Source organism: Gavia stellata, chromosome 17, assembly GCF_030936135.1.
Source record: "Gavia stellata isolate bGavSte3 chromosome 17, bGavSte3.hap2, whole genome shotgun sequence".
Taxonomy (NCBI): Eukaryota; Metazoa; Chordata; class Aves; order Gaviiformes; family Gaviidae; genus Gavia; species Gavia stellata.
Genome location: NC_082610.1, coordinates 9,622,448 through 9,756,255, shown reverse-complemented (window position 1 = coordinate 9,756,255; position 133,808 = coordinate 9,622,448). Strand labels below are relative to the sequence as shown.

General features: G+C 38.8%; 4 protein-coding genes across 4 annotated transcripts in view; 1 reads left to right on the top strand and 3 right to left on the bottom strand.

The window, feature by feature from the left end:
- Positions 1-35,470: 35,470 nt before the first annotated feature.
- CSTF3 (cleavage stimulation factor subunit 3) lies at positions 35,471-87,847 on the top strand. Its single transcript, XM_059826010.1, has 21 exons — positions 35,471-35,613; positions 45,270-45,371; positions 45,501-45,596; positions 70,882-70,914; positions 71,301-71,398; positions 72,837-72,903; positions 72,999-73,033; positions 73,140-73,266; positions 75,890-75,967; positions 76,170-76,332; positions 76,854-76,963; positions 77,365-77,481; positions 78,643-78,717; positions 80,042-80,185; positions 80,276-80,378; positions 82,244-82,313; positions 83,627-83,822; positions 85,354-85,507; positions 85,910-86,004; positions 86,132-86,192; positions 87,183-87,847. Exons 1-21 carry the CDS (start codon positions 35,584-35,586, stop codon positions 87,383-87,385), a joined length of 2,157 nt encoding a protein of 718 aa, XP_059681993.1. The 5' UTR covers positions 35,471-35,583; the 3' UTR covers positions 87,386-87,847.
- A 42-nt stretch (positions 87,848-87,889) lies between these two features.
- TCP11L1 (t-complex 11 like 1) lies at positions 87,890-106,124 on the bottom strand. The gene is made up of 10 exons (XM_059826011.1): positions 106,093-106,124; positions 102,233-102,398; positions 99,338-99,470; positions 95,700-95,820; positions 94,931-95,151; positions 93,712-93,848; positions 93,063-93,259; positions 92,534-92,715; positions 91,720-91,892; positions 87,890-91,509 (listed from the first exon to the last, which is right to left on the bottom strand). Exons 2-10 carry the CDS (start codon positions 102,384-102,386, stop codon positions 91,274-91,276), a joined length of 1,554 nt encoding a protein of 517 aa, XP_059681994.1. The 5' UTR covers positions 102,387-102,398; positions 106,093-106,124; the 3' UTR covers positions 87,890-91,273.
- Positions 106,125-108,611: 2,487 nt separating this feature from the next.
- DEPDC7 (DEP domain containing 7) lies at positions 108,612-118,022 on the bottom strand. Its single transcript, XM_059826007.1, has 9 exons — positions 117,950-118,022; positions 115,168-115,555; positions 113,044-113,174; positions 111,956-112,145; positions 110,949-111,163; positions 109,543-109,685; positions 109,216-109,341; positions 109,014-109,092; positions 108,612-108,826 (listed from the first exon to the last, which is right to left on the bottom strand). The coding sequence occupies exons 1-9, from the start codon at positions 118,020-118,022 to the stop codon at positions 108,612-108,614; spliced, it is 1,560 nt and encodes a 519-aa protein (XP_059681990.1).
- A 12,648-nt stretch (positions 118,023-130,670) lies between these two features.
- QSER1 (glutamine and serine rich 1) overlaps positions 130,671-133,808 on the bottom strand; it is a 45,411-nt gene continuing 42,273 nt past the window's right edge. Inside the window, exons 12-13 of the mRNA XM_059825730.1 lie at positions 132,487-132,582; positions 130,671-131,885 (exon numbers count right to left, since the gene is read on the bottom strand). Of these exons, the coding sequence (XP_059681713.1) occupies positions 131,745-131,885; positions 132,487-132,582 (237 nt within the window). The 3' untranslated portion in view covers positions 130,671-131,744. The remainder of the gene's footprint in view (positions 131,886-132,486; positions 132,583-133,808) is intronic.

The window sequence follows — 133,808 nt, the reverse complement described above, 5'->3', positions numbered from 1 at the left end:
AACAGCATTCTTGACCCTAAATAGTATTCAGCTGATGTGGGGCGAAAAAGGAATTACTGTTTGCCTATAAAGTAGTTAGTCCCAGGATAAATCTTTGGCTACAGCTACAACTGGACATCACATGGTTCTCCACCTCTTGCCAAAAATAACCGACAATTTCTTTATTTACTTGCACAGCTACACGTACTCTCCTATTTTTCTCTCACTACTTGTTCCAGTATTTTCAACGCATCTGCTTGATTTTAACCTTTATTTAGGTCCAATTCTTGTGATAAAGATTGTTAGGATGCTAAGTCAGAATTTGAATTAATTAATTGGAGAAGACAGAGTTATTGTATGGAAGTACTAAAACCTAACATTGGAGTTACTATTGTAACACCACCAATACTCAGTCTTGTAAGTAATGAGACATAATTTAGGGGTGGGGAAAAATTGTAGTAAATTATAGCTCTCAAGAGCCACTCATCACATCTTTTGCTTACTAATTTTATAAATATTAATCAAGCTTCTCTTCACACATCTCCTGAAAAATAATGTCCTACAGAATTATTCAGATACACATTTTATTAACATATAATCTATTTTAAAAGACTTTAATGTTGATAGCATTCTTGTTGATTACTTAACCATACAAGCTCTAAAGTGACTTAACAAAATGAAGCATTAAGTATACGCTGATTTAATCAGTAAGTGTATTTCATCCGCAAACATAAATTGGCATATGTGTCACCCCAAATTAAACACTCGTGATCTACTGAAAGAAACAAAGTCCTCCTTCTCAGCTACTAAGTAGTCTCGACATATTTTTTTACAGCTGTTTTTTAGGAACTATTTCTAGCAATTTTCTTAATTTTTGCCATGCAACTTCTTACAGTTTGATAACCAAAACAATCCAAATATGGTTGTAAACTTGAACAAGACTGATCCTCTAAAAATAGACAAAATTACAAATCCAATGCTCCACTGACACATTTGCACAATTTTCATCAACTTTCAGAAACAGATTTTAATTTAGCTTTAGAAAAGAAGGGGATGATTTTGGGGTGATTAACCTCTCCCGTTATACTGGTCTCTCTCTGGAGTTTTGAGGTGGTCACGTTTGGTAAATAACAGAGCCTCCCAAAACATCTCACCACTCAACCATCAGTTTTGTCCTCATGTTCCAGTTTTTGTTAATTAGGTCAAGCTAGACTTCCACTCAGCCTGCAACAGGAGTATCATCAGCATGTAATCAAACTCTCAAATCTCTTTGAAACTCCTTCAGGTGCTTTTGTGGAGCATAGCACCTCTCTGAAGATCCATTATTTGTCCTTACTTGGGAGCTGATGCAGCTAAAGGCTTCCTTGTCCTCAGTGCAAATTTCATCATACTTAGGACTAAAGGGCCCAAATGAGATGAAAGGTCTGGCTAGCGCCATTGCAAGCTGGAGCGCTGAATCTCCTCCTTCAGTCAACTACTTGTAAGGCTTACTTTGGCCACAGAAGATTTTTTAACATGCGGTAAGTCTACATAAGATGTATCAGCAGGTTTTAAACACTCTGATGAAGATTCCTATCAGGTGTTAAATACAATTGTGTCTGAGAAGCCCTTGCATGATTTTTTTGTCATCTGAACGTTTCCTTGTCCTAATTTTCTCTTGGTAGGTACATTTGTGCTGGTAAGCAACTGAGGGGTTAATACGGAAACTCCTGTTACACCTGTAAGTACTGTGGACTGCTGATAGCATTTGGAGGGGAGTGTTTTGTTTCAAAGTACTTAAGTGGAAGGAGGCCCAGGTCATTTAGATTCATTTATAAACTTCAGCATTGAAACACACACCTCCATAGGCTCTTTGTCCTTCCTTAATACCTATACCTTTGCAGAGGATAAGCAGTAGTTAGGTGAGTGCTCAGAGTGGAAAGAAGAAACAGAAGTTATAAAGAAGATATTTCCAATAGATGTAATCTATTATGCAGCAAAAAGAGATGATCTGAGGACAAACGCAGGCTAGAAGCTTTTGGCAGCACACCTACCAATAACATTTTGTGCTATTTTTGTTACCAAAATCTCAAGCGTAGCCACAGACAGAAAATGCTTTGGCTAGAACAATTTGGTTTACTCATCATACTGCTATAACCTATATCATCAAAACACTTTTTATGGCCAGTATGAGTTGTTTATATCAGCTTGTAAGTTGTTTATACCAGCTGGACTCTTAATTCTTGAATGAACTTGAGTCCTGAACAAGGCAGTGCTATCAGAGCTGCCCAGAGGAGCAAAACCACAAAGATAAGGATGGGAGAAGGCAAGACCATAGGGCTGTAATTCCATCCACCAGGCCTTTCTCTTGGTCGCTAATAACATAGGGTGCAATTGCATGAAACAGCAAGCCACACTCAAAGTTCATCGCTGTGAAGAGGGAGAGAACTGGTCCCTTACAATTTTCTTGACCTGCTCTCCACACATCCAGTTATAATCTCCCAGTGATAATGCTCCATTGCTGGCGTTGAACCTCCCATTTAGCGGATTCAACTCACCCAGCAAAAAAGGGGTTTTCTTGGGTGAGTTGCATCAGCTCAGGAAAACACTCAATGAATGTCAGAGGTAACACAAAGAGGAAGGCAGAGTTTTTCCTTGTCAGCTAGCAAGTAGACCTGCACAGACTTCAGTTTAGTTTTCTGGGTAGAAATTATGAAATCCAAACAACCCAGAAGCGTGCTGGTGGGCAATGTGTCGTTGTGACCACTGAAGGCATCCGGGCTGTACTCACCTAACCTGAAGAGTACGAGCAGCAAGTACAGATCAACACAAGGAGGGTGGAACAAGGGAAGGTTCCACTTCAATTTTTCTTTTTTTTTTTTTTAATTTTCAGGCCATAGTCTTTAGTCTTTCCCACAGTATTTAGCAATATCTGTTAAGCTGGGAATTCATTCATGGTAGGATTTGAAATTATAGTATCACTTTACTGTGTTTCACACTGGCTGAAGTATTTTATGTTTACAATATTTATCCTGCCAAAAGAGAGATAAGACTGAACAAAGTTAACTACTTTTTTAACTTAGTAATTCCTTATCAAAAGTATTTTTTTTAACTGATGTAACTGTCACCGAAGTATGACTTGTATTATGAGAAACAAACATACAATGTGATGCATTTGGATTAAAACTTTTCAAAATCCAAATTCCTGCTGAAATCTGTAAAGGGATCAGAGTTAAACTGATAAAAAGCACTTTTTTAAATCATAAAAATTTAAATTTACACTTTCCACTGATTACCATCATTTTCAGATAAACGTATTTCAAAGTTCCCCAGATCCCCTCTCCATAGATTTGTTTGCTGGACATATCCAAAATCCAACCTTCTGTTGCTGGGTGTAAATGGAAAATTACTTTGAAATTTAAAGCAAACATACACTTTGCCCTTTTTGCAACAACTGGAAGGTCAGTTGAGAAGCACTGTATTTCCTCAGTTAAAAAAAAACTTATACAGGTTTCTCTATGCAGTTCACATTATTTGAGTCATTTGCAAAAATAAGCACGGATATTCAAACACAAATTTCAGCTTTTATGTCCACTTCATTTTTTTGCATCAAAATACTACTTTCTTTACTAAAACAGCTTTCATACAGGACAAAAAAAAAAAAAGGCAGGGAAGGCATTTTGTTTATTGCTTGCTGTTTAACTTGCAAGTTAAACAGCCTGGCTCCTCCATAAAATTTAAAAGCTGCAAAGGACAGAAGCCACCTTCCATGTGCTAGTGGTGGTTTCTGGGGCTTTGTGCAAGGGGCATGCTCGCACTGATGCTCATTTCATGAAGACATCACCGTTCCTTGTGGATCTCCTGAGGTATGCGTGAGGAGCGATCCACTTCTGTGCCTCTTCCAAAGAAGAAAACCAGTCTGAAAACATTATTTTGCTTGCCTGTCTTTCTGCTTGTTTCTTCCTCAGCCCTTAAAGCCCAATTCTAAGGAACCTCACACACCATCCTGACACTGCTATTTCAAATTCTACCAAGTCTTAATGGTAACTCATAGGAAATTAACTTCCCTTGCGTACAAATATGACAGGGTGACTAAAATGCTAAGTCTTAGGAAATGTAGAAGGCATCTTAAAAATCTTTTTTGGTTATCCTGTAGATAAAAGCTGGCTGACTTGAGATGAACTGCCTCTCCTCGCTTTGTAATGAATGCTTTCTTTAAGAAAAATAATGAACAGCCAATTTTGTGCAAGGACTTACAGCTTTCCAAAAAAATTGTAAGTGGTCACCAAAGAAAAAAAAAACAGCCTTGAAGAATTGTTAGGTTATGTTTCTTCACTGCAAAATTAAAGCTGCAGGAAACCTCTGATGTTTCCTCCGATGCAACCCAATAGAAGCAGATTTGAAGAGCTGGTGCTGAGGACCCGCTATCCATACTGAATGAATACTAACATCCACTGATGGTTGGACCACATCATCTGGTTTAGTTTTACCCAAAAAGAATAAAGTTTGCTCATTCCAAGGTTGCTCTGCAATGCAACCAAAGCATGGTAAATTAGGATTCACAAGAGGATCTCTTCAGCAATGCATGCCTCATCCAAACTAAAACACTAATCCCCTTATTTTTCACATCACAGAACAGCAACATCACAGAACAGACTACACTATGGAAGAGTGACATTTATGTAGCAAGCAGCAGAAAAAACACAGAAATGGAAAAATATCAAGGGTTTATCTTGAAATTACATAAATAATTACTACTTCAATTTAGGATTTGCAGAACTTTTTTTTTTTAATAATTGTTTGTTTTCAACCTTATTGTTCTTTTAAGTGCCACAGTTGTTGAAACAACCAACTGGGACAACTATATTTCAACAAATGGCACCCTGCCAATTGTCACTGATGATTTTGTTCAGGGATACTGTGAAATGCTTATTTCTCTGCTTGTGCTCATATTACACCAATAGGCGTAGATTTGACAGATGCTTCATCACTGTGTCTTAAACTATGCTAAGTTCTTGTTGATATTTACAGAGGACCATAAAGCGTTAGAGTAATGTAATATTCTACAGGGTAGTTTAAGCATCTTTACGGGATCGTGTAAATGATAATGTATCATGGTATTGTATTTTTCAGTCTATATTTTCATTTTCAGTCTGTTTTTCCTCTTTGTAAGAGCCACAGAAGTAGATCATTCCTCATGCATACACCTTAAGAGATCCACAAGGAATGGGTATTTCTTCATTAAATGTATCATGATGATGTAAATTTGTAGTTTGACACTGTAAATTTTCTTGCAAGAGTCTTTCTAACTAACTATTTTCATGTAGCTATTAGCCTTTGTGGTGTCTGAGTGTCTTTCACATAAGTATATTTAATATTCACATTTTTCTTCTCGCTCTCCAGCAGAAAAATAATTTCAAGTGATTGTTAGGATCAACAAATGTTGAATGTGTACAGAAATCCAGTATGTTTCTATTTTTGAGGTACTTGGCAAGGACAAAGATAATATTTTGGAATATCAGAATACTACACAACAAAACTGTGAGAATCTGATATAGAAAGACAACATCCAAGGCAATCAATGAAAAATAACAATTAACACAGAATCACACTGACAGATTAAAAAAAAAAAAAAGAAAATGCAGCTTTAAAATTGCTGGCATTAAAAGCTACACTTAATTTCAGAGCCAAGTAGTGAAAATAATCCATTACCACATTAATTATATCAAAACATTGGAAAAACGTATTTTTACTTCACATAAAAAGTTAAAAACACATTGAAATACTTTTTCCATGGAGGACAAAAATGACTTTTTAAAATAGAAAACTTATTTCAAACTAAAATTCCAATGATATAGTGCTAATTTGTAAAATTTTAATAGAAAATATTGTACTTTTTACTGTTGTTTTGAAATGAGCATCATTTCTGCAGCCTACAATTGAGAATATTTATAGGGTGCCATCCACTAATATTACCAACCATTTCATTTTTACAGTTGAGTAATCATTTCTTATTTTAGTGACTGATACATTGCAAGATCAAGGGTTGCAGACAGATGAAAATCACAAATGTTCCAGCTGACCTCACTTTCCAAAATGCATCATTCCTACAAATAAACGTCATTAAACATAAGCGGGCAGTTAAATTAGAGAATTAAAACATAATCCTGCGTTACTCAAGTGCGTAGTTGCTTATTAGCAGGTCTGCTGACTCCAGGAAAACTATTTACTTGGATAAAGTCTTCTGGGGTTGTGCTTTTGGGACATATTCCAAAGCCTTTTAAATAGTCTGATTAACTAACTCCTGGTTTAGGCTGATGTTTTATCGTGGCAAAGAGAAGAAGTTTTATCTTAATGGAGAATATATCACTCTCCCCCACAAACCACAGCAGACAGGAGCGAAGCCTAGTTTACCTCTGTCAGGCACTGCATCACATCCAAGCCTATTTTAGAATTAAATGGAAGATGACCTCGTTACCTAGGTCCCTCCAACTTCACTGTGAAAGCACTTGAGGACTGAGCCAGGGCTTTGCTATCAGCAGCTAGAGTCCAACCACATCAAAAAACAAAAAGCAAACCAAACAAAAAAACCCTTTGGTTGCGCTGGTGTAAGGTCCCGTTACTAATCTGTCTGTGGCACAAATCCTTCCTGAGAAGCAGTTTTACCCAAGTCAATTTGCACGTGGCTTGCAAATGTTCACCTACACCCTCCCCTAATAGTTCAATACATCAGGAACTCATCCATATGTTTTCCTACTTTTTAAAAGTAGATATCTTAAAGTCATCCTTATTTTCTCCCCATGAGACATCATTAATGAAATACCAGTTAAAAATACCTTCTAAAGATTTAAATTACGGCATTAGAGACTCTCCTCCTAGAATGAACAACCAAAAAGGCACGTTTTAATTACATGAGTTATGAAACCAGATCAAACCATTGTAAGGAAAAACCCATTTCCTCCTTTAGCAAAGAACTATTCCTATAGATGTGTTTATTCTGAGATACAAATATTCTAATGAAATTTTTCCAAATGTTAAAAAACTAACTTGTGCTTATTTTTTCTTATTTTTCTGTTCCAGACCAGTAACAGTCCAAATCTCTTCCAAAGGAAAACTTGATGTTCAGCAGTAGTTTAAAGAATTGTTTTGACTGAGTGAAATACACCACGTCCACTCCTAGTAATGAGACACTTGGCAGAAAGTATCACATCACAAGAACAATAGCAGCAGACCAGCATTATGGTCCACAAAATGCTCTAACCTCTGAGCAATCTCTTGTCAAACAATAGAGGGGAAGATAAGGTAACATTTCTACTTAGCTAACTGCATGTGCAGTTGGTGGTGGCAGTGCATTAGCCTGGAATGTTTTAAGTTTATAAGCTTTGTAATCATAGGAAAAGGTTTATAAATATTTTCATTTGCTTTTTTTTTTTTTTTAACATCTGTTGTTAGCAAGACTTAAAGCTCATGTTGTTTTCTGACTTAGATTACAGAGACTTTTGATTAAACAACAAATGTTTTAGTGTAAAATATCATCACAGCACCAGTTTTTGAAGACGACATGTCTACCCATGTAACATTTTAATTAGATTTGGGGTGAAGGCAGACAGGAAATCGTTTTGTTTTTCTGGCTTTATTATCTTTTGATATAATTACCATTCTCTGTTACTGGAAGAGAGAGTACAACCCTACACATATATGATTTGGTGTTTAAAAGACGGCGACAGAGCAGAAGTGGAGAGGAAAATGGCAAAACTGTATCTATAAATAAGAACATGGTCATAGACATCATGTCATGCTCAACACTAAAACGAACGGCAATGAGATACAACAGGCGAGAAAATGAAGGGACAGACTGCAAAGCATCAAACATTATTGCTATACCAGGAAGACTGAGCTTTGCTAGATCATGATGAGATTTTACTGAACGCGTACATGCAAAAGTTTTAATGTTATCTTCAGAATTTTGCAACAATTAAATGACCTAGCTGTAGCTTCTCTTGGAGGGGATCACAAGTAATTGAAGAAGAGCCATCAGGACACAGAGGCACCAGAAAAGGCCCACAGCATCAGTCTCAGATGCTATTTAAAAGATACTGAAGGTCTCAAGAAAACAGACATTTGGAGATCCTTCTACAAGTATGTTATTTTGTCAACACTGTACTTGTAACTTAGAAAACACAATTTCTACAGTTCTAATATGTGCACTGAACCTCAAGACCATTTTCAGAGGCATCTCTCAGAATAAGATAATGAACTGGCATGTGTTATATAAATAGTACATCTGCCAGGGATTAAAGTACTTCAATTCATTCATCTTGTGCCATATTTTAAAAAGGAAAAGGTGTACAGCTATTCTAGACAAATACAATTTATTAAGTGTAAATTAATTTATCCTTTTCCTACTTCAGTGACAAAAAGGCACCTTTGCAGACTTATTTTTCTATATGCATTTTATAAAAAAAATTAAAAATAAAAAATACAAATCTGAGAGTAGCCAGAGTTTTAATTAAAAATATGCTTTGTTACTCAATTGAATTTATTATTCAATTTCATAAATGTTAAATACTGTAAACTATAGTTCTCATTCTGGATAATACCTCAAAACATGTTAAAAGTGCATCCTGTGAGGAAATCACCTATCACTCACGTTTCATAAAAATACCTAAAAGCAGCTCAAGGCCATAGCTAAAGGGGCAAGTGTTAGGGAACAGACTGAAACACCCCAAAATTAAGGCATGAAAAAGAGCAGAAAAAAGCACTGTTTAACCAACAGGTATGGACTTTTCAACCAACCTGTCTGTAGAGTAAAAGCAACACCGTTTGATTCATTGAATGTGTTTTAAGGTATTTATTTTTGAGCCATAAGTACTTAGTGTACACGCGTATAGGCAGTTTTAGATCTGGTTTTATTCACTTGTTTATCATTCGTACTGAAGCAAAGGTTACAAAACAGAGAAAGGACATGCACAGGTCTTGCGAAGCGGCGTCCCAGACCGTGGAAGCGGTGTCATTACTTGGAGAGAAATCCTGCGGGTTTCCCCACAGGACAGAGGTCCCAGGCAGACGGAAGGTCTGTGCTCAGCACAGTCTCCATGGCAACAGCAGTGGGCATCGCACACGGGTACCACATCCTACACTACAGTCAACATGCAAAAAGCAGTCCTGTTACTAGTTTTGCTCTCCTCCCTACACCTCGTAGAGTTTCCTTTTATATCTAGTTTTCCTCTTTGTAGTTGTTAATCGCACAATATGATTATCATCACCTCCAGCACTATTAGCCATTAATCATAACATATTCAGGAATGGGCCGGAGGGATCAGCAGCATCAGGGCTGGGCATAAACTTTCTAACATCTGACTGTAGAAAGGAAGCTAATGGACAGTTATGCACAACACAAGCAACTCTGGTTAAATGAATTCCTGCTGCAAATCCATTGTGGTCAGTAAAATTATTTCTAGAATGAATATGGCTCCAGATGCTTATTGACTACTGAAGAAAATTTGCACACTGAATATTTTATTTATCAAGTTTCTTACGTATACAGCTACTAAGATCAATGCTGGAATAATAGTGAAAGTTCCATTTTCATTCAAATATCTCCTGGTGCTTTGTGTGTTATAACTACTACATAAAACTCAATAAAAAAAATCACATAATGCTTAAATTACTAATTAACAGCAGTTAGTGGAAATACACTGAATATTAGTATTAATTTTAATAGACAGAGACAGTAATATTAGCAGAATAGCCCAAATTATGGACCAGAATTTCATGGTCAGGAGTCACCTAAAATATAAAACAAAACGATGGCTTCTGAATTAAATCTTACAGAGCTTGCTATCTAAGTATCAGACAAGAGAAAACAGATGGATTCAGATAGAAAAAGGAGGTATATAAGTAAAAAGGAGACAATGTTGGCCAGCACTATAGGCAGTTGCATATCAGCACACCAGCTGCCCACCTGCCTCAGCAGTCCTTATTTCCTGAAGGAAGAAAGTTTGCCAGTGCCAGTGTTATTCATTATTGTACGGCTGCCAGTATTTTCCCTCTCCTGAAAGACAAAAATGTGTATACCATGTAAAGCCCAAGAAATATAATACCAGTCTCACTGAAATCTTCAAAAAGTATATCACTGACATGGGTGGGATCAAGATTTTACTCAGATACTTTCCTATTTCTTCAAGCGCTAATTACACATGTATCAACACACGCTCAAAAGCCAGTACTTGGAGATCAAAATTTACTGAGAAAAGTATTAAAAAAAACCCCAAAATCAAAAACCCAAAAACTGTATTGTCAGTGCAGTTTCATTCATCATTGCATGCCATAAAGACATGGAAATAAGCTTTTTATAGCCTGGCATGATGACAGCTATTTACTTGTGAATTTAAAAGCAGAATAAATATTTTTGTTTTAACATGAAATGTTAACTATCAGTTGTTTACCATTTAAATGCATTTCTTTAGCAGATGCAAATTATGTATTATACTAGAAACTAGTAACTATTTCACAGCAGGATATGAGTAGCTCTTCATTCATTTTTTATTAAATAGTTGTATCTATTACATGTGTGAAAGATTGCTTTAGCTGCTTATATGAGGCTTTTAAGCCAGAATAGCATTCCACTCAGCAGATGATACTGAAAAGCACTAGTTTAATTCAATAAGTACTTCTCTAACTTTCTTATTTCAATTACAAGCTCAAAATATTAACTTTAATTACAAATACAATAGGAAATTGCCTAGTTATCTAGTTCTTTAACAGTCTACTTCTTCGTATAAGGCACTTAAAACTAATTTAATCACTGTCTGTAGCCTTCGCACTAAGTGGTGTTTAAAAATGAGCTGGTTAACTCACATCCCTTAACTGATTTGCTTTATTTACCTAACAAAAAAAAAAAAAAAAAAATCAGCCCCTAGCTGTATTTCTGATCAGAGATGGAGTATCTTGATTGCAGCAACTGGTCATTTATCCTTTTCCCCTTTCATTTCAGTAAGCATATCTTTCAACAGTAGCCTCAGAAATGCCTTCTGGTCTAGCAGACTCAATTCTGTCATTTCTAGCATCATTTGCCTTTACATTATTTACAATGATTTTACATTGCCTTTTGTACCTTATTACCCTCACTAAGTGACTGTGGAATCAAACTTACTCATTAAAACATCTTTGGCGAAGCTTTCTGAATAATACTTTTCATTTAGTTTCTTTTCAGAATATAATTTTTAAAGCTTGATGTTTATTAGACAAACAATAACAAAAGTTGTGAGGCTTCCAAAGTGATTTATTTTTGAGACCTCTTTCTAACCTTTTAATTTAAATCTTAATTTGGAATTAGTTTAACAAGTGAAATCTTTTTTTCACTTTAATCCTAAATCAATCTTAGCTCGGACAATTATTTTATCTGAGCTAGAGAGCATATCTTTTACCATTAAAAGTAATCTGTGGCAGGGAATATATCTAATGCTGCTTAATAATAATTAATTTCAGTCCACAGAAAACTCACAACTTCCTATTTCCACAAATCACAATGAGAAGTCCACTTTTTTTTTTCCTCAGACACCTTAAAATAATTTTGTCTCTCTGTAGTCGTTCTCTGTACACTGGTCTTGCTTAGTTGATGCTAACAGGTACCTAGAAATAAGGTAGCTAACACATCCCCTAAAACATTTGCTTTGACATCTGTAGAAAGATTCTTCTACCTAAGACACATCAAGACAGCCCTCAGAAGGAATTGAGCTGATGTATATTGGAAGAAAAACATGATTTAAATGCAACAGTTTGATTACATTGCAATATGTTACCATTATTTATTACAAATATCTACAAAAATCACTACACTTTCATGAATCCTTCCAATTTAGTTCAATCGGTCTTTCTTAGTAGAAAACCAGGTTTAATCAGTATTTCCCAGAAAGAATGGTAAATATTGCAAAACCTGCTGAACCTAATCTAGGTGCTAATCAAAATAAAAATTCTGCAAATAGTTTATTCTGTAAGAGAACCTTACAAAAGTAATCCCACCCCTGGCATTGGGAGTGTGCAAGTATTGCAAATTGTGTGGTTTGATTTATGGTTTTGTTTTAAAAAAATAAAAATAATTTAAAAAAAAAAGGCTGTTTCCTCTTCCATTGATAGTCACTCCCCTATTATTAAAGCTCTTGAAATTAGTTTGTCTCACGAGGCCAACTGGTACATCCCATCCCACAGCAGGGAGTGCTGACTGACAATGCCTCAATACCAGTTTCTGACCAAGCAGTGGCTCGGGAAAACCGTGGTTGCTTCCGATCATGTATTCATCACATTGCTCAATTATCTGAAATGCTTTTAGTAGGCTGAGAATGACACCCATCAATGACAGCAGATGTGGGGAGCTGCACCCCACCACCATCTAGAAGACAGACAGAAAGGGAAGATACTCATGCCCCAGAGCTTAAGCTCATCTTTCTCTTCCTAACAGCAAGCTGGTGGGTAGTAATTGTACCATTTTGCCAAAGACTTTTCAGTGTTTTTCAAACTGTCCCCTTTAGTCATGGAATGAGAAGCATATGGTGACAGATTTTGCAGTCACCTGCCAAATTTCCTCTCCCTGATGCCATTTCAATGCAGAGCTAAACCACCCATGGATGTGTCCACAGAAGCTGTGGTGTTGCTTTAAATCCCTGATGGTCCAGCAACACAGCAGGACTGAAAACCAGCCAAGGAAGTAAAGAGAAACAATGGAAAAATCATGCGATTTTTTCCCCATCAGAAAGCTTTATAGTAAATTCACTTTCCAGTTAAGGGAAATCGTAGTGCTCTGTAGTGGTCTGTCAGGAAGTACAAAATCAGCTGTACTATCAGCAAAGTTTTGATTTCCTTTGAATGAGATGATATTAAAATTTACAGTTAGCTCAGCCAACACTGTAGAAATTTAATGTTGTTAAATTTAATCACATTTAACCATTTTTTATCCTATATTAAGAACACACTTCTCCTGGCCTGCATGATTATTTTTCCATTTCCAGAGCTCTCCCTCCCGCACACTCAAACGTTAAGACCTTCCCTTTCTCCTCAGGGGCCATAATGCTGATCGACTCTGGGAACTGAGGTTTCTACAGTGCAGTTTTGTGCCACTGCCATCACAGCCTCCAGCACAGAGGTGTGCCAGGGCACGTGCTGTACTCCAAGCCCACGTAGCTGCTGGAATGGTCCCCGAGGGGGTTGTCAGACAGCGGCAAACTGGAATAGTTCTCATCTTTCACGGACACCAACCCGGCTCCTGCTTTAGCTTTAGGAATGGGAAGGCTGTAAAGGTACCATTTAATCATCTGCATTCCCCACTTTTCTCTTTCAACTAGCATTCTGGTTTGTCTTTTCCTGCAGGTTTTAGAAACAACTATGATATTAAATTGATTTTCTATTGAAGTGCATTATATTCTCAGAGTTAAATTTGTATTATAATTAAGTTTTATTTTGGTTTGGTCTGGGGACATGACAGTGGCTAACCCAATTCGCTTCTATAGATCATATTAGATGAATCATAGATGAAGATGATAAGTTTCCCAGGTCATTCAAAGTGAAATAGAATTTCAGACATAATACCTTCTTACAGAAGAAACAATACTTAGATGACTATTGAACAAGTATTTGCAATAAATTCTAACTAACAAATTGCACTGTAGAATGCATAGTGAAAACAGAGACACTGTTCTTCCAGATTTTGAGCTACATGTATCATATCAAATAGGAAGCCTTGCCCTGACATGCACAAAGGATTGTATAACAGCATGAAATCCCAGCGCTGATGAAACTCTGATCACCACCCACTGAAATGCCCAATTCCTCCCATGTCTTTTTGCATATTTTTCCCCCCTAGTTGGCTGAGCCATCTAGCTATAGCCCTGAAGAATCTGTTAGTTTCTGCATCTCTTGGGGGGGGGGGGGGGGGGGTGGGGTGTAAGAATTTTTACTTCTAGTAAGAATTTTTATTTCTCCTCTGTTTTTTTCTTTCTTATGCCTGACGAATGTCACATTCTCTAGTTAAAAAAAAAGTTTGAGATAGAGTGTGGGGTAAGGAACACTAATCAGTGAAATGCCTTCAACATATGTACTTTAAATTTTTCAAGTTTACACTGTACATTATAAAAAAAAAAATCTAGATTAGATCAACCAGCTAAGTTGTTTTATACTGATGGTACTACAAAAACTCATTTTACAGAAATGAAATCACAGTTTCACAATGTAATGAAAAAGAAGAAAAAAAGTTGGCCAGAAATATCTACAACATATGCTTTTTATGAAGAGCATACTGCAGGAACCATCTCAACGCCATGAATAAGCATTTACTCATCCTTGTTAGTAGATATATATGCCTACTTGTCCTGTAACTTAACATTGAAGGCCAAATTAAAAAGATGTAATACAGAATTTGCTGAACAAAACAGAAATTATCCATACAAAAAGTTTATTATTAAAAAGACTCTTAAGAGAATGCCAACATTGACTTGAATAGACTCCAGGTGTTACTCTGCTTATTATTTGGAAGGTTGTAAGTTAATTAATTCAGTGGCACTTCACTTTGACGCAAAACTGAAACCAGAGTAATAAACTTTGATGGAAAGAAGACATTAATAGGAACAACCAATGACAAAATAAACTGTAGATCTAAGCAATGGCTAATCAAGCCTAAGAGGATTTACCTAATTAATCCTCTGTTGCACAGCTATCCAGATTGCTTTTCTGTCCAATCCATACTGTAACTACTCATTACTTACTCTTAGCTTTCTAGAAACAAGTGACATATCACATAACAAGCTAAACAGTATTACCTATTTTTGAACTGGTTTACTGTACTACTGTGTAAGCAGTTGGCTAATGCACTGCAAAAATAGTTCCAGAGCTCCAAACTGTTTGGAATTAGTTTCTTTTTTAAATCACAAACCAAATGGTAACAGTAAACATTAATTATTTGGAGAGCAGCATTTGCCTTTAGAAGGGAACCTCTTCTTTTAAAAGAAATCGTGGAAAAAGAACTTTATGTCTGCATACTTCACGTTGGTTTTGAATTCATCAAAGAAAACATACAGGCTAACAAGAAGTGTATTATCAAAGAAACTCAAATGGTTACAGTTTAAAGGCTGCTCTAATTGATAAATTTAAAATATCTGACAAAGAAGCTTCAGAATGTGGCAGGTGTGTGTCATGTATAGTTTTACTGTCTAAGTAAAGCAAACATATGAAGAGATTAAAAAAATAGATTAAGTGTTTTATAAGCTACTGCTAGCCTACACTAGCCAGCTGAAGGCTTTAAATAATTTAATCCCTTCAGCAACTGCCAGTCCCAACTGCAATACTGAAACAAGGTCTGAATTCAGTTTGAAACCCAACAGGTGCAGTCTAATACTGCTTCCTTAATTCAGCTACTGATCTATGTTTATGCTTGTAGAGGACAGCATATTCTTAAATTCACCATGGCATTAATTAAATTAGTCTAAGTGCCTCTTGTTTTATCCCATCTTCTACTATCAAATTTACCTCAGACAGTACTCTGTTTCTTTCCCCTCCCCTCTAGAAATGCTCTTTGTGCCAGATGGAAAACAAAGAGTTCTCAAAAAGCTTTTAAAATAGATTTTTCTTTATATATAACTTAAATAAAAATACAAAATAAACCAGGGAAACTGAACAATATAAAACATTTAACACTGATTTTATTAGATTGAATTTTAATTCTTGGAAGTGGAAGCAGGTATATAAAGTTATCGGCAAGCCAAGTCTCTAATGGCATATCACCACTTGTACTCGGTCTTTTCCTTGGATTATCCAGGCAATTTAAGTTGCACCTGATACAAATAAGCTATTTCTCATGTTTATATGCTAATTATTTTACCAACATCTGCTAGTAGCACAAACTAATGCATATTGCCAAAAGTAGTAATTCACCAGAAAAAAAGTCAAAGTAAAAAAGCAGCACTACTACGAAACTTCTACCAACACTAACAGGGATGGGGTTTTCTCCCCCTTCTCTTTCAAGTCAGGGACAGTTTAACAAAGCACAGGGAAATGCTGCTTAGTACCCTACTTCCCACAGAAGTTTTAAGGCTAACCTATATTTTCTCCAATTACAGGAGAAGAGAAGAGGAAACTTCCCACCACCTTACTTTCACTCTGCCAACAGAGCTGGAAGATGAGACAATTCAAGGCACGACTTCCTTTCCCTTTCTTGCAGCCTGGGGTGTACTCATACTTGGGATGCACACAGAGAGTTTTCTCTCTCAAGGAATTAAGGATCATATTTGGCATATGCAAATGAGAGGACAGCATTACCTTTTAAGGCAACCTTAATTCAAATTTTTTGTGTGCTAAAGTAGTAAGGCATTGGAATAATGATGCCAGCTCAGATAGCAGACCATAATTCAATGTCATTTGATAATCAGTCCCATAATATGCCCTGCAAGAGACATGCAGGCTTATGAAAATGAAAACAGATTAAATGTACACTAAAACAAAACATTTTCTTAAATCCCAAGCTGCTCAAGATATTGATACCTAGTTAAAAAATGCAAAGAATGTCATCTATAAAAAAACGTCTTGTGACTACAACAAAAAGTGAACTCTGGTGTACCAGCATAGATTTGAATTTCCAATAATTCTATCAGCACATAGACAAACAATGCTTTTAAGTACATTAAAAGTATCTTTGAAATCAGATAGAACACAATTATTTCCACAGTTTTGTATATATGGAATGCAACTTTTAATTATTAACCAACAGCTATTCTTTTGATTATGTGAAGTAATACAGGCACCATCCATTCTCTATTTTAAAACTGAATGTATTGAATTGTACATTTTTCTTTCATAATTCATCTGATGTAATACAGTTTCATTAACAATTACAATATGTTCTCTGATCACACTTCTTCTTCAAAGCACTAAATTAATGAATTTTTGGAGCACACAGCAACCCAAAGTGAATTCAGAACTAGTGATATGGCTCTACCACTTAGTTTATACAAATGTGAAATTTAAAATTCAGGTTCAAAACCATCTATTCCAGGATTATGACTTTTGAAAGAAGAAGTAGTCAGCAGGGGAGAAAAATTACAAAAGACAGATTGTAGGAAGGTTCCGTCAGTGATAATACCTGTATTCTATTAATAAAGCCTAGCTTTAATTCAGAAATCCCTATATATCAAATAACTTACAATATTTAGGGTATATCATTTTATTCCTTAAAAATGTGTTTACATGAATAATTTTAAGTCACATGAATAATCACCGCCTAAGAATTCCCAGTGTAATCTTCTGGGATTGAGTTTGAAGAATCAGACCTTTGTTAAGTATTTAATAAACATGATGCTAATTGATGCTAAAAGAAAAACAAACAACAAACCAACCCAAAAAGCCATGGCATTGCAGTGGTAAAATACTATACTACTCCATGGAGTTTTGGGGAAAAAGTAGTGTTTTTATGAAGATACTCACTCCCAGAGATAGCTGGTATGAGAAGCTTGTGAAAGCTACCATGATACAGAGCTAGAAACTAAAGCAGTTAGCCAGACACCCAAAAGATCTCAAAATAATGATAAATAGTGGGTTAGTTTAAATCCCAGTCTTTGTTTTTAAAGTTCACTTATTTGCTCTTTTCTAAAACAGTTGCTCAAAAAAACCAATTAAACTAAACTTATAATGTATTTTTCAAGAACAGCAAAATTTAGGAAAAAAAAAGCTCTTGTGAAACTTAGAAGAGACTCCTAAGACTTGCCACTTTTGATCAGAAGGCATTGCAGCCTTTCCCTTCTATGTCTTGTAGATATTTAAATGGGGGATAGAGTCATCTTGGTCCTCTTGCCCATCCTCTTTCTGGCAACATTTGCCCCCAGGTGTACACACATAGCAGGAGAAACTAATACACTTTTTCTTGCTTACTTATTGTGTGAAGGGTACATGATGCTCCTGGTAGCTCTTATACCATCTGATGCATAAAAGCCAGGCAGAGTCTCACCCCTCATTGAAAGCAGTGTTCCAAATCCATTTTTCTTTCTGTTAAGCTACTTCAGCTTTATTTTGTTGTTGATTTGTCTGCAGAAGAGTACCGATACAAGACAGAAAACAATACTACGTGCTAGAGGCAAGCACAATCCTGAAAGACACAGCCTAACTTTTCCTTGAAGTTCTGCCAATGTACAGTATTACTGACTTGCAATGTTTCTGCTATTCAGGTCCTGGGAAAACTCACGGAGAGGCTGCCAAGCTATCACGTGGACATATGTCCAAAACGGCTCCCATGCATGCTGCTTTGCTATATTGCATAATAACGTAAGTATCCTTTTATTGTATCAGGATTATTTCATAAAAGCCATTGTCTTATCTAATCTGGAATTGTTTAGTATCAGTAAGATACTTTGGCCTTCATCATTCCTTGGATGAGCAACAATTGGTCTATGTTCAGTCTTTACTTGGAAGGCATCACAGCCTGAGAAAAGTCAGAGCAATTTCAGGTTATGCTGGTGGCAACGCCCTGCCCACTGTTGTACTGTATCTCTCTTGGACCCATTTGTCAGTATTTTGGACTGTAAAAATTTCTCTGGGAGCAGACAAGACTTCTCTAGAGATTCCCGATTTCATGACACATTTTTGCCACAAACCAAAGGGCGACTCCAAATTGGCAAATAATATTTGCCTCTGTACGGCATCTTTTTTTCAAAGTCTTCAAATAATGTTTCAAACACACACTCATCTATTTTAGTAGACAGAATTTGGCAGAGAAACACAGTGTAGAGAAATCCATCCCTGCCCTGCTTGCGCCAGCATGAACTTGATCACTAGTTCTTTGAAGTGAATAGTCAAGTCTCAAGTGTCCACTATACCTCTGTAAAAGAGTACTTACTGTACCGGTTAATTAATAGCCTTGTTTTATGGACACTGGAAATAAGATTAGTAATTCACTTCCTATTCTGTTTGGGTTCCACCCTATGCCCAGTCACCTCAGCATGACTGTCTTCATCTAGTCAGGTAAATGATAGGGCTAACATTTGTCACCTGCAGTTTCTTTTTCCACCCCCTCCAGAGGGGGAAAAGTTAATGTTAAAAGAATACCTCTTGCACTTGGGAGAGAAAGTGGTTAGCTTTGTGTTAGTTCTTCAGTACCGTCAGAATTAATTCCAATGGCAAGCAGCAGCCCCCCTGTTGTCAAGTGAGTGTAAGTGATACGTAGGAAGTGATACACAGAATGTAAGCAGTGGTCTACATCCAGAACTGCATTACTGCAATGAAAGGTATTACACCAAAGATTAACCTAAACTGGGCAACTTTGCATGTTAGTGTGGCTCTGAAGCCTGCAACTCCTCATCACCATCAATAGATATATGATGCAGTACACCCAGAATGTGTATTTGCTCATTAGACTTTCTTTAGGAATGAAGTATCGATTATATGAGCTAACCCTCCCCACAAAAACCCTTGCAATTTCCTCTCACCATGACACAGCTCACCAGACAGTTACTACATACATAATTTCAGCAACTGATTAGTATAGCACCCACTCTGTATGAACACGTGTGACCACTCTGAATCTCTCCTGAGACCCATCATATAGTGGCCACATGGCTTTTGTGAGTGCTCCGCTCTCAGTCCAGCCAAGCCCACCTACCATGCAGCAAAGCCCTGCTAAGAAACTAGCACAGACAGAGGATTTTTCTGAAAGAAGTCTTAGTCACTTGGAAAGTGTGGCAGAGTAAGGAAGACTTCAAATACTTAAAATGTAATTTCGTAAGTATCCTTACTATTATTAAGTACTTAGGACTATTATTTTCCTCCCCCGCCCCCCCTCCATTTTTCCCTCAAGCTCATTTTCTAGTTTTTTCTCTTCAGCATTCGTACTCAATTCTATTTCAAGTTGTATGTGTAGGGGTTTAATTATCTTCTATTTTGGGGCATTAAAAGATTCTGAATCATCCCACCTTCTGGGAGATTAGTAAATCCAGTGATTACCAACAAAAACGCCACTGAATGCCTATTATCCATGTTAATTATTCAATTAAAAAATATGCTGGAGCTGTCAGCAGGACACTTCCATTTCATGGTTGAATAGAAGAAAAAAAAAATCTTTCAAAATTGCTCTAAAGCAATTATTTTAAAACTTGTTCTTCAGAGCTAATCTTTCTGCTGTACCTATGTGCTGGTACAATAAAACCTGTGCATGGAGGTCAATGGATGTAGCAGCCCATGCAGAAATCATTCACTAAATATGGAGGCGTGTCTTGGACACCCCACTAAGATGAAGACCTCATTTGTACCCTTTTTTTTTTTTCCTTTCTGCATTTTGTTTCTGCCTAACCTTTTTAGACACAAGGAAGCTGCCACATGTGTTAGTATCCCGACAATCTTCCGGTTTCAGTATTTTGAACATACATTTATGATCATGAACAGAATTTTTAGCCTAATCAAGCTTAGGACCATCAGTAATTCAGAGTCTTTAAAGTGTCTTCTCCTCTTTCTAGCACTTCTGTGCTTCAACCTTTATTTTTCTTCCATTTTTTAATCTTGATTTTGCATTCAGAGTGCCTCTATGCCATCTTATCATCTGGCTGCAGTCTGAAATGAGTTGACTGATTACGCTGGTGAGGAAACCCAGCAGCAGGTGGAAGAGTAGCCTGGGATGGAGCCCTTTCCTAACAGGTATTTACACCACAGCCAAAGCACTCAATGAAATATGCTTCCTCCCAGGTCTTTCAAGCTGGTCTTAAATTGATATATGCCCTCGTACTTCAACACCACGGCAAATTAAGACACTCCAAAACTCCTCCAAATCCTACTAACAAAAACCTGGGTGCATTTCAAAGGAACCTTTCATTTCTGGGATCCGTTTGTGGCACCTGTGGAACAAGTGTTAGGCAACATACAGTAGCTTGCCAAAACAAGTAACTTTGAAATTAGCTAAACCAACAAGCACCACTACATGAAGAGCTCACATTACCTGTCTGAGGTTGCCATTATCAGAACATTTAGCCACTATAAATAAAGACACTCTAGAACACAGGATTTGAGCAGGAAATACACCTGGAATTATATCTGTATTAGGCAACAACTTGCAAGGCTTGCCTGCCTTTTATACTTTCAGAAGGATTTTCAAGAGGACTTTCAAACGGAAGCCACCATAGAACAGTATCTACACATACCCTGCTTCAAGGAAGGACAAGAGCAAATATTTTTTTTCGAAGAGATGGCATATGCAGGAAGCCTGTCAGTGCCTTGTAATTCCAGTTACAGTCTCTGCCTATCCTACCAGCAAGAGCAACATGGATGTTAACATACAAAATGGGCTCTGGGGAACAGAGCAGATAAATGCTAGTCAGCTGTGCATGATGCAAATTAATGGGTCAGGGCTTACTGTTAAAGGGGCCTGTCATACATATTTGTACACATTTTTTTATACATACATATATAAATATACACACATGCTTTAAAATATGAAACAAGGATGAATACATAAGCTTTAGACTTTCTATTTTCAGGTGCATTAACATCTGCTGTACAGACACAAAGAGCCAAAAAGGTTAGACAAACAACTATATGCAACTTATGACTTAATATGAGACAACTGTATCTGCTGACTGTCTCTAAGGACTGTTCTTTCATTTGAGGCTAACTGAAAAGGTTTCTGCTTCCTATCTATTTCTAGCCAAATGTAAAAGCTGTGACTTCAGCAGACCACTGCAACTATCGAAACCACGCTTGCTTAGAACAACATAGTCATATCCTTCACTGGGTCGCTGTGCACCTCCGTGCCGCTAACACAGACAAAACACTAGTTCTCCATATAAAATAAAGAAAATACTCTTCCCAGTCCAACCTGGGAATGATTCTGCTCAACCTTCAGTATCACACTCGACAGGTGAGAAGACTGCCATTTAGTAAACCCACCCACCCACCCACCAGCTTCATGCAGACTCAGGTCAGCTGATGAGCAGCATTTCTACTCTCTCCTACCCAAAGCAGAGCACAGAGAAGTAACATAAAATCCAAATACTTAAAAAACCTTTAAGCATTCTTTTTACATTACTATTTTCATCCCCATTTGCTTTTCTCAGTTGCTTAACTTAAAGAGGCAATTTTCAATCCAGAGCCACTGTGTATGTAGATGCCCGACACACCCCAGTGACTTGTTTTTATGGGAGTTGCACAGTAGTCCTTGTGTTGCCTCGGTAACAACTCCTACACTAGGATACTTGAGGAAACCAGGGCACAATTTAATGAGTACTATGGCATGTACTCTGTAGTCCTAAAGCTACTTCAGTAGTGTCTGGGAGGAGGCTGTTTACTTCTTACCTTGATATTTACAAAGAGAATATGAAGTAGACTCTGTCACCCATGACACACGTGCAAATCCCAGTGCTGTGCAGAGCAATGTGACACAGTTACTGTCACAAACTATACCAGAGAAATAAGCAGAGTACATGTATTGGGTTTGGAGGGTGTTTTTTCCTAAATATCTTCTACTTTTTTTTTTTTTACCCTGTCTGAATGCAATTGATTAAATCAAATGTTCTGTAAGGAAGAAAAGACAGGGAAAAAATGAAATAAGGGGGAAAAAGAAAAGAAAAAAAAAGGAAAAGAAAGTCTTATGAGCCTTTAGAGAGAATAGGGAAGATCCCACAAAGAAAATATCCCAGCTCAGTATCCACTAGCCTAGTGAAGTTTTACAGTTCCCAAACCACATTCTGGGTTTCATATGCTGACTTGCTAACAGAGCTGGCCTATAATAAAGAAGAACTGGTGAGCTGCAAGCATACCACTGGTAGCAAGAACAGCAATAAAAAAAAGCAGGACAGATACTTTATGAATAGCAGAGATGGATGCGACAGGATTCTCAAAAGCTGGTGGGGAAAGCTTAAGAACTAAGCAAGTAAACAAGCTAAGATGTCTTCTGCTGGTTTTACCTTTTTGCTCTTTGTAACTGGAACCTTATTTATAAGAGCTGTTTACTTCTCCCCCTACTCAAACAGCCTAGAGGTGCCATACCAGTCTGTACTGAATGCCTCCCCCACACACCTTTTTGCTTTACTGGTCATGAAACAGGCATGGTCATGAAACAGGCAGAGGATGCAGGCCAGAGAGCCAATTCAGTAATGATTTTGTGATTTTTTTCAAAGATAGCCAGTTCCTAAAAGTATTTGAAAGGTCAATAGGTGTCAAAAATACAATTTGCTCTGGAATAACTACAGCACCTCTTCACATTTTTTTAGTAATTCTTAGGGACCACAAGGCATTATTCTTGCAATTAGGAAACAAATGCAACAGTCTACAGGATCTGACAGATCTGATGTGCAGAAAACAGCATTGCACTCAGAACAAGATGGTTACCTCAAATATACTATAACCCCACTTTGCAGCCAAAGCTCTGCAAATTACAACAAGTGATTCTTTAAAGTAGTCCACTAGTAAGATCTTTGTGAGCTTTGCAATTAACTTCTCTAGGATCAGAATTTAATCCAAAGACAAGGAGAATCTAAGGAGAAGAAATAAGGATCCAACAGTCAATGTGAAATGATAGCCTTGTGGAAAGCACAAACTCTGCAGATGTCGTGTTTGGACTTTTTCTTCCTTTAGTAATGGTGACCCCAGGTCTGGCTGTTGTTTATTTTTATATTATTTTTCAAATTATACTCCAATTTTAAGCATTCATTACTCTAAAGAGATGGCTTTGACTGTAAATTTCAGCGCTGGTTCAAGAGTGCCTACGGTTTGAAGGAGGGAATCCCTTCCTTACAGAGACAGGCTTTGACACATTGAAGATTTTCGCTTCGTATCTTATATTTTCTTACTTACAAAATTCAATAAAGATAAAGCAAAAAAGGGCTCTTTCCTTACTCTATCCTCCCTCAAGCTCTTGGTATCTGCTTTAGCCTATGGCAGGTTTAATTCTTACACTTTTTGACACTGTATTCTAAACATTATTTCAGACTATTTTTTCAGTATGTGCCCTTTTTTAATAGAAAAAAACTGCATTAGTTCCTAAAAAGAACTACTCAGAAGGCCAACTAATGAGATCTCCTCTTTACCCTCAGTAAAAAGTCTGGACGACTCCTCTAAAGGATATTCTATAGTTATTCATAAGTACTGATCACAGAAAAGTAACACAAACCTTTCTCTGAATTTTATCATTTTACAAGTGCCTAAAGTATTCCCTTACCTTTTCATTCTCAGAATACAATGGGAAAATGTATTGACTCAAAACTTTTCTAAAATACAAAAGAAATTACTTTAATTGAATCCTATATATTCAGATAATAATTAGGAATAATATTTTTTCTTAATTCACAAAAATTAAAGGTAAAATAGTTTCTCTCAAAATAGTTGCTTGTGTTTCATTCCTCTTTCTCACATTATTGGAATTTCTCAGTCATTTGTTGTTCACTGTCACTCAGATGTTTTACTGAAATAGATGGCAATGCTACCAGAAAGTTCTATCAGATGGCTCTGAGACAACATGTTATATCACCTTAGATGTATCTAACTTATGTCCCACATTTGGTAACAGTTCAGTTTGTTTTCTAGAACCCTATGTCAAGTAACCAAAATACGAGAAAAATGTATAGGCAATGCCCTGAGTATACAGAAACAACAGCATCAACACAAATAGCTCCTAAGGCCTGTCTGAACTAAAATATATTTTAACATCATGAAATATTTTAAACACAATTAGAAAAAGAAAAAAAATAAAATCTGTATTTCCAGATCCAGGACTGAAATTGCCTTTTCTCCCAGACACCTTATATCTGGGTTTTATAAATGCCTTTGCTTATGTTGTTACCGTCATGTGCTATATGTCCTCTTTTTTAATACAAGTTAAATACGAAAATCAGAACGGATGAAATACAGCTGGAAAAGAGAAACTGCAGTTGTTTCCTCAGTTTTATATATGCATGTAGATATAAGCATTTTAAAAAGCTGTACAGACATTTAAAATGTATTTAACCTAACTAGTTAGTTCTCTCTGATAGCAGTCCTTCTGTTAAAGTATTAATGACAGATGCTTTCTTAAGTACCAAGGAGAAGGATAAAACAAGCCTCAACAGTTTTTAATCCATAGTATTCTTCTGAGGGCTTTGAAAAGGTGAGTAAATATGGTTTCAAAATTTATCATGATTGTACGGGTCATTTACCACTATATGTAAAACAGTGGCACTTTTCTTCATTACCTCTTGGGATTAACTTACATTTCTCACAGCATTTTCATTTTTCTGGTGCATACAGCAGTGTTTTCCTCTACAGACTTGAACATGTTCAGAAAATAAAAGATATGTAATGATTTGGTAAATAGCTTAGGCATGGTTCTTTAACACTAGTAACTAGTACAGAGAGATAGTTTCTGTGAGAAAAATGCAAAAAAGATGATGAATTTATAAACATATGAATTCTCAAAGCAAATCTGAAAAGGACAGTAGCAAAAGGAAGAAATAGGATTCATTATGAAAACCAGCAGATAATCATAACAAAAACATATAATAAAAATGAGTCTTAGAGCAAAGGAAGAAAGAAAAAGCAAAGTGGCAAGACAAAGATACCGCTGAAAAAAAGCATATTGAGCTAGATAACATAAACAATGCATTAAGACTTTTAAGTACTCTAATGCAACCAGCCAAACCTGCTGTCTTTCAGCTTTTCTAAACACAATTACACCACTTGATGAGCAAATAACTTATGAAACACTACTATGTGCCATCCTTCAGTCTATCACATAGGTACACTGTCATCAGTTAGCTTATTGTACTCCCTAAACATTTGTCTTCAGTATGTGAACCAAGAAGTAAGTTATCACATGCTTTTCTACAAGACTTGTATATCCCTCCATAATACCATGCCATTGTTGACAGTTTCCATGCTGCTGCCATGCCCTTGATCTCACCAGCACGTAGACAAATCGAGCTGCCTGGCTCTGTATTCTGAGACATACGGGACCACAGTATACTACATTATTTCTTGCTTGCACCCAAAAGAAATTAAGGGATAACTCCTCTGTTCATCTTGGGGATCATGGGATAAAGGAGGCCCCTGAAATTAATTTCTTAGTAGTAACGAAGTTAATGTAGGGGTAGTCTGTTACACGACAGAGAAATGGATTCTGTTCTCCCTACCTACTAGGATAGAGACCTGTTGCTCTTTAGGCATGCAACATTTCTGCAAGGAGATAGCAATGGGAGTTTCAGAAGCTGTTTTAGAGCTGAAGTCCACAAAAGCATTAGCAGCAACTTTGCCAGACTGCATTGACACAGATCCATGGACTGAACTGGTTCTGTTCTGACAGACCAGTGATTCTTACATAGGCTGTATTTCGCTCAGGAACACGAGCACATACTGCAGAAAGCACATTTTGATGTTTAACCCACAGTAGGTCCAGAGCTTTTTATATGCATACAGTCTTATGAGAAAGTCCCCTGGCACTTTTAGCATCCAAACAATAGCCCCAAAGACATGATTCTACCATTCTGTGAAAAAAAAAATATTGCTACATTGTTTCAGATCTGCCGGCAGTATGTTTGTAACTGGTAGAGCTACAATTGTTGCAAAGGGTGCTTGGATTTACAAAGTAATTCGCGTTGACAATATTCTGAAACCTGTCATGTCTGAGTGGATGGCATTCCCAAACTGTGCTGGGATACATACATCCTTCTGTGTTCATAATTTCTAACGAATTACAGAAATTAAAAAAAAAATTGTAGGATTCATTCGTTTTCAATCAAATTTGCATTGAAATTCTGGTTTTCATATAGTGGAATGGATGCATACTTCCGATACACAGCAACTCTTGTTCTGTTGCTTCAAGGAACAAAACCAGGACAAACTACTGCAAGAAGAGTGGCAACAGAGAGACTGAATGATGAGAAATAAAGGCAGATCATTTCTGGTCAAGGAGCAACCAAATATAATAAAAATCTATGGCACACTCATTTTTGTGCTAAATCATTGCAGCATGATTACGTCTTGGGTAATGTTACATATATGTACGCACATATGCAACTAAAATTATAGTAATATATGGTAAGAACTGCTTCATGGCCTGTCTTGTAGTTCACCATTGAGGGTTTTAACTGCTTCACTGTATAGCAATAGCAACTCACAAACAGTATGTGATAATGTGTACCATAATCGGGGAGGAATTTTCCCCAGGAATTGTCCTCAGACAGTCTTTGGAAAGTTACTACCTGGAACAAGAGCTCGGAACAAGAAGCATGACATTCCCTTTTCTGCCTCATTGCCCTCCATGTGCTAATAAAATGAAATGACTGTTCCTGAGTAAACACTTGTCCATGTATTATTATTTTAAAACTGTCAAAATAACACAAGGAAAAAAATAACAAATGCATGAGTGTAACATGAAATGAACTGTAATTTAACATTTAAGTACAATCAATATGTAATTAGAGCTGCCTAGAAGAGGCAATACTTTTCACGCTGTTGACCTAAAGGATTTTTTTTCTTATATTTAGGCTGAGACATTTCATTTAACTGAGATTTCAAAGTGCAGTGTTATGCTATTTCAGAAATACAAAAACAAAGCAAATTCTACTATAGCATGTGGTGGTTGAGCTGAGGTATCATGACTGAGGTTCAAATGCAGTAACTTCACTGCTAACTACAAGCTTAGCTGATAAAGAGAATGTAAAAGCACCTCCTTAGCTTTGTGTCCCTATTAATTTACCAGAAAGTAGCACACACTAACACTTGGAATCACTATTATTACTAGAGAACACAGCTCTGTTAACATGAAGCCCCACTTCTTATGGAAAAGGACCCTGGCATTGTCAGTTAGCATTAAACACAAATTTAACTGTCTGCTTGTCTGATCTGATCACCATGGCACCCAGATGCTTTATAGATAAATATGACAACATAATCCTTAATTCAAAGAGCATGCAATCTGCCAAGGTAAATTTACACAGGGATAAACTCAAAGGGAGCTGTTATTTCAACTGCAGCGTGCAGGTCTAAGTCTGGACTAGGTAACATCACCAGTATAGGAGATTTCCACAGAGGTCAGAAACGTTAGTTATTTCTTCAAAATAAACTTTGATAACCATAAACTCTGACAATAGCTGCATTAGAGACAGAAGTGTAGCTTAATGTGGGATACACAGGACAGTCACAATAGGTTTTGAAGGTGAACAGGCAAGGAATATTTTGTGGATTAAGCTGTACACCATGAAGGTAGAAGGAAAGGGGGTGATTGCTCTTCCAGCACCAGGAGAGAACTGGCATTTCCAAGATTTGTAAGTCAAGCTTGCCCAAAATAAGGAGATTAAAACAACCTTAAACTTTTATTTCTTTCACATTGCTTCTAGGTTTCTGAGAGTTTGCGATATACTTGGATCACACAAAGAAGCTTTGTTTCGCAATAGAAGGAAACTAACTTAGAAGAAAGAAAGATTGATTCTTATGTAAACCCTTGTTTCCTGGAGCTGAGCTTTCAAGTAAAACATCAAATAATATAGTTGCATAGCAACCTCCCCACCCCCATTACAGGTGGACTGGGTGGCCAGTTCCACCTTTCCTGTTTCTCTAGGCTGCACAAACACAGCGCTTGAATAGGTAGGATTTATGTCAGCAGGGTGAACTTCCTAGTTTGTGGACAACTTCTATTTAAGAAAACAAGAGTTCTACCCAAAACAGCCTGAGGTGGAAATCTGTGATGTTCTGTGTTTATGTATTTCAATATATTATGAAAATGAATAGCATCATCTAATGTCTTACAAACTTACTTTTACATCCTCATCTTATGATGATTGGATTATTCAGCTAAGTAGAAGGCATTTGAGTGCAAGCAACACTATGCTTAGACAGTCAATTTTTATTTACTGTTAATCACTAACATTTTTGGAAGCACTCCAGTATTGTATCAGATAATCACAATAACACTAAATTTTGTATCACTGATCCTAAGTGAGAAATAACTGCAATCAACACTATGTTTTTAAAAGGCTTTGTCTATGTATTTACAACCAGAGTAAACATACACTAGAAAACAACTGAGGCTGAACACTGGTATGCAAAAGTGTGCAACACCAATTACAAGTAAGTATGTTCTGCCCTACCTCACTTTGTTCTTTTTATTTGTTGGATGATGACTGCTATGCTAAATACTGGCAAGTTCCCTCTTTGATTTCCAGCCATCCTTTGATGCCTCTGTTTTCCTTCCATATGCTTCTACTTTCTGCCCTTATTATTACCTTTGAGTATTAATACTATTAAAACCAGAATGTGCATGACTTTTTCCTAGAATAAAGTTAAAAATACTTTTAAAATTATTCACCATTGCAAGCTGTGACTCATAGCACGGATGCATAGAAAGCCACTTCTGATGTCAAAGAGTAATATGGCAGGAAAAAGTCCTGTAATCTAGACATAAAGAGACCCGAAGTTACTGCCATGCCATCTTCTCTGTTGGGTGGCTGCCAGGTACGGGCTGCTTGTCCCCTCGCTCTGGTTCCAGCCGAGCCAGAGTGGTGTTTGTCTGCCACCTCCCGGGTGAGTCACACTGCTGGGGACACGGATGGTCACAAGCCAACAGGGGCAAGCCGCAAGAAGAGATCTAGCCATAGTAGTGGTCAATAAACACGTTTTAACTACTTCAAAAATACTTAGGTTACAAAGTCAAACACTCAAAAATTTGAGAACACTGCAATTAGCGAACTGTGCTGCTGTGTTTGTACACATTACTTCATCTTTATCCCTCTGGCTGCAAGGCTTGTTTTGGACGCCACTTTAATCCAGTACACAGACAAATTGCATTATTCAGTTGGGGGTTTTTTAGTTGGTTTGGTTTTTCATTTGTTTGTGTGTGGGTTTTTACTTGGTTTTGGGGTTTTTTTTAAACTTTGTTCTGCAATTTGAGTTCTTCTAGATTTCTTCTATTTTTCTGCCTGGAAATTTTGTCCAGGCAGAACTGGAGGATGTTAGTCTCGCTCTGATTTTCAGACACTTGGACACTGTTGCAGCCTGGCGGTAGGCATGCAGGAATGCCATAGAAATGTCTGCTGGACGTGCGAGACTGTGCACATACTGGAGAACTGATCTGCACAAATACTACATACCCAAAGCATTTGGGACATGTTGGACTCACTGTACGTAGACTATAAATGGTACATCCATAAATATCTGTCCACAAATCTTAAGAAAAAAACAATGTAACCCTGCCTCTGAGGCTATCCAGCTGTTGGCTTAAACAACTTTCAGCACTATTTTCACTCCTTAATGTTTCATCATTAAAATACAGTTTTAAACAGAGACAGAGATGCAGCTTCAGATTTCATTTCATTATGGTAAATTTTCCAAAGAATCCACAAGGTAATATAAATAAATGTTGATGAATACTAATACTGATCCACAACTGCAAGTAGCGTTACAGGAAGAGAACAACTACTTATACTGGGAAAGAATGCTGGAGTAAAAACAGTACAAGATTCAGAAAAAGCTTGTTTGGTCTACATGTGGATTATTTATACTTTTCTTGGAAAGCTGAAAAGCTGCTTACAAAAAAATAGACGAGGCAATACTGTGTTAAATAGCATTAAACAATAGCCAATTTAAGCAAATTAATTGATGTTGAGGAGGCTAGAATTCAATCCATAATTTTAACGTCTTATTACACTATTAAAATACATTACTGCAACTATGCAGTCCACTACAATTGTTTTCTACTATTCACCCTAGTTATTCACTAATCCATTCACCTTTGTTCTCTGCTTATATACTAAATTTCTAAATTAGTTTAACTCCTTAAATAAACTAATTTTAAAACCTGCCAATTTTTGTTGTCCAAAAACAAAACTTCCTTTCACTGCATTACACCCACATCATTTACCACTGCATGTCACTGATTCCCTTCTTTTTAATTTCATAACAGACTGTGATCATGAAGCCCGATTCACTGGGTAACAGGAGACACAGAATTTCATCCTTTGGTATTGCTGTCATAATTTATGTTTCTGTTCCTGTAATATACATACCTTTCATGACACATGACCCTCTCTGCACTTCCCATATTGTAAACTTCTGCTGGGATGATAATCACCAGCACCTCAGACACTGGTAGCTGGAATAACGCATACACAGTGTATGCCTCCCATGCCTTTCTTGCGCAGATTGCCTACAGCAGTCAAATGGGAAAGATGACAACAGAAGGCATGAATTGGAAACAAGGCAGAACTAGAACGAAATAAGACATCTCCTCCCCAACTACGGATGATAAACGAGACCACTACTGAATCCAGCAACATAGAAGCGGCAACAGATCCAATACCCAGGCTGCATAATTTCGACATATTTAAGTCTTCCGTATTCCAAACCCCACAGTGCATGCATCAGTCTGAGTCTCACATAATGAGCAAGAGGCTCACTGCTCCAATCTCCTACTTCAGCACCTGCAAATATACATGTATTTAGAGCAAAGAAAGGCTCTCTGTAGCACTTGTGCTACATGTGACACAGTGATCAGAGTGAGAAAATGCCCAGAAAGAAACCTATTTCAGAGAATATTACTCAGGCAACAGATCTGATGCCACAGCTATCAGTCACATACCCATGCAAATAGTTTCACACACTGACATTCCTGACAGCTGAAAAGTCTTTATAGTATACCATTTTCATCTGAGCACTATTGCCTTCTCCTCCTCACCACCCAAATCCTCCCAGCTGCTTCCTTCACTCTTCACTACAAATGCCAGCAGTACCAGTGCACAGCCCAAAAAAACAAACACAGCAAACCTTGTTAGCTTGGGTTTTGCTTCCTTCCTCATCTTTGCCACTGATGCAAACAATTAGTGAGACACACCTCACTCTAAACCACTGGATGTTAAATGGAGAGCCTAACCAGTTTGGTAGAAAGATTAATTTCATTCTTAATTATGGCCTATGGGAATATAAATTTAGACTACCTTCTTTTTTTAGTTCACAAAATTCTCATGGTGTTGTCAATTTAGAAATATAAAAGAACAGATTATGAGGTCTGTGGGGTACTCAAGTACTGCAGAACTCTCAGCTCAGGAAAAAACAGTGGCCACTATCAGCCTGGCCAATAGCGAGACAGGGTCTCTCAGTTTTCAGGTCAACGTGTCTTCACCCCACCTATGCTGAAATCCATCTTAGAGGAAGGGTGACACAGCCCACAGCCTCCAATAATATTATGACAGAGTGGGGAGGGCAATTCCCGGCATCCTCTGCATTCAGGTAGCTTGAGATTCAGCATTTACACATAGAAATTAACAGGGCAGTTCAATCTAAGAGCCGTAAACATTCTCTCCAGCATTGAGCAGACATAATTATATCTGTGAGTGAACCCCTTTGAAAAAAAAGTTTCTGAACAATGTTGTTAGTGGTTATAGAGTTGCACTACAAGGGTTGCACAAAACCTGTGATTTCATAACTAGTATTAAAATACAATCTGCTGTGGCAGCTAAAATCACTTGGAAGACAGGTATGTCAGCTCTAGTTGATAACTGCCCCAACTCTGTGAAAACAGTTTTCTTTCAAGTTTGTGCCACTTTATGGTTTGCCAAGATCTTGGCCTGGCAGCCTTTAAGGTTCAACATCTATTTGCTTTAAGATATCATTTTCTTCCAGTGACACATTTTTGTCTATTTTTTCCAAGCAGAAATATTTAAGTACTACTGAACTGTAGGTATAGTAGCCTTCAATTCATGTTCAGTTTCAGATTTGTTTTCAATTTCTGCAACACTCACAGAGCAGTATAATCCACAATAGTTTACTTGTTAACTCATAGCTTGCCATTAAGTTTCATGTCAATTACTGAACTAAGCATGAATCACTACAGCATAGCACATATTAGCAATGTCCTGTTGCTTTGATATCACAAACCGTCTGAAAATTAAAGTGCAGCCTTCCCAAGCAGACAGGCCTGTAATCATGTCTTCACTGCTCCGGTTACCTCAGACTAGAAGCCTTGAGCTACTCCACTCAAGATGATGCAGCTTCAGAAGGAAGGGAAGGAACAGCCACACTCTAAAACAACATTTGAGCTACGCAAAATGAATTAGCAATTAAGTAGTTGTTGTAAGCTCAGCTGCTGCATCCCCATTATTTGCTCCCATACCATCAACAAGAAAGCTCCAAATCAGCCTGACAAATGGGTCAAGTAACATAGACTTACAACACTACTGAACTCAAGCCAGTAGACTTTTGCACAAGGCCCAAATTTAAGTTACAGCAAGGCAAAACTTAAGTTAAGCTAACACTGTTATATCTAAATTCTAAATTTAAGACAAGGAAACATTTTCAAAGTTACTTTGAAACATAACCTATAACTTACACACAGGTTTTGTAAGTAATACTGCCCCTTGTGAGATTCATACCAAAACATTAACATGTTCGTTATCACACAGCTGTGAAAGTTCACATTTAACTGCAAAACAAGGCAAGCTATTAGGGCTGAAGTGGTAAGGAACAACGCATCGATAAGAATTTAAAATTTGATTTTCTTTCTGTACATCAGTGCTCCTTTTACTTTTCTCCAACTAACACATTAGATTTAAGAGCATGTATTAGAGCTGCAGTTCATTCAAGCTGCATTCACAGCAACACTTGATAGAAAAGGAATAGGCACTAGTTGTATTTACAGCAGCTAGGGTTTTGCCCAAGGTCTGTTCTATGCATGGAATTACAGAAATGAAGAACAACGACAGTTTAAGAGATAGCACATTATTTTATTATGTGGGGTGAGGGGCTATAGGAGGTAAGGGGCAAAAGTCTTAATGACATTAGGCATCACTTATTTTGCTCTTTACTAACTCATACCATTAGACAAGCAAGATGTCATTGGTGCTATCATCATTCAACATCACCTTTATCATGTTATGAAACTCAAGAAGGCAATCCAAAAACCATAAGCAGCTAAAGTTAGAATAGAAATATATTTGAACAAAAAACCAAAGAACTAGAAAAATATTTCAACCAGGCCACTAAGACAGCTGACACTCTGTAGACCTAGAATAACATAAGTATTATCTAATTAGAAGTTTCACTAGCAATGCTTTAAGTGATTACTCACAAGGAATTGGTTCCTAGATGGGAAATGGAAACATATTACACTAATGAATTAGAAATGCAGGTTTTTGGAAAGAAATTGTATTTATGTATCAACTATTTTCAAAACGGACTCTGTTGCGACATGGAAGAAATGTCCCGTAAGAAACCACAAATTAGGCTTGTAGCACAGAATCACTATTTTCTAAGAAATTGGAGAACAGGACAGCTTACCTATCAAGACAGATTGATAGACATATTTGTATTTAACTTCTGAAGAATAACAGAATCAAAATTCTTCAGTACTGAGAAGAAAAACATTACTCCACAGATTGGTCAAGAAAGTGTTTACTATCTGCTCCCCCTTTTTTTTTTTTTGGGGGGGGTGTGAAGCTTCAAAAGAAAAGGCTATATATTATGTTTTTCTTATGTCCTCTTTCCACATATTACTGTGGTTTAAGAAGGTGACTTTTGGAAGATGAAGCAGAAAGGAACCCAAAGAGTGCTAGTATCAAGTTACTTCAAGTATTTCTGCATAAATATGACTGTATTGTACAATTTTAAGAACACTTACACTGCTGTTGTGAAGGCAGCTAAGTCAGCTTTCACCTTGGTATCTGCCAAGCCTCCTTTAAGGAATTTGTTTCATATAGCAGAGCTTCTCTGCAGTGGCTGATTCAAAGCCCTTCTCTCATGAGCAGACTGGTGATTACTTTGCGAATAAAGTAGCTTTAGGGGGAGCTGCCTCCCGAGTCCTTGAGGTGATTTGAGACAATGCCCTCTTAGCCTGTCTTTTGCACTTGCCTCCTTGATTAAGAAGAGCTCTTGTGAGGTGGAACGGACGGGTCTACTTCTAGCCAACATTGCTGACGTTACTTCACCAAGGGCAGACTGCCGGCCTGCTGCAAAGAAGCAACCGTTCAAGAGGCAGCGCTTCGTTAACAGAATAGCCCACAGAGTCAGGGCCAGAGGTCACCAAAACCTCTTAGTTTCTGCCCACTGCCCTTCAGCGTTTCAACAATAAGCGGTCGGCCAGGAAATGGGGACCGAGCGATGGGAGAAAACGCCCACATTACGACCCTTACGAGCACCATGAATACGACTACCGTGGCCCTACTTGGCCACCCTTCAGGGAGCGCCCCGCTCACGGCGCTGGGGCGGGCCCCAGTGCTTCACCCTGCCCCTACGCGGCGGGAGGCAGGCCTGCCACCCACAGCACCGGGGAGGAAGGCCAGCGCACCCCCCTCACCATCACAGCCTCCCTCCGGCACCTCCCGCAACGACGCACTCACTGACCACTTCCGCCCCACAGCCGCGCGCTGGCGTGACGCACTTCCTCCCGCCTGCCGCTTTCCCCCCCCCCGCCCCTAGCTTTTCCCAGCGACTCCCGCGCGGCGCGGCGCGGCTCCTCCTCCCGCCCCCGCTGAAAGCCGGACCGGAGGCGCTGTGCCGCCATTTTGTTGCTAGCGCTGCTGGAACTCCGGGCCGCAGCGGTTGGCACGACCGGGGGAGCTGCCCGCGGCGGCGGCAGCAGTGCCGGGCGCTTTTTAAAGAGGTTTTTAATCTGTTTGGGGCCTCTGTGCCCTGGCCCTGTTTTAACACGCCATGTCCGGAGAGGGAGCTGCCGGCGACCAGGTGAGCAGGAAGAGGGTGAGGTCGTAGGACGCTCCCGGGGGGGAATAGTGGGGGCTAGGGCCGCCGTGGCGGTGGGACGGCCCGGCCTGGGGCCGCCCGGTGGTGGCCGCGCTGTGCAGGCCTCGGCGGGGCTGAGCGTGTGGCGCAGCGCGTGGGGCCGGCCGCCGCCCGCAGCTGCCGGTTGCGTTCGCGGCCGCGCCGCGGGCCGCCCGCGCGCCTGAGGGGAGCAACGATCGGGGCGCGTGAGCGTGGCTGTTGCCTCGTCCCTGCGCCCGTAAGCCCTGCCGGTCTGCTCCGCGGCGCGGCTGGCGAAGGGCTCCCCTCCCCCGCCGCACACACCCATTTTGAGGAACTCGAGTTTATGCCGTCAGCGAAGCGTTGCGCTTGGGGACGGGGACGCGGACGCGAGGAGCCGCTCCCAGCGTCCGCCCTCGGTACAACCGGTAATGCCTCGAGAAATATGTCTCGCTCACCCTTCGCGTTTCTGGTAAGCAAACTTCAATTCAGGTCGAGGTGGACAATAGACACTAGTGAGCTTCGCTTTCCCATTTATTCGTGGTCATTGAGTACACGCACTCCGGAAGAACATTGGAACCTGGATAAGCTGTTTACGCTGATAGATTTGCGATGTTTTGTAAAGTGAGCGTTTGCTGAACATACGCGTTTAACATACAAGGCTGTGTCCCTCTTTAACTATTCCTTTTTCCTTCAGAATAAGGCATTATTAAAACACTTTTAAATTAGAAACAATCAAAATACGCTTATTTAATAAAGAATCTTCTTTGTGGTACAGCATTCTTGCTCCTGGGGGAGAATAACTACTGTTTCTGTTGGTTTTCCTTGTTTTTTTTTAATATACTAAAATATGTATTTACTATAATTTCTTATTTTCTAGGCAGGTGCAATCAGAGTGTTGTATGTCATCTTTTAAAATCTGGTATTACCATGAACTACCTCCTATTTACTGCCAGTATTTCTCTAAACAGGTCCTTCTACTAGTTAGGGCTATGTTTAAAATCACTATTAATTGGAGGGGTGGGGATGAAAGTTCCTGACTGAGGGAAGACTGATTGATAACCCTGTGATATGCCTTACTGGCCGATGTAGCCTACAAAAATACTTAAAATTAAGCTGATGACTCAGTGCTCCTTTAAGAAGCTGTTTTTTGTAGAATGTCAGTCTCTCTACAAAACAGGTTATGTTTCTGTGTGTCTGGGCCTGTACTCTGAAAGGGTGGCATTAAACTCTTTGTAAGATCACTGGTTCGGGGGGGAGGGTAGGAAAGACAAGTGCTCAGAATGTAAAATACCCAGTTTCTGTCTTATTAGGAAAATATCCTATGAATTACCAGCCTGTATGCTCAAAGCTGGTCAGTTCAATAAGTATACTTGTATGTTTAAGCAAGAGATTCTTCGGAATGGTTTACTTCATCACCAGGTTGATAGCTACAAAGAAGTAAGAATATGCTACAATAAAATTTTGATAATCCTGATGTGTAATATGTTTCACATTAAAGCTTACCCACTCCAATATATTTTTTAAAAAAATACATTGATGTTTAATTGCATAATTAAACTGCTGGTTAAAGTAGTGTGTTTCTGTAGCTTGTAATATGTTACTATTTAACTTAAAGAAAAACAATGCTGACTTAAGGTTTTATTTTCTTTTGCAAGGGACAATCTAATATGCAAAAAGTTGAATTATTGTCTGCATACTGAAGTAAAAGCTATTCAGGAAAATACGTGATGCCATATCACAGAGGGGTTTAGCATTCAGAAAATTACAAATCATTATTTGCAGTCTACATAAAGCATGTAGTTTAACATATGGCTTGGATTTTGTTTTTTTGATCCATATTAAGGTTCATCCTTTTTACCCATTGTGATTACTGTTTTCACATTGGGTGCACTTTAAAAAAAAAAAAATTATAAAATCCTAACTCTGTTATAGGTTGGATTAAATTTTTTTTTTCCTACTCCATCCTCTTTATGAAGGCCTCTGGATTCTGGTTTCCTAGAAATCTCTAATTTTGTAATGGTCAGTTACTTCCCTTCCATCAATTTTCTTCAGTTTCATTAAGTTGTCCTCTACTTTTTTTTTCTTATCTGGGCAGACTTCTGTTGCTTACTCCTAATGTTGAGATAGGGTGTAATTTGATACCGGTATCTTTAGCAATACTACCATGAAGTTTTCAGCACCCTAGGCTACCACTCATCCAGGTGTGTAGTGAAGCAGGTGTACCTTAAGTAAGCATTGATGCCAGTCTAACTGGTCTTACAGACCATGATAAGACTTAAATTCACTGTGTCTCTGTGGAAGGAGGAAGGACAAAGCATTGTGATTGGGGCAGTTGTGCCTTACTCCCTTCCCCACATCGCAGCTGCTGTATGTTGTAACCTAGTGCTCTCTGAAGGGCTCTCTGACTTTACATGCACGATATTCTTAGGGTTTTAAATGTTTCTTTCTGTAGGAAGCTGAAGCTAGGCAGAGGTTGGATTGTGTCTGGCCTTCCTGTTTCAGGTTTCATCTACTGCTTCCACAACCAGCTTCTGAGGTTTTGGGTGCCATTCTCATTGACAGTCACATAGTTAGATCAGTATAAGTGGGTAACTGTACAGTTAGTTTGCATCTGTGTTGTGCATAAGATGTAAACATGATAGTGTACAATGCAGATGTTAAAGATCTTTGACAAATCAGAATTGTTAGCTCTGACTCACTGACACACAGAGCTGTCTGCATCTTGCTTCCCAGATCTTAGGGTTTGGAGGGGACTTCCAAAAGCAGCCAGATGGATAACAAATTGCCATGCTGTCTCCAGCAAGTACGAAGTTGTGGTAGTATGGGAGGGAAGAACAGAGAGTGGAATGTTAGATGTAGGGAGGGTGGGAGAATAAAGGTATTGTAAGGTTAAAGACCCAGCTGGGGTTTAGGAGACTTTATCCTACCAGGTGCAGTGCAATTGAAGTGTGGCTTTACTGCCTTTAGGCTGAGCTTAACTTCAGGCCTTGTTAGGCTGCTTTACTGTCTAGATCAGGAGCCTAAGCTATGTTACGTAGGTTGTCTCCTTGCATCATTATTGTAGAACAGACTGGGGCAGGTGGGCAAAGAAATGTGATGTAGCCACCACTATTGCAGTATATTTTAAATTCTTGCACTGTGTTAACTATATTAGACCCAAATCAATTTCTGCAGAACCAGCTGAATGATGTCAGGTCTTAAAATCTGTTAGGTCGCTGTCAGATTCCTGGCAAGGTCTACATGATGTTTAACAAACCAGAATTTCTAAGGTTGGTTTTTAGAATACCAAACACATAGCACGGTCTATATCATAGAAATCCACATTTGGAGACTAAAAGGCTGCATCTGCCACTGTTTGCCAGAAGATTCCTGGGCAAGCTCTTCCCAATCTCTTCATGTGTTGACGTTACAAAGAGTGCACGCTTGCACCCGTGTATGTCTTTACATTTTTTCTGGACCTTAATGTACACATCTAGTTTCATTTTAATTGTGTGGTGGTCGTTTCATGTACTCTCTAACAAGACCTAAATTCGTTGTGCTCTCTGCCTCTTTCTACCAAGGCAGAAACACTATTCTTATCCACTTAATAAATATATACTTGCCAGGCATCAATTTTATCTGAAGACTTGATGCAATATTTGCTTTACCCCTGCATTAGTTGCCTTTTAATCTTTTAAGGCTAGAACATGCATTTCACACTTCCTGTAACTCTTTCTAAGATACGTACCCCAGTCTGTGATGCGTGTTACTTTACATGAATATGAATCTGGTCCAAGACTGAACTGTGGAAAAAAGATGTTTGTATTGTCTCTGTGACTATAGAAAAGACCTCTAAAGCAGTCTAATCCGGTTTCTTACTAGTACTTCTGTCCCTTCCTACTCCTTCTCGTTCATGCCTTGTGTGTGTGTTTGATATAGTATGTCATGTAAGTTTCTGAGTACTAAATGCAATAGTAAATGTTATTGTAGTTAACTTTAGCTTAATATTTTAAAAATAGATGTCATTAAGCACAATACTGAAAGCAGGAGTTTATTCTTGCAGGATTGTGTGGGTTTAACATTTCAGGAGGAGCCATTGGAAAGAACCTTCTCTAAGAGCATGTTGTTTTATATGAGTAGGAATGGGTTTTAAACAGAATGAACACAAGGATTGGTGGAGGAAGACTTGTGAGTTGGTAATGCGGTGGGTAAACTATCTCCGTATTTTAACTGCATTTCCGGGATCAGTAAGTTCCAGCTATACCAAGAAGAAGTTAAAGTGGAAAATGTCTGTCTAAATGGTAATGTTTGGGAAATAGTCTCATGAGGAAAGAATGGTACTCCTTACTAATCTAAAACTCTTGATTTGTTCAAAGATGTAAACCAGCCCAGATTGGGGGGCGGGGGGAGCAGGATTTACAAAAGTGTCCTTTTTAAATTACTTAACATGAATATGCTGGGTTATGTCTGTTAATAGTGATCCAGTCTTAAAAGGACAAAAAATTCTTCCAAGATTATGCTCACAGTTGAATTGACTTGGTGGTGGAATAGAAGGCAAGGCATTACAAACAGGTTTAAGAAAGTGCAAGGATTGATAAGGTGTAACTATAGTGTATTGGAGGGATGTGTTACTGAAGAAAGGATTTTAAAACTTGTTCTGTGCATGTACAGCTCTAACTAAACTTTAAGAAAAAACACTTAGGCTAGACAAACCTGTAAATTAACCTAACTGGCAACTAAGAATGCTTGTTAAGTTGCATGTTAATATATTTGAAATTATATTTATTGGGTCTGCTGTAGTCCAGGCTATGCTAAATTGTGCAACAGACAGCCAAAAACTCCAAACAGTAGCTTCTATCTTAATGGACATAGAACTCCTTTTGGATGTTAAACCAATTGACTGAACTAGGCATTAAAATTCCTGCCTTTTTGTGTATAATGGCCTATAAGTCTTGTTTGTAGAAGTTCTCATTTCGTAGTTAGTGGTAGTTTTTCAAACATCGTAAACTTCGCCACTTCACAGGTGGAACAGCTGTTTAAATACATACCCTTTTCACTGCAGAAGATCCTTTTGTGGAAACAGGAGGATGCTTTAAGCATTTGGATGCATTAGATGGTGCAAATAGTTGAAAGAGCTGTTTGGATAGGTATTTTATATCCCACTTTGGAGTAATGAGGGTTCATTCTCAGAGGGCTGGGGAAACTTAACTGTTGCTTTTAGCAGTAAGGTGTAAACCACAAATTTTTCTTTGAAGGTGGTTGAAAACTAACTTCTAGTAAATACTAAGAGTCAACTTTGTTTCTTCTGTTCTTGTTCCCTCAGACATCCTTTATGAATCCAAATTTGGATTTTGTGCAGTTGATGTATTTTGCAGGAAGGAGCTCCTAGATTTCCTGTTGGATAATTTGGCTTTAGGTCTTTTCAGATTTTTGAAACCGTGATCATAAAGATCATATTACACTCTTAGTATCTGTGAAACTAAAAATCCATTGCTATTTATGTATAAATAATAACAGAGAAGCTGCGAATCAGACTAGATGGTAATAATGCAGATACTTGTGGACATGGAACCTTAAGTGCTAAAATAATTCCTTGACATTCAGAGGGTTGTTTGTGGGATAGGAGCCCATTTATGTGGGAGGTGTACTGAACACAGTTACCAAAAGCAGAGGAAAAAAGTATTTTTCCAGTCTGTATGCAAAAATTCTTTGCAGCATTTTCTTTTTCAGGCAGTAAAGAAAAGTTAAAAGCCAGTATCTATCTGTTTAGGTGCAGTTTTATGGTAGTTTAAGGGGATATACATTGGGACTGCTAAAGTCCTGTATAGTTTTGCATCCTTTATTCTGCATCACATCTGATCCTGAAATCAAGGGGATGAACCATTAGAAAGTTAATCACTTTTCTAATAGGATTATTTTTCTGCTGATTTAACTCCCTGAACTGGCTTGTTACAGGATGAGATTAACTCAAATACCTCTGTTAACCAGAGGGAGGGACTGAAAATGCGTATCTAGGGGCAGGATCATGGCAGTGAATAAACACTCTAGAATTAAGTATTCACAGTGTTGGATATTGGGTGTTATGCAAGCAGTACATTTAAAAATACATAATCAAAAGCCGCATACCCTTGAACTGTGGTAACAGCAGATCTAAGCACAGAGTGCAGTTAAAGTGCAGTTTTCAAAACTGAGATCAAATGTCTTTCTGGCTAGGTTAAAAGTCAAGCTCTTTGTTCTCTTTCACTGCATGCTTGCAGTAGATGTCTTCACAGGTTTGATGTGTAACTGAGTGCATCTTTGCTCACATTCCTAGTTCTGGCAAAACAGTCCAGACCGGAAATCCTAAGTGTTGATTTCTCCGATATATTAGGAGTGATTATTTGTGAAGGTGCCAAGGTAATGAGGCCTTGTTTTGGCTCAGATATAACCAGGACTCTGATTTCCCTGCAGTGCAGTTTGCCTGTCTGAAATGTGGATGGCTTTTATCCATCCTGGAGTTGAATAGGGACAGGAGGAGGACTGCTCACTTGCCTTAAGAAGTTGGGTGTTTTCTTATGTATCACATTAAGATACAAGCAATTCCAAGCAGTGCAGTTAAAAATCCTGATCATATCGTTATTTTCAGTTCTGTAGAGCACCTATAATTTTTGTCTTATATAACTGCATGGAGAACTTTTATCTGCTGCTGCTAAGCGGATATTTGCTAATGTATGAAATTTCTTTTATTTTTTCCAATAAAAGAATGAACATTTTACTACGCTTCTTACACAGATTAGGAGTCCTGTATCAAACATAAAAAAATAATGTAGGATTGCTATGATTATGCATCTTATCAGCATTTATTTTTTCACCAGCTTAACTTATTTCAGCCTTTGAGTTTATTGCCCTATGTCGGCATAGATGAAATCAAATTCCTGGAGGCCTTAACTGTTTCGCTGCAGTGTCAGCTGAGTTTTGTGTGTCACGTGGAAAGGTTGAAGATAATACAACTGAACTACTACTAAAATAGTTGAGGTGTGCTTCAGTGGCCCATTCTACTTTTCCTGTTTGGAAGTCATTACTTACAGTGCAGGACCCTGTGCTTCCACAAATGCTTCAGTTGTTTTTGTAGGGTGGGTTTTTTATTGCAGCTGACATTAATAGTACTCCTGATAGGCATTTCTATCTAATTGAATGCAGAATAATACATGCTTGATTGAATATTTGAGATAAGTAGATTTCACTGAGATGGAATATAATGAGAAGCAATGCTTATCACTGATGTGGGTGAATTTGAATTAGTGCTTTATTGAATAAACAACATTGCAACTTTGGGTCATCTGTAGAAATAGCTTACATAAATAGTCTTTAAACTTTGGAAATTTCAGCTTCAGTGCTGTCTTCTATAAGCTGAAATATGTTTATTCATGTCATTTTGGAAGAAATAAAACCACTAGTTGATTTCATACTGTGTTTTGCATCTTAAGCCTGTATCAGTTGAACTATAACATGTAGAGTCAAAATTTTGAAGTACTTAGGGATGTAAAAATATTAATATGGAAATTTATAAATTTACTACTTTTGAGCTGACAACTTAGAGCTACTAATTTTTTCATTTGATTTTGTTAGTCAAATTAACTTTATAATTTAGTTTGATATGGGACTTGATGCTTGCCTTCCAAGCCACACTGCTTTACACTGAGCAATTAATGTTAAGAATGACTCGAAAACGGAATCAGAAAGAGTAATGGTCTTTCAACTCCTGTAAAGCCCCTCCTACTGATTTTTTTTCCTTTTCCCTTTCGTGCATGGCTGCTGTTACATGTCATTTTAACAGTTCTGCAACACTTTTGATCATTTGTCCATTTTATGAGTAAATTTAATTTAAAATCTTTTAAGGGCTATGCCTTGAATTATATCCTGCTAGTAGGACTGACACAAAAACTGGTAGTGCTGAAAAATATTAAAATACGGTAGCATTTTTAAATTATCAAGTTGAAGTGCAATGTATAACATAAGCAACTGTTGTATAGTAGTGCATTTGCAGAGGTTGACAAAAGCAAAGGGGCAGGGCAGTCCTGAAAATAAAGTTCGTGTTCCTAAGTAACTCAGGCTTACTGCATTTGCTAGCCCCAACTTTTTCTTTTAAGTCAGTGTTTTGTACAGTACTTCACTGACAGCTTATCTTCATATAATGCCACTGTAAATGGTCTTCCAGTAAAATCCATTAATAATGCCTTGGATCTGTATTCTTGGAAGATCTGCTTTCCTTCAGGAGTGATGCGCAATAGTGATGCACAATAGTGATGCTTGTTATTTTTACTAGAAGTCATACCTCTGCAGTGTCTAATTACCTTCTTCCCCTTTAAGTGTGTGATGGCACCTTTGGCAGGAGTATCAGTTCTCTCTGACCTGTTTACTGTCTTTTTCATCTTCAGAGCTATGTATTGACCTAGATCCAATACTAAGAATTAAAATTAATTTCTTGAAATAATATTTTAGCAATTGACAAGTTTTTTTTAGAATTTTCTGTACAGTAAATCAGTTGCACTGCGCTATACAATAGAGAATCATATATTCTAACAGTAATTATGTAGCTGACTTGTAAAATTTCACAAGAAAGGTTTTGTAGTAATAATTTACAGGTTATTACCATTATATCTCACGAAGGCAAGAATTTACTTGATCGTGTGATTTGGGACTGCTAACATCTGCCTGAAAAGGAGTCAAGTTTGGAAAGTTAGTAAATAAGCTGTTTGGAGTACAGGTCAGAACAATATTTCATGCTTAATAAAAAACTTCATATCATTCAGGGTTGTAACAAGCATGTATTTTAAGGCTTGTCTGTATGTGATCATCAGATTGTAACTTTTTTCATCTACTTTGTGCTAACAGTGTTCAATCTAGAAAAAAATTCTGGAGATCATTAAGATATTTCCACAAGTCTTTAAAAGAACACTTAAACCTATGCTATAATAGTAACTATGTCAACAGGTTAGCGTTCAATTTGGTAAAGCTTTTAGTATCAAAAACTTTTAAACTCCAATATGAATGTCTTGAGTGTAAAAAAAAAAAAAAAAAAGGCTGTTTAAGGCAGTTAGTGCCAAAGCTATGGGAAGGCAACTGTAAGAATACACTGACTGACAGATCAGAAAGTTAACAGATTGTGCTTGGATAACATGTATATGTTGCTGCCAAAACTGTCATCTCCTAATTTTCTTGTAAAATCTTGTGATATGAAATACTTACTATCCTGCATATACAGAATGACTCATGCAGTAACCTGGGTTTGTTTGGCTGAGGTCTGTAATAGAAATATCAGTCTGAATTTATTTTTTGCATCTTAAGAGTTTCAAGTCAGTAAAACTGTTTAAAATTCATAATGCAGTAAATCTTCTGGTAAACTCAAATTTGTTGTAGTGTTTTAGAAACATTTAGTCAGTTCAGTCTAGCTTTTCGCTGGATCATTAAATATGTAGAACTTCTTGTGGTAACGGTGCATTATCTTACTGGGACAACTTGTTTTCCAGATAAAATTGCAATTTAGTAAAGCCAGCATAAAAACTGAGATCTGGAATGTTACAATGTCAGAATGTTGTCGTTAGCTTGACTTTGTAGCTGGGACAGAACTTTTCAAACTCTACTTGTGATCTCTTATGTCTTCTTTTTAACTTTTCTAGGCTGCTGAATATGTCCCAGAAAAAGTGAAGAAAGCTGAAAAGAAACTAGAAGAAAATCCATATGACCTTGACGCTTGGAGCATTCTCATTCGAGAGGCACAGGTTTAGTGACATAGGATTACATTTCCTTATCTATGGTCCACTCACACTATTTGGTTCTGGAGTAAAATCAGCATATTCATTTACATAAATCATAATATTGTAAATGCTGTTTTGATTTTCAATTTTTAGAATCAACCTATAGACAAAGCACGGAAGACCTATGAACGCCTTGTTGCCCAGTTCCCCAGTTCTGGCAGATTCTGGAAACTGTACATTGAAGCAGAGGTTAATATTTTTACATTTTTTTCTTATATAACATTTAATAGGAGTTTAAGTTTATACTTAAGCTTAAGTTTATACTTATAAGCATAAATAAGATAGGCACATAATATCTAGGGAGAAGGGAATTTTAAATATGCCTTGCCTTTATTTTGTAAAACAGGTATGAAGGAGTGATTAAAATGAATTCTAAAGTATTGGGTCTTTTATGAGTTGATGATTGTTGCATTATGGAATTGCAACAACATTAAAACCGTTTCAATGGTATTGGAGTGCTTTAGCCTTTTATTTACTTGTCGTGTCAATTTATTGCCTCCCGTGTCATTTATTTAGAGGACTTTTTTTATTTATACAAACTTATTTGAATGACTTTCTGTGAATGTTTGGATATTTTAATTTTTTTGCTTTCTTAGGGAATTGAATGTTTCTGTGAACAGTGTTTTCAGGGAGGGTGTGGGATGGAAGCTGATTTCTGGAATGAAAATGCTAGGAAAATGCATTAGCACAACTCATTAGCTTCTGAAAAGCCCAACAAAATTGGGATTGATTACATAACTATATAAAACTTCCCACTAAGTGCATCGATCATTTAAACAGTCTTTAATGACATGCCATGAAATGCACTGTATCATCAGATTTTTTTAATTTTCTGTAGCTGAGATTTAATACTAATACACGTGATTTTTGTGGGCATCTTCTAGCTGCATATTTTTAAGAGACAGATCTTCTACATGCTAAACTACAGGGGTAGGGACCTGTGGTCTGTAGATGAGAAATAAGATAGCTCAATTTTTTTTATTTTATGTGAAAATAGCTAAGCAGCAATCTGAGTGCCAAAACTGCATTGTATAGTTATATCATCTTTTACATTAAATTATGTATCCAAATGTGTTAAGATTATTAAATAAAATTGGGGTCATAGGAATCTAACAGAAATTTTTATATTGCAGTTTATAGTAAGATGTTATAGTGCAAAATAGTGCAACCTAAATTTGATATTACCTAATTAAATATCATAGAATTTTCACTATTTTGTTTCTAGTAGTTTGTAGTAGTAGTTGGAATATCACTGATTGGACATATTTGGGAGATTGTGAATGCACTAACATGTACAGATGTATGTTTCTCCTTTTGGGACCCTGCAGCCAAATCCATTAGCCTCTTGTACCCTGAAATGTTTGCTACAGGATCTAGTCTTTAGAATCTAATCTAGTTTGATTATGTTAAGTTATCTGATTTCTGTGCTTATTTAAAACCTTTCGTTCCCATGCCTCAAATTTAAAGTTGAGTAAGACCACTTCAGAAAGCTACATTGTAGATTGATACCTTTTAACTAATTTATGGTCTAGTAGTATTTAGAAACATTAACAGTGGCAAAGCTTAAAATAGTCTAGGGTATAATTTTTTACGTGCTTCTTCAAGGAAGGAAGATCAGCTTCTCCCCAGCAGGTATGGTAACCAGGTAACACAAGGTAAATTTGAGAAGGAAAGAATTGGCATAAAGATCCACTAGCTCACGCGTGTGTGTGTGTGTGTCTGCCTATAACTACACTTCAAGTATAAAAGAAACAGAATATATGATTCTGTTATTCAAAACAACGGAAAAACATGAAGTGTCGAGTTCTGCTAGAGGTTACACTTGAAAAGGATTATATTTGAGAGAAATATAAAAGGTTACCTTTTAGAAGTTTATCTTTCATCTTAACAGGCAAATTTTTAAAATCCCAGTTATGACTTAAATTTTCAACTTTTCTTTCCTGGTTCCAGTAACTTCTCTCAAAACTCACATAGTGACCGATTTAACTAAAAAGCAACATTAGTATATATAACCATTTATTGCTATAAGCTGAAATATATTTTTTTAGAGAGGAATCTGGAAATAAAAAGTTACATTCATACAGTTGGGCACTGTTGTCAGTGTTGTTTTAAGTTGCATATCATATGTACAGTCCCATCTGAGAGTAAATTCAAAATGCAGTGTTTTCTCAAATGTTCTTTTAACAGCATGGTTAAATATAAATTAAGACTTCAATTAATTTTTGGAGGCTACCTGACATAGAAGAATTGTTTTGAGGCTGCTTTTATTGCAGCCTTAAGATGTGCAAGGAATATAGGGATGGTATTTTCCAAAAGCTTTTTTCTTGGAAATCTCAGTAGTCATCTTGTGCTAGAAAGTTTCTCTTGGATAGTTCAGAAGTACACATCTTTCCATCCTTGAGTTGGGAAAGTAAACCTTTGGTAAATATTTGTTTAGCGTTGTTTTTGATTCACTTTCACTGCCTCAGTATTTAAATCTGAAAATTGCTAAATCGTCAGTCATCTGTAAGCTGTGTTTTTCCTGATGTCAAAACAAGCATATCACTTTCCTCTTTAACATGATAACGTTTCCTCTTTGCATCACAGAAAGACAAAAAGGGAGAGGAAACTGGGGGTTGTTTTCTGGCAGGTTGTCTTTCACTAGAGAATTTTGTCCTCTGAACAACATAAATCTGAGCTGAATATCATTACATAGTGGTGATCTGTTACTGGAATATGAGCTAGGGTGAGGGTTATGATTACGGCCTTACAAAAAAGGAATTAGCCCTTTAACAGCTGTATTCTTTATGAAATTGTTAGAAAGCTTTAAATTTCCCTTTGCCTAACTTGAGGAATGTGTTCTTTAGTCACTTCCAATCTTCAAGTAGAAATCATTATTTATAATCTACATGAAGAAAACCTGTTTCCTTGCATATGCCAGTTCATTTTGTAATGTGAAACTTCTAAGTGCAGACCTTACTGCTGTGATTACCTCTTGTTTTTATGACCGTGTTTGCTCAGCTCGCTGACTCTGTTTTCCTTTTTGTGTATGACTGTTCCCTGGTGGAATATAGTGTAAAGCAGTGCTCAGCACTTAGTGTATAATCTAACTTACTGCTATTGATACGCAGACTGTGCTGGAGTAACTGAATACTTCATGTTTCCATTTTATGTGCCAGGCATCGATTTATATGCTCTGGTATCTATTATGACTGGTTTGGTAGTCAGTAGAACATGGAGATTAACTGGGAAGAGCGTGCTTTGACAGTTTGTTAATGGGAACTGTACTATTAAAGTTTGAATTGGTCAAAAAATTTTGATTTTCACACTGGTTCTTATTTCTTCTGACATTCAAAGAAGCAGTTGCAGGACATAGAAATGATAGAATTGGATGAAACAACTTCGAGCTCACAATGTTTTTGGGTCATAGCATTTGAATGCTTAAGGCTTGTGAGAATAGAGTTCCGTTCAGTGAATTTGACAGACACTGTAGTCTATTTTGGTACGTATTTTAGCAAGTAAAATAGTTAACTTGCTATTCTGCATCTACTAAAATTTAGGAAGTGGTACAGTAATGCCACTCTTCTTACTCAGACTCTTGTTTTCTCTGATTGCTTAAGGCACATTTTTCTCTTGATACCTTTCCCATAAAGATCTACTTCCAGAAAACTTGAATCAATTCACATGTCAGTGCCTCTTTCACAGTTTTTAAAAAGGAGCATGTAAGTCTCAGTCCCACATGTGCCATAATGTTAAACTCATAGATCACATGGTCTGGATTTTAGCCTGCTCTGCTGATTTGCTGTGTCTTCTTGGGTAAGTTGTTTAACCTGTTTTACCATTATTAAAACAGATACCTACCTACCTCACAGGGTTGTTGTGAGGCTCACTTTAGTGATTAAAGTGCTTTTGGCATCTGCCTAAAAGGTGCTACAGAAATGTAAAAATAAATTCTGATGTAATATACCCTATGATCGCATAGGCCCATCTGTCTATTACTATTTCCTTTGTCTCTTTGACTGTTTGAACCATCTTTTAGATACAGAAAGACTTGATAATGCTTTTCATGCACTTGAAAGAACGTTTACTTTACTAGTGTTGTAAATATTTCAGTAGTTCTGAAGCAAGCATTTGAAGTTGTCACCTTTTTCTCTGCTAGTTTCCTTTGAGAAATCACCAGGTTGAAAATCCTCTTAAGCATATTTATTAAACTATGTTCATGTATTCGCAACATTTTTTTAATGATCTACAGAATTTTTAGTTCCAGTTGCTCTAAATGGAAACTTCAATTTGTAATTCTCCTGAATGTTTCAGGCCAGTTCACACCACACCTTTTTACCTTTTTTGTTGTTGAGTATATTGCATTATATCCTGGTCACTTTGCACTGTTGTTAGTAGGTGTTGAAAGGTTGCCATAATTAAAGGTTTTAAAATCATAAGCACAAGACAGTTGTGACAAACACCCCAAGTCTAGAAACAATAAATACAAGGCTAGTAACATGCGTGTAAAGTGTTTGGCTGTTAATATGTATTTTTTGTCTTGCGAATTTTGCAAGTAAGACTCCTGTGTTACTGCTTGTTCTAAAGAAATGAAACTAGATATATTTGTTCAGATAACTTTTATTTGATATGAACACATTTTAGATGTCTCAGTAACAAACTAGATGCTGTATGAGGATTCAGAGGGTGGGACCAAAGCTTAGGGTTGACTGTTTTGCATTTCATCATATGCAATACATCAGTATCTTTAATTCATGTAATTCACACTGGTGTGGATACTAGTCAGAATGTATCATTTAACGTACTTGTATATGAAAAATGTAAATAAAACCATTTAGAAAAATGATTGTTTTTGTTTAAAATGTTTGTGTTTCTTCAAAGCATTTTCTTCCCCTGTTTTACTTTAATCTGGTTCTGAGTTCAGAAAAAAATTGTTATACATACCACCAAAATTCTTCTGCTTGGGGAAAATGGGAACTGACTTCTGTCAGGATGAAGTTGGAATGATCAGAAGTCAAAGTAGAATAGACTTCTTGGCTGAGATTCTGTTTAGTGGTACTTCCACCTGAAAATACTGTATATATCACTAGCTGATCTTTGTTAATTTCTTAATGGAAGACATACCCATTATAATCCATGCCCACCCTGCTAGTCTACCACATTTCTCATATAAACTTCTGCTTTTGAGAAACCGCTGTACAGGTGCTCTGTACAAACATCCATATTGCACATTCTTGACTACCTCAGTCTGAGATTTTTAATCTTTTTTACAACTGTATTATTTATAATCTTTTCTTACTCATGTGTGGACTTGTTCCATTCCTGTTAATAAATGTTGTTCTGTCTGTGTGATTATTGTAGACTTGCACTAGAAAGTGAATGCAACTTCTTTCCTGTCTTTTCTACTCAACATGTAAATACAGGCATGTACATCTTGCGTAGTTGCCATGGTCCTACAAGTTGTATAATATCAGAAAGTTATCCACGTAATTGACATTTGTAGTTTCAGAAGATGCATGGTACACCACTAGTGGGTTTCTTTATGATTCTGTTTTCTGTATTTGAGCATAAAAAATATAATGGGAATATGTTAGGAATTTTAATTTTTTGAAGTGGAAGTGATGCCTAATGAAGAGATTACTATGAACCCTCTTCTATAGTGTGTTGCTGTTTTCACATAAATAAACATGAACTACTTCCTGTTCTGTTGTATTCTTTCCGTGTGGGGTGACAGAAGCATCCCTATTAGAAGTGTTAGTTATATAAAACTCTTGTTCACAACACTTTTGAAGTCTCACTTTCAAATGTAAAGAGGACAGTGAAAACTTTTCTCATTGTGTGCTTTCTTTTGTTGAAGCCATTTGCTGATCCTTCTATTGGATGTTTTGAGGGGGAAATATGTGTGTTAGGTCAGACACAAACTTGAGCTTCTTCCTCATGTCTGAACCTGAAAGAACCAGAAATAAAAATACTGAGCTTTCTTGTGTACCCTGTATTAGCTACAGATCGGTTATCTTCATCTGCATGAGAGAGGGAACTATGATCATAATTTCGCATTCATTTCTACATCTCTTCCAGCTTCCAATTGTCAGCTGGTTGAGTTACCTGATACTCTTTATTCAGATTTTGAGAAGCCTTATGGTTGAGAGAACACTTTCTGTTAAACCTTCTCTGTTAGTGCTACTACATAAAATAATGCTTGATTTTTATTTGCTGCAGTCTCTTTGCAGACTATGAAAAGGCTTAGAGTCACTGCTGTGGTGAAATACAGTGGCTTCTTTTAGCTGGAAACTTCTGTGAAGGCAAGCCATTCATTCTGGCACTCCTGTGTCCTGTTAGTGCAAATGTTCTTTGTTTAAGAGTGTGCATTGTTTTTTCCCCTCATTAGGGTGTGCTTTTTCTCACTGATGGCTTCAATGTGACAGGTGTTCTACATCCAATAACAATTTTGGACTTCTGCAGTGAATTGTTGTATACCTAATACCGTAAGCTTTGACATTTTTCCCTTCTTGCATAAAACAATTCAAAAGTATGAAGAAATTATATGCATTGGTGCATAACCGTACCATTGCACAGATGGCATTCACTTTTTTTGTGGCACATTGTATACATGCAGTTAACTACATGTGAGAAGATCTTAACGGTGATTGGAATCTGATCCATATTGGGATTTAACTAGTTTGGTAGTGACAAATGTTCATAGCATAGAAGCATGGGAGCATTTCCAGAGTTCGTTGGAACTGTGGTATCAGAAATGTTTCCGTTTAAGGATAGGCATTATAAGTAGGAAGACATTCTTTTTAAATTTAGTTTGTGGGTGGTTTTCAGTAATACTGTTACAGAGCGGAGTCCTATTGCGTCTTGAGACAAGACTGTTTAATAGAACTCACTTCTAATCTGAAATGTAAACATTTCATCTGGTTCTGGGTCTATTCCCTTAGCAGCAGATTGTACATGTGACAGGGTCCATGTACTAATCGTAGTTTTCACAGGTTCCAGTGAGCACACATTGCTGATCTGTTAGTAGATCCTGTCACCAAAGGTCTTGTAGCCTGACTGCTGCACTAAAGGCTTTCAGAGTGTTAACATCTTTGGCTTTCTTCAAAAGGAGGAGAGCTAGAATTGTTGGTATGCTGAGGAAGCTTGGTGATTTTACTCATATTTTCATGCTCGCTCTGTGTTTCAGCAAAACAGTAATGGAGCTTATTGTGTATGTCTAAATTGTATAGACTTTATTAATTCAAACTGTTGCTCTGAATCAACTGATTTGAAAAGTTCAACAATGTGATGGAGTGTCAACTGTCTTACCTCATTTGATTCCTGTCACGTGACTATATAAGACTTAGGCTTTCTAATGAGGATAGCTTACTCTTTCCAGTTCCCTGTGGTTTGCATTAGTGTATGAAACAGAGGCTAAGAAATAACCAGAAACTGGAAAGACTGTACACCCGTTGAAGTGTTAACCCATGACCATAGCAGAACAAATTCTTACTATAAACAGGCTGAGATTTCCATATTGGTTTATGTGAAAATGAATATCAAATACATTTTAAAAAATACTTTGCAAGTCATGCATTTAGACTAGAAAGATAACTTGCAAAATGATGCCTAGTTGTTTGATATAGTATTTTTGATGTCCAAACTGCAGCAAAGCCATCAACTTCCTTCAGGTATCATCTCTCCTGGAAGTATAGATTTTCAAACACTGTTCTTACTGTTTAAACAAGATAAAAATAAACTCTCTACTCAGATTAAAATGGGTTAGATTTACAAAAATGAGGCAGCGGGTACGTAGTTATGTATGTGCTGTACTGTAGATAAAACAGACATGGTGAAGTTAGCATGTGAGCTAACTTCGTTGTGCTCAGTGGGCCTACATTTATGTGTGAAACTAAGTATGTTTGAAATGTTCATAGTGTGACCAGTTAGGAAAAAAGGCAACTCAGTTGCAGCTGGGTCTTTGTTTTGTTTTCCTTAGGAAAGGGGAAGATACCTTGTGAAAGAACAAAAAGTTACCCCCTGCCTCCTACATCTTCTGTTTATTTCTTCTGCTTGGAGAAATAAAATGTATAACACTGTGGGCTATTCTATAGTGTATGTATGGGTGCTGGTACAACTTCCAGTTAAGTTCTCCCTTAATTTAGGAGCTGGTTGAGCATATTCTCAAAATAGTTTCAAATTGGAATTTGAACTACAAAGTGACTTGTCCTATTTTAATACTGATACCATTCATCTCAAATCTGCTTTCAGGCTGTATGAAGGGAAGGAGATGAATGTTGTATTTGACTTCTGTCAAATTCCGCATCCCTGCAGCTTCTGTTAAGGGCTTGTTCCCCAATATGTACACACATGTATGTATTACTTAAGCAAGTGATGGATCAAAAGTAAAAAAAAAAATTGTACTTAGTATTTCCACAGTTAGACAGTAAGATAAAGCAACAATCAAATGCACTATTTAGAATTCACTGACAAAATTTTGATTATTGTAGTTTTTATGGTTAAATGAAAACATGCTGTAGGTTCCATGCCTGTGGATTCCTCAGGAATCTCTCAAATTATGTATATGTATACATGGTCATTGATGTTTATATACATGTTTATGTAATAAGGTCACACAGCATAATTAATGTTCTTTCAAAATCATACTAAGTAGAAGTCTGAGTGTATGAGCATATCAGTGCAAATTGTCTCAGGTAACTTAGATTACTTAAAAGTTTATAGGTAGTCAAAAAAATAACTTGTGCGTAATCTTGAAGTGGAATATATTTAGAATAACAACGAATGGAATTTTTTTATATTATATACAGCTTCAGTCTGAGTGCAAAAACATGACTTGATGCAGTGTCTAAATGATGAGAAAAACAGAGCAAGATTTCCTGCTTTCCTTTCGTTGTCTTGAACCCCGTATTGGCCTGCCTTCTTGCTGTTCCTCCCTATTCATCAAAAGATTATTTTTGTGTGTTTTCATGGGTGGAATTAGAAGTGTATTTGCTGTAAGAATTGTGGACTCTTATCAGGTATTCCTGTGGGCCATATCTTTCAATGTGCCCTTGCAATTCATCTCTCAGATGACAAAGAGGTCCCAGGAGTCCTTATCAAGAAGCTGTCTTTGGATGGTTCAGACATGTTCTTTGAATTTAAGAAACATGATTCTACTTATAATTTTTGATGGCGCAGAAGGGGGGGGCAGATTCCCTAGTAATTAAATAATATTTGTACCTTTTTTCCGCCTTTCTGTAACTTTCCCGATTTTGTTTTTACAAAAAAAAATCCAAAACTAATCCCATGACAAACCTTTTTACATCCTAATTATTGCAGAAGAAATCTGGTGCTCTTAATATCTCTTTATTATGCTTATGCAACTGCATGGCTGCTGGTGAGATTGTAATGTTACTGCATTTGTAAAGCACATAAACTCATTTAGCAGCCTATGATATGCAGTATGTTGTAGGAACAGATCTGAATTGAATTTCGTTTAAACTTTTCCTGAAATTTGGTTTAGTTAATCTCTACAGCTTACTCTTTTGTACTGTATCGCATATACTTGAGTTTGAGGTGTAAGAAGCCCATTCATTGATGTTACTATTGTGGAGAATAGAATGATGGTAATTTAATACATGTAGGCTTTTGTCTATTTGAAGGTGTTACGCACTTTTACTAACATGCAATTAATATAAGTTGAAGATAAGTGACAGTGAATAAAGTTTACAGAAAATTGCTTTTGTAACACATCTTGCTGGTGGAAGTTTAGCTTGCAGCTTTCCTTCCCTTGGCTATGTCAATTGGCCCCTCTCCCCAGATTTTCCGTAGACCTTGCAGTAATAGTTTTAGTACAAACAGTATGTTTTGAAAGTCTACCTGCATAACCTGGTAGTGCTGACAAGTTCATATGGGAGGAAGCATTTCCTTCATACTAAATTAGAATGGTAAACCTTACACCAAGAGCCTTAGTCTAGTGGTTTTAATTTCACTAGGGGAATTTCATCATTCTAGTACTGACTGACTGTGGCTTTGGGAATTGTAAATTCTGTCTCCTGTAAAATTGTGCTAGAAATGTTTACTCCGTGGTGATGATGACTGATCATTATATAAAAAGTAACTGAAAGAAAGCACAGTTCATTTGTAATGAAGAATGTAAAGTTTCAAATGGACTGGTCTTAAATATACTGGGATGAATCTTAAGGACAAATAGGTGCTCTTAACACCCCTACTAGCTACTTAAGGTTTTATTTATAAAAATGCACTCTAAAATAGTCACCAACACATGACTTCTTGATTGCAAGTCACCTGGAAAAAATGCTGTGGATGCAAGCTAAAATGTTTAATATAGAGCAGTGTCCCCAGCCCTACCTCACCCCCTAAAAAAAGGAATTGCTGCCCTGGTAAGTATATGTTACTTGCCAATTATTGTTGCCTGCTAGCTAGCATTCCTCAGGGAAATGTTACCAATATATTTGTTAACTGAAATTCTGCACAGTAGTACTTGAGCAGGATGGGCAGTAGAAGTAGGTGTTTAAAACCTCAGAATATTCCGCAGTATTTGCCCTTGATAAAAATCTCAGTGCTGGTAAGGCTGAGCAGGAAACTGTACAATTTACTGTTAAAGGATAAAACGTTAAGTTTTCCACATAAGATGTGACTAAACATAATTCACACCTTTTTTTGTAAATTCAATTTAAGGTTGATATTTAAAAATTATATCCCATATGCTTTTGTGTGTGTGTGTGTTAAAGATGAGTATTAAAAGGGAAGTACTATGGAATTTTAAAATTAGCTGACAGACTAATTCAGTAGGCATATTTTTCTGGCACTAAGCAGATGGAGGTAAGTTTCTCTTTTCATAATGCCACAAAGTTTCTATTGTTACTGCTACTAGTCTTAGCTGTTAAAAAAACCCTATTGTATAAGAAATCTCACTTATTTACAAAAAAACCCCACAAAGTTAGATGTTATGTGTTTATTTGTCGTTCTACTGGTGTTCCCCAGAAAAGTTTTGTGATTTTTTTTTTTTTCCCATTTGCAGAAATTCTAAAAGTAAGGTTAATCTGTGGGGTTTTTAGTTTACTAATGAGAAAAATGCAGGTGTTTCTAATTAATTAAGTTTGATAATTCTTCTTGATCTTTGGTCTGAATCAAATGAAGACACTGCACTGATGAGGTGTTATCGTTAGCCTGCATGGCAGACTTACAGCAGTCTGTCATTTCTGCAAAAGCTTCATAGTCAAACATTTTTTGTTGCTCTTAAAGTGTACTTCTGTGCCTCCAACACATAAAAATCTTGACCAACTGTTAAGTTGCACTAACTACTTCAACTCAGTAGTGTTATCTGTGTTTTGCCTTTCTCCCAGGCTGGCACTGTTGCTAAAAGCTGTCTAGGCTATGATCCTTTTCACCTGCGTGAACAGAGTTTTCTGCTATTGTCTATATTCAGGGTTAGTTGTTTGCTCAAGTGCTGGCTGATTCAGTAAATCACAGAGGTTTTGTAGTGATGCTTCACCATGTTGCTAAATCTTCAGACTGGACTTCTAAGTACACTGCGTCACCATGATGACGTACACCAAAAATGAGTCAAGCACCATCGTCTTCCAACACTAGGCTAAGGTTTGAATGTGGGGGGATTCACGCCTTTTCTTGAGAACCTTGCTGTGAGCTGCATCTTCTCAATTTAGGTAGTTTATGTTATGTTACCATAGCAGTTCTCTGTTTTATACTTAACCAAATATTTTCTGCCAGTGATAGAGATTATCAGTAAAGCTATTGTGTTAGTTACATGTTGCTTTTACAGATGGTGGTTTAGTAGTATTGTGTGCTTGGTGTTTTTACATCAGACCAAGTACTGCTCTTGGCATCCTAGCATAAAGCAGCCAAATACAACAAACGAGAACTATCTTAGTATTTCCAAGATCCCTTGTGTGCTTCTGTGCAAATTAGATGCAAGAAATCAGCTGAGAGCCTACATACTATATTTTTTTAATGCAGTGCTTGAAGCTGGCAGGCATTTTGCAACATTCTTTAATGCAAATGCTATCTGAAAGTATTTTGTATTTTTCTGCCCAGTCTTTGTCTACATAACAATGCTTCTATTCTAGCAGTTGAAGTCCTCACAGTCCGAATCAAATAATTACCTGCTGTCCATCTACTGAAGAGGCTCTTTTTTACAGAAAGTTTTAGAACACTCCTCAGGCTTTCTGAATCATCAGTTATAGCAGAAAAGCCACAAAATGCTCAGTTTGAGGGGTAGGGAGAAGTATCAAACTGACTGGATCTCTGCTGTCTCAAACAGCAGTTTCCTAGAATATGTCTATATTCTACCATTTGTTGGTGTCAGGGTGTAGAAGCAAACTCATTTTTCACTGTGAAAAGCAACAAAGAAATGAGATGATTAGTATCAAACAGTGCTTTACTGAAAAGAAACTAATTATTCAGAGTGCCCTCTAGCAAGGGGGGCAGAACTACCAGCTGTATTTATTTATTCTGTACAGGTGTACATAAAAGTAGCAATTCTATTTCTGGTTAGTAAGGGTTTTCTTTCTAGCTTATGGGTCAGGGCTAACCTTTCTTTGGCAAGTCTAGAGGTTTCCCTGTGCCAGTGTCCTTTCATTACTCCAAAAACAGAGTCTTTAGCTTAAGTACTTGACTGTAACTTCTGGTATTCTTTATATACTGAGGTGGGAGGAAACTGGGATGTCAGTTGTATTCCATCTCTCTCTCTTGCTAGGCTTCATGGTCTATGAGTTTCTGTACGGCTTTTATGAGGGGCTTTTGCATTTCATCTTATAAGACGTAAAATAAACTGTAAATGCACCTACCTAGATGCATGTGGAATGAATGTTAGCACATGATGGTTTTTTGTATTGAAATCTGAAGTCGGAGCAGCTGTTCTCCCTGCTAATCCGACACTGATGAATTTCAGATAGGAACAACATAATGAACTTGTAAAGACAATTATCTTTACGAGTCTTTTGTCTTAGAAAAGTACAGCTGACTTAAATAGGTTTTTAATCTTACAATTCTAATCGCAAGGAGTGTTAAAAAAAACCCACAAACCAACTTCACATAAGGTGTAAGTTACTTTGAATTGACTTGTAAAATTAAAGACAGTGTAGAGCTAGCCCTCTTCCCCTTTCAGTAGAAATGTCACCTATGTAGCTTTAATTTCTAAAGCATGGGAATGTGTAATCTGTATTTTTATTTTCCAACTTCAGTGCATCTCTATGTAGCCAATTATTCAAGTGTAAGGTAGCTTAGTAAGTTATCTAAGCACTAATATCAACTCATATAGATTTAAAAGTAGCTGTACGTATATTTTTGTCTTTATTGTGTTTTATGAATAGTGGGACTATTCCCATAGACGAAGCCCAGCAGGCTTTAACCTTTGAAGGCACCAAGCTGAAGTTTCAAAGGGAGGGAGAAGAGGAAGCCACTTGAAAACTGTACTTGTGCAGTGTTTAAGTGGGAAAAGCAGTATAGCATTTAAAAATTCTAGAAACCTGTTTTGTAATGTACTAAGCAATCTGATTATCTGGGATTGTAATTACACTCAAATTCAAGTATTCTGAGGTCCCAGAACAGTTGTGCAGAGTCTATCCACTTAAATGTTTTTGGATCAAGTCTTTGACCGAAAAGATTTGCATTGTTCCTGTGGTTTTGGATGAGGCTGTTTGTGATCAGTCCAGACTTGGTAACTAGATATTGAGAAGACCCTGCACTAAAACTCCTATGTTGAAGGAAGCTACTAATTCTTACCACTGAATGCTACTTTTATAGTGAATTTTGTTTTCATTGACAAAAGACAGAAATCTGGATGTTTAATTCTGTAATCGAATTTTAAAATACAGTCTTTCCTTTTTTATCATTATAGATGAGACTTTTCAGCAACTACGATTAAGAATATGCATTCTCAGAAAGGAAGCAGTAGAGAATTTCCTTGATTTCTGACAGACATATGAAGGATTTTTCGTTAGGGCAGCTGCCTGTATTAGAAAAACACGCTAATTCCTTCAACTTCACTTGAAATATCTCATTTCTGTAGAACAAAAACAGCTCAGTCATTACGTTAATCTTACATTTCTGAGATAGGTTATTTTCCCGGTTTAGTAAGTGACTGACATAATGTTTCATCATGATTTCATAGGAAATCCATGGCAAAGCCAGGACCCATATCCCTTCCTTATAATATTAGTTTTGTAGCATTGCAGTTCAAGTGCACTTGGTTTGGGTTTAGTAAGGTTTATTTTGTAATGCAGTATACATCCTGTCAACTGCAAGTTGATGCTGTGACACAGTTGCAGAGAATTACTTGTGCCTGAGCATTATTCTCCACTATTAACTTTTAGATTTCTAATTCTTGTTTTCCTGTGATGAAACAACTGTCTTCTGTGGTCAAACACTAGAGCACCTAGGCACCTTTGGAGACTTAGGACCAGTCTAATGGTTTTGAGACCCATTCTTTGAGCCATTTTTGCAACAAATTCTTGGAAAATTGCTCTTTACATTCAAGCTGTGGAGATGAAACATTAAGAACAATTTGTCCTCTGCTGACAGGTCAAGCTAGTCTTATACTAATATTGTAACAGTAAGAAGATTATGCTGTATGATACAAATTACATCTTCTAGTACCGTTTTTTTCTCTTTGAGCAACTTGTGTTTGTTTTTCTCAGGATAATTGCTTGTTTGGCTGTCTTTTATTTTGGAGAGAGCCTTTATTAGACCAGGTCCGCTCTAAAAAATGGAAGGAATTAATGCATGGTCTCTGAATTTGACCACTCAAAAGGATAGAAGTTCTTCTTGGTCCTAAGATTTCTTCATTTGGACTATTAGCCCTTTCTGCTAAGTCAGTGTGGAGACTGTTTAAGGGACCTTTGCTGCTTTCTAGATGTGTTGCTGCTTTTTTTAAATAGCTATTCATGGATCCCTTTAAAAAGTAAGATCTCCCTGAAATTCTAGCTAGTTCAGGTGTATTATTAACATATAATCTTGGTGAATGAATGGAGAATTCTTTAAACCCTCCATACAAAAATTATTTGATAACTTTATTCTACAAAATATTTTTTCTGAAATACAATTTACAGTGTGAAACAATTATGGTTATCAAACTTATCTTTTTCTGCACTTTTATGCAAGCATATGTGAAAAGAATCTATCAAAACTGTAGGCACACAATGAGTGTAGTGAGAAGTCATCAAACTATAAACCTAATGGGGAACTTAATGCCCGCTAAAATGTCCCATTTTCCCCAGCTATATCATCAAATTACACAGAAAATCATCACTTTCTTACAAATTTTGCTTTCTTATTTTCTCTGAGATATTTTGAGGATACTAAAATAAAAGGAGGAATGATTTTTTTAATGAGCTGTATGTTACTGTAATGAACACTGATTTCTGATAAAAGTCAAAACAACTACACAATTTTAAATTAAGGGTCTTAAGTTAGATTTTAGAGCATTTTAAGGTGTGAGATCTGCATAATGAAACAATTGGCTTTTGTTTTTTCTAGGTAGTGATACCTCACGTACCCCTTATGATACGCAGTCTGTTGCAGCGGTCTGATCCCTGCCTTGTTTTTAAGGTCTTCGTATTGCAAGGAGTTTTTAGCTTGGGTTATGGGGTTAGTGCCTTGCTCTAGTGGTGATGGCAGACTGCAATGTATCTATGCTCCTTAGTTTGGCAACCTTGTGTAAGATACTGGTGCCTATTATTTTACTAAATCAGCTGAAAATAGCAGTAGAGGAGCGCATATGTCCAATTCCATTGCCCCTCCTGTTTTCTTGTGATATGCGGTTGAGGTAAATAACTGGTGCAATTTATCTGAGTTTACAAATTGGAGATCTCTAGCCCAGGGAGATGGGCCAAATACCTTGCTTTTATGCTTCCCTCTTAATTTTACTTTTTAACTTCGATGATGTGGCCCATAAATAAGACAGCAAGTCTTTAATTTATCTCATTGCATTTTGTCATGTTAACAGATTATCTTGCAGTCCATGGGTGCTATATCTGCTTTTGAGTCTTATAAATTTGTTCCTCTGAGAGTTAAACCAATATAAGATTAATTCTAGGTGAAAAAGCACTGCTTCTTTGTGAAATGGCATACTTCCTAATAACTGCAAAGGATATAAGTAGATCTGGTAATGTTAGCCATCTGAAACACTTTTTAAAATTTCCCACTGCTTCTGTAAAATACACAAGACATTGAGAAACAGGAATGAGAAGCAGAAGTGAACTGAAGTACATAGGAAGAGCTAAAATGCGTAAGTCGGGAAGGAAGCAAGGTAGTTTGCAGGGGTGTGAATGTGGGGTGATGTTTTCTGCAGTGGCTTAAAGTGAGTGTGAGATTGAAGAGGAAATTACAAGCCACAAGGCATGCTGAAAATTGACTTTTTATTAAAATGAGATTTGCAGACAAATTGAGATTCTAGGTATGAATTGAATCTGGCTAGAAAGGAGTGGAAAATAGAAGGATGCTTAGCATTTGTAAGTTACTGCATACAATTAATACTACATTAAATTTGGTAATGGGCAAATTGCCTTAATCAAAAAGGTAATGATTTTCCTGATTTGGAGAAGATACTAAAGAATGGGTACCACAGATAAAGATGTGTCATGCAATAAATACCAAAGGAGCAAAGAACACTGGATTGTTGCCCGTTATTTGGAAAAAAGATTGGAGTAGGTAGCTCGTACTTCCCAATTCTAAGCATAAAGCTAGACACTGCTACAAAAAATATGCTTGTCCGTGGCAAGACCTAAACACCTAAGACAAGTTCTCATTTTCTTGAATAGTGCTGAGCAAGGAGTATGAAAAACATCTTGCTGATGTTAGGTAGGAGGTTTTGGTGCTTGTAGTTGTATGTGCATGTCGGGAGGCTGCTGGAGTTTTACAGGCGCATTTTAGAACGTGGAGTGTGAAGTTGGATGGTGCTGTTCAGGTGAAATCAGTGGGTAAGGACTGGTATCTCAGAATGACTGTGCGAAGCTGTTAGATGCAAAAAGTGAGCAGAAGATAATATGGGAGCAAAATCGACTAAACAGGAAGGAATGGATCAAAATTTCTATAAAAAAAAAATTTAAAAGTAACTAGTGATAATGAGTCCTGTCTTTCTCTAACCAGGATATACTTGTTGCCATCTACTAAACATGGCATGACCACAAACAGAAGGTGCTTATTAAAGAGGTCTTAAGATCTATTGTTTTTAAATTGGCATGTAAGAACCGCTTATGTTTAAGTAAAGAGCAGATATATGAGAAGTGGTTTGTGGGGGAAAGCATAACTATTGATGATGTACCTAATATCAAGTGCTGTTGGGGACAGGTGTCATAAAACATTTGTAGAGGAAACTTAATCTTTTTGCACAGAGAGTGAGGAAATAGAACAAGCAAGAAAAGCTAGCAGTACATATATATATGAACTACATACATGTGAGCTTTACCAAATACAGCAAAGAACAGTCAGTTCAGTAGACTGGGGCGGTACTCGCAGGTAAACAAAACTTAGAGATGCAGCAACTCTCTACTTTACCCCCAATTTCTAGGCAATTTTTAAATGTCAGATCCATAGGGCGGTGAAGTAACAGATAACTGATGATGTCTTTTTTCTTGAACAGCACGGAGTGTGCTTGAAAAGCACTGTTTCCGCAGCTTTACTTGAATTATACTAATCCACAAGAGGTATTTGCAATAATGGGACTCAGTTTGTCAGGAAGGAAAACAGCAGTGCAAGTAATAACATGAGGTGGGTTTGGTGTCTAAACATAACTGCAAATCTGAGTTTATTTTTTAAAGTATGTTCTGGAAAGGAAAAGTAATGTAAAGGAAAGTAAAATGCCCAAACAAGCAAAATGAGAGGCGATAGCAGCAGAATGAAATAGATGGGAAGAAAGAGGAAATAACTTTGAGAAATTGCTGCTTCTTTTTTATAATCCAGATTGAAAACAAAGAAGGAAAAAGGAGAAGTATATGTGATGTCAGAAATAAATGAGATAGTGAGTGAATCAGTGATTGCAATTCAGTACCATTCTCCAACTAGAAAAATCATTTAACAGTTTTGTCATCACAAAACTTTTTTTTAAGGCTTCCTATAAAGAAATATTTCTCCGTACAGTCTCTGGCTAATGTCTTGATAGTGGTGCCTGAAATTTATGCTTGCTTTTCAAAGTATTAACATGAATAAAGTACCTCACTGCAGGACCAAGAGGCCAACATTTTCTGTAGGGAAGTAGAGGCAGATGCTAGTCTTAAAGGTTTGTCTGGATGTGGAAATTAATTCAAATTTCACTAAGGTGTAAATTAATGCACAGCAGCTATTTTTCAGTAACTCCATCTCTGATCTCTTATTTCTTAATGAAGTCCTTGTTCTTCTTTACACTGGAGTAGATATTTAGGAATTAAGTGGGCTAGATAATTCTTTAATATTCTGAACTATATTAGTAGCAAAGTTAAGTTTCTTTACTGCGATGCTTTAATCTTTATTCACTCCTAGATCAATCCGTTTACTCTAAGTTTGTTCAGCAAGGTTGTCCAGATTCTCAGTCCGTGTATTACTGCACTTCTAGAATGCAGACAGTTTGCTGATACCTAAGGATATTATATTCATGTATTCTTCTGGATTAAGTTCTTTCCTGATGCATCTGAAAATTAAAGGTATTGGGTTTTTTAGTCTAACAGATTAAACAAAAAGGCATCTTCCACTTGCAGATTTTTTTTAATTGTTTAGGTAGGTTTTTTTAATTAAGAATGATTTAACTTCATTCAAGCTGGGCGTATCTGTCTTCAGAGTAGCATTTCACAGTTTCTTCATTTGCACTCTTTTCTGAAAAGACTTCTGCTCTGAGCTGCTCCCTCACCACCCCTGGGCAGGCACAGCTGGCTTCCTCCCTTTCCCAAACTAGATTTGTCCCAGATAAATCTAGGTTTATGCTCACAGTTTTGGAAATAGTCTTTTCAAATCTTCTTTTTTTTTACAGTTAGTCAGATGGTGGAGATGTTCATGTAGAGATCCCTCTAGGCTGCTGCCTCTGAGAGGAGAAAGGTTGGTAGGGTGTGTTAACCTAATGTGCTTTGGTTAGTTGTTCCTGAAGGCTATTAAAGGCTTGGGGTCATGAGGCTGTAATGACAATTTTGAAGAAATAAGAGAGTGAGGAGCAACCTTGCATCTTACTGGCTATTCATGCAGCAGCTCTCTCTAGCTCTGCCACTGTCCTGTCCCAATCTCCCACTGCAGCTTGGCTCCTTATGAAAAATGCTGCCCTTCATTTACTAATGGTCAGTTTTCCTGTAGACAGAACTGCCTTTTGCTGGTTTTTTTGTCTTCACCAGAAAATGGTGACATGACTGAGAATTTTGCAATAGAAAGTTAACATTTTTCACTAGCTGCCCAGTAAGTGCCTGTTGTCATATTTATATGTGTAGGATATTAACTGGTAATTGGGTTTGCGGAATTACAGGTCCTGTTCATTAGCATAAACAATAGTCTTAGTTACTGAAAAGTTGCTTTATTCTTAAATACTGTGAGCAAATTCAAAGTATATCTAAATATAAATACAAATACATGATAGTCTACATGATTGGCCACTATTCCGTTAATCAGGAAACAACTGTCAAACCTAAAAGATGGTTGTGATCAGGAAGCAGACTGCAAAATGGTGCGCTTTTTTGGCTCTACGTTGTAGCCATCTATATGGCAGTTGTGACAGCATCCTGTGAGGAGACTGTTTTTCAAGTGATGATATATCTAGTGGAAACAACATAATTTTTAATTTTGTATGTAATGCCATAGTTGTGGAAGCTTTGGAAATAATACATGTAATAGTAATTGGAGGCATTTCATTTAGAATAATTTTAAGGAACTTTTCAAATCCCATTGTATGGCAGACTTCGAAATTGAGACACATAACCATGTGAATGTGAAAAATTACACCATACTGGATGAAAATACTTAGAATGTCATCTTACTACATTTTGAGAAAATGAGTTTTCCCGTACTTGGTGTACTGTATCTCTTCGTTGCAGTCTTTACTAATAGCAAGATAAAAGCTGTATTTTCACAAGGAATATTAAAACTCCAAATGAAGACTGCAGAAATACCAAATCATTCAATCCTTATCTGGTACAAATTGTAGTAAAAATATATATTACAGGAATTACATCTGCAATTATATGCTAATGTTTTTAAATAAAGGATTTCATTGGTTAAGCCTTGGAAAATCTTGCACAAATGAAATATGTGCTTTGTTCAGCATACATAAGACAAGTTTTACATCCATTTGTCTAGGCAGTTATAATCCAGCCTCCTTGGGTTAATGACCACATGCGAGTGCAATGTTAGTCCTGCATTTCACCTGCATTTCATGTACTTGAGCAGAGCGTGGTTTGCTGTTTGCAAAGGTAATTGCTGTTATTTGACCTGTAGGAAAATGAGTTTGTCATGTTAAGTGCTCATGCAATTAGTCACTGACTGAAAGCCTTAGCAAATAGCAAAAGGCTGAATGTGCTAAAGATACAAGAATGAATTAGCATGTTGTGCTTTCTTCATCCTCTCAAAGATTATGCTTCTTTGAGGCGGTCTGAGAAGTTTGAACTGCTGTGGTCCAAGCAGTATTTATTCTGCAAATTAGTGTGAACATCTCTCCAGCCAGCCCTAATTTATCTTTTGGAAACAGGCAGAGAAATGTGAATGTGTTTATTACACCTACAGCTCTGTATTAGTAGAGACCCAAATTACATCCCACTGGACTTGACAGTGGGTAGTTGATTATTTCACCCTAACAATCAAGATGTAAAAAAAAAAAAAGGGGGGGGGGGCAAATGGTCAACATAAATGGATTCAGTGATGATAAATTTTATGTAGTCTTATTTTCTTTTTAAAATGCTAACTTTTTAATTACCTAATACCTAGTCATCTAACTGTGTGAATGAATATAGGTCTTTAACAGTGAGCTCCCTTCAGTTAATAAACAAAAGCAATACTTCCAAATACATACACGTATGCTCTGGTTGTAATTTTGTACTGTGAAACATATGTTGTGTACGTTTTTTTAAAAAAACATGAAAAATGTTGGTAGTGTTTATAATGAAACCAGATTTTAGGAAACAGTAGTTCTAAAAATAGCAGTCCCTATGAACTAAATCCTCGGAAAGGTAACGCCGGTGCTGCTGTGGTGTTTTCTCCTCTCCCAGCCTGTCCCTCATCAGCTGGTGCAGTCTGCCAGTGGCATGTGGTGTTTCTCTCCAGGTCCCTCTTCCAAAAAAAGTTCCAAAAAAATGTTGGAGAGCAGTGCAGGGGCGGTGGGGAGGGGAAAGGGCAAGAGGATCTACCTTACCAAGTGGAGAGCTGGAGGCAGAGGATAAGGAAACATTAGATTGAGAGAATTTTTTTTTTTTCTTTGGAAGATAACCATTGAAAAAGGAGAGGGAATTGGGAATATAGAAATAGATGAGGCCCAGAAGAAGGAAATGAGACTCGTGGCAGAAAGTCATGCAGATCCTTAAGTACCATGTGCTGACCTTCCTTTCTTAGGAGCTTGGTCAAAACCAAGAAACACTGAAAAGGTTAAAATAAAACAAGGAAATTTTTTAGGTTTGTGTTCTGTGTTTCCAGACAACTACAAGTAGTCTTAAGTCTCTAGATGAATAAAATCACTTGCTTTGCATAATCTTAAATGATACATATGTGTTTTAATAAGTCTCTTAAGAAGGGTGGACTGCGATGTAATTTACGGATTAAATTTTTGTTCTTGAATGTTTGTGAAGCTCGTTATTGGGAAGCATGTTGTGTATTCTGGGAAGAAATTTCACCCTGTTATTAAAAATCCATCTTTTGTACAAAACTTACACAGTAGTGACTTAAATTTCCTATTGGAGCATCAAATTTGAAGTTACTCTTTCCATAAAACAGGTGGAATTTCTCATTGTCACAGGCAGAGGGAGGCGAGGTCAGATGTGTTTTACCACAGGAGTGTCCATGTATAACTGATCAGACTAGGAGGTCTTTGTGTAGTCTTCAAGGATGGAGGGGAGATATTCATATATACCACTTTTACCTTAGAACAACAATACGCCTAAGCTCATTCTGTAGGTGGTGGATTCATGGTGGATACACTCCTATATGTTAGCCTCCATGAGGGTAATGCCTGCCTCTTGAATTAAAGCAATTGCAATAGGAATACAGGCAGCATTAGAAATTGGATAATCTATTGTAAAGATACATAGTTAACTTTGTTACGTTTGTCTTTAAGGACAAAAATACAGTATTAATGTCAATCCTTTAATGCTTGTCCATGTCTCATCACTGCCTGTTCCTGTGTCTGTAGTAGGAAAAACAAGAAATGTGACAGAAATGTGTGACAGTGAGTCCTGGAGGCAGCGTGTGCTCTCTCTGATGATGGGCTTCCCCCATCCCTGGGGTGTCCCTGTGCCAGGGTGTTTGCTTGGGAGTGTGAACCAAGAAATAGAAACAAATTCCTGCAGGAGAAACAGCTGCTCTTCCCTCTGGCTCTGGGGGCTTGGTAAAAACTGTCCAGTGAGAGAGACCCAGTAAGCATTGGCCAGTATTGCTTTTTCTTTTCCTTTATTTTTAACAAATCCTGCCAATCTTCAACCTCCTAACTTCAGCGGTACCAAGATTTCTGAGTTTTCAGATATCAGTGTCAAACTGCTTGTGTGGATTTAACAAATGCATAACACTGTCTCAAAGTCCAGATGTGAACAGCAGCTTTTCATGTATCTGATAATTCCTGTAGAAAATATTTTGTTCTTTGAGTCATAACATGTGCAAATAAAGAATATAACTTTTTTTCTTAGCAAAATATTTTACTTTTCAAGGTCTCTGGTTATTGGAAGTGCATGTAGTCTAATTGATAAGTACTCCTTATGCTCCCTCTTTTTGATGTTGCTTGGTGACAGTGGTGTGGTCTAATAAAACTGCGCTAGTAAACAATTAAGTGCGATTACTGTGCATTTACTTGATGCCGTATATAATTACTGAGGTCAGTCTGGGTCACTTATGCTGAGTAATAGTTGTCATTGGGCTTTTGAGTGACAAGGGGCAGGGAGGTGTGCTAAGCAGGCAGGCAGCATTCACAGCCCTGTCAGCTATGGCTGGGAATTGTCTTTGGCATAGTAACTCGAGGCAGATGTGCAAAACATTTTTTACGTGGCTAAGCCTGGAAGGCACACTCATTTTTGTCCTGCCTGCTTACAGCTTTTCATTCTGAGCTTTTAAAAATTATTTTTGGTCTTGTTCTTGAATAACTACAAGGTGATGCCTTTTGTCAGTGGCAAAGCCATGGATTAATTTTATTTAATTTTCACAAAAAAAGGATTTATACTACCCCCTGGGGATTCACTCTTTTTTTAAAAAAAGAAAAGTTTCTGCTCATCTTATTGAAGATTTAACTTGAGTAAGTGCAAGGGAAGAAAAGTGCAGGCAGCTGTGCTTTGTACTAGACATACAAACCAAGATTCATTTGTTCTTTTCCACTCAGTGACCAAGCATAAAAGGAGTTTGGAGGGGGTGGGAGGCATAGACCGAGCGCTCTTGCTGAATCCTCTTCTTCATATTCTAAGAGGTGTTGAGAAACCTGAGAAGTTACTCTTACTGTCAAAGGATAACGTCAAAATGGGAGATGTCTTTTTTGGACTTTACCGTGGAGGAGAAATTTAAAATATAAGAAGTTATTTTCCTTCAACTAGAAGTAGGGCAGGATCAGGCTCCTTAATTTGTGTCCACAGAAGACTTCTGTCTGAACAACCCTGCAATTATTGTAAGTGCTTTTTAAAGGTTGAAAGATTGTGCTCCTCTCACAAAAAGCTGTGAGAAAGTGGCAGTAGGATACGTACCCGTTCCTGAGGGTATATAGGGTCTCCATTTCTTACGGCAGAGGTTAGAGGTGTTCTCCATAGCACGGACAAGCCGCCTCCTGATTTGTTCTAGTTAAGCGTTATTTCAGAGCAATGTTATTTCTGTAATCAGTCATTTCTCTGGTCAGCTATTTTTTAACTGAAGAGTTTGCAGAAAGACTTTGTAAAAATCATGTGTGCAAGACGTAATTAGGCTTAACTTTCTGCAAACCTGGATTTTTTTAAATCATTTCGACCAGGGCAGGATATTGCTCCAGTTTGAAAGCAGTACAGACACAAGGGTCCAGTCTGCTATGTGTGCCATTAAAGTTTTTCTGCAAAATTTGTTTGAATTCTCTCATTTTTAATTGAGCTCGTTTAGGAGTGAGAGAAATTGGGATACTCTGTGAGACCCGTATGTTTAGGGGTCTTGGAGGCTGGGGTGTTGCAGGAGTATAGAAACTCAGGAAACGGCAGACAGGAAAGGCAGTTCACAGAGCTGTACAGGACATGTTATTTATTTTAGGCCTCCTGCAGATGAGTCGGTGTTTCCTAATGCTTCCATTAAAAATTCTCTCATGCTTTAGAACGAGAATGATATAAAACTGATATAATTAATACCCGGTGCGAAATGGTGCTGTTTACTGCCTACTGCCATGCTCTTCGGGGAAAATGAAAGGCTTTCAGAGCTGCTCCTGTGGCTCTCATGTTTCACACCAAGAAGAAAAGCTGTGAATTCCCTAAAGAAACGAAGAGCAATGAGATTTAAAAGGGAGTTTTGATGCTTTAAAAAGATGCAATACAGTATAACAAATCCTTACTTCGTTAAAGGCTCTTTATTTCAACAAAGATAAGCATCTTCTAGAGGCATTATAGATTTTCCTTGTTTTTTCAGGGTCTGTCTCTACAGATTGCCTACTACCTTAACGTAACTGGAGCTAATAAATACATGAAGCGTGCCAGTCTGTCCTCTATGTCTGTCTTGTGCTTTTCTGTGTCCTATCTGAAAGACAGCCTGTTTCTTCAAGACAAGGTCTCACCCTCTACCCTTGCAGTGTGCGTAGTGTCTGAATGAAACAAGTGCCGAGATGTGAGTGTGGCTTGGTCCCTCCTGGAAGGGAGCACCAGGGCTGGGGGCACCTGTCGAAAAACAGATTCTCCGTCGTTTATTATTCCCTTATTCAGCATCAGCATATTATAGCAAAATGTACTTTGAGAAATTAATATTCAAATATAATACATTTATTAGCCTATTAGTTTTGTAAATATGGTATTTTACCATTCATTTACTAAATCCTGATCTAGACGCTTTGGTCAATATATGCACTTAAGGCAACAGAGTACCTTAAAATAAGAGGCTAAGTCTGGGTGTCCAAACCAGAATACAGGAAAGCATCTTTACCTACTGGTACCTAAATTTTGGCCCTAGTGGAAGTGAAATAAAAAAATAAATAAAACCAACACTAATTTGAAAAAGCTAGGCAAAGTACATGATTTTTTTAATGTTTAATTTTATCTTTGCAACATTATGTGGTGTTACAATGTAATTGGCTAAGGCAGCCAAAGTACAAACTGGAATGCTATAGTACTGTATGAAGAATATATTCCTACTATTCTAAAATAGTTTCTTAAGTGATTTGTTTTTTTCTGCTTCCCTATAGATTAAAGCAAAAAATTATGACAAAGTGGAAAAGGTGAGTCCTATCAATATATGTAATATATCTCTATAACAAGGACAAGTATCTTGTGATTGGGCTAAAGCAGATTGAAAAGAACTATAGCTGTCATTGAATGCACTACTCAAAAACACAGATAAAGCATCACTAAAGTTGATTTGCTGTTGCTACCGAGCTGTAATCAGCAAAGTGCGCAGAGAAATTTCTCTGCTTAATTCTTTCCAGTTCCCTTGCAGAGCACGGAGATGCTTTAGTCAAAAGAAGGAGTAGTTTAACTTATTCTTTCTTACAAATCTCAATCATAATTACAAAGACTATTTTAATTCATACTGTATAGCTTTAAAAGTAGAAACCTGATTTCTGTATCTGGAATCCTGATCACGTCTTCTTGATGTATTAAACAGTTATTTCAGCGATGCCTTATGAAGGTTTTACACATTGATTTATGGAAATGTTACCTTTCCTATGTACGAGAAACCAAGGGGAAGCTACCTAGTTACAAGTAAGTTAACAGAGTTGCTCTGAATTATTCTAGTTTTACGGTGAATCTCTTTTAGATTTTTGACTAGGGGGTGGGGAGGAACCTGGGTGGCAAACCTGCCTGGGGATCTTCCGGCAGAGTGGATAATACATAATCTGCATTTAGAAAACATTTCCTTTTAAAGTTTCTTTAATTGAGCTTGCTGAGTAAAATTCCTTCCTTAGTCTGGATCCGTATAACAAGGTGGGACAAGAGCAGGGGAGTAGCTGGTGTATCCATGCTGGTTCCCTGCAGATGAGATTGGTGCTTGAGCCAGTCTGAAACACACTTCTGCCTCAGTCGGGACCTTTTGCTGTCCTCCCCTTAGTGCCCTGGTTAGAGTCTTCACAAAATTCAGCATTGATGCCAGCTGAGGTACTATATTTGACTAGCAATAGTAAATAGTTCAATAATTAGAGAAAGTTTCGGAAGGCATAAAAAAGCATAAAAGTCAGGGTATCATAATTTTGGGATGCATTCATCTTCATCCCTTTTCATTTACTACATTTTGCTTCTTTATAATCCTGCAGACTGAGTTTAATGTTTTTTCTTCCTGATTAAGATTTCAAAAAATACCAGTACCTTTCAGCATCTATAAACTGTTTCTTCCCCAGCCCACCGTAATTTCTTTGTATTATAACTGGCAAGATAACTAATGCATTGACAGAAAAAAAGCAGATTTTTTTTTTTCTTTTTATAAGAGTGTTTTGGTTAAAAAAGTACCAGCACCCCCTCTATATTTTTAGCTAATTTAACTTTCCTCTATTTTTCCTGCTAATACGGTCAAGGAGGTAGTAAGGTACTAGAAGGTGTTTGAGTAAAGGAAACTGGGAGAAAAGTGGGAGAGAGAAAAAGCTGTTTTAATTGAAGCTTGACCAAGGAAATATTCTGTGAACATTTTAAATTTGGGGAAAAATACTTTGAATTTGGGGGGATAAGAAATCATGTGAATGATTTTTGCCAGTTTCCACCCAGGGGAGCTACTCCTAATTGCCCCAGCCTTTTGGTGTTCCTGGAGAATTACAACAAGGTTTGGGAAATTCTGGGGGGAAAAAGAAACTGCGGGTACATCTGTCAGCTAAGAAGATGTAGAGAGTAGTTGTTTTCTATCTTCCTAATTTCCAGTGCACATAGTACATGTAAATTTCCACTTACTTAAGGAGGGGGGATCTCAGGAACTGTTCAAGTGCTAGATTGCCACCAATAGATTTAAATAATTTTCTTAAAAAATAAAACCAAACCCTAAATGCAGAAGTTAAAGCTATCTGAATGCCAATTTTTACTCTCAGCTGTTGAATGATACTTTTCATACCTCAATGTTTGTTTAGAATTTGCTGCACAAAAGAATACTTTTAAATAAAGAATTTTTAAAATACTAAAGACTTGCCCTATGGTCTTTGTGGTTTGTTTTTTTCCTCAGAGAAAAAATGGCTCAGGCATATGATTTTGCTCTGGATAAGATTGGCATGGAAATCATGTCATACCAGGTATGTTTTTTTATCAAAAACCATTTTATTTCTTACTTTATAAGAAGTACAGCTAAACATTGGTTTCATTATATGTAATATTTTTTCTCACATAGATCTGGGTGGATTACATCAATTTTTTGAAAGGCGTGTAAGTACCTTAAAAGAATTTTTTTAAGCTCAGTTAATGTAATGTTGATGTTCATACCAGTTACGATCTGTAATAGCTGACATTAATCTCTCTCCCCGCTATTTAGAGAAGCAGTAGGATCTTATGCAGAAAACCAGAGGATAACAGCTGTCCGTAGGGTTTACCAGCGTGGTTGCGTGAATCCAATGATAAACATAGAACAGCTCTGGAGAGATTATAACAAATACGAAGAGGTAATCAAGAACATGAAATTTGTTTGTGACATTGAAAAAAAAAAAAATCTTATAATTAAGTTTGGGGCCCAAACTGTATCCACTAAATAATTATGTGTAAAAGAGATGACCGGCAGTATAAACACGTTTTGCATGTGCAGTATGTGCCAGGACCTGTGGCAAAACTGTACAGGTACCTGAGTGATAATTATTTTTTATTTTAAAGACTTTCTATTTAACTGTCCCATTTCCCAGTTGGCCCAACAGAATTGCTGGTGAATTAGAAATCACTGGTATCAATGGGGAATGTATTTAATGGAAGCCAGAGCAGATCAGCTGGCAATGAGGGCTTGCTTCCCCAAGGAGGCACTCCCCTCCTTTCAGTTATAATTGAACAGGGTAAAATGGCATTCAGCTATGATGGTTTGGGCTTCCTTCACGGTATTAAGTTATATGGTCTCGAGTACATATAAAATGTTCCTCACCGTCCTTCACCTAAAGCCATTATAGCATCAATTCAGGTGAGTCTGCTACCACGCTGTCTTCAGCACGTAACCTCAGCTCATTGACCTTGCACGCTAATTTGTAGCTGCACCTGTAAACACATTTGGTAATGGCTTGTTAACCTATCCCCATTGGCAGAGGGGGGAATCCAGAACTGAGGGCAGATGTCCTCGTGCTCAGCACTGTCCCTTGTCCTGCACATTGCGCCCGGGGTTGCAGATGCTGGCATGCTGCAGGTCAGCTGTGCACTGAGCAGTAAAGAAGGGAAAATTTCTCTTGTTGCTAATTATGCAAGTTGTAGGATTGGTGACCTGACGCTAATAGGGCCACTGAGCTTAGCCGGTGGGAGTACCTCCTGGCATCCGCAGCCATGAGCATATACTATAACAGCCCATCACCCCTGTCAGGGATACCACAGACCACCAGGGAAGACCCCCAGCGACATGCCTTCTCCTGCGTAGGAAAATCCCCCATACAACTTCCCTGTAAACCTCCTCTTTCCCTCCCACATAGCAAATGAAGGCTGTCACTGCTGGTTCCTACTGCTTTCATTAATACGTAGGGAGGCTGTCAAAACAATAGCTGAAACCTGTCCTACATTCATTCTGTACCTCCTTCTGGTTGAGGCAGCTCTGGCTGACACCTGTAACACAAACCAGTACCTCGGGCTGTTCAGAGTTGCTGGAAGCTGAGGGCCAGTGCTCTGCTCGGACGTGGGTTTCTGTACGTCCTCTTCTGGCAAGGTTGGCCTCGAGGGAAAGGGCTGCTGCGTGCAGGTGTCCTGGCACAGGGAAGGAAATGTTCCTCACCAGAAGGGCTCTTTGAGGGGGAAGTGGTTCCCTACATCAGTAGCCCAACAACACAGAGATCATGTGCAGGTCTCGGTACGAAAGGTTACTGGCTATTTGCTGCAATTAAAATACTCTCAAGCTTCCCTTTAGCCCAGTTGTTAGCCACCAGGTAGCAATATCAGTCTGTCAGTCACCAGTATCTTTAATTAAACAAATGCTCAAAAGTGGTAACACCCCTAGTGAGACAGAGAAGTGACAATCTTTGGCTCACAAAGCCACACGGCTGCACCTCATGAGGCTGGGAGTGCATCCTGGGAGAATATTGCTGCATCTTCAGCCCAGTCCCGCATTAAATGGGGCATTGCTGGTTTTGCATGCTAACTGGCCCAGATACCTATCCCAGACAGCACTCTGCAAGAGTCCAGATGGTACCTTGCTTCTGTAATGAGTCAGTACCCAGCTCAGGTGCTTGTTTGGAATAGGACTGAAAGCTGTGCTCACCGTCCTCAAAGTCCTGGCAAGCCACACCAGCAAAATCCACCCTGACACAGGCATGAACAAAAGGGCGGTTGCTTATCCTGCCGTAAGAGTGGTTCTTCGAGATTTTGTTCATGCCTGGGCCCCCGTGACCAGGTCTGTGTGGCCGATGTTGAGATGTGGGTTTGTGCCTGGGGGCCCGGCTGCCCCCAGTCCCCTGCTGCTCTTGGCCAGCAGCGCGGCAGGGCCCTCTGCGTGCGCCTGCGGTCCTGGAGGGGTGTCACTTTCTGCAGTGACAGGTCTCAAGTCTCTCTCAGCTGACAAAGGTACCTGTGTGTTGAATATAACCTCTTTTAAAAGCTGTCAGTTACTTCAGGAACCGAGGAGAAGGCGAAGCTTTGAGGTCAATCTCTGTTATTACTTTTCCAAGAAAACTGAATTGCTTATATGCTGTCTCAGTCTTCACCTGGGGAACAACAGGCAGCAGCAAGACAGGGGGCTGTGACTCTGACTAGGCACTGACCAGGATTTAAAAGGAAAATGTAAATCAGAAACACATTCTTTCCACTTCCTCCCCCAGCAGGTTTATGTAAAGTTAATTGTATTTTTGAAAGCTGTAAGTGATTAAAACTATACTGAGGTGCTTCAGGTTAGTTGATTTTTAGTAGTGAGTTTATTGTCTGATAAACAAGTTCTTGCCCATATGTTTATTAGGAGAACTGCAGTACCTTTTGAGATCAGTATTTTAAAACAGCTTTGTCCTTCTTGCTCACTTTTGCATCCCCATTCAAGCTCTTTTCTGTGTGAAATGAGATTCAGTATTTCAGAAGTGAAATTGCACATTCCCAAAACCTTTTTTCACCATTCTCCAGGGCATCAATATTCACTTAGCTAAGAAGATGATTGAAGACAGGAGTAGAGATTATATGAATGCACGACGTGTAGCAAAGGTACAACCTTCTGTTGACTTTTCTTTGTTCTATTTAATTCTACAACCTAGCATTAAATTTGGTTCTTATTTTCAAATAAAAGTGTGTCTTAGACTAATAAGGTTGGTATGCTAAAATATTTGTATCAGTTTTATAAAGCGTAACCTAAAATAAGTGTTTAATGTGTTTAAATCTACCGTGCAAAACATTGCTTCTGTTTCAGGAATATGAGACAGTGATGAAAGGTCTGGACCGCAATGCTCCCTCTGTCCCCCCCCAAAATACCCCACAAGAGGCTCAGCAGGTAGACATGTGGAAGAAATACATCCAGTGGGAAAAGAGCAATCCTCTGCGTACAGAAGATCAAACTCTCATAACAAAAAGAGGTAATTGGATATTGTGCTAGGACATGTAGACTTGTATTTCTTAGCTCCATTAATGACCTCCAGCGTAAGCAATGATGTGATTTAGTGTTCAGGGGTCATGCTGGAGCAGAAGTTGATCAAGTTTCTTGAATTGTATGGATGTTTTTTTTACTCTTCAGTTTCTGCTCAAGCCAAGCTGAAAGTAATACATGGATTTTGGGGGACAGTGCAATAGTCGTGTGCCACTGAACTTTCATTGGAGGTCAGGAAGTGGTGGATCGCAGCCTGATTTTATGGCTGATGTTCTTGAATGAGTTCTGCTTCTTCCCTGTGGAGGAGGCAGGTTTTAGCTGCTGGTTATGATTCGTAAAGTTCCTGGCAACATAAAAGAACTGCAGTTGTGATCATTGTATTGAGAGCCAATTTGTGTTAATATTGTCTGATTTCTTCACTGGGTTTTGTATTTCATACTTCCATTGTGCACGACGGTACCATTTCCGTGATAATATACAAGGTACATTTCTTACATTTTGTCTCCCCAGTTATGTTTGCCTATGAGCAATGCCTTTTGGTTCTGGGACATCACCCAGATATCTGGTATGAAGCTGCACAGTACCTTGAGCAATCTAGTAAACTGCTAGCTGAAAAAGGGGTAAGCAGATTGCCATTGGTTTTCTTTCTTATTTTATTGCTTTGACATGGTGTACTGTTAATTTTTCCTCAAATACTTAAGAACCAAGGAGGGCTGTGAAAAATATTTAGCACCATAAATTGTGTCATGTTCAGAGTTTGAAAATTGGGGCTATTTTAACAAAGAAAAATATTTGCATTTGAGATAAGAATTATGAAAATCTATTTCAGTGTTGGCCAGTTTTATGTTGGGGCCGGGGGTGGGGGGGGGAGTTGGCCTGATTCTGTGCTTCCTTAAGTACTGGGGAGATGATTATCTCTTTATTGTCACTGGGGCTTTTCACACACAGAAGATATTCCATAGATTGGCCTTCATTTTCAGAGATGCTGAACAATTACATTATCATACTTATTTTATAACAGGACATGAACAATGCTAAACTTTTCAGTGATGAGGCTGCTAATATTTATGAAAGAGCGATCAGCACTTTATTAAAGAAGAATATGCTTCTTTATTTTGCATATGCAGATTATGAAGAGGTAAGCAAAATAGTGACGTACTGACATCAAAACCCAAAGACATCTCTCATCAGTAATGTCATTTATTTGAAACATACTGAATACACAGAATTCTATAGAATTAATTTACTGATTCTTCTAGCCTTAACCTCATTCAGTGTTTCTGAGACTGAGCTGACAAAATGGAGAAGAAAAGCCCATAGTATGAGTTACAAAATTTTTGAAAATCTACTGTCTTTCCACTTAAATATTGACTATATTTTTCAAATGTCTATGAGGTTGAAAGGCTGGTAGGTTTACATTTACCGGAGCATCAGCCTCTTCACTTTTAAAATGGGGATAAAGAACACCTTTCCTATCTAATTCTTGGGGATTTAATGTTTGTGTTTGCATGGCTCTGAGGGAAGATGGGAGGCACCCTATACTGCAGCTTTCTTGTGAAATCTCTTCACCCAGGCTACCACCATATTGCACAGCCTCTGTAGTGAGTAATGCCCCAACAATGGTTGGTTTTGCAAATGAACCATCAGGAATAAAGGCTGTTTCCCACTGATCCCATGAGGACTATGGAATCCTCTGCAGGATATATTTTGCCCGCTTAGCATAACATGGGAGAATCTTTGCAGGAAGATCCTGAGGACAACAGCAAAAAAACCCCTTTGCCCTTAAAAGAAAAAGCCTTCCTTGGCTTTCGGTGCAGCCTCTTGTATCCTAAGCGTATTAGTGATTTAAATTTTTTAAGGTTGCACAATACGACTTGTAGAGCTGCAGCTGGCAGGGAGCAGAATGGATTATTTGAAATGCGTAGGTTGGAGAGTGAAGAAGGTGGTTTTCCTAGCTGTCTGCACGTTACTTTTAGACGGAGGTAAAGGAAACAGTCATCTTATCCCAAACACCTACAATGGCAGTTCTGCTGCAGTATTACTAAGTTAGAAAAAGACTTCAGAGATTTTTGAAAAGCACGTGTGTAAGCACTAGTGAGAAATTAATGTGGGAAGTAAAGAAATGACTGCACAAGATGAAAAATGCATCTGAGTAAAGGGACTGACATACTTAGTGGTCAATTGGGGCAAAAAGGAAACAGAAAAATTTTAGTTTTTTCTTCAGACTGATTTTTGCATTCTCACAGGTGATTTGTAATAGTATTACTAAGCAGTCTGTACTTCCTTTTTATTTACTTAGAGTCGAATGAAGTATGAGAAAGTACACAGCATATATAACCGACTCCTGGCTATTGAAGACATTGATCCCACACTGGTAAGATGATACTTAGTATTGAGTTTTTCCACACTTGCGTGGATAGTCACCTGAGTACGCTCAAAAGAATGGGGAAGTACTTACAGGAGTTCACTGGGTCACAAGGATGATTGAGCAGATGGAGTACTGAAATGACAGAATTAGATTAAAATTTCAGCGAGGTTGATAATTATAGCCTTTAATCCACTCAGATACACTGTCATGTGCACTTTTCTCCTCTGTCTCTTTTGGAGAATCTCTTAAAACAAGCAATGAAGATATAAGATATTAAAGATTTCATGACACAGGTCATAAGAATTGGTGTATGTTTTGTTGGCTCAACTAAAATTTCACTTTGCCTCCCATTAACTGATTGAAAGCATGTTGCCTTTGCCCATTGTTCTCCCTAGACAGAAATACACCGTACTGTGTCCATGGAGTTTGCAAATAAATTTGTAATGCATCATATAAGTATCAAAGAGTATTGCTGTATATCTGCTTGTTATATAGTAAACAACATTGTAGTGCCAGCTGTGCTAGTACTGAACAAATGGTGTGAGAAAGTAACCTGCCCTCAAAAAGTTATATAGTTTATAGATAGACACAACAAAGCATGAGAAGGAAGAAGAAGGTCTGAGGTCTAAAATTAAAAAACAGGTCAGGATCAGAGGAAAGGTATCCATTTACTGACTTGTTCTATTCATTAAACACAGATCATAATGCTTTCCATATACACATTTTCTGAGAAACCACATACCAGTTCCTCCTATTTGAGGAATGACGTTACTTGTGATCTAATTCAGAGTGGAGGAAAGTTAAATCCCAAAGAAATGCAAATCACAAATTGGCCACTGAATTAAATAGCACATTCATTATTTCCTTGATCGGGTATAAATATTTGCAGACAGTATGATTTGTGTCTTGGATTGTATAAAGTACATCAAAATGCTTCATCAGGCCTTTTGACTGTTCTTTAGCCTTATGAATGTCTTTATTGGAAAGTTACCTTTCTAACAGTAAGCCTCTAGTTCTCTGAAGGCACCAGCTTATGTAAATTACATTCATCTACTTACCTCCCCTTCCTTGAAAAATCTGTGTATTAACTATTGTCATTTCAGGGGATCAGTCTTAGGTATATTCCATTTTTTTAAAAAAAGTATATAAAAAGCTTTGCCTCAGTATTTATAGCAAAACAACATAGAGGCACAACACAATCTTTTTTCTATTATGACTTATTAGCTGTATTTTGTGAGTAAAGATTATTTCAGATATAGTCAAAAACTTTGTTATATCCTAGTATTCTTCGTTAGCACTGATACTATATAAATATTAATATGCACCTTAGGTTTATATCCAATATATGAAATTTGCAAGGCGAGCAGAAGGCATAAAATCTGGAAGAATGATATTTAAGAAAGCAAGAGAGGATACCCGGACCCGCCATCATGTCTATGTTACAGCAGCTTTAATGGAGTATTATTGTAGTAAGGTAATCATATATGCTTAGTCTGATATTAAAGAAGTATCAGGAGGGTGCATAGCTCACTGAAGCTAATTTTTGTTTTTTTAACGTTTGCAGGATAAGTCTGTGGCCTTTAAGATTTTTGAGCTAGGGCTGAAAAAATACGGGGACATTCCAGAATATGTACTGGCATATATCGACTACCTTTCTCACCTTAATGGTAAGCTTTAAGCTTTGAGAGGGCTAATGAAGCATTAAAGTGCCTTCTCTGTGAGTTTTGGTTCAGGCCAAGTTCTTTGCATTTTAGTTTTAATTCTTGAAAAGCAATGAAACCTGTTTGTAAAACTCAGCGATTAATTTGGAAAAAAACCCTGCTGTTTTGTCCTTACTGAAGTTCCAGAAGTGCATTGACATTACATTTTGATTCTACTGAATAGAGCAGAGTGAACTTTCCAAATTGCAACTCACCTGCATTGCAGCAATTTTACAGCATCTGCTATGAACAGGAGGGAGTACACTGAGAAATCTAAATCCCAAGGAAGAAGATCTATAGGAGGTTGAAATCAGCACGAGAGGAGTGATGGGTTAGTTGGTCCCTACTAGAATTAATTTAAACTCACTCTCCCCAAACAGATGAGATGAGCAAGCAATATGGTGAATATCGGTCCTGCTTGGAAGTTGCCGGGGAGCTGGTTTGCAGTGCAAAGAGCAGGGCACGCAGCTCCCTGCCTGTGCCAGCACAGGGGCACAGTGGGCTGGGGAGCCCTGGGCAGGAGGTGGTGGCGGTGGCGAAAGGTCTCTATGTGGGATTCCCTGATGCAGGAGTTAATAGTGATGTTGCAAGAAACCCGAGCTGCTGTGGGGAGTAGGGGCTGACAGAGACCTCTGTGTGGAACTGTCCCGGTCCATGTTTCACGGGGAAACAGAAAAAAGGGAGAAGAGCGGCTCATCCCAGGCTCTTCTTCTGCCCAGTCCTGTCTGCCAGATACCCATTAGATTTTCAGATTTCTTCAGGTATTTCTTCAAGTAGTCAATACTCTAGCTCAGTATTTGTAGCATAACAACCCAGAAGTGTAACACAATGTGGGGTTTATTACAAATTGCTAGCTCAATTTTGTGAGCCAGCCTCCATGCCACTGGTGTGAGCGGTGGCTGCAAGTTGCTGCGCTGCTGGATCTTCTCAACATCCCAGTGCATTCCATAGGCACCAGGCGCATGACTCTCGCCTGTCAGACTACAGTGCCTTTTTTTTTTTTTCCCAGGCTCTGAAATTCTGAACAGATTTAGAGCTTTTTTTTTTTCTCTCCTGTGAGCTGTAGACAGAGATTTTTTCCAAGTCAAAGTGTATTTAATTTTGCAAGGAATTTCTTTAGGTCTACATGAATATTTGCAATGCCTTTCCATAGGTTGACATGAGAAAAAATTATCTTAAAACTTGCCAGTGTATTGCTCTGTCTTAGCAACCCAGCAGACTTTACTGAAAAACAGTAGATGACTGAACTCCTGTAAACATAAGATATGGTGAAATATACAGTGAGAGAGACAGGGCAGAAGCTAGCAGTTTTAAGAACAAAACCACCAACCACTCCATTCCCCCAGCTGGCAACATAAAAAGGCTGACTGCTTATTGGCAACCAAGTCTAATAATTTTGGGAGGACTTCTGAGGAACACACAAGTATATTAATATTGCCCTAATATAAAAGGGAAGTAATTAATTGAAAGGCCAAATTTAAAATTACCGAGATAGGCCATTGTGATAATTAAAGAAAATGGAAAAAACAGAGATCCTGAAAAGATGCCAAGCAATAGCTGTGTTGTTACAAAAGAACCTGTATCAGGATCAGTTTGTTGCCATCAACAAAACTAGACTTTCAAATAAAAAATTCACAGTAGAATTTAACGTTGGTAAAGTTTATGTAGGCATTCGGATTTTTTTTCTACTTACTGAAACTCAAATCCAGGTATCAGAATGTCAGCCTTATATTTAATTCAATGTACACATTTCTTTGAATGGACGTGATTTTAAATTGTCTTTAATATATTTTACTCAGTGTGATTTTTCTTTTTTCTTTCTATTTTTAAAGAGGACAATAATACAAGAGTTTTGTTTGAACGTGTTTTAACTTCAGGGAGCCTTCCACCTGAGAAATCTGGGTACGTCTGCAAAAGCAGTTTCACTACACTAAAAAAGATACATAACCCCTTTCAACTACAAACATGCCAAAGAAATTAGAAAAATGAACAGTAGGACAAAACTAGGTACAGATGTTCCTTCCCCTCTTCATGCTGTCTAAAATAGCAACAACTCTGACAGATTTGTGAAAGTCCCTATCCCACTTGCAGTGAAATTCATTAATCTATTGACTTTAAAACCTCATTGACACAGGATTGTTGAGGATAGAGTGCAAAATTATCCTGCGCAGTAAGGATTCAATGGTTTGAGCAGGTGGTGTGGCTAATGACATGTATCGCTCACCAGAGCGATGCTTTAGGTAGATGGGGGAAGGAGTTGAGAACATCTTGCAGGAGCATTATGTTAGAGAAGTTGAGTCAGGAATTTGTTGAGGAGAATGCTGAACAACTCCCAGCCAACTGAAAATAAAACAGGGGAAGAACCAAAAAGACTTGGATTTACCACTCACCGCCACATTTTCATTACTACTTTTTTAATTTATTTCTCTAAAAAATTGATTATCAAACCCTTTGCAGTTGAAGTGTTCACCATTATTATTCTGGTAGACATAGGCATCAAAACTAAGAAATCAAACATCGCACTGCTATGCACATTCATTCTGCACTTTAATTCTGATCTTTCATGAGAAATTTTTTATGTCCATTTTAAAAGTGAGAAAACCCAAGAATTTAAAAGCTGTATCTTCTTCAAAGGTGAACTCCAAAACTAAAATGAAAGTTGAATCAAGTCCAGAAATATGGTGAGATGTTGCTTAGTTAGGTATGAGATTTCCAACAGAGAAATAAGCAGTAACTATAAATATTTTGGGCTATGTAAAATTCTGAAGTGTTGCCTATTGTGTTATAGGGTATTGCTCTTGCCTGCTAGAATATGCTAGTCTATGCCAATGAACTAAATCATAATCTATGTTGAAAAGTCCCTCACATATCAGGATCACAGTGAAATTCTGTGTCGCAGAATGAGTAAGGTCTATTTGTGCGTCTTACATTGATGATAAAAGCTTACCTCAAGTGCTGAAGTCATTTACACCAGTAATCCTTTCCTTTCCATAACAAAGTCCTTTACGATCCACTAGATCAAAAGCTTTTACAGACATATAAAAGGCACTGGGAAGGTAATGCATGTTATAGATGCATTGAAAGTAAATAACAGAAATGGTCATGTGTTGCCAGATTATCTCCTTTGACTCTCTCCTCTCGTGTTTTTTTTAATTGGGTCGTAATCAGTAATTCTTTCTCCTTCAGCAACTGTCTATTTATCTGTTCTTTTATAGGGAAATCTGGGCTCGGTTTTTAGCTTTTGAAAGTAACATTGGTGATCTAGCTAGTATACTGAAAGTTGAAAAGCGGAGGTTTACAGCATTCAAGGAGGAATATGAGGGTAAAGAAACAGCTCTGCTGGTAGACAGGTATAAGTTCATGGATTTGTACCCTTGCTCTGCTAGCGAACTGAAGGCCCTTGGTTATAAGGTAAGTGGATAAGAACACTTAATTTTACTGTTACTCTTTTCCGTCCTAGCAAACTTAAGCAATTCCTTGCTTAGGACTTGCCTTAGACTTTTTTCCCTTGATAGAAAAGCAGGTAAAACAGGCCTGGTATGCCTCCTCGTAGTTGTCTTGTTGGGCAGCAAAGTGCCGGGCACTGTGGGCCAAGGGCAAGAAAGGAGCAAGGAACATGACTAACAGATGCAACTTCATGTACTCATATTTACTTCTCATCTTCCCATGGAAAGGTCGATGTGTTAGTGCCATCACCACTCAGCTACAGGCCTCCACTTCAGACTTAAACCTGAGCTCCTTCAAAAACCAAAATTCTTTTGCAAGTTTGTAGAATCAGGTCATCTGTGTGAAACATTGCTGGCTGCCTTCCACTCCAGTTGGCAAAACTCCGCTCACTTCATTGAGAACCATATCAAAACAAACATACTGCAGTCCCAGTGATTGCCGCAAACGGCTGAGGAAAGTTATCTGTGGAGATCAGTGACTGCCTGCTTTTTTTCAGGCGTTTATTATGGCTGAAGTGCTTTGGTGCTGCTATTTGGAATTTAAAGTCTAGGCCAGACACCTGTATCTGGTGGTCTCCCATCTCGTTTCTGACCACATGTATTTTAGCTACTGTTTTAGTCATGTGGAAGGCCATAACACTTTGGAAAATGACTAGAACAGAATAAAATGTTGATTTTATTTTTTTTAAGCATGATGTAAAATAGGCTGCCAGAGAAGCAGAAACAGCTCTGTTGGAGGTACTGCTGTTTCCCATTTGCATGAACAGGAAGAGAGCCTTCAATTCATGTCTGAAAAATAACTGCCTCAGCTTCCATTTATTTCTTAGACAGGAAAGTAATTTTTGAAAAATACAGAAGTTATCAAAGTTAGCAAAGCAGCTGAATTGTTGGCCTTCACACAGTTGTAAAATAACCTGATAGGTGGAGATAATAGTCACCGAATACTTTTCTTTTAACGCCACCAGGACAAAGTTATTTTGAAGTTACAGGTGTACTTACAAGAGAGTATGTCTTGATAAGTGTATGCGAGGCGGTGTGTGCATAATCTGATTCAGCCCTTGTAACATGCCAAAATATAATCCTATTTGAACTGGTGCTTTGCATGCCTGCTGACTGCCTTATGTTTTAGTTCTTTTCCAGCTAAAGCAATCTAGGGAATGAAATGAGGGAGAAATGATAGTTGTGAAGGCCTAGTGGTCTGCACCTGTTCACCTAAATCTTTTTAACCTAAAAAAAAGGAGCCACTCAAAAATGACAAATACGGTCCCATTTGGTAACAAAAACAAGTGTTTCCACTCCCAGCTGGGACACTGTAGGACTAAAATGTTTGATGAAAACATGCAAGTTTTGCCCAGATGGTCTTCTAAGAGGACATCTGAAGTTATAATGGCGACAAAGTGAGAATAAGCGACTGGTCTAGAGAGATGTTTTGTACTGTAATTTAAACAAGCAATGTGATTCTGCCAAGTTCAGTGCTCTCTTATTGGCTTTCGCAGGATGTCTCCCGTGCCAAGCTGGCAGCTATAATTCCAGACCCTGTGGTTGCACCTTCCATTGTGCCTGTTCTCAAAGATGAAGTAGACAGAAAACCTGAATATCCAAAACCGGACACTCAACAAATGATTCCATTTCAGCCAAGACACTTAGCACGTAAGTCAGAAGTGGATCAGTCGGAAGTGGTTGTATTTCACCTAGTGGCAAGTTATTAACCTGTGTGTTTAGCAAACCTAATCACAGAGACTTTCCTAGTCTTCAGTCATCTAAACACGTACTTAAATTTTAGGCTGTTATTTAATTGGATTGCTAAAGGCATATATATTTTACTTAATACTAAGGTCACATGGAAATAAGTACAAGTAGTTTGGGGTCTGGTAAATGGTAATAAGCTGTTATACACACTGCTTATAGACTTCAGATCACTGACTAAACAATATGTAATTAGTAGAGGCAAAAGTGACAGGGTAGTAATTATTTGTATCAAATAATAACGCTGGAAAAGCAATTCAAGTCTAGGTGTCTTGCACTGGTTTCACACAGTTTTTCTTCCCACAGCTCCAGGTTTACATCCCGTCCCAGGTGGGGTATTTCCTGTTCCACCAGCAGCCGTAGTGCTCATGAAGCTCCTGCCACCTCCTGTTTGTTTTCAGGTTTGTTTTAATGAATTCTGAAAACTTCAAGAAGTTGTAGAAGAGATTACATTTTGACAGAACCACAGTATGTCTCACTCTATTGAAAATCATCTTCTAAACTCTTTTTTTTTTTATAACAAATCAGGGTCCCTTTGTTCAAGTGGATGAGCTCATGGAGATATTTAGAAGATGCAAACTGCCAGACAGTAAGTTATTTGTTCACTCTGGAGTCTGTGATAGTGCTGCCTATGACTTTGTTTTACATATGGATATTGCTGCCTAAAATCCAGACCTCATTTACAGAGTATCCTGTTGAATTGGGTACGTTTGTAGGTTGGAATCTACATAGAGATGTTTGTACATTTAATTGTGGGGAGATGAACAAAAAGTCAAAGAGCTGAAAATCACCAGCTGCTACTTTAATAACATTTTGATGGTAACTGTTAGAAGAAAGAAATTAAGATTTTGAGAATATCCTTTAAAAGAAGCAAGGCATTATTTCTAGCAGCATTGTAACTGTAACATTAAATTACAAATTTGCAGTATGGTAAGTTCATTGGTAGGCATAAGCCTGAATGCACTTTGTTGTGGTGCCTGAGAACCATTTAAGAGCAGTGTTTTCTAAGCTCCTACAAAGAAGGTAGAGTTCTGAAATACAAAAACAGGACAGATCCCTACTCCAGGCTTTGTGTACACTATGGCAGATGATAATGCCATTTCACCCCCTCTGTTAGTTTCAGGAGCAAATTATCAGAGAAAGCAAGCTAGGATTTAATTTCTTTTAGAGTGAAGATAAAACATCTATTCAAAACTACCATGTATAATTTGAAGCTTTCTCTGTTGATAAGCAGAAACTGACCTGCTATGCATACTTTCTGATGAATCATGAACTAGCTATACTGTTTCCCCAGTAGGCTTTCCTGTTTTATTAAGCTTGCAAATGACCTCAGTAATTGTGTAAAGGGAGCTCTCAAGCTGAAGCAGCAGCATTTACTTTATAATTAGTGTTTGCCATAGCTTGGAGTTTTAGACGGTAGAGACTTAATTCTTAACATTTGCAGGAGAATAGAGTAGGAAAATGTCTCATGTTCCAGAATCTCCACAATGTTATCTATCTTGGTGTGCCTGTTTGCGTGCTTATTTCTGATCAGGGAATTTAGTTTCACAAATTAATTAATCATTTTCTCTGTCTAAAGCTGTTGATGAAGCTGTACGAATAATTACCGGAGGCCTACCTGAAATAGCTGTGGAAGGCAATGGACCTGTGGAAAATAACGCTATGCTCAATAAGGCTGTTAAGAGACCACATGAAGATTCTGATGACGATGAGGAGAAAGGATCTGTAGTTCCCCCTGTACACGACATTTACAGAGCACGACAGCAAAAGAGAATCCGGTGAAACAAGTTTGGAGTGAGTTCTACTGTGATAGACATAGAAAGACTTGCATTGAGTCCATCAGTCTCTTAAAAGTCAAGCATTTAAAAGGGACAGCTGCAAACAAAAAAATCTTGAAAATGGTTTTGTTACTGTGGTGCCTCTTCTCCCATATGGTTCTTGATCTGAAAACAGCCAGAACAACCTTAGAATGTTCTCTGAACAAAACTAGGTTTTCAAAACCAAAAGTGCAAAATGTCAAAACTGCATTTTGTTCTTCAAGGATGTTCACATTTACCACTTGAAATCTTGTGGGTTTTCAACAGTTTTATTTTAAAAAACTGGATGGCTTATACTTGTGAAGCATTTTTAATTCACATTTTCTGGAAAACAGTTGTTCTCAGTTTGTTCATGTAGTGTCCTGCCTTATTGTTCGTTTTTATTTATGGCAGAATGTATGGAATCTGTTTTGTAGTTGAAAATGGAAAAAAAAAAACATTCCTTTAAAATAAAAGGATATCCATAACATCATGCCTCATTCTGGTTTTATTCAAACACAACAAGTTACTTCTTAAATATTACTCAGCCACTTCAAAAGCGATGTTAATAAGACCATCACAGGAAATTGATCAGAGCATACATATTAAAATTAGTTTTTTCCATTTTTCTAGAGGATACAGTATACTTTTGCTTTTAATTCCATGACTGTTTAAAGAAGACAGCATTGTAAGACAAACTCGGTACGTATTTCTAATGTGGATTGTCCAGGAGTTCTAGTATCACAATCTGTTCCTGGATAACTGCATTGGTCTTCCACTTAATGTACAAAGCTAAATGTTAATATATTAGCTACATAGTTTAACCTGGTATTTTCAAGCAAGCTAAGAAAAACACTATATGAACTTTCGAAGCAGTTTCTATGCGTACTTTAGATTTTAACTTGTAATTGACTATTCAGAATTGCACTCTGATAAGACCGTAAGAACCCCCCAGACTACAGGAAATTCAGATACTCTGACAAGTTGAAAAACATTCCCACCACCAGCAGTATAGATGTCTGTAGGTCAGTGCTCCTGTCGACCAGACTGAAAGGTGAAACACTGTATTTATAACTGCAAACGTTCACATGGAGGTATGGTCTGGCCTTATCAACCTAGAATTTCTTTTTTGCTTTGTCACTTAATCGTTTCTCCCTATTTCTTTTAAAGAGGATGTAGAGAAACTATTTGTCAACCACTATCATTAAAATAACAACCTGGGAAGATCACTAACATGATTTGTACTTGTGGGGATTTGTTACAGTCTCTTTAGATCTTTACTGCTGAAAGGCCTACAACGCCCACCCACGGAGGCGCTCCTTCCCCCTGTGTGGACCCCCAAAGGTGAGATTGAGCCAGAGGTGGGTACTGCACTCTTTTTCTACATGACGCCTTGGGATGAAACCCCTGCTGCAAGGAGAGATGGGACTTACTGTTATCGACCCTGCGAGCAATACGCATGCACTAGTGGCAGCACAATCCATGCTTCGATGTCAGAGCAAGCAGGAGTTAGCCGTCACGGACATCTGGACCCTGAATTCCAGAACCGGGAGTAGCCATCTCCTAGATTAAGCAAGTACAATTTTATCTATTGATAATGCAGTCCCATTCGTGCTGGCATCAGTCACGTACTTTTCAGAGCCTTTTCTAAGTAAGTGTGTTGTTTCACCATGATATTGTTCCTCCCCCCATCCCTGAGATCATCCCCTAGAGCATCTAAATTTTTGTAGTATGCATAATTCACAGGGGCCTTTAAAGGCAGCTTCTAGACAATACTAAAATATAAAACAACAGCAGCAATTTATAACTTCTGCAACTCTCATTTAACAAAAATGAAACCAGCTTTGTCTCAGTTATTTTTTTTGTATCTCTAGCAATAATGCTTCTGGTAGCTCTTTTGGTTTGTTACACAGACTACTGAATTAATCTTTTGGAGCTGCAGAGCTCTAGGCTGTATTTTGAGGTGAATCCTGCACTAATAACAAAGTACAGTAAGCAGATGCAGCAATCTTGAAGACCTCTGTAGTATCCTCTACTGATTCAAACAATGAAATAGACCACACCAAAAACCTACTCAGAACTTTTTTTCTGGCTAACCAACCTATTCATTTTTAAGTTATCAAAGAAAGATTCAAAGACAGACATCCATTTTACTATCCGAGTACATTTAGCCAAGAGAAAAGTCACTTGTCTGAGCTGGTGATCTCTTACAGGGTTTTGGTGTTTTTTTTTCCTTGGGGAAGGGGGTTTGTAATGAATGAGAAAAGATTCATTTTATAGTTGCATAGGCTAATACAGAATAAAAGGTCTTACTTATCCCACCTTCCTCCAAACTCAAAGTTAGTGCAGCTGTATCTGCGCTGACATTTAAAGGAAAACTGGAAAGGGAAGCATCAACACTGATAGATAATCAAGTGCTTCCTTCTGGAAGTTCTATTATTTAGGTCGACTGGTTGATTGATTAATAAAATGAACCTGGATGTTAGCAATAAAAGGGCCCGTTTATTTATTTTACATAACTTGTTGGGTTTTTTTGAAAGAAGACAATACCTTCTATTTTGGATAGTCTAGTACTTGGGACACTTACTGTTTATGAACTTTGCTTTCATAAAATCATCAAATTTTGATTACTGTAATACAGCGTTGTGCTCAACTAGCGGAAAATTTCACATGTACTTACCTCCTAGCTGAGTTTGAAACTGCAATAAGGCTGTAAGATCATTGCGCTCTTCTGTGAACACTCATCTATACAACACGAGCTAATTAAATTCAAGACCTACAAATATTTTAAGTTTCAAGAACACCTCTACAAAGTGAAAAAATTCTTTTACTGAAAATATTCCCTGTATATTCAAACTAACATTAAATTACTTACTTCTCTCAGTACATTAAAATCACTTATACGTCCGACAGTGCTCTGCACTTCCTGGTTATTTTTGAAGACGTGATTGAATATGCAACCATCTCCAGTTGTAGTTTTAAAAAACAAATAAAACTTTTAGGCTAAAGTTTCACACACTTTAAATCCACCTTCTGAAAATGACAAAGATTTACTTTAAAATTAGTATTTCACATAAAAAGGAGTAAACTACTAGCAAAAAAAAAGGTAAGAAATGCCACTTTTATCAAAACATTTTAGCTCTGCCCTTCTGAAGTCTTTACAAGAGATAAATACAGCTGCAATCTATAAGATTGCCACCTTTGCAAGTACTGTACATAGCAGAGGACAGTTACCCAATAACCAGAAAATTTGCTACAAAAATATATTATGTGTTTTGTAACATCTTCAGGTAAACAGCAAAAAAATGCTATTAAAAATGCAGTAAAATGCAGAAAAAACTAGTAGCCTACCACACTAACCATAATGTTACAATAAAGTGCTGTTTGGCTTTGTTTTTTGCCTGTTAAAAGTTTCTCTTACCTAGAATTTTGGCTTTCTTCTTAAGTCTTTAATAAGATTACTATTTTTTTTAAGCCAAATCACCCCTTCTGGGAAGGACCATTGCTAATCTGCTCTGGATTAATTAAACTAAATTCACGGTAAATTAAGAGTAAAACGCCCTAAAATGAGCCACTTAAATACAAAATTTGGTTCTTAAAACTTGGCCTACCTAGCATCAGCTCAAACATCTAAAAATTGCAGCCAGAAAACTACCAAGACATCCCCCCTCCGGTTGCATACTTACATTAAAAATGCATCTCTTTCATTATTTACTTCAGAACCCTTTTTGCATCTCATGTATTTTCCTCATCAGTCATCACTAGTGAATTAAAAGGAACCAGTATTTACATGAAAAGCTGTTTTTCTAGACAAATATTGGTGCAATTTTTTAAAATAACTGACAATACCGTATTGGTAGCATACAAACTGGTCTTACAATTCTTCTGGCTTCCCTACAAGTTGGGATTCTTCCTTAGCCAGTATTTTGCTAAGGACTGCATCATAGTAAGGGCTGAAGACCATTTTGTTGTAGTTGACAAGACGAACATACTTGACAGCAATCTCTTCCAGCTCTCTTTGAATAGGGCCTAATCCTCCAGGAATAGCAGGTAATGATTTCTGGTGACTAGATGCAAGATAATTCTCCAGAAACTTTTCAATTCGACAATCTGGAAAAATTGGACCAAGGGGTTTGGTTTGTTTTCAAAAGAGACAGTCAATTAGAAATAGTGTAATCCCATGTAAAATACAGAAAGCCTGAACATAGTAAACAAGTGGTTGAAACATTAAATGAGAAGCCATGCATGACATGCCACCAACAGTTTTACTAAGACAGACGGGTTGTCACTTGAGAACAGAGCATTTTTGTCAAAGCATACCTATCAGCTTGCATATGGTGTTATCCGGATTGGCCACTGCTTGGATTTGTCCTTTAAGTCCAGTCTCTCTCTCAGCTGAAAATGGTGTAAACCCGTGCTGGGAAAGGCAGCTGTTAACTTCAGCACACACCTTTTCACCAATGGTAGCCAAAGATTCCTGCAGGTTAAAGGAGCTAGAGAATGTGGAGTAGAACATTACTTAGCTATGTTAGCTATTCACCTTTTCCCCCACCTTTTAAAAACAAACTATCCAATTATAGTTGCCTTATTTATCAAATGCAATGGAAGAAGTGTAATCCAGATAAAGCCAGAACTATGAAGAATAACACATTTTATACATATGAAAAATAAAGTTGAGATATACAAGAAGGAGGTAGGATAGCATTAAAGATTTCCAGCCTGAACAATCCACACAAGAGCTGACTTTCTGCCTACACAGACAGCTCTGACTAATTCAAAAAACAGTTATCAACCCGAAATGTGCACAGCAATCATTCTAAATCTGCAAGCAACTTACTGTACCACACTCAAATTCTCGAGGGAGCCTGGCCCAAACTGTGAGCATGGTTAGCTGCTTGCACTCTCATGTGCCAACCATCATGAAAAGCATACTCTGAAAAAAGGAGCATGTACAGAGCAAGAAAATACAGTTGTGTCCAAGTAAAAACTGTCAGCCTGGGCTCATAAAAAGCCCTCAGCACTTACTCCACATATTCTGCAGTCCACAGCAAGAGAGAGGCTTAAACTAACTATTTACTAGGGTGAAAACAGAACTACACCTGCCTCTGTGTGACTAGGGTTATTTAATACTCACGGAAGATGCATTCCTGTCAGCAGCACCTTGACAATGGTTTTGATTTTCTCAGCAAATCCAGGCATATCAATGAGTGCCGAGCCTGCTGCACTGAACGTGACCAGAAGGACAGTCCCAGTCAAGAGGAGCTGCTCCAGCTCCAGCTGTATTTCCTGAAAGCGGGTCTGGTCCATTAGCACTGTCTGCAAAGAATGAGGAAGCCAGCACAGAATAAAGTCAGAATGCTGGGCTGCCAAGTGACATTCTGATGCCTACCTATTCACAGCAGTGAAGACAAGGCAGAGACACAGAAAAGAGCAACACAGGCTCAGCAGGTAACAGGAACAAAATGGAAAGCATTAACTCCTCTTTTCCAACTAAGTAAGTTTCCACACTGAAAAAGAAGTACCTATCAGAAGAGCTCTCCATCAAGAGAAATGTTTTAGTATTGTACTTGTTGCAAGGTTACAAATCCACACAGCTTCTGTTATAGCCCAGAAATAGAAAAGTAAAACAAGCACAGAAATCGATTTTTCTGTTAAATACCTACTTCTGGAAAAGGCCTGTTTACATGATCCCACTTTAGGAGCTTCAGATAGGCCTGATTTTGTACAGCAGTGGAGCATAAGGCGGAAGCTCCACCAGTGGCACCATCACCACTACAGTGGGGAGGCAACATGTTACATTTCAGCTTTGCAAGATCATCTGCTGCTTCTTGCAACCACCTTGTGACAAGGTCTAAAGAATCTGGAAAAGCAGGGGGGGGAAAAAAAAAAAAAACTTCTTAAGAAAATTCCTTTTCAAAGTTAGGTTTCTCCACCAATAATTTCCAAATAATCCCATTAGTTACTATTACTGATACCCATGATATCAGTTGTCGACATGCATTTCATTTATGGCATTAAGCAGAACATCTAAAACAAAATTAAAATGACACAGCTACAGGAAATTGGAGGTGAGATGATGCTAGCTAATTATGCCCTACACTGTATTGAAATGAAACTAAACTCCAACGTACTAAGTGCAGAACTGTTGTTTTGGCAGATTTTTTCAAACCACAGTTTTGGGGCACAAGCTGTCATTTACCATATGAATTCTAGAACTTACAAAAAAATCTGATTTCTTTTCATGATCTACAAGCAAAGACACGCAGTTTACTGGGAGGTCAGAGGGGAAGAAAGAAAGGAACAAAGTCATACTTGGCTGTTTCTCAAGAAACTCCTGAAACTTCTTTCTTTCATATTCAGCAGACTGCTGCATTAATTTTGGCCTAATACTACTGACAGCGAAGTTTGCCATATCCATTTTCATTAGGTCTAATACAGAGAAAATTGCTCTAAACAAACAAACAGAAAAAGTTATTCAAGGCTGCAGATGTTTATGAGGTACTATTTACAAGATTTATTACAGATTGTCTAAGGAAAGAGCAAAAACATGCATGGGAAACATTAACAGGGTGCTTAACAATTTAAGAGCACAAGACAGAGAGAAAGCTTGAGCAAGCATGTACACGCATGCATGTGCCTCTTCCAAGTAGGAACTAAAACTTGCTCTCCTGCAAAAAAGCCTCCATGGAATTAACTTTATTAGGTCCATAGATTGTATTTCCCAGGATGTGCAATATCGTATGTTGAATACATAAAAGATATCTGGATTTCCAAGCTTGCATACTATCTCTGTTGGCAGCCTATAAAGCCCATCTCAGTGGGAAGTGAATAATCAGCCCCAAGGGGGAAAAAAGGGAGGGGGAAACACACCACCTTCATTTCAAAGCAACCTAATTCCTGCTGGCAATATTTCTGCCAAGTCAATCCTGAACTCTTGGAAGCTTATCAAATTAGAAAACAGCAAGGTTAATGAAATTTCTTCTAACTATTGAGACCTTGAGCTGTTCAACTGAGAATATGGTGACAAAGCAGAAGCCTCTGTGCTCCCAGGTGTGGTATGTACATATCCTTTAGAACTGAAAGGGTATTATACAGGGAGTGAGGTGGGGGGGTAAAGAGAGCTGAATTGGAGGGGAAAGGAAGAACTGTTTGGAGAACAACAGTATCTTTGTTCCTATGCTCCTGCTTGCTTTTTGCCCCCTTCTGCTGTCAATATTATTTCTAGAATTTATTCTGATACAAACTGACCATTCACCTGCTATCTTAAGGCTTATATGCATTTGGCATTTAAGAAAATGTCCTTCAGTGACATGCAGGAGCCAGACAAATACTCCAATTTACCAGAACAAAGAGGGTCCTTGTTAAAGACTTCTGGAGCACCTCTCCCCTTCACACCCACAACTGTATCCCTCTCCCTCTTTTTCTACAAAGATTTGCAGGTTGCGCTGCTGGAAACCACCACCCCCCCCCCCCCCCCCCCCCAAATTATTTAAGGGACTCTGAACATGACTAATAAATACCATTTCAGTACCTGAACAGAGGAACTATTTCATTAATATCTTTCAGTTTCTTAATTTCTTCATCTCGAGCTGGGGCACAGAGAGACCCCATCATCCCAATAACAAATTCGACCAACTTAGAAATATCAAGGGCCCCATTCTCTGCCTCCTGTTTTATCAAATCTAGATCAAGAACTTCTGTAATCTGGCTTCTCAGTCTAGTATGACCAGGCAACAAGAAAGACAGAAGATTCTGAAATAGAAAGTTTTTAACAGTGCATTAGTTCTACATATCAAAGACTACAAGGATCAAAACAGTTATGAAGCTACTTTTTATTTGAAATAATAAACCCACTTTTTATTTGAACTGATTTTTTTTAATCAACTATTCACCAGCTCCAAGTGTTTCACCTCATTTTGTATGATACTGAGGTTACTAAGTGGTAAATACTCTGTAGTACAGATTGTACTTAAGACTATTGCACATGGTTTTGTCAGCCCAGTGTTGGGGCATCTAATTGATTCCGTAACTAATACCACTGTCATAACATGAAGGAAGCTTGAAATTATGAAAATGGTATTACTTAACTTTTATTCATCTTACATAGTTTTGCATGTGTCTTTACATTCAAATTTCTCCCCTGGGGTTATACAACTTATGTATGTTCACAGACAATGATACAGCAATGAAGACGATCAAGAGAGTCCTTTACGAAAAGCCAAACTTCAACCACTTTCGTCCATTCATATCAACGCAGCTACACAAATTCAGTAAGTTACCTTGATATGACATCATCTTACCTCTTTAATTTCTCCCAATAGTTTAATTGCATGGTCATATGTCGGTGGATCTTCCTTTAGCTGAGCTTCCAGACAATCCCAGAAAGCTTTATGCACAATATCTCTTACTTTTTTTTCTAAGCTGTGGGTAAATATGACCAGTTAAAAGAACAATACTTGTCTCTGCATCACCTTACACAGATAACCTGCAGCTCCTGAGGAACAGCATGTAATAATATGAATATAATGTAATAATGAATATATGACGATTAACAGAGAAGAGATCTGTCATTTTAAGTTACTCAGAAGAGCAAGAAAAACTGGACACAGGATTTGGAACAGCTTATATCCTAATAAAGGGTTACACACAGGCAAAGGCAGCTACAAATTAAAATCCTTGAAAGTATCTATCATATGCTACCTCTAAAGAAAACAACTGGGAGGAAAAAAAAAGAAATCACAAAAATTACAGCTTGTCTTCAAAAGACCAGTATTCATGTCCCTTTCGAAAGCCTCACTTAGGAAATGCAATGCTACTAAGTAAAATTCATGAAGTAAACCTAATAGAAATGAAGTAACTTCCCTGACACAAAAGCTTCTGCATTTCAACGCATAAATATTGCAACTACTCTGAGATAAGGGCCCAGTTCAGTTTGTGTAAAAAAAATAAATTAATTCCACTGCTTCAGTACCAATTCCTAATTCAAAATACTGAACGTTACTCCTCTTCAGCAGGCAGGCTCCTGTTCACACCAGGTTTAACTTCAGCACTGAAGTAAAATGCTCTCACGTACACGCACGCACACAGAGAATGCCCGCAACAAACACCAGATTCCCAAGACTCTGACTTCATGTGCAGCTGAGGTTCAGGCAGCGCCCAGGGGCACTTACGCCCTGTGGCTCTCTAAAACTAGCCAATGCGTGCTCTACCGACAGTGCACACAACTGCAAGTACAGTCACAACTGCTCTCTCCTCCAACCACTTGTCTGCACAAACATGCAAGCTGCTGGGGATTCTAAGCTAGACACGCACACACAAAACGTTCAATCGAAGCATGATTCCAGAGTCCCTCTTCAAGCAAAACCTGAAGGACCGCTCTTTCTTTTCTAGGTGGTAAATAGCTGTACCCAAAACCCCCACAAAAGCCAAATACCGGGATCCGGTACTAAAGCAGGCCTGGCCCATCACAAAGCCCAGGCACTCCTGAGCAAGGTGACCTCTGCGGTACATCTGTGCCTGTGATCAGGTGAAGAGAAGCACATCGGCCACTCTGGGGAACAACTACAGCCACAGCTCTCAGCATCAGTGAGCAAACGCATCCAAGTTTCCAAAGCACAGCATAGGTCCCCAGCTCCTTCCCGCCTTTTTTTTTTTTTCTTTTAAAGGGGGTGGGGAAAGAAGAAAGGATGGAAAAAAGAAAACATGCTAAAATCCTTCTTCCCTGAAAAATGCTGAGATCAATTTTATGGCACTGAGGCACACCAGAAAAGTTATGCATTATCACAGGACATTTTCATGTGAGAAGTCCATGTGAAGGAACACAGAGCAGAAGCAGGCACCGAATAGAACAGCACCCTCTTAACTGAGGGACTTTAGATGAAGCATTTATTCTCAGCCATCAACTGCTGAGCAGAAAACACCTGACGGAAGTTCCCCCAAAAGATGCTGGGACAGAGAAGATAATGTAGAAGGAGGAGAAAGAGCTTTGCATGTCTCAGGTGTACTTCCCAAATGCTTGCTTCAGAGGCAGCATTTGTGCAGGCTAGAGACGGGTCCCAGTTCATGGGACGACACGTGAAGTGCAGGTGACCTGCAAGTAAGGTGACAAAGGAAGACTGGACCCACTGCCTGGGTCTGTCTAACAGACAAAGCAGACACTGAAAGACAGTACTGAGAAGGCAGATCAAATCACTACTTGAGCTCTAAAGTATGTGAGTCTTGATGGACAACAGAGATGTCTATTGTCATGTGCTAGCTCAGTTAAACGTTGTTTGTCCTCAGCATTTAAGGGGGCCACGATTCCATTTCCTACCAACTCAGAGGCTGAGACAAGTGAACAAAGTATAGCAAAGACCCTCATCCGCTCCATTCAACCCTTACTCAAAGGCAATTCCTGCTGGGACCAGGAGGTTCAGTGTATTTAATGGCATGAGTGTATTTTCTTTCATTACTATTGTTTAGCAGTCCACAGCCATTAATAAAACACCACTGGTATAATACGCTGGCGTCAGAGCTGGAAAGACAGGAATAGTCCAGGTGAGAAGGGAAGATGAGACTGTTCCCATTACTCCCTTTTCAGTCAGGGACCATTCTAGTTCCAAACAACATCCTCTCACTACTAATACTAACAAGAACCACCATCACTTTGTTTCAGTGGAGATGGGCATCAGACCTTTTGTCTCAGAACGACCACTTCCTATAGAGGACAACCAATGCCAGTCTTCTAAGAGCCATCCATAGCATATCCTCCTGCAGCACCCATGAAGGTAATGTGCTCTGGGGTCTCTCTCTCAAACGTAGACACCTACAGACAACACTGGTTCCAATGTGGACCAAGCTTCTTCCATTAAACATGCACTCAACTTTCACAAATTAGCCAGGAAACACATTGTCAGTCACATCTCTGTGTGTGAAAGAAAAAGGAACAGCAGGTGAAGCATCTGTCGATAGGACTCGGTCAGCTACGCGGGCCAATACGCAACCAGACATCAGAACTGGGTCAGCTACTCGGGCCAATATGCGACCAGACGTCAAGGCCTCTTCTGTTCTCCCTCTCCCCCTCCCCTCTCAGCAGGGGATAGAATTACTGTAGGTCAGAAAGAGAGGGAAAGACTTCAAACTTAAAAGGAGAAAGGACTAACCTAATAAAACATAGGAATCTCTTCTCAAAAAAATCTCTGGAAAACAGACATTAGGCTCAGAAAAAGCTAAAATGATCAGTTTCATCTTACTACCACAGGCAGTGAAAGTTTAAAAGATGCTAAGAGCACTACCTGCATCTGCAGCTAGACTTGGGTATTCTGAAGACTGCAGTCTCAGGCTCCTGGGACAAGGGGACACCGGCTGGAACCACACCACTGGGATTTGCACCACACATGCCCAAACAATTACTCCAAGAGGTTCAACTTTCACACACACATTTCTGAGGAAGCAGAACTGCATGCTGACATTCTTCTGAGTGACAGGACAAGAGGAAATGGCCTCAAGTTGCGCCAGGGGAGATACAGACTGGATATTAGGAAAAATTTCTTTACTGAGAGAGTGGTAACACAATGGAATAGACTGCCCAGGGAGGTGGTGGAATCACCCTCCCTGGAGCTATTCAAGGAGCGTGTGGACGTGACATTGTGGGACATGGCTTGATGGGCATGGTGCTGTGTGGTGTGGGTGGTTTTTTGTGTGGTGGTTTTTGTGTGGGTTTTTTTTTTGTTTTTTTTTGTTTGGTTTTTTTTTTTTTTTGTAATGGTTGGACTTGATGATCTTTCAGGTCTTTTCCAACCTTAGTGATTCTGTGTGATTCTTCTTATGCTCTTTCCTATCTCGTGTCAGGCACTGTCAGACAGGATACTAGCCAGAGCCTTCACCTGATCCATTAGAGCTGTTCTGAAGTTCTACAAATGCAAATTTAATTTATGTATCTGTCTGGTAACAATCTTACCTGTGTTCTGGTAATTCAGCTGGTTTTATCTGGAAGTCTCCATTAACAACAATTTCGTGTGCTAATGCCATATTGGTTACTCCCTTAGCTGTTTCCATGAGCTCTTCTATTGACACAGGCCGAGGAGGACTAGCTGCAACATAAATTAAATTGTCAGACAATTACCTATAAAAGTCTGTGGAAAAAAGTCTGCTAATACTTTTGGACCCTTTCCACCTTCTTGACAGTACAAAGGGCCAAAAGACATTATCATCTGAAGATTCTTCTCCCTTCCTTCCCTTCCTCTTCCCAGCTGGCAGATGACACACAGGTTTGGAGTATTACAGGAAACAAAGGAGTGAGCCCAAGTTGATATTCTCGAAGTCAATTGCTTCCAAATTCCATCAAGCTCTTTTCAAAAACAAAAACAAACCTCACACCCAACACCCCACTTCTTTAGGATTGCTTAATATCATCTTTCTCCATAGGAAGAAATCATTAAAAATACTAGTATTTTCACTGCACTATTTCCCTTATTATTGTGCAGATGTTGCCATTTCAATTTTATATTTTTCAAGGAAGTGACCTCATCTCTAAAGCAGTTGGCAAACAAACCACCATTAACATTAAGCAATAACGTACTAGTAGCTAATTACTCTCACTACTTCCCGTGCAACTGGCACTTCTCCCCACTCCTTTTTCCCAGAGGCCACCGTCCAAGTGACAAAGGACATCAGGACCTAGTCCCAGCACCAATGCCTAAGACTTCTTCCTCTGGCAGGCATTTGGGACTGACACGGATGAACAAGCAGCTTCAAATTGGGCCCTGGGGCATACAAGTGAGCAGGAGAAAGGCCAAACCTGAAAAAACAGGCCAGTTTTCATTAGGCAGGAGACAAAGGTAGTGACTGACTGTAGAAATCTAGGCGGTAGAAGAGGGACAGTTTCAGAAAACTTAACTTACTTCCTGGATGCAGTGGGAATTACAGGTCCTAATTGTTCCAGACTACCTAACATCCTCCTGGGACACTATTGGCATTGCTGTAGTGCAGCAAGTGTCACAGCCCTAAAAACAAGTCAACATAAAGGCAGAGAAGGTGCCAAGGGTGTAGGCCATGCTGGTTAGGGGAGTAATCCCATCCCCACTGAAGCCAACTGAAACCTGTTGCCACTGATTCTTTGTGGTAAAGAGTCCTCCCAGCTGTGCTAGCACCAGTGCAAGCAGCACACATGTGGGTGCCCTGCAACGCCTCGCCAAAAGTTAGGGGAAGCACCACAGCTCTTCCCTGGTCCAGGTATGTGAGAAAAAGGAGAAGGCTAAATCACTAGTGTGCTTGGGTGAGGAGGACAAAAATGGCAAGGTTCATCTTGGCTCCTCCAGAGAACATCCAGCGAAGCAGAAGAGGGGAAAAGAGCCACAACAGAATTGCCCTAATGGATCAATTCCTCTCTACTTCGTTCACTTCAACTACAGTCCGGGCATAGAAGCGACATACTAATTCTCAAAATGAAAGAAACCAACCAGGCATCTTCACAGGCTGGGTTCACCGAGGTATGCTTTAGGCAAACAATCACGTTTGCCTCATTTGATAATCCAGTTTGAGCGGACTTAAGCTAGTAACATAGAAAAGGTCCTTTAAAACTAACTGTCCATCACTTGTCTGCCATTCAAAGCTGTTCCAACTATATACAGTATGGTTCCAATGTGCTAATTTTTCATTAATGTCTTGCTCTTTTCATGCAGCGCTCTTAAACCCTTATTTCCTTCTGCTTGGAGCTTCAGCTTGCACAGTGACTCTGGGAACACAGCAAGGATTGATAGTCTGAGAAGAACTAGCAGCACAACAAAGTTCACAGCTGAATGAGAGTGCTCTTGTCCATCTGCCAAATGACTTCACTCTAGCAGTGGATGCACTAAAAACTAAGACTCTTTCATTTACCAAAGAATGCTCTTAAATCATGTTACTTCATTCTCATATTACATCTGCTTCCTTACAAGAGGGGAGGGCTTGTGACCAATGACTTCTTTGTGGCACAAGGCAGTGCAAGACTGTGCTATGCTTTTTACTTTCACGTGTTCATAAGCATCTCTCCATACACACACCATGTCTCCTATCAGGCAATCAGCAAGATCTAAGAACATAAACTCTCTCAGAACATCCCCTCTGTGTAACATGACACTAAACACAACACTAAACCTCAAGTAATAATGAACACTATTAACAAGAATGCAACAAATAAAATGTTACATGCTAGACACTCTCTACAGAAATTTGGAACTAGTTATCTGAGCAATTCTGCCTCTTTGAATTGAATCTCTGGGACCAGAAAACTTCCCCTTGGTTTTATCTATAGATTTGCCAGAAACAATTGGTAGCCATATTGCATCCAGCTTCTCATGTTAAAAGCAGAATGACAAAGAAAAATATGCCCTAGGAATAAACTTAAAATATGCAGTCCTGCTTGACACTAGAAATAGTATTAAGATTAAATATACAACTTTCCACCTGTATTGAGAGGGGGGTGACAGGACATTACTTTGTTGGTAACAGCCTTCCTTGCCCTGCATCAGAAACAGAGGCTGCAACAATCCAGAAGGTTCAGCTGAAAACACAAACAGCAGCAACAGTTTGGCCAGAATATACTGGAGTAGAGCTTATCCTTTTTGTAACTGCAGACACGCAAAGGTATCTAAGATATACGTGGCTCAGAGCAACATGGTTATTGCGAACAATTAAGTACTAAAAGAAAACAAGGAGAAAGGTGTTACAAACTGTTTCAAACCAAATGGGCAGGAGTCACACAATATTTAATCGCAAAACAGTCAGGCTCACACAGAATGCTATAAAACGCCATGATTGCCTCCACCAAAAAAATTATAGAATTTTCTTTTTTTAATAAAGCACTTTTGCTTACACTTCGGCGCATCATCTCTGTGTGACCCTGGAGCACTCTGTCGTATTCTTTTTCTGATAGACTGATCCGGGTTGTCCAAGCTCTCCTCTTGACCATCCTCCAAACCACTCAACTTTTCTTCACTTGAATGTGGCTTGTCTGGATTCTGAGACATTTTCAGTTGGTTCTTTTCAGAAAAAGAAAAAAGATGAAAAAGGGAATGAATAAGCATTTTCTGACATGGCTGAGTAGGAAAACATCACCAGGAGTGCTCCTGATTAACAAAAAAATAAGAATAAAAGGAATCTTATGAGGAATTATATGATGTTGTTCCCATAATGGTACGGGACCTGGACTCAATGATTCACTTCCCATCTTACACAAAATGGGATGCTTTCCACACTGTTAACATTTACTTAATCTGCATTCCTAGTAAGTTCTCAAAAATCTGAAACTGTTTCCTCACCATAATGCATACAGATGACAAATAAAAATATATTTCATTTTCTTTCTTAACATTGCTTATGAGAGAGCAGTGAAAAACACCTTCAGAATAATAATACAAATGTTTTAGAAAAAAGATTATGCCAAATGAGACATTTCCCCACTACATAATGATAAAGCTTTCTGAACATAACATACTCCTGAACGATGATCTGCCCCAACTGCATAAAATATCAGGAGTATTTTTTAATAAAAGCATTAAGACAGTAAAGAACATAATTATAGTATTTAAATTATTATTTTATTGAACATTAACTATTAAAGAATATTTATATTACAACACAGATACCTGCAGTGTACCCAAAGTTACACTGAAAAAATGACCATTAGAAAAGCATGTCTCACAATGGTGAGACATTATCTTCACTTATTTCATATTCAGATTTCCGTCTGAAGAACGTAATTTGCACATCTTATCATTGAAAACTCTCTATCATACAGAAAGCTACTGTTCAGACTTTGATTTTACAAAAATCTGTTAGAGAGCATATGATGTCTCTAACTCAATTAAATAACCTGGATGTTCTGTGAAGTGGGAAGTCAGGAAGAGTCTGGAAGCAAGCTCCTGGAAAAACAACAACTTCCTCTTTCACCTGGTATCCAACCAACCCCAATTTCAAAATCTGAAAGAAACAAGCTCTCAGCCAGAGAGACAATCTCCGGAGGCACCTCACAGCTACTAGGAAAAAATACTTGCAGCACCAAAGACTACACTGAAGAGGATGCAGCATAAGCAAGCAACAGTGTAGAAATACAAAATGCAGCACTGAGATTTTTTTTGTTTTCATACAACAGCTGAAATAACTAACCCTACTCCATCAGTGCTTAAATTGATTGTGCCAATGTGATTCTACAGGACAGGTGGAAAGCTCAGTGCATATAAGAAATGGTTTTGCTCTACAGCAATGACTCAGGATCATCATCTTGCTAGATGCATGAGGTACACAGCAACATGCAACACTTGTCCACAGCACTGCGTGAATTTCTATTTTAGAAAAGAAAACAAAGCATAAAAAGCATGGGATAAATTCCACAGGAAAACTAAGACATCAGTACAGGTATCATTAGACCCACATATTAGCCCCCACCTCTAGCTGGAACAGAGTCACTGATGTCCCTGCCCCAAATGCTTCATCACCTCCCCCTTCACACACACGCAGACAATCCCAGCTGGGACAAGACAGCGGTAGTCTGTGCAGAGCTGCAGTCATATTGCCACCCTTTTAACCAAGGCAGAGCTAGCCTCCAGCTAGGTGTAACACAAGGCATCCAAACCAGCACGCAAGCGTGAAACCAGCGGGAAACCCCTGGTGGGAAACCAGTGACGTGCTCCAGAAGTGGATCTCCAGTCTAGCGGACAAAAGGTCTGTTACTGCAAACACTTTAGCAGCAAGAGGACGAGTAGCTCTGTTAATAAAGAGGCAGTTAATAGAGAAGATCATACCAACAGTTGCAAAAGAAACTGTAAGATAGGACTGGTTAAACAGAGGAGGGAAACGTGTTGTTGAATCTGGCTAGAATAACAGCATTATCATAGAGGCTTCCATGTTCATTCAACCAGACTAGACAGTTGCTCTTCCTATCCATCCTCTTCCACAAAGCATCCTCCTGAAGTCAAAATCTGAAGCACAAAGATGACTCAACTAAGACCCACTTAGCTCGTTAATGCACATGACACTTCGTAGTGCCCTGCAATCTCTCACTGCACTTTATCCTCACTACCCTTAGGAAAGTAGAGAAATATTATAATATATATCTTACTTACAGAGAGGAAACTGAGGTGTGAGCTAAATTGCTTGAGGACTCACAGAAGATAAACGACAGGGCCAAGACGATAATCAGTCTCATGATTACTACCCCTGGCTTTGCACACCAGGCCATCATTCCCACCACGCAGACTACATCCTAAAGTATCGCTTTCCGTAAAATGGCAGATCAAGAGCTACAGCCTCAAAACGAACAATCTCATTTAAATATCATCTGTTAAAAAAAAAAGTCCTATTTCAGCTGTGGAAAGGGGTACAAGAACTCCTGGGTCATTCTACCAAATGACTGTTCAGCAGATGAGGTAAACAGGCACACTTGTTGGTTTAGTTGTTTAGTTTGCAATAGTCTACTCTTTTCTGCTGGATTACTGCTATTATCTGCCAGAACACATCTAGAACAAATCCTCTTTCCACTGGGTAAATAAGCTTGACAATACCTCTTCCAAAAGTGCGATCATCATCTTCCCTTTCACAGAAGCAATTCTGACTCTTAATAGAACAAAGTCTACTTCTTGGCACTTTCCTTCAATTTATTGTTAATAAAAACAGAAGTGCAAGAGAAAACCCAACAAGTTAAAATTTAAACAAAATAGGTTCCACTGGTTAGTTTCATCAAAGGTCCTCAAATCATCTGATGCACACCAGCATGAAGTAAACTTCACTGTGCTTCTATGGAGCACCCACAAGACTGCACCAGTTCCTCCTAACTTCAAGCATGGCCCCACTGCTCTGTCTGAGATAAGACTTGACAACTCCCCTTACCTGCAGGCCAAACGCACAAGCCCTGAAGCCGCCTTTCTTCAAGCTCCCTTCCAACGCTGAGCTCTCTCCTCTTCCCTCTGTCCGCCGGCCACACCAAGACCTGCTTTCCCTCACAGTCCACTAAAAGGCAAGCTACACCGCAGCTCTGCCTGCTGAAGCTACAGCCCGTCCTCTGCCCCTCTTCCAAATCAAAAGGGACGCTTGTGAACTTCTCCTGTTCTCCCTACCTGCAACCTGCTCGGTGCAAGGCCCTGGAAGCCCCAGGCCATCAGCAGGGCCTACCCCAAGACAGCACGCAAGGTGCCCTAACCACAGTACCGCACCGCCCAGCACCGACGTTACCGCTCCGCTCCCTCGCCCTCCCCGGCACCGGGCGCCCATTTGCCCGCAATGCTTTCACGCGGGGTCAGAAGTTTCACGGCGCTTTCCCCTTCCCCAGCCGGGCACAGATGCCACGGAGGCTCACAAACGGGCCACACGGAAAACGAGCCCCTGCAGCGCAGCCGGGCGGTGTTTTTCCAGACGCCACACGGGCATGGCGCGGAGGGAAGAGCGGATGAGCAGCCTCCCTCGGCCAGCACTGAATCCCGGCCACCTTCCCCAGCAAACACGTCCCGGAGGCAGGCCTGCCCGGGCCCCGGCCCGCAGGCAGCCCCCCCGCCCGCAGCCCGCTCCCCGCCCTGCCGGGCCCGGGGCCCTCCCCGCCGCCCCAGGCCCGCGGAGGCCCGGCGGCCTCCCCGCGCCGCGCCTCCCCGCCGCCGCCAGCCGCCGCCAGCCGCCTCGCCCCCCGCCTCAGGGCTGCGCTGCCAGCCGGGGCCCCGCCGCCTACCCCGGGCCCCGCCGCCTTACCGCCGCGCGGAGAAGGAGCCGCGGCCACCGGCTCTAACGGGGCGGGCGCCCAGCCCCGGCTCCCTCCTGCCGGCCGGCGGTGCGAGGCTGGGCCGGAGGCGCAGCCCCAGCGCAGGGGCGGGCCGCAGCGGCTGCCGAGCGGCGCGGGAGCGGCTCCCCAGGGCCCGCCCCGCGCCGGGCCCCGCCGCCCCCCCGCGCCGGGGCGGGGCCGGGAGGCGCTGCCGCCGCCCTCCGCGGTCATTGGGATTTTTTCCCCCAAAGTGGGCCTGGAGGGGCGGGGGTGGGGCCGCACTCTCCTCCGTACCGAGGGCGTAAGAACCCTCAATATCGCGGCTCACCGCTCCTTTTTTCGGGGGGAGTGTGCCGCTCTGTAACTGAGCAAGGAGCAGCTGCCTGCAGCACTCAGAGCTGGGCCAGAGCGAGAGCTGCACCCCGATAGCCTCCAGCTGGACTCTAACACAGATAAGCAGGTGCCTGCCCCTGTGGCACTGTGCTTATTCGGATGAAATGCACCCAGCAAGGGAAGGCACTGTTCCAGGCCAAAGGCAACCAGGGAAAGAAGCCACGGCTTTTCGTTGCAGTCGCCCTGGGATGTATTCACTGACAGACACCTTATCCAGCTCACACTGCGACCATCAGTCCCTCCCGTCAAACAAATGCGGGGTACTGTCAGTTGAGCTGTATCACACCCAAGTAGCGGAAAGGCCATGCTGGCCCTGCCTTGTGCCCATCAGTGAACGCTCCCAAACATCTCTCCTGCCTGGTTCTTCTCCGCAGACAGCTTCTCAGTAGTCTGAAAGCAAGCTTGGCACCAAAGCCAAGTCAGTGACTCACACAGTGCAGTGACATCTGTAATTCAGAACTCGTACTCCAGCAGGCAATGCCCATAAGCAGGAACTCATTTTCAAGATGGAAATCTCATCCTCTTAACAGTGAGGTCAGCCCAGACAGCACACAGAATCAGGAGTTAGAAAGGGACTACACTTCTGCTGAAGAGGCAACTGATGCAACAGCACAAGTAACTTAAGAAAAATAGGAACAGAAATTCTAAGAACAAGAAACTGCCTTTCCATCCCAACAGTTTCAAGTGTGGGTTAAGCCACTTTTTCTGAGAAAGTGCATTTATAATCAAAAGCTTCCAGTTAAAACTAAGAACTACAAAAAAATAACTTCTAAAAGGGTTACACTTCCCCCACACTCTTAGATTACATTTTGGAAGTCCTTTCTAACTGACTAGAATAAGCCTCATGTTTGCTTTCCATCCCCTCTCAGAATACAGTAATACATTGTCTTACTGCACACAAGCCATCATCTCACTTTCAGAGAAAGCACTCTGGAGAAGCAGTAACCAGTGGCAACAGTTGCCACTCAGGACTGAAGAGTTACAGAGTAGTATCTCAAACAGGATTGTTTTTAAAAAAAACTGCTCATTGCATGGGTTTGTAAGTTATTAATACTTTGTTTTCATGATTAAGTTATCTTTGATCCCAATTAAACTAGCTTTAAAAGAGAACAGAGCTCCATCGACACTGCATATGGAATAAAATTTATGATTTCTTACAACAGTAACTCTAATGAAGTTTTGCTGGCATCACCCCAAAGATAACTCCACAAGAGTCAAAATTAGATCTCTGATCACGCTATACGTTTTCCTCTTTGCAATTGTCCGTGTTGCACAGCTTGGGATTTCCACTGTAGACTAGACATAGATAAATATACAGCCATAAGAAAACCCAAAGGCCTTTAATTTGTTCCAGCTCTTTTCTAATTACAGCTGGTGGCATCAATATGACTTACAGAGAGCATAAAACACTGCAGGGATGAAGATAACTAGCCATAAACAGTATGTTCGGTGGCAACCAAAGCCAGATTGACTTAAAAATCCAGAATATCTTTACCATCCCAGGAGATTCAATGGGAGTTCAGGGTACAGAGTCGGATTCAGCTGCAAAAAAAGTCATCTTCCCTGGCAATTCCTCAATGTGGTGCCATTTTAGCTTAAAACAGCATAGTAATTTGTCATATACATACAGAGTATAGTTAGCTGGCAAGCCTCAAGAAAAACTGTGGAATATCAAGCAGATGATGTTATTCAGCTCTGTCCATTACACAGCAAGTCGCAGATCAATGCTACATGATGGAGTCACATAATGCAAGGCCAATTAGAAAAAAACTGTTCAGCGTAAAATTCAGTGCTGGAGCAAAAAAAGAAGGCAGAGAGATCTCATTCATGGAGACGTGTTTCCCATCCCAATAATTTTGATACCTGAATATAGGGAGTCAATAGACTTGGCTTTAGGTGAGGAAAAGGAAGGATTATTTTGGCCTGACAGCAACTAAGAACGAGGAAAGCTAAAGTATAAGTAGAGGCTAAACTTGGGTACCATTGGCTTTGGTAATAATTGTATAAATTCCATCCATTTCCACAAAATAATTTTATTAGATACATGAATACAAAAGATTTACAGATATATTAGTGTTCTCAATGCTGGAGTATAGGAAGTAATCTATATTTAAAGTCACACACACATATTGGTAACTCTGTCTCCAAAATACTGCATAAAAATACTTGGATTACTACTATGAAACTGACCTAGCAGTCTCTTTCTCTCTTTGTCAGAGAGCTTTGAATCTTCATCAATAGCTTTCAATAGAGATAATAGCTCATCTTTTGTGGTCTTCTCTGTATTGGAGCGATACTCTCTTTCATCAAGTTTTTGGCAAAAGGTATAGCCTAAAAGGAAACATGAGACATTCAGATAGTTAGCACCACAGTCAACCACCCTCAAGATTCTACAAACCCATCCTCCATTAGGGTCAAATTAGTCATTGTTACAGCAAGTCTTTTTGCATCATCTCAGTCCCTTCTATTTCTCATCTGGGTGCATGACAAGAACAAAAAGTTCAGTTTAAACTGTTACCTGTTATCTTACTAGGATCTTGGCCTTTCTGTAAAGCCACCAGTTTATTGCTGACCATTTTATGCAGTGTCCCTGGGATCTCAAATAGAAAGAAAAGACAGTCAAACAGCACCTTAGAAAAAGCTTAGAAAACAGCTTAGAAAAAGACAATTCTGCATAAGCATACAAGATAACAAAAACCTGGTCATTTTCTAGCACTTACCTTTAACACATCTTTTTGGTGATCCACAAGGAACAAGATCAGGAGGTCAGTTTTCCCTCTGGATAAGGTTTTATTATTGATAATAGCTTTAGAGAATGTTCTTTTCACAACCATCCTGTTGTCACTCTAAAGGATAATGTGAAATAACAACCAGAAGAGGATAATTAGTCTCCTTCTTTAAGAAGGGCATTGCCTTTGTTCTTCTAGAGTCCTTGCTTCTCCTGTAGTCACATATTTAAGCTACAAACGTGTTTCTGGCCAGTATCTAGGACCTCTAGAATTCAGTAAGCGTAAAGCAACATGTAACAGTCAAATATGCAGATTTACCTCCTTCTGTAGTTTGAGCTCAGAATTATGTGCTGCAACAGCCATGAAGTACAGTAGTCTTCTGAACTCCTCCCTGACTTGGCTGTCTAGAAGTTTCAAATAGAGTTGAACAGCTTCTAAAGATTGCTCCATCTTCCCATTCACTGGGGAGAGATAAAGGCCTCTATTGCTGTATTTATTTAAATAAATGTTACAATAAAACACCTAAATTAGCCACTAAAAAGAAGTTCATCTCTCTAAACAGAACTGGTCAAACAAAGCAATTCATTCTCACAAAAATTTCTCACAGGCTGATGAGAGCTGTTTGCATACAATTTGAGAACAGCCCACACCCAGGCTTTTAGCCTGATATTTAAGAGAGCTCACTTTCAATTAAGGTCAATTACAGCTCAGCCATCTTGAATGGAATGTGAAATACTGAAAAGGGAAAATGGTTCTGTTTAGAAAATTAACAACCTCTTATTGTAGAAATAAAGATCTACCAAGAAATGAGGAATACGTCCTAGATAAATGGGCTAGCTTGATGAATTAATTGCAAACAATTCTGTAGAGCTTCGCTAAGTTTTAATTGGCCTTCCTATGCAGAATACCCTTTTTAGGTGTGTGAATTATTTAAATGAAGTGGGTTGTACTAGTATCCTCTCTTTATCATGTAGGGAGGAGGAATGGGATATAAATGAGAAATATTCCTACCAACATAGAACAAGAAGAATAATCAAGGCAGAGAAGGATGAAAAATAAGGAGAACATGGATGAGATGTTAATTGATAACTAAAACATCAAAAGCTTTCTAATATACTCTCTAAACATAAAATTTAAGAAATGCATATTTCTGTGGACAAGAGGGGAAGTTGTGAATGGGATACAAAAGCATCCACAAAGCTTTAACAGTATTTAATATTAGGCCATATTTATATTTAATTTCCCATGGATATTTAATTTCCATGGATATCAACTACTACCAAATTATAGCACTCCAGTTTCACAGCCATTCTACACAGAACTGAACACAAACTATGGAACTGCATATAGTCAGGACGAAAACTTGTCTTTATTTTAAAGCACAGTCTTCATGACTAGAAATTAAAATCTTGCAGAATCACAGAATTACAAAATCATTAAGGTTGGAAAAGACCCGTAAGATCAAGTCCAACCATCAACCCAACACCACCACGGCCACTAAACCATGTCCACATCTACATGCTTTTTGAAAACCTCCAGTGATGGTGACTCCATCACCTCTCTGGGCAGCCTGTTCCAATGTTTGACCACTCTCTCAGTAAAGAAATTTTTCCTAATATCCAGCCTGAACCTCCCCTGTCAACCTTTAAGCTTGGCTGCTGTAGTAAATACTCGGTTTGTCAGTACCTCTCTCACATAAGCTTAGGAATATAGCTTTAGCTTACCTAATAGTTCTGCAATTCCTAGATGAATTTCAGATGCATGGCTTAACAGCGGCTCCTTTTTTTGGCCGTAGTATCTACCAATATTTTCAAACAACAGTAGTTTCCACATGTCTGCTTTATCTGGTTGATCAGGCAAGTTCCTGCTGATATCTACCACCACATGATCTGGAAGATATTCCAAGCAATCTATTGCTGCTGAGAGCCATTCGTCTGTTCTAAAAGACAAGAGTGGTTTAACTTTGTAGCATTACTTACTGATGCCTTTCAGAGTCGCTTGCATTGTGTTTCACAGAAAGTAAGTAGACTGGTTTCTCACCGCATGAGAGTATTTAAATACATGGTACTTAGAAATCAACAAAAAAAAAAAAGACACTTTTCCTGACACACTCAGGTAGACCATAGCCATATACCTCTTTGTTATGTATTCAATCAAGATGAATAATTAGTAACCCACACAGGTAAACACTCACAAGCAGTTAAACCTAAGTTAGTGATATCCTCTACTGTTAGACAAGGACATAATTATTGCTAGATAAACAGAAAAGTGAACCTTGATCCGATTCAGATTGGTAAAAGTTTTTCAGACTATGTTTTTAACAGTTTCAGGCTCAGCATTCATGGCTTTTTTTGATATAGTACGAGAAACTACACTACTCCCTCACAGGTAATTTTTTAAGGAAAAAAATTTCAAGATGGTAGCAAAATGCTCTATTCTTCCCTCAGTGCAGCAAACAATTCCCCCTCTGTATACTATCAAATACTATCACTGCATTCAAAAACTCTTCCAGTGTTCAACACAAATCATCTCAGCTACTTCTGGTTTAGAGCTTAGCAATTGCTATTTATCTGTTAATCCAGTCAAGTCTAATGGTGAGCAACGTGCCTACTCACATCCTTTCTGCAGTACTGGAAACTACTACATTTCTACCCAAAGATCAAGTGTGTTTTACATTCCTATGAAAGCAGAAAGTTTTTCGAAGCTGCAGAGGTGAGCAATGAATACTTACTGTGAGTCACTGAAAGCCTTGAGAATCTCTCTGTCTAGATAGTTACTTGTGATGACATATCCAGTTCCCTTCCTTGGTTGTGGAAGCTGAGGTCTGATCTCTTGGTGCTCAAGCAAAGACTCAAGGAGCGGAAGGTCTACAAGCTGCAGCAGACGAGCAATTGTTTGTTCTTGCCATACTTCATTAATAACTGGGAAAGGTGGAATACACAAAGCACACTGAGATTCAGCATGTGCAAAAAGAGAGATTATGAAAGAAACAACTCCCCTTCCTCCCATCAGTCTTAACCTAACAGATTAATTTTACCAAAATAAATATTTACAGTAGCAGAGAGTGTGGCCCTTATCAGCATTAAGTGCATTTTATCACTGCAGAAGGGAAGAATTAACCATTTGTTTAGCTAACTACAAATGTTGGAGAACTGCTTTTTGGGTAAGTATGAAGTGCCTTACATTCTTTGTGCTCCAATTTGCAAGCCTTCTTTGTTCTAGATAAGGAATTTAGAAAAGTGTAACAGTGACACTATCCTTATCACAGCTTCCACAATTATGATCTGGCTTGAGTTTTGAGAGTTTCTAGGCTCCATTAGCATTTTTAACCAAAGGAAAAAACACATTAGATCACAGTTTAGTCTGAGAGAGAAGACATGAATTGTCAGGAACAGTTTCACACAATACTGAAGGAGCGCTGGATGGTGCAGATACACAGTTTAAAAGCTAGGGAAGAGTTTTAGCTGACAGTAGACTATAGGCCATGATTAAGTCAAGCATGGAAGTAGCGCAGGTAATTGAATATTATCAAGAACGTTCCTAACTCAAGTCAAGCTCTACACAATTGTGTATTCTTCTCCACAAAATTCAACACTGATTTATTTCAACTAGAGATAATGGGCCCTGTCTGCTGAAATAAAAAGGTAAAAGCAAGCCTGCAACAAATATAATTTGCCTTTGTTATGAAATGGTGTTCAAAACAAAATACTACGAGAGTCAGTTTGACTCTCTCTCCAATCTGACAGGCATAAGCCTTTCCAGTCCCACAGTTATCCTCCTTCTCCCACAAACAAATGACTGAGACATTATTTGGCTTACCTCGACGGGACAAACTATCCGAGATGTTTACTTGAGGGGTATTGGCAGGCTTTAAACTCAGGTTTTCCCAGAGATCCTCCAAGCTTTCTGGTTTGACAGGAGTAGAGTGAAATAACATGCTCTTCTCATGTCTGAGATTAAGAAACAGTTTTTATATATTTATATCCATATATATGGATAAAAAAACATACCACGCAACATAAAGATATGGACAACTGTCCAAAATTAAAAAATGTTTTCTCTCTATAAATATTTTCATAAACCTTCTCCCCTCTCTCCCCCACCCAACACTTTCTCTGTCCAAGTCACACAGGAGTATGTATGATACCTTAAAGAATCACTTGCGTGCAACAGTTGCATGCAAGTGCATAGTTCCTCTCTTGGAATTTGTCACAGCCAGCATCAGCAAGCTACCTCAATTACCACAGAGAAAATATGAGAAGAGGAAATGGTTAAGGAGGGGTAATTATTTTAAAAAACAATAAAACAAAACTCCCCCCTCAAAACCTCCAGAGTTTTAAGACATTATTCCTGATGGTGAAGTGAAGACAAAAATTAAGAGCTGTTCTTGAAAAACCTAGAAGGCAGTTGCTCCATAGCAACACTTTTCCTAAAGTTATGTGGCTTGTTCATGCCACCAGCTAATGGAAGACTTCAGAAACTTGTCGTCCATTTCTGTATGTTAGCTGGTTCTTCTCATAACTGCTTTCATACACTATTGAGTAGATAGCATAACAACTCCAGCCACAAAATTACTATTCCTCCAAGCTTATTTGTTTCATTTCAATTTCTATAGCTTCTTTGTTTTAGGGCACTGAAAAATCCATTTTATGTCCACTATCTTTGCTATGTATGTGACAAGCTGTATGTATCGGTAGATCTGTTCCGTTTACTAAATGAAGAAATGTAATCCAATGGATCTGTGCCCTACCCAGAAGAAAAACACTTTCATTCTACACTAATAAAACATGAATAACCTTGTTTCGTGACTGTTTGTCCGATATATTCTAAGTCTTGCTTTAACAGCTCTTGTGATTAATATATTTTTAAATACCACATTTGATTAAAATGTTGTTAGTTTCTCACGAATTCTCCCCTTTCCAAATAAAGACTTGGGACAGTTTGCTTTAGCACAGAACAAGAGCTAGTCAGGGTAGGGTGGGGGGAGAAAGAGGGGGGAGAAGCAGGACCAAGGAACTATCCATTTTTAGTCTCTGCTTTTAGAATTTTCTGATCAGTTGGGCTGATGCACTGAAGTTCACATTTGCTACTCATGAATGCATCAATCACTAGGTATTTTCTTTTTAGGTCAATACCATTCGCAATTTTCAAAATTGCATATTGCTAAAAGTATTGCAATAACTACATGAATCCAGTTGCTTGTAAGAGTATGTTGGAATATGTTCAGAGATGTACACTTGACAAAAACTGTTTAAGGGAAGTTATTTGGCAAAGTGTCATCTACACAGCAGTGTGTTCTGTTTTGTGATGGTTTAGTTAGTACCAGGGTTTTCTCTGCCCACGCCTAAAGAGACAGGGAAACAAAACCTCACAATTGCACTTCCCTCTGGTTCTATGATGGCACGCAATAGCCTGCTACCTAGCCTAGGAACAAGTCATACACACAAGAAGAAGCACCTGAAAACATCTCAAAAAGCTAAATTTGAAATGTAGTAAAGCAAGATAATGCAAGAAGAAAGCAATTTTTACCTGTTTTTTCCTTAAAAACTGGATGAATTACTGGCTTATGCCAGAGCTAGGTGCACAGTGACTGAAGTTCATTCCATTGCAGTAGCCTGATGCATCTGAATTCCAGTTGGTTATATTGGCTTAGAGCCCCACAGATCAGTATCTGTAATACACTTAATTTCGACCCTGCTACTCCTCTCCCCCAAGGCAATGTGGTAACAGACACAGGAAACAAGTAACTACACAAGCCGAATGATTTACTGACTTCAAATTGCTGTATCCTACCTATCTTCCACTCACAAATATCTGTATAGTATCTACTTCCCCCCTCCCCCAGTCTTGTAATTGTACAACAGTTTTCCCTTCTCTCCCCCCAAATACATAACATTTTCCTAATGTAAAAAATTTTTTTATCTTCACCTTCCAGGTACTAACCTTTGTGGTGTACACTGCTGGTAATCTTTATCAAGTTCCATTTGGTTTGAGACATTTGTGAATCTGTAAAGGCTACTGCTACTGTCTTCAAATACAGATCGTTTGTCTTTTCCAAAGACCCTAGTTGAAACAGCCTCAAATACTTTGTAATCCATCAGCGCTTGACATACACGCACTATTTTAACACGGGAAATATCAACATCCCCAAAATACTTGTTCTGCAGAAGATGGGCAAAGACAACATCCACTGCATCTGAACCAATAAAACAGTCATGATAGCACTTCAGGTTCTGGCGACGCTTTTTCACTTCCACTTGAGTTTGAAGTGCATTGATAATGCTGCTCCAGACATATGTTGCTCCAAATGGTTTCTGCGCCAAGCTAAAGCCTAAGAACAGAGAAGGCATAAAGATTGAATTCATGCTGCAATTAGAAAAGAACTGCCCCCTTTCTGGCTACTAGCTTTTATGAATCTTGAAAGGATTTAAAAATCTTTTGAGATTTCCGGTTTGGCTTGGGTTGCTCATGTATTAACATTTTGCTACTTTCTTAGCAAGTCTGCCTGCATTGTACCAATGTATCTCGCTCTGGTGGTTGCTCTCATTACATTAGCCTGAAGCTTTGCAACCTGGAGCTTCTAACTTGTTCAGCCTGTCACTTTGACACTACCCTTTTGCATGCTCCTCCATGGCCTAATGGTTACACTTGCAGAACCTACTCCTAAGCACACATTCCCACAATCAAAAGCTAGCTGTATGTACTTGTAACTCCCCAGTTCCTCTACTAACACTGACAAAACTATACAGCTGGGCAGCGGAAGAGGGAAGCAGCGATGAAGAGACACATCAGAACCTTGTTTCCATCAGGACTGCGCATACACACAAGCTGTCTAGTAGTGGTGCTTAGCATATCACTAACAAGATCAAGAATTCTCTTGAGACACCACTCACTCAACACTTAGCCCACAGAACAGCCTTCTACCACCACAGCTCCAACTGAGACTTAAGCTCTGTGTGCTCAATGTCATTTCCTTGAGCCAACCAGTCTTCCCTCCCCCAATAAAACCACTAAACTATTACTCATTTACCAATCTGGTTCAGAATAGCATACTAGCAACTAACAGTTTGACCAGAGGCTAGACTCAGCCTCCACAAGGACTTAAAAATACAGAGTATGCTTACAAAGTTTGCAGGTGGCACCTAACTGGGAAGAGCTGCAGCCACCAGAGAGGTTAGAATTAGAATATGTCTCTCAGTAAATCAGATGAATAATTTATTCAGAGAGAAAGCAGAGGAAGAAGAGAGAAATCAAAGCTGAAGGACAAAATACAGAATGAAGAGTTGGCAGCAATCCCACAGGAAGCCATCTGGGGTTATGACAGACCTCAAACCAAATGAATTAACAGTGTAATGCAGTGTTTAAAAAAAAACAACATGCAACTCATTCTGGAACATATTACCGTGAACATTTTCCACAGAGATGCAGGAGGTATTTTTTCTGTTCTGTTTAGTCTGAAGCAGTTTTAATTAGAGAATTAGATTTCAATTTTGGGCACTAGAGTTTCCAGCTGATCTCCATCTACCAGAGAGCCCAGCAATTAGCAAGTTGGCAGGGGGAGGGGGGAAGTTAGAGGGGCAGTAGAGACTGGGGAAAAAGAAAAGAAAAAAGCAGGGAACACAATAGCATTAGAACCCACCAGCACTGTTATAAAGGACAGCAACAGTTATATTCAGGGCCATTATCAAATAGACACCCGCTTTCTGAAAAGATTCATGTCAGGAAAAAAAAAGCTTTTTAATACAAGGCATTTAAGCAGACTAGGTAGGAATCTTCCAGAACCTCCAGTTTCCAAAGCTTTAAAAGTACAAGTCGAACAACGCATGCACTTGCTGATACTTTAACCTGACGACACCTTCAGGTAGGCAGAACAAACAAAACAGAATTTCCTTCCAGGCCTACATGTTAATAGCTGACTGGCCTGTTTGGAAGGAGAAAAAGCCAAACCCAACACCACCAAACATACATCAAGGCTGGTTTCTGTTACTAAAATAAATACCAACACATACTACCTGCAATAATTCTGCTACTAACCACTGCTTTATCACCTCTTCCTCCCACACACTCCCCCAAAATCTTTTGAGGGGAAGTGGTATTGAGTGTGGCATTAAGTGTTAAGGTTACAAGGTTTTACGAAGTTAAGGTGCTTGAGGCGGGGAAAAAAGCAGAAACTGTTCTCAACAAGCCACCTTTAGCCCCTGACGGTGCACTAACGAGCCACCTGCTTTCTAACTCGCTTTCAGGACAGCAACAGCTGCTCCAGTCTCCCTGTTACTCCCCGCCGCCCGCAGCCCCGCGGCCGGCACCGCGCTGGCGCCTCCGCCCCAGCCCAAGCCCCCCCGCCCGGGCCGCGGGGCTGCCGCACGTCAGCGAAGCTGCCCCACCGCGGCGGCGGGGGCCGGGCTCGGTGAGGGGCGGCGGGGCAGACGCGAAGCCCGGACGGGGCCTCCCGGCGGAAACACCTCCCTCCGCCGGCGGCGGAGCGCGGCCAACTTTCGAACTTCTGTGGAGCGGGGAACGGCGCCGGCAGGGAGCTCCCGGCGGGCAGGGGCCAAGCGCAGAGCCGGACGGCTCCGACGCCCCGAGCCCGCGGCGGGGCGGACCCCCCTCACCTCACCAGCCCGTCCCCACCAAGCCCGGGCTGAGGGCACCCCAACCCGACGGGGCGCCGCAGTCCGCGCCACGCCAGCCCCGCTCAGCCGCCGTCCCGCCCCCTGCCCCGTACCCGGCGGCCTGGCGGCGGGGCTGCAGACAGCGCTGAGGCTCAAAGCCGCCGCCTTCTCCCGCACCGTGGCCATGACCGGCGACGGCTCCGCGCACTGCCCCGCCGCGCGCCGCCCGCGGGGAGAGGTAGCCCGCCAAGGGGCGGGGCCGCCCCGCCCGCACCTACCCCCATTGGTCGGGCCCGGGCCCGGGGGCGGGGCGCGCGCGGCGGCGGCGGTTGAACGGCTGCCCGCGTGCTGCTGCGGGCCTGCCGCGAGGCGGGAGCGCCTCAGAGCAGCCGGCCGCGGAGACGGCGGCTCGGGGGGAGACTGAGCCCCGCCGCCCTTCCTCTGAGGGGCTGTGACGGCAGAGAGCGCCGCGAAAGCCCCTCCAGACGCCCCGCCCCGGAGCTGCATCCGGGCCCATCCGCCAACCGGCGCGGCCTGACCCGCGACCGGACAGATGTACAAGATTTAGTTTCTGCCAACGCGAACACCAGCAGGATCCGCAAACGGTGACTGCCTTGGGGGGAGAGGGGAGAAAGCGCAGCAGAGAGTTTGCCTTTACCAGCGTTGCGGTTGTGGCGCGCGAGGGTAGCGCTGCTCTGAGCTGGCCGAGGGCCGGCCGCGCCCCGACACCCGAGCTGCAAAATCCCTGATGCTTCCTACAGCAATGCGAACGCTACCCTGCCGTCCTCCAATAGGACATGCAACTGTTGTCAGAGCACAGAATGCAAACTTTTCCCCGTAGTGACTGCGTAATTTTAAAAAATCAAACTGGTCAGCCCCCCTTCCTTCAGTTAACCCCAGAACAGGCCTTGTACGGGTAGGCCTTGGGGATGAACAACTCCGCAGTGTTCTTGCTCGTTACCAGGACAGACGGCTTGGAGAACCACATATGGTTGAGATTTCCCTCTGATGTCTTATATGAGCTGTTTATTACAGCAGTAGGCATTTTTTATTGGAATGCAATAACTACTTCACTTTCAGGGTAATAAAAAGTTTTTTCTACTGACTATAGGAAACATCATTTTCTACTAAGTAGAGAGTATTTTGATGATTGTTACTCAATGATAGTGTATTAGGACAACATAAAACTCAATCGTGTATTTGGACTGATTTCAATAGGAGCACACACAAAGCCAAATTGATCTCCATGACACGCAAACTCAAAAGCATATAATGCACATTGAAGACTGAATAACATAGATATGACACATGATACAAAAATTAATTTTGAGTTCTTACATTATTGAACTGTTGATGGTAAAACAAAATCGCCTGTGAAACTTTAGCCCATTCTACGAGTTCCGTGCAAGCAGGTGTAAAGTGCAGGGCGCCTACTACCCACTGAAGCTCAAGTTAGCCTTCTTTTATCCTCATTTGTCACGCTTAAAGGTAGGGCACTGTCAGTTTGTTCATCGTATACAAATGAATAAACAATGGACTTCATTTTAAGCTGTGAAAAATTGGTACCGGGAACTAGAAACCACAAACTTACGGCAAACAAATATTTCTTCATTTTTCACTGACAGAGCAACAAAGTATTTAATAATGGAGTTCTAAGAGTGGAAGTTCTTGTTAAGTTTTTCAGATACAGAAGTCTTAAGCCCAGAGAAAAAGAAATCTATTCAAACTGTCGCAAAATGCTAGCCTTTGAAAATGAAAGTTCATATTGTTTTTCAAGAGTAGGAAGTGACAAACAGAGCTTGCTTTCTTGGGGGAAGAGGGTAAATTGTTAAAAAAAAAAATTCTTCTGACTCGCAGGTGTCTGGTTTGACAGTTGCCGTTAAGAACCAAATAAAAAAAATATATATAATGCATGGGTCAATGGGGATTTCCCTGATACATTACTTTATTATTCCCTACTTTTGTAATAGTTTGATGCTACACTTTTTTGATACATTGCCAAAATACATTAACTGCAAATCAGTAAATGCCTGAGTTGATTTTCATTTTTAAAAATAATTTATTTTTGCATAGTTGTTGAAATAAAGTGACGCAGTCAACCATTCTGCAATATTTCACCATAATCTTGAGAGAATTTAGAACTACAAACATTTTCAAATAGGAGGTGTACTGATCAGTTGAGAACATTACACTAGAGAACAATTTGTCAAAATACCGCTTGCAGGGACCAGAGTGAACCACAGCTAACGCACTGCAAGCTGCTATTCTAGAAGGTCGTAAGATTTTTATTCTTTTATTTTACTACTAGGTGGTCAGCAGTCTACCCTGGATTTCTGCCTTTGCCTCCATGTTTCCACACAGGGACCACAACCAGAACACACCAGTTTCTCCACAGGCAGATGGCAGCTGGTCAGCCAGCTGCTCTCGAACGGTATCTGGTATCAAAGAATGTTGAAAAATGCTATGCAACTTTTAGTATTTCTTACAATAACATTATTATAAAATGCCTTCCTAAAACACATATATATTCCATGTAATTATTAATATATACATTATCATCTTATTTATTAATACTTTTATACAGTCATTTTAAAGAATGCAATCTTGTGCAGCCAGTACGGTCATTCTTAGATGATGTAATTCCTTAGACTGCAGTGGAAAGATCTCAGGATGAAAGTGCAACACTCCGTATTTGGCTTCACCTTCCACAGTGTTTTCCCCAAATTAACCTCCATAAAGTTGGAACACAGGGTGCACAAGAGAATGCCAGTTACAAAGACATAATTAACATAATTCATTCATCAAATCACTTAGGACCAACTTAGTGGCATTGCTACGTGCACATGAACAGTAACCTTGCTCCAAAAACAGTTCCACTGAAAAATATAGGACTACACAGAAAGACAGATGCTGGTGCAGGTAACACATCAAAACCTGGTCTGCAGGGTGCAAGTCTGCAAGGGAGATTATAAACAGCACCAGTGAAGGAAGACTGATGATACGGAAAGCTTTACTGTTGGCTCTCTATCTAATAATGTTATGTGAAGTTACACAGAACAAGGATTTGGTGATCTAGTTAACAGTGACTAAAATGTATTTTTAACAAATTATGCAACTAAGTCCCAATTTGTACAGTTGTGGCAGATTCTTTGAAACTGTTATAAAGATCTTCTATAGTGAGGAACAGCAAAAGAAAAGTCTATTTTGATTTATTTCCAGCTCATCTAGAAATGCTCCCACCAACTACAACAGGATCGAGAGAGGGGCCTCCATTTTGAAGAATTTACAAACTTAAGTTTTCAAGAATTCCTGTGAGTCTCATGTAAGAACTGTAGGGTTTAATTAGAAGCTTACAGCAGAAACAGAGTATTTAAATTCAACAGCCACAATTTCAGGCATGTCTGCTGCTCAGGATCTGATTCACCTACTCATGTCAATTAAGTGTTTGCTTGAGGATAAAGAGAAAGGATAATGTGGGCTGTCACCCACATTCAGGTCTTCTCTGACTATGGGGAGATAGAAGGCAAAATGGAAACTTCTGTCATCACAAAGTGAGAAACTGGTGAATACCTTTACATAAAGTGCTGTCTAGCTTTTTCCATAATGAACCTGGAAGCTGGACAGCCAGTATTGGCATGTGAAAGCACCCGTAATTTCCAGGTATTCTGGGCACAAATGAAGGAGATATAATTGAATACAAGACTTCACAAAGTAAAAAATGACTGTGATTAAGCCTTTCAATATCATTATCGAAAAGACAAAAGTTGAAGGATGTGTTGCCTAAAAAAGATGGAAGCATATTAACAGAAAATATGGGGTGCTGCTCTTTTATCTACAGCAGATCAATGCTTGGTTAAGTGATTGGGAAATGTTATGTATTCTTGAAAGAAACAAAGGAAAAAGGCCGTTTCAATTTCAAAATTTTCAGAAAAACTGAAAGGACCCCAAACCTGAAAAATAAAATGTTCTAAAACCAAGAAATGTTCAATGTCCTAATTATTATTCACATTTTAAGTGCTAAAAAAATAGGGAAAAAACTGATGTCACTGAAAATTGACAAAACTATGAAATAAAGAAGCATTCTTGCAGAAGAACACTATCCAATTTCTTATTTTCAAAGGAATTTAGATCCCACTTTTCTGAAGGATTAACATAGACTCTGCATTTCAAATTCTAATCTTACGTCTCATAAACACATCAGACTACAGCAGGCTATCTCTCTTATACCAAACTTTTTTCTTTAGGTTTCAAATGTCTTCCCACAACAATACAAGCTTTAAAGATTAAGTGTATGTCAACACAGCTTAAATTTATACATACATAAAATTTTATTGCTACAATCATAAGGATCTATTGAACCCAATCTTTATGGCTGTTTCTGAAAAAACATAGCAATTAATAATTACCATAAAAATTCAGAAAAATATTCCAGATATTTAGAACAGTTACTCTTTTGTTTTTTCCCCACTTAAATATCAACAATGCCTGTATTCACTGCAGTGCTGAAGTTGATGAAAGGAGAACATTTTGAACAGTAACCCTTAAAAAGTTGCTCCATTCCATTCACAAATGACAAGACTAAGTTTCAATATATGGTTCACTGTCGCATAAAGATACTCACGTAAGGGAAAATCAACAGCTTCGCTTACAGAAATTACTTTTTTTTTTAAAGTCACAATTATCATAACATTAGCAAATCTCCTGTATTTCATTGCATGAAGATACAAAGTCCAGTATGTTGTTTTTAAAGACTGAAACGGTCCTATAAAAACCAGAAAACTCTCTCTTCCACCTTTATTAATTTCAAATTCAAGAAAATGAAGAGCTATTCATACAAAACTGGATTGCAAAAGGCTATCTGATATGCTAGACAGATATGAAGGAAGCTGGAAGAACTCCTGCAGTGATTCTGTCTTCTTACTAACTAACATGTTCTGCTATTTGTACTAAAGAGCATGAGAGGTTTGCTTGGGGCTGAACTCCATGGGTTAGACGGGACTGACGCTCTCCCTTATGATGCAGAGCAGGTTATTCATAAATTTACTCTGCTGAGTCCCAGTTTCCTATCTACATTCAAATTAAAAAAGATCACGTAGTAGATGATGATGTGGGATACAGTGATGCCACCCTGCAACATTCAACCCATGATGCTGACCACCTCTGCCCCACAGTGGAGAGGCTCCTTGCAGGTGCACTCTTGCTTGAGCAAGGGTACGATTCACTCCCAAAGCACAAACTCCAGTATTTTATACCAATGTGAAATCTGTAAGGATTCCACCCTTGCATTTTTGCAGAGACTGGAACAATAAACAAGTTCCCAGGACAGACGCTTCTGGATGACTGACTGAATCAACAAAGGGTGCATTGTTCAGGAGCGCAATCCTTCCATTCCTGGGCTGGAATACCAACGTGACTGCGGGACCAAGTCAAGCAGGGCAATGGCGAAGGGCAGGGAGGCAATAGGCTGATGAGCCTGCGCTGGTGCACACTGACCTCCGGTGGAACATGCTGCACGCTGAGTAAGAATCCAGGCACAGGGGCTGGAAAGGGAGCGAGTCGGAGCCAGGATTACCTGAGACGGTTTACTGTAAGGAAGTGTTTAAGGGGGCAAAGACTATTAGCCATGTCACCAAAAACACAGGGACAAGCCTCTGCTTCTCAGTCTTAATAAATACTAAAGAATTTTGTCTTAAATGGATTTTTCAACTTTTCCTCTTGTGGGAGTTTTCTGGGACTTTCAAGCATTATTACATAGTATAACGAGAGATTGATTACAGCATGCCCAAACGTGTGCAGGATAGCATGGTCCTAGCAACACTGTTTGGATAGACTCCTTGCAACACAGTAAAGACTCACTGTCATCTACACACCAGAAACCTGTTTCAACCAGAATGAGTAAGTACAATCAGACACAAATAATTGAAACGTTACCATCTGCCCAGCTGGGGGTTACCATTTCTCAGGTGAGCTGCAGTAACTGACTGAGCGTGAACTCCTGTATATTGCAACACAAAACCAAATACACTAACTTACATTACTACTTAAAGTGGCTTTAGGTAAGTTCACAACGGATTAGGGGAGCACCTCTCACCAGTTTATACAATTGTGGAGAGCCTGTGGAGGTCCAGCTGAAGGCACAGTGATTTCCAGCTGAAGCATGGTGAGGTAGCAACTTACACTGATCTATCAGGGACAAATTTCATGTCCCTGCTCCCAAAGTAAGCAGCCATTAGTGATACCAGCTTAATGGGACAGAAGGAGCTGATAGATAAAGGGGGAAAAAGTGAGAACTCTAAATTGATTTGCTAAGCATAACTGAATTCCTGATTTTGACCATTTGTTTTGACTTCTTTAGAAAACAGCTACATACCAATTATATTTATACTGAATGCAAGGCTTGTGTTCTAGAGCAGAGGATCAGGCTTATTGTGTATGTATGCTACAAGCCAGAATCTGTAATTCACCTTTTGTATTACTGTACAATGTGCTGGGGCCGCCAAACTCAATTATGCCATGTTTTGTCAGGCCCACAGAAGCATCCTGCAGAGAGCCTTGCTACCCCACGAAAACGCAAAGAGAACTTGCAGAATTCACATCAAAAAGAAAGTAACAATCCCATGCCAAGCACTTATTACTACCTTTTTTCTTTTTTTTTTTTTTTTCCAAAAACCAGCTTGTTCCAGAATTGCAAGACTTGGATTCTCACAGAACACACAAGCTTTCTCTTCAACCCCTTTAGTGCAAAGTCCATTGACTATGGTCAAACTACCTCTCTGGCTGTTTAAACAAAGTTGCTGGACCTTGCACTGAAGCAAATAAAAAGCATTCACTTACTCTCTTCTGTTACCAAAGCGGTAGGGATAGTAATTTCTACATGCTGACCAACAACAAAAATCTGGGAGGTTTCAGAAACCAGCAAAGCTGCTTTACTTAGAGAACAGATCTAAATACTTACTCTCCCAGAGCTTTGAACAAGTTACCAGTTTGACCTAACCACATGATAAAACATTTTATTCAGTTATCATAGCATTTATCTTCTGTTGCTGCAGCAAAAAGATGTGATACATAGATAACACACAGACAAATCACACTAGCAGCCACCACAGTTAGAAAGGAGAGGATGATGCCAAACAACATAATTTTACTTAGAAGGTCTTGCTATCACAAGATCTGGAAGTCTTAGAAAGCTACAACATGAACTCCCAATGGTACAGTTTAAGATTTCGAGTAACACATGTAGAATAAAGAGAGACTTAATTTAATCATAATTTGAAGCAAAAACACCTATGAAAAAATAACCACAGCATTTTAAACTGAATTTTTAAGGCTAAGCATAGTAGCTGGAGCCAAGAGATGGCAGTGGCCACTATAACCTTTATCATATGCACAGGATCAGATACACAATTAAAATTCTCCTGTATGTATAAACATCCCAGTGTGTCTAAAAGAAGATAAATACTTCAATTTTGAAGCTGTTACACAAACTGTATGATTAATAGTTAAATCCTCAGCATGTTCCATTAGGACTGTGATTCTGTGACTCAGTTACAGTATTTTAAAGTTAATATATTGACTGTATACTGGACGGAAATTTTACAGTTTAGTTTACTGCTAGCATTGTTACTCACACATTTTCATATTACTCCTGTTCTCACTTATGTGCAATTACTTGAATGCCCCTCTTCTAATGGCTGTTACAGTATATCCTTACCATACTCACATTCGTCTACATCAAGGTAGAAGACCTGAGCGGATTGCTTAAAATATTAGCAACTTATTCCGACATAAATTCCCTTAGCTATGTCAAAGTCTCAATTTGCACAGGGCTGTAGCATTTTTTGTTTTTATTTGGAATGATCACAATTCAAACACTCTACATGCACAGAGAGATCCATTCATGCTATGACACAGTCCAAAAGTAAGGGGTTTTTTAACCCTTCACATGGACATCTGAAGAAAGGTAAGTGCCAAACTTTTGATAATATACCTGGCATTTGCAAAAATAAAATAAAAATTCTTGTCTCAGATGATTGCAATACAAATACTACTTAAAAGGGCTTTTGCTCTCATATTTGTCGGAACATTGACAATACAGGACAACCCAAGTAGGAACCATGGTTCATGAATACACATGCTCAAAAACGGGTTATAGTAGGAGGTAGTGAAAAACCACTGCTTCTATGCAGACATACACTGGCATCCGTGGTTTTCAAAACTGAAGAAAACCCTTTTTTACAGCAAAAAACCCCGCAGAATTAGGACTAGACTGAATTAATCTTATAAAGTCATTGTGCGTGGCAAAATGCTAACAGTCCTCTGGTGGGAACCTCTGCTAGGAATGTCCACCTGCCACCAGATCACATTGCTGGCTTGTCATTGCTTTTCAGCCAGTGTATACATTGCAGCGTGCCAAACTGAAACTATTTCCTAACTAGGAGCACTCCCAACTCCTACACCCTCTGCTGCTCAACTACCTCCACTCCAACTAAGCTCCCCTAGCCTCACCCTTTCCAAATTCTTCTTCCTATCCAATGTCCTCCCACATCTGACCCACGTTTCTTCCAAATTCCTACCCCTCTTTCTCCCTCAGATTCCTCCTATATGAACCATTACATACATATGAGACAGCCCAACAGATTCTGAGTTTTTTTCCTAAAAGGAAGGGCCTTAACTGCTCCTTCAGCCCTGCTCATGGGCACTGCAGCTACCGCTACGTTCCTTTACCCTTTGTGCATCAGATAGCTAAAAAAACCCAACCAAAACTAAACACACACAGAGAAAAGAAATAGCCCAGTGGAACTTTTAAAAGCAGAAACCTAAGACATACCCAGGACAAATGAGATACAGGGCTGCACTCTTTCTTTGCTCTTTTCCCTGACTCACCTTTTATTTTTCTCCTTTATAAATAGCTTGTTCTCTGTATTTATTGCTGTGTTGTTATATGACATCAAATTAAAAGAGTTTTAAGACAGTTTTCTGTTCTTTAGTTTCTGGAAATGAAACAAAGATTTGTTAGGTGTCCTACAGAGGAGGCAAATACCTAATGCAGAACAAGTTACTTTGATTGCCTAAGATACTTACCAACAAATTGCTGCTGGTAGGAGCTGTTGTTCTTTAAAAGGCTGCATACGTTCAGCTTCTTGGTTTTTTTTTTCTTTTAAAAAAGAAAACCTTAATACATTATGACCTGTATCTGGAACACAGCGTCAACAGCTTCAGCCTCCACACTGCAGCGGGACATTCTCTGTGCCTACCCACTTCCCAAAGTGTTTTTTAGGAGAAAACAACAATCAACTCCATGGGCAAGTGTCACATTTTGTACTCATCTGGGTTTGGGAAGCAGCTCTTACACACAGGACCATTAAAAAAAAAAAAAAAAAAAAAAGATTTCCATCCCTTTAGATTCACCTTTTTCTGCAAGCAAGTGGCTCAGAGAAGGCCTACTGCATGTCTTATGGCCAATATCCACATCATGGGACATCAGCCCTCAGCGTGTGGGAAAAAACATTTGCAAGAATACCTAGAGTAATTCATTGTAATGGGGGGAGAGACTAAAACCGCTACAGAATCATTTCTTCCCAGAGGTACAGAGATGATATTCTAGTTTAGAAAGAAAGAGAACAAAAGAAAATAGTATAGCTAAAAATCACAGTAGTAGTCGTCTCTCTCACCCCACTTGTCTGGCTTCTCACTTATCACATCAGTTTAAGACCTGGCAGATATATTATGAAAATTAATTCAGAACATTTAGAACCCATAAATGTAAAAAAACAGATAAATCAGACATGCTTAATCCATGCAATATAATGAAAAACCCCCCTAGAACTGTATTTCTTCGTATTGAGATCAGAAAATGTAGTCTAAATTGCCAATTTTTTTCCAACAGTCTAACTTTTCAAGACTTAATATTTTAATAATAAATGACTAAGCATTATAAGTTTTTTTAAAAAGTGTTTTCACTTTAATGGGTTTAGTTAATAACATCATGAATGGTACAAAACTGTCCTTTTTCACATTTCCATACATTGTATTACGGACCACCTGAAAATCTGGACTAAGAACGCATAAAGTGTCTCTTAATTAGCCCTAGCTTCACTTTTGCCATATGTAGAGGAGATACGCAGAAAAACATGCATTTGTTAACAATGACATGTTATTATTAGCTTAAACAGTAAGATATGGCAGAATGTGCATTGTGTAATGCACAAGTATGTCATAGGGTAAGAGAGACCGAATGTCAAGTGTTGGCAACGAAATAAGAAATGGTTGATGACACACTGACATTTTGTGACCATAGTTTTAGCTTTTTTGTTTTAAAATTGTTTTAAATAGTAGTAAATATTTAAATAATATTTAAAATATATTTCCCTATGGAAATCATTTACTTGGAAGACAGCCTGTAAGATTTGACTTGTAGTATTTCATTTCGACAATATATGAATACAATACATGTCATAGAACTTCAAAGACCCTAAAGTCCTTAGCCATTTTCAGAAACAGTTTTTCAATCCAATTTTGTCTCCGATTTTTTGCTGGCAAAACTTTGGAAGTAGCATCTCAAAGAAGACCTGCCTTTAAGAGAAATACTGTATTTCAATAAAAACAAACCCAATATAAACGGGGATGCCATACTAAAGGAAAAATAGTGGAATTAAAAAAACCCGAATAATTCATCATGCAATTAGTTTAATTTCTGTTTTGCTAATTCATAGTCTAAGGAGGGTTTTGTTCCTTCCTAGTGCATCTTCTCTTGCAGTCAAATGAGTGCTCAATTTCCACTGTCAGATGTTAAGGGATGAAGACCTCACTGTTACTTCAAGGAAAAAAAAAAAAAAAGATTGAGGTGTGGGTGCAGAATTAATTATCTAAAATGCAACAAAACAAAGCAAAATATTTGTGCAAAAAAGTAAATTGTACATTGACTTTTTTCTAAGTTTGCTTCAGTATAAAAAACCTCTTCAATCCCACTAACAAAGCTTTATTTTGATTTATGATCCTTCAACACACTTGAGAGTTCCACGTTTTTACTTTTTCTAATTTGGTAAATTAATAATCCAGCCACCATTTTTGCAGCCCAAGACAAAGATGGAAGCTCCATTATATTAACCTTTAATAGTCTGGGGTAGTTAGTTGTACTCAAGGCAGGTTTTTCTTTCCTGTCTTCTACAGGCACAGTGCTTGTTTAACTGGCCTTGGGAATAAACCAGCCAAAAATAAGCCAGGTCACCTTCTATGGCAGTGCAGAGCATCCTGGCCGGTTTTTTGTTTGGGTTTTTTTTGAACAGTTGTTGCTAAAATTACGTTCTTTTTAAACAGGGACAAACTACTCCAAAAGCCTCTCATTTCTTTTTTCAGCTTCTAAGGACTTGGATTAAAACAAGTAGCTTCCTAAAGCTACTTCTAGATTCAAAAATCTAGAGCAAGTATACAGTAGCAGTATAGAAATCATTTCAAAAGCACAGAGACCTCTCTCAATTAGTTGCTTCGGGATGGAAGGGATGTGTGAGACACGAAGTCTGACAAGTTCTTTACTATACCATCAAGGAGCCAACGTTATTGTTCCTTCAGCCTGCATCCTAATAATTTTTAGAACTACAGATCAGGAATTCCCAAACTGTGCTGTGCATATCACAGAACTCTGACTGGGCAAGTAAATACCTCTCATGAATCTACACACACTGCCAACCGCCTCCACCACCAATAAGGGAATACACTAAGTAAATTTGGGAACCTCCACTATTGATTAAAGAGTATACCAGCCACATTTCTACCGTATCTCCAGTGTGCATATTTACATGAAAATAATTTTAGCTGATTGCTACCAATGTTGGTAACTTTGCTGCCTGGTTTCACCATATGAACTCCAGCTCCTACCAGATTCAACACAGTACACCTGAAACAATACAATAGCAACTCTTCAACCCTGTGCCTACCCTTCTTTTCACTGTGAGAATGAATTAGCTTCATGATTGCTCCAACAATCTGCATGTTCTTCCTAAACCAAACCCCATCTCGCTCTCCTTGATTATAGTCAACATAGCAGTAGCACAACGCATCTATTAATATGGCAGCGACCTCCCTTTTTAAAGCAAAACCACTATGAAGAGGCTTTAAAAAGGCAAGGGCACATATCCATTTCTGTTCACTATAGTCTGCATACAAATTGTAAAGGAGAATTATTGCTTTTAAAAGATGAAAAGCTTTGGAAATATGGTAAACATCCTACAAGGTTCTAAAACTAATCAGCTAAAATTCTGTACATACTTTAATATTCAAACCTCTATTTGATTACTCAAGATCAAATCATTTTATTTTCACATCTATTCATTAAACTCTTTATAGTTCTAAGGTCTAATGAATATTTAACAACTAAATAGGATCAAAACAGATAACGGGAAAAAAGATCACATGGCAATGAACATTATTTCATTTGGCCAATGAATAGTGAACCCTGCTTTCTTGGCTGAAATTAAGGCACTAAGTGGCAGCGAAAGGATAAAGGAATGAGGTTTTTTTCCTACATTATCTGAAAAAAGACCAACATGATTATTTTTTTAGGACGCCAGTAGAGTACATATCCATTCTGAATGACTCAGTAAGGCATTCTGTTGGCAAATTTGAAGAAAATGTTCTCCTGATTAGAGCCCATTACATTCATTGTCTGAGTGTGACTAGTGGCACTACTAACTGTTAACAAACTGGAGGGGGAAAAAAGCTACAAAGATGTCTGAAGGCACCAAAAAGAGAACAGCTCTGCAACTGCCAGTTCTACAAACAATTATGTAAGCTGTGTTTAACACTGCATATAGTCTATTCAATCATCAATCTTTGTTGACAAAGATAAAGTGTAGTAGCTCTTCATTTAAACTCTCAGTTAATCAAGTGCTAGTTTAGTAAGAAATTTATTTCCACGTATCAGAAAATAACTGCAGTGTCTAACACAACTACACTTAAAGCAAAACTAGTCTAGTATGCATTATTCTGGTTAACACTGAAGCAAACCTGTATAAACAAAAGGGTTACCGCGAGATATATAGTTTACAATATGAAATCAACATATAAATGAATAGGATTTACTGAAAACAATGGAAAGTGTATTACAAAGATACATGAAACAATTTTAACCACAATATTTTCTCTGTGAAAAATACAACTATTAGTGAGATAAAATGTACAATTGAATTTTTTTTTCCAAAAGAAAAAAAACACAGTATAAAGGAAAATATTTTTTTTCTTCAAAACAGGGAAAATAGTTAAGGTCATTGTCTTTCATTACAATATAATTTGACACAAAAAGCAGTCATAGGATTGCACCAACTCCATGTTCAGTCTCCTGAACATGACAATAGTAAAAGGAGTCCATAAAGCATAATGACATTTCTGGATTTTATGATGGCAATATATGTATGCAGAAACTGATGTCACTCCGGCTCTGTTCACAAAATGTACAAAACGCTAAATTTGGTGGCCAGACATGTAAAAATTAGCTCACCCCAACGCTGACTTTTCTGTTGCTTAGTCAGGGATGGAAAAATCTGTAGTATTTTAAGTGTTGTTATCTTTTTAGCAATAAAGAAAAAAGTATATGTAGTGCATGCTTTATCACTTGTCAAAAACATTTCTGAAAATAAAACTAAGTTATCCAATAGTTTACAAAATAGAAAATAATTCTTCAGGTTAAAAATGTGGTTAGGTTTATGTTTAGTTCCATCTCCAAAGGACTGATTTCCTTGGCAGCATCACTTTCCTTAGCAAGAGCCAAGGCACAAAGTTCCATAAAGAGAAATAAAAATGGCTACGAACAAGAACACAGTCTGGCATTGTAAAAGAAATCAGAGCCTCTCTCTGAGCTTTCTGTTCCATCAGGTTAGTGCTGTGGAAAAATGCGAGATTTGGGATACATTTTTGTTATGAGCATTTCTGCTGGACACGATTCAAAAGTTCACCAAACTTTTCAAAAAGATCCTCCACCCATTTTATATTTTTCATGCACAGCTGCACAATCTCTTCCTGTCCTAGATCCGCACTCTTCTTCTGCACAGAAGAAATCTATTCAAAAAAATAGGAGGGGGGGAGAGAGATATATGCATACACATATATATGTTAGACTGCCAGCATTTCAGAATTTTTGTTTTTACAATATTCTGCAGTTAAATATTACCCTTCTTTGGAAGAAAACCTTTAAGCTTTAAAAGCAAGGAAAAATGCCCCCAAAAATGCATTTCCTAACAACTGAGCCAGAGCTCAACTCTCATATTTCTGCTATCTGGAATATTTCCACCAAGGATTTGCAGAAAAAAATAAATGAGTGGTCATTCTAAGACAAAAAGTAGCTCCTAGATCTGAGGAGTTACACACACTGATAAAATTTGTTTAGTTTATTTTGGATAACAGTGAAGAATGCTCACCTATCCTGAGGGGAAACTGATTTCACACAAACCTTGTAAGCCTTGTATCGGAATGCTCTGGGCAGCAGTGCCCATTAGGGATAACATTTGTGCTCAGCATACCCGTTTGTTTGCTATAAAGAATTAATTAAAATAGGAGGCCACAATCCATACTCATTTACCAAGAAGAAGAGAACAGTCCCTCTAGTTGGACTCAATTCCCTCGATGAATGTAAAAGTATCTCAAAGAGAACAATACTTACCTCTTCTTTACATGTTAGATATATGTGATATTTGTAATGATGGAGTGAGTGATACAAAGAATACAACTGTATTTTTTCTGGATCTACTGTAAACTCCTGCAAAAAGAACAGTTATTTTAGGTAAATTCGTGGTATTTTCCAAGACAGAGATATGATAGACATTTTCTTCTGTAAACAAATTTGTTTTCAACAATTCAGAAATTAAGTACTTCATGTAACTGCTTTGACATATTTTGGTACACTGTAATTTATATTACATCACAATTATTTCCTATCTCCACTTTCCCTACCAAGTTATTTTATCAAAACTAGATTTGAGAATGCTTTCAAACCTCCTGAATGCACTGCAAGTCTAAAACAGGCAAGACACCTCCTTCTCAGGAACTACTGCAAGAACTACCAAAGCTTAACTACAAGATTGATGGGCACCATTGCAAAAAAGCATATGGCTTGTGCTTCAGAAGAGCTGATCTATACTTATCTAACACTTATGTTAATTTGGCAAGAAATATGAGTGTGGGCTATATTTACAGGTCATTTGTCTAGCCACTGTTAACTGCTGGGAGTTAAGCCTACATGAGCCAGTACCTAGCAAAATCTAGCTACAGTGTTCTCTAGGAATACTAGGGACATAAACAATGTGTACATCTCAAGCTTTACCACATCACGTTTAAAAACTTTTTTTTTTTTTTTAAATTTAAGATACATAGCTTCACTCTGTCACTCAGAATGAGGAAAGGAACAATAAAGAACTAAATTTTTAAAAAGTGTTATCTAGTCTCAGTTTTTACTGTATTAATTTTTCATTTTTGATCTAGGAGCCATTGTATCATTTACTTCGAGATTTTGCAGCAAGTTTAAGAAGCTGTTATCTTTACGAGCTACGCAGTGACTTTACCACAACTGCAATGCTGAAGGCAACACGTTGCTGCTTCAGCCAACAGTCCAAGAGGCTGACTGCTACGCAGAAACAGGGTCTGAAGTTCAGTCCTTGCTCTAGTGGTGACAGAAGCAGAGCGGGCTCTAGCAGGGCTCTGCTGTTTGGCATGCTACAACAAGTGAGAAGCACAGCAACAGCAGAGCTCAACTCTCCCTTCCTATCCAACTACGCCTACAGACTGCTGCCTGTGTAAGGGAAGCAGCATACTACTACTTCATCTTCCTGCAATTTTGAGTAGTTGCTACAGAAGACTTCCTGTATAAATATACAGGGTAAGAGCATTTGGGTCTAAACATAGAACTTAAACAGGGGAATAATTATGAAATGATTTCTTGTATTTTGTCTCCCTACTAGAATATAACTATGTTTCACAGATGACTTA

Bases quoted from the DNA above. Each gene is read 5' to 3' on its own strand.
- CSTF3 (XM_059826010.1), top strand. From the start codon at position 35,584: ATGTCCGGAGAGGGAGCTGCCGGCGACCAG. The intron at 73,034-73,139 runs GTAAGTACCTTA...CCCGCTATTTAG, and splicing joins ATCAATTTTTTGAAAGGCGT to AGAAGCAGTAGGATCTTATG. The intron at 82,314-83,626 runs GTACGTCTGCAA...GTTCTTTTATAG, and splicing joins CTTCCACCTGAGAAATCTGG to GGAAATCTGGGCTCGGTTTT.
- TCP11L1 (XM_059826011.1), bottom strand. From the start codon at position 102,386: ATGTCTCAGAATCCAGACAAGCCACATTCAAGTGAAGAAAAGTTGAGT. The intron at 95,821-99,337 runs GTAAGATTGTTA...ATTTACCCACAG, and splicing joins GCTGAATTACCAGAACACAG to CTTAGAAAAAAAAGTAAGAG. The intron at 91,893-92,533 runs GTGAGTATTAAA...CACATTCTCTAG, and splicing joins CTGACAGGAATGCATCTTCC to CTCCTTTAACCTGCAGGAAT.
- DEPDC7 (XM_059826007.1), bottom strand. From the start codon at position 118,022: ATGGCCACGGTGCGGGAGAAGGCGGCGGCTTTGAGCCTCAGCGCTGTC. The intron at 112,146-113,043 runs GTAAGCCAAATA...CACCTTTCCCAG, and splicing joins GGATAGTTTGTCCCGTCGAG to TTATTAATGAAGTATGGCAA. The intron at 109,342-109,542 runs GTAAATCTGCAT...ATTATCCTTTAG, and splicing joins AGCTCAAACTACAGAAGGAG to AGTGACAACAGGATGGTTGT.